The sequence below is a fragment of the Furipterus horrens genome, unplaced genomic scaffold, assembly GCF_987537825.1.
Source record: "Furipterus horrens unplaced genomic scaffold, mFurHor1.1.pri manual_scaffold_7, whole genome shotgun sequence".
Lineage (NCBI taxonomy): Eukaryota > Metazoa > Chordata > Mammalia > Chiroptera > Furipteridae > Furipterus > Furipterus horrens.
The window spans coordinates 40,748,369-40,892,547 of record NW_028327177.1 but is presented as its reverse complement, the minus strand read 5'-3'; the positions used below and the strand labels follow the sequence as shown (position 1 = coordinate 40,892,547).

At 36.5% G+C, this 144,179-nt stretch overlaps 1 pseudogene; it reads right to left on the bottom strand.

The window, feature by feature from the left end:
• Nucleotides 1-61,452: 61,452 nt before the first annotated feature.
• Nucleotides 61,453-126,175, bottom strand: LOC150004336 (uncharacterized; annotated as a pseudogene).
• Nucleotides 126,176-144,179: the final 18,004 nt, after the last annotated feature.

Genomic DNA, 144,179 nt, shown 5'->3' with positions numbered 1-144,179 from the left:
AGCAGCCACCTAACCCCACCTCCTCCCAAAAATGCCCCCCAAAAAGGTTTCTTAGACTAGATCATTTAATGTCATTACAAATAGTTCTAGGCTTATTCTGTTGTCCCTGATCAGTACTTTTGAAATTCCACTGCACAACAAACACAGAACAATTTCTTCTCAACTCAGCATAAGGTCAAGAAAAACATCTGCTTCTTTTCCCCACTCCACACTATTCCAGTCTATTGCTCTCTGGTATTCCCAGCAGCTGGTAGAATCACATTCTCTACCACCACTTTATTACATACTTTCAGATCTGCATAGCAGGTCTCTAGCTCAAACACCGGTCATGGGCAGCTTTCAGGGTTCAGCTTCATGGGCCATTCACTCATTAGGTGGCAAGCAACAAGCCATTACACATAGTGCCTTGTGTGTACCTTGCATTGCACAGTGCTATTTAAGGCATTCTCTCAGTAACTCCTCAGAGAAAGCCATATGCCAACTCCCTAGATTAAAAAAAGAAAAAAAAAAGGACCCTTGAAAGAGTAAAAAGACTGGTGTCAAGTCACACACAACTAATCATTGACAAGGTTGATTTGAACCCAGGTCTTCACTGACCTTGAATTCCTGGCCCTTCTCAAGACATAGTGCTGCCTCCTAGTGGAACATTGGCCTTTGGCTGACTTCTGTAGTTCACAGCACCTCAATATTATTTTCGAAGTGCTTTAAAATAAAAGGAATATTGATATCCAGCTTCCTGAATAGTACATAATATAGAGCTTAAAAGAGGATTTACTTTTTTTCTTAGATTTTCAGTTATTTATCATTGCCAAGGGAGGGTTGATAATAAGCTGTCTATGTCATGTCATATGGTTAGTTTTTGTGGGAAATAGTGCATAATTTTTTACAGTTCTAAAGGACTGTATTGCCACTGGTGACGGAAGCAGCAAATATATTATATGGAGATCACTGGACACAGCTTAATAAAATGAGCATAGGACCATAGATATTCAATAAATACAGGATGAAGGAAGGAACAGGAGCTCAAAATAGCAATGTTACCGAAATAACGGTAACAATACCACCTACTCCATGCCAGCAGTGTTCAAGTTACTTTTCAGATTTGCGTCCTTTAATTTCCTACAAGAGGGAGGTGTTTCTATTTTAAACTGAGAAAATTGAGGCTTAGAGAAGTCAAGTAACCTGTCCAAGGACACATTGCTCATGAGTGGAGAAGCTAGATTTATAATTCAGGATTGGCTTACTTCTAAACCCTTGCTTCTTCTACTATGTAATCCTATCTCCCTGCTTAGAAATCTTTATGTAATAAATTAAAGAAAAATTTTAAGAAAAATTTTAATTTATTTATGTTAAGCACTATGAGGAAAAACAATACACACAAGACAAAAATAAATTATGGTGTCTCCCCTCCAAAAGCTCACCATCCAGTAAGAAACTTCTAAAATAGTTATTCCGCCTTTCTGATAGCTTTGTGGTCTAACCATACCTTCAAATATCTATTTCCCATATGCCAGTGAAATGTATTTTTCTCCTTATGTACTTTTCATTTTAAGCTGAACAAGCTGTCAGTTCAAAATAATGATCAATATTTTAACTTAACCTTTCTAACCATGCATCTATGTATAGATACATAGGTGTATTTATATGCACTATATATATATATATATGTATATATATATATATATATATAGATTAGACAAACTATAACCTTTTTTAAATGTATTACTTACAGAAATTGGGAAACCGAGGTGCACAGTTCCTTTTGTTTTTCTATGGTCAGATGAATGAATTCAATGCTGATAACTTATAAAGCATTTTCAGTATTTTCTTACTTTCATTCAATTCTCTAGTCATTGAAGTGCATTTCACTTAGAAATATGCACAAGTTAAATTGATGTATTCTATTTTTTTTTAATTAACAAAGTGTTAGAACAGTCTCACGCATGATTCCATCACAGACTAGATCCTTTTTCCAAAATGGCTATTGAGAAAACAAAAATAATGGCTTCTATATCCAGGTTATGCTGCAAATATAGGTAGTAATTTTGATTACTGAAGACATATATGAACTGAAAACAAGACCAAGGTAGTTAACTCATTTTACCATGACCATCAAATATCAGCCAAAAGACACTGGCTGGTACTCATCAGTGACTAGTCCTGGATTTGAACTGGTGACCTGGAAGTAACAGGCTTTTACTTCCCTTTCCTCAAACTAATCCCTAAAGATGTACAATTCCCCTAGTCTGACATCCCCAGATTAATAACTAAACACATAACAAGGCAACAGATGGCCTTTAGATTTCTAAAGACGTAAAGTTGAAATGGTTGGTATTTTCATTTGGGTCTTCCTTTGCCTTTCTAGTCTGACAATTTTGAAAAAAAATAGTTTTTTCTGTAGCATTCTGTTTAGATGTTCTAAGTTGATTTTTGCACAACCAACCATCAAATATGTTTCAGATGGAGGAGAAATGAATCCTTGCTGGAGAGCCTTTGCTGAGTAATGCAATCCCCAGAGAGCCAGAGCAGCACTCAGAGACAGATGCTCAGTGAACTAACTGTCTCCTAACTGCAGGGGTGGCCTACCTCCTGTATAATGTAAAGCTCCATGAAAGCTAAAAATAAATGGGAACATAGGGAAGTAATGTAATGTGCTCACCATTTTGGGCTTCTGAAATGCACGGCAAGGTTTCCCCTTGGGATCACTTGACTTTGTAGTTTGTTTCTCTCTATGTCCTACATCATTACCTTCTTGCAGACACCTGAACTATTCGTGTTTCCTTAACTGGAGCTCTGCTCTTAAAAGCAGCTCCCCAAATCCTTCATTGCCAGAAGGTCATTCCATAGTAGATAGAAATCTTAAGAGGGAAAATCCTATATCAACTGGTGGTATAATCCCCAAGGGGAAACAGACTTTAGTTGAACAATCAGAAACCTGGACTGCTTTATGGTGTTTACACTGCTGCTTGCTAATGGATCACCATAAAGGAAGCAAAAGGGCTCTTACACCATTGAGTAGGCTATCATGGGAGTCTTCTGAGTGTGCCTTTTTTATTTGCTGCAGTCAGGTTAATGAGCTCACCAGCCCACTTGATGTTGAGGACTTTGTAACAAAGCAATCTCTCATTAAATGCTGCCTGGCACCACTCTTCTTGAAGCAAAGGGACATTCAGATTATTGAATGCCTTTGTACTCCTCATTCCTACCAGGCTGTGGAGTCCAGCAGTGGCATCAGTCCCACACACTTCCTGGCAGGCATCCAGTCATCTGCCTGCCCTCTTCAAACGGCATGGGCATTTGCCAATCTAAGCAGCACTGGTAGGCAAACAAGCATGGCACACGACTCCTTTGGCTGAGAGCCAAATGTGCAGCTGAACAATCTAATTTGTTTCCACTCTAGAGGGAAACATTCTTCCCCATTCTTTCCTATTCAGTTGAATTTACATGTAAAAGTTTTGTTATGGTACAAAGGAATGTGCATTTATCTACATTTCCTTTCTGCTTTTACACCTTTTTAGTCTCAACAGTGCAGGTCATGATTTTGTCTGTGGCTTTATTTTAAGTACCTCCTGGCTGACAGTTTCTTCAATGAAATGACCCCAGAGTGTTATCAGCTAGCTAGCAGGTGTGTCTCTATTCAGAATCTTGCAGACACAAATGCATCCTGGGTAAAGAGCAATCTATGCACAATCCAGCTTTTATGACATTACTCATGAGATTTAATGGTTCACTGTCATATAAAAAAATGGAAAAGATTTGTTTTTAATTTAGATTTTTTTTAGAATGTTGATACTGCCCTGAGATACTGACCTACATTGAATCATATAATCGCTTTTAAATCCATTTATTATATTTTAATAAGCACTTAAATTTTGCTATTAATAAGTTGTCTTTCTAAGCTATAACATGTTCACTTGAAAATTTGGGGGGAGCACATAGAACCAATGCTCAAAAATTAAGTGTGATCTGGGTCCCGGTATTACATTTAAACATAGATGAACGTGTACTGGTATTTTCAGAGAAACAGAGTTATCGTAATACTTATACATTCTAAATCTATTCAGTGTTTAAAAAAAATCTCTACACAACTTTTCACACTATTTTAGTATGGCTTTTTGAAAAACCAATTTAAATTATAATAAACTTAAAAAGCCAGAACATTGTGGGGATTTTTCATGTATTTAGAAAGCTTATGTATCAAATCAAGTAAAAATAGTCCACCAATATTCTTAAATTTATTTCAGAACATAAACAGGACAATTAAATGCAAATTCAAAACTACGTTTGAAAATTTTGAAAAACAACTTAAGTCTGAAACCAGACCAGAGTAAAATAAAATAAAAATATAGTTTGAATATAGTATACAGGTCTAAGAAAGAAAAGTAATCTTAAAACTAGCATATCCTTCTCTCATGATTTCAAATACTAGAATAGAAGACAGAATAGTGATAAAACAATTTACTTCTTCCACACTTGCATGCTATATCATATTTCCACTTATATCATAAAATATGCAGCTTAAGAAAAAGTAGTGTGGAGTATAAATCTACAACCTTGCTCTATAAATCATTTATGCAGTTTATTGCATACTTTGCTTGTATATATTTGTAGGTTGCTTAAATAATGTCATTTCAAATACTTTAAAATTTTAAAAGTATTAGCTGTGTTCAGGTAACTTGGTTTCAAATCTACGTTATCACAATTTTTACATATTTAATTTTATAATGATCTTTCAAAAAGCAATTGTCTTTTCAGGTCACATTATACTATAGCTGAATTTTATGTCTGGTTCTAGGTATTATCTGCTTATTTAATAAAGTAAATCTTTATTAAAAACAAATCTAGCTCTCAATTCAATTATTAATTTAATTTAACGCCACTTGTTATATGGTCTTTATGAATTGTCAGTTAAAGAGAAATACAGAACAGGAGAAAACATATTAATTGTCTAGGATATCTGTATTCATTATTGTAAGAAAAGAATAGATTTGGATGAAATTTATATTTTCTACTGTAATTTTTCTTAAGAGAGGTGATAAAGGCTTTTAAAAACACAAACCATTGCCAGCAAAACAAAAGAAAAAACTAAAAACAGTAAAGTGAGCTAGTGTGTACATTGAATTTTTCTTACTAGATGCATGTTCTTTATGGTTCTTAAGGATGCTTCAAACTGATAGAATCTTATTTTATATTCACTCTTAGCTCAGTCTAAATATGTAAAGTCTTAGAAACAACATGTTCATTTGATCTTCTAACTGGATCAAGTGTGCTAACCACATATTTTGGTACTATGGACAAAGGTTACCTACAATATTTCCAGAAGGTCTCTATTGCCAATTTGAAGTAGTGAAATTCTTTATTACTGTGACCCAGATAACTTGCTATTGTCTTCACTGGTACAAAAATCTATGGAAAACTGAGAAATGCCTTAAACATAAAACATTACAATGTTAATATTAGTCTAGTATAAATAGTTTGCAGTTTCAGAGCACTTGTAGAGAAACTGATTCATTTGAAAATATAACCATGTAACTATCTTTGACAAAATTGCACAGCAAAATGTTAGAATATGACTGATTAATGTTAAATATGATTAAAGAAAATGCATATAAATTCTTTATCCTTTTCAAATGGTCATCTCTTTGTTATTACCTCAACAGATTTTTTAAATCTTACATTATAATTTGATAGCCATCTTGTCTGATATATCATTTTCTTACTAAATTTTTGTTCCTAAAATAATATATTAAATAAGAAATCTATAGATAAATGAGCATGTGTAATCAGATGTTAGGACATAGCCTATCCCATTAGATGCTGACCACTGTCTATTCAATTTTTTTAAAAGGTCACCTTTTAAAAGAGTCAAGATGTAATAAAGCCATATATATAAGCATATTTTATATAAATGCTAAAAAGATTCTGCTATTAAAATAAGAAATTACAATGTAAAACATCAATAATAACAAGATTTTAAAAACCAGAATCATAACCCATCTTAACTGATTCATATAAGCAGATTGGTTGGCTAAATGCTCTGCAAGTAGTCTTCAATTTTTTATCTAGCTATTTATAGAAAGCCGCAGAAACAGCTGAGCTGACTGAAGTGATGTCACATTTGCTGATGGAATGGTTTGTTCCAGAGCACGCTCAGAGGCTGCATGAGTCTACTTACGGCTTGGTACACAACCATAAGCATAGTGAAGGTGTAAACATGGGCATTTTTCAGCCCCACCAATCAATATTGCGATGATGACTTTCTCCTGACCTTTAACCTCCCAAGGAATACCAATAGCACCATACTGAATCTTCCTATCTTCAAGAGCTGCCTAGCATAAGCTACCAATTTTACGATCGATCAAAAGTCATCTCTGTGTATAAAGCTTGAGATTTCAAGCAACAGCAAGCAATTTTTGAGAGGTCAGGGCTGGGTTTTTATTTGCTTGACCTGTGCTTTCAACTTGTATCATAGTTCTTTATAACTACTAAAAGTAGTAAGAAAATTTCAGATTTTTTTCCCCATGTATTTTTAGTAAGCCTTTGGGCATTTTCACTGTCCCTAAAAGAATATGGTTGCATGGCAACCTTCACAGTTGCTATGGAGACTCCATGTGTAAGCAGCTGCTGCAATCAGCATTAACTCCAGGCTTGCAGGTTTGTCATTCCAATACATAGGGAGGGGGAAACAAATAGGACAGCACATTGCCGTAAAGGGGAAGTCACCTAGATAATGTCACTCACAAACATATGTTCCACAATTATTCTTTCCACTGTTTTATTGCTGCAATTATAGCTAAACTAAGATTACAAAATTATATGGTTTTAATTTGCCTCTATTGACTATGTTTCACTTCCATTAAAACTAAGTCTGAACCCATTTATGTAGAAAACTGTGGGCTTTCTGGAAAAAAAAATTTTTTTTGCTTTCTCATTTAATGTCAACAGGGAAAAAGAAAATCAATACCCACAGAAATCTTTGTATGAAATGAGCAATTTAGCCAAAATATAAGTTAGCCTAACACAAAAGGCATGGCCCCTATCCCCAAGTTCCATCTGTATTTTTAATATTGTCAGTTGTGTCAGAACAGACCACAAGATGTCTCAGATGACACTGATCTGAGTCTTTAAAAGGTAAGCAGAAATGCCAGTTAAGCCATCTTAAGCTTCTATCCTTAACCCATCCCATCAAGCTTAAATATTGCAGCATGTGACCCAGTATCAAAGTCCTTAAAAAGGAAATCAAACTGAAGAACAGAGATGGCAAGAAAATCGTCACTGATACTTCTTTCAAACTAATTTTGAATCTAACCCTTGTGAGCCTGGGTATTGCAATATTCTCTGATATCACAATATCTGATCATTTTTTTCCAGAAAAGACAGGATCTCTTAATGCACAGACTATTATAAACATAGAAATCATTTACAATATAGCATTCATTTAACATATTTGTGCAAATAAAGGTTTAATATCACAAAAATAATATTTTACTATTTTTATTCTAGTATCTTAATGTCTTATTTGGAGATGCAATACTTCTTCATGAAACACTAAGAACTATCACTAATAATCAGTATTTTACTTAAGGGCAACATAACCCTTTGCCTTCTAATTTATAGGATATAATACTAGCAGACAAGCAAATGAGTCGGTTTTATTGTATTTAATTACACTCAAATGTCAGCATGGTATTTTTGCTTTACAATATAGAATGACTACCTTTTGATTTTCAGTTTTTTAATTTTAAAAAATAATCATGAATCCACAAAATACAAGACTTATTAAATGTATTACTGCTCTTATATGTAAACCTCTAAAATGGAGCTATTAAAATGAAGGGCTTAATTTTCACTTTATGAGAGACACAGGTGTAATATCAAGTGTTAAAGATTTGGTTTTAATATTTATATAGAAAACAATCATTATTTTTATTATGTATCACTTAGAAGCTTATATCTAGGCATGTCAGAGAAGATATTTCTTGAATGAAATTGTAGTGTATAAAATCTCTGTGTGTGTATCTATGTGTATATACAAAATACACACATATATAAAATATTAGTGGTATTATCTTTATATTAGTAGAATAGTACATGATAATAAAACATAATTGCCCATTCTTAAAAGCTTTACTTAGACATATTTAAAAGGCAAAATTTAACAATAGCTAAAAGATAGCACTTTAATATGTTCATAATTAAAATATAACACACACAAAATTTTAGAAACTTTCAATTACCATTTTAATGGATCTTTAAGTAGATATCTAATTGCAGAATTCAAAGACCTTTTTCAAAAGAACCAAATGTTGACTTATCTGATGTTAGGACAATTTTGTTAATCGAATGTTTTCATTTTTGTCTCTTAGCATATATTAAAGCAAACATTCATTTTTTAATTGCAGTACACTGTAAAAACATGCATCCTCCCACAGATCTCGTTCACTACTGTTTGGACAGAAGCTTATTTGGTTTAGAGAATCAAGATACAGTCTACAAACTCTGTAAATGAAAACACTGATAGACCCTTATGCATAGCAGTGTTAGCAGGTGCTGCTGCAATACACAAATCCAGATAACATTAAGTGACCTATTTTTAAAGCCTGTCCAAGAAAAGTGACATCAAGAAATTGAATTCTTCGCCCTTTACTTTAATAGTTCCTTGTCATGCCTTCTTTAAATCAGAAAGTGTGATCACCACAAAACAAATCCCCAACCTGATACATTCAAGAGGGCCACCTTTTGCAGTTCTGTACACTGGTACTTACGGCCTATTCATTACAGCCTGCATTTTACTGGAATATAGGGCAGAGAACTCATCCTTAAGTAAATGCAGACTTAACCAACCAGGATTTAAAACCAGGCTTTTTAGATACTAAAAAATATAATGATCATACTGAGTTCTTTTAAATGTTGATCATTGCTAAAGACAATCTATATTAATTGGAAGATATGACATTTCAATTTGAATAATAAGGACACTTGAACAACGAAAGTTTTAGTTTGTACAATGTAAACTAAGATTAAATTTGCCATTGCAAAATTAATCGAAGCATTGGAGCCTTTGAATTATATAATAGTAGAATACATCCCAATTAATATAGCAAAGGATATGTCTATGATTGAAGATAAAAAATTACACTTTAAATATTTTTTCTGATGAACGAGCTACAAGAGCTATTTTCTGTAAAAATGACATAAATCCATGAAACAATTATTTGGATAATTTGAGTACGACTCCCCGTGACTGAAAATAAGAAGATTTCATTTGGCTTGAATAATAGGAATTAACTGTGTACATTAAATATAGTATACCAGTTGCAACTAAAATTTTTATTACAGCTAACTAAAATATTTGAGAATCTTCATAGCTATAGCAAATTGAAATAGTATAATAAGTCCACTTATTTCAAACAACTGTTAACATATTTGCCATATTTGCTTTCTCTTGGTCAAAAATTATTGAATATTGGAAATATCATGTTTCAACCTAAAACATATAATCTTATACTGAATCAATTTAACTTAAGCTACAAACATCATGACATTTCTTTTCTAAACACTTCAGCATGTGTCTCCAAAGAGCAAGAGCATTCTGCTGCATAAACCACAATGTAACTATCATACCCAGTTTAATATTGTTATAGTAGTATTATCTATTATAAAATCCCTATGTAAAATTTCTCCAGTTTTCTTAATAATGTCATGTATAACTTATTTTGGTTGAAGGGGCCTATAATCCAATCAAGAATTATGGACTATGCATTTTATTTATATTTCTCTATAGTCACCTTTATCTAGAACAGTTCCTCAACAGTTGTCTTGTATTGAAATTTTTGAAAAATCTATGTCAGTCCTTTAAATGTCTCACAGTTTAAATTTCTTCTAATTATTTTTTAAAATTAGATCTAGGTAAAACGTTTTTGGCAAAAGTACCATTAAGGTAATGTTATCTCTGGCCATAGGAGGTTACCTCTTACAAAGAACTATATCCAGCCTTTATCCTGGGCGTGTTCATTTTTCTATTACTAATTTGAATGAATTGCTAGCAAAGCACAGTCATTTGCTACTGTCACTGAAAATATGAAAACCTACAATTCATCTAAAATAATTTGGTTTATTATAGCTTGGGTCTGGATCCCTCAGCCACCTTGCTCATGTGACTTATAATGAAAATTTGGGGTGCCTGAACATTAGGTGATTAAATTCCTTTCCCCCAAGTCCCTACCTCCTGACAGCTGATGGAATGTCTAGATTAGAAATAAAGGAGTTTCATAGCACCTTTATGTTCTAAGACTAGCACAATGGATAGTTCTTCGAGCATTGTTAAATATATATTATATTTAATACACCAGCACTAGGTCTTTGGAATACCCAGCACAAAAGCAAAATAATAAAAATTATTTGCAAATAAAATATCCAGAGGGCATATCAAAATACTAAACATAATTATTCACATTTAAATTTAAAAATAATTCTATAACTTTAAAATAGTATTAAGTAAACCAATATCAAGATATCTCATTGATTGGAAAAATTTAGGGGAAAACGCATTTGATAGAAATTAAAGAAATTCCAAAAACTATCAATGACATACAGTATCTATCTGTTTTCAATCCATCTGGCAATTTACATGTATAAATGGAGTTTTGTCATTTTCCTAGAACAAGAAATCAAAAAGGTATCCTTATTATTTCCTCAATCATCCCATTCAGTCATACACTATCTAGTGCTTGGTTCTGATTTGCAAATAGAAGACTGCATTTGAAACACTTGTGCCCAATAGGACACTTATTTTGGATAAAGGATATGGGTCTTACAAAGGCTGTTTAAAGCCTCTCTATAAAAGGCTTGTCAAGTATCAAGTATGGGAATACCCCAAATATGATCAAATGCATCTGCTTCTTAAATATATTAGAATTTTTCTGTTTTGTTAGAATTCGTGAGCTTGGAGTCCTTTCTGTCAGGATGCTTTGTAAACTTTAAATCTTTATACAAATCCTAGGATAGAGAGGCCAAGTAGATTCTATGGACAGGGATAAAAACTCACATTTACTAGTGGCATTACATTTGGCAAGTCAGTGAACCTCTCTGAGCCTTAATTTCCTTCATAAAATGAGGGTGATAGCTACTATTTAGGAGTAAATGTGTTTAAAGTACATGACATGGAGTAGGTGCTCAGTGGTAACTATTTGCAATCTTTTAAAAATCATGATCATAGTCATAATTTCATACACTATGCTACTAATAATAGACTTACTAGGTATGTAACATACATCTATTGTAATCTTTCTTAGATAAAGTTCCTACTCCTTGGAAATCTATGGCTAATTTAGATACATATATGTGTGTCACAATTGTGTGTATATGCACATACATATACACACAATTACACACATATCAATAGGAAAATTTGGTGTAACTAAAGTTTTCTAATAATATAAGAATGTAATTGTCCTCAGGGGAAAAGAAATAGCCATCTGCTTTGTTTACCAGAATCCCAGCATACCTGGGTTTGATGACCCATAAAAGAAATATATGACTTAAGTTGGAAAATGTAGTATATCCCTCCAGCCAAAATTTTTGCTCAAGAACACATCTATTATTTGTGCTCTTAACATGCTCATCAAACCAAAGGGGAATTATCTAGAATTCAGCAAAGCTCACCATTAATTCTGCATAAGTAATGCATAGCAACAATCCATACTTAATGTTTAAGAAGAGCTTTCTTGTATTAGGTTAATTTTTGTATTATTGTTGCTGTGTATCCTCATTTTTAATTCAATTTTCAGTTTTACTTGCATTATTCAGAATAGTCAAGCACTGTTATGTTCTGCCTTCTAATCTGATTTAATATTCTTCTTTTAAACAGAAACCATAAGATTTTGCACTGTAGAGGAAAAAATGTTTTTAAATGCTTCCTTTCCTAGCAGACCTATGTTTAATAAATAAAAAGTAAGGTATATAAAAGTTATATAGTGTAACCTGTACAACAACTACATGTTTTTCCTAAATTAAAAAATTGAATAAAAAAGAATTTCATAAAAATTAAAAAAGAAAGAAACTGAAACTGTTTGTAGGCATTTGTATCCATTCTCATAATTTGTGTACAATTAACTGTGAAATAGTAGTATATAATAAAGTAAAAAATATACAGTATTCTTACATAAAACAATCAAAAATCCTTATTTAATAAGTGTTAATGAAAAGCTAAATCACTTAAATATAAATGTATGAATTTCACTGGTTTAGCTTATATTTGGAAAGAAAATTGCTCAGCTGAGAGCCCTCTTACAATCTTTAATGTCAAATTTGCTGAGGTTACCAATAAGAGTGCAATGTTATAAACTAAATAGATTTAGTATGATTTTTAGCAATAGGAAAACATAAGCCAATTTATAACAGCACAGTTTCCATATTTTAAGGGAAAATATACAGTGTTTTATATTAGATTAATAAATCAAAATAAATATTTGTTTATTTATAGTTGCAAAGAAGCAAGCATTTAAAAGCTGAAGATTTTTTAAACAAAATTGTAAAATATTTTCCTACAATTGACATCAACTGTAAGGTCTGGGTTGAGCTTATTAGGACCCACAATGTATATTTTAACCGATATTATTTTAATTGACTCTGTAAATGATTATACAAAATATGATTTATTATTGACAAACTACATTTATGGCTATAAAACACAATAGTATTTGCATTTAAAAATATATTATTTGTTTATTCTAATGTTCAACTGGCAGGCCCTAATCACATTCTACCTTCTTTCTTAATAAAGCAAATAGGTTTGAACACAGATAATTCAAATGAGTTAACAAATTTTTTAAACAGAAAAGCCTAAAATAAGGACTTAGGAAGGGTTTTTTTTTTTTTTTTTTTTAATGACTTTTCTCTTCTACCTTCTTTTATAACTATATTTTTCCAGGATGGGGAGGAAAATGTTTACTTTATCATCAATTATAACTATAAAATTTTACCAAACTCTCATAACTTTTTCCAATAACACAGTTTCTTATTACTGTCATTTTGGTCCTTTTGTGTTTTACAGAGGAAAATCTCTCTGGTCCTAAGGACTATAAGGCCCACTCTCATTCATGAACAATTCATTTATTATAGAGACTGGTGCAAATTAAATCAGTGAACGGAGGTGTAATACTGACCCAAAACCATCAAAATTTTCATGGAAAGAGGATAATCACATTCCAGGCTACTTTTGTAGGCTTTCATGGGAAATTCCTTTCAACAAAAAGTGATATAAAAATAATATTCACACAGCAAGGATAAGAACAGCAACTAAAGGTTTGAAAAGCCCACCAGGAGAGAAAATTCAACCCACTTAGGATAAATCAACTGCTATATATTTCTCTAGGTTTAGTACCAAAAAGGATGGTATGAATTCATGTTTCTGTTCAGATTCTTTTTAATCCTACAGATGAAAACTACCCTACTGTTTCCAAATGCTTTTTCATTCTAATGGTAAAAATAGCTACCAAAAAGACAGGATTTCACTGTGTACCTTATACCAAATATATACTACTGCAAAGTATAAAATATTGAATATATATGTATTTTTTTTCATAGTCACAAATTACTAACTTATATTTTTAAGCCTGAAATATTTTCATAATACTATTAGTTATATTATCAGTACTCCCTCAATAGTAAAACCTCAAATACCAATATAGCATCCAAGAATTACACTGTTAAATAGATTTTATGTACATTACAATTTTAAAGCAATATAGTTCTCACAATGAATACCAGGAAATTGAATTTGTTTGGCAAACTATTAACCTTTCTAATTTCAAATTCTTACTCCTTAAAAGCATGATATAGATTATTCATACTTAGTAAAATGCAACAAAGAGTTTTTTGACAGACTAATCAAATTGACTTGTAATAATCCCACTATTTGGAAGGATAAGAAAATTATGATAAAAGATTTTAAAACAAAATTCTGATATTACATGCCACATTCTACTTGTATTAATTGCTCTAAACAGGAACTTGAAAAAATTGAAATTATATCATTCATCCAATATCTTGTAACTGTCAAAGCATCACTCTCTTTTGGAGTTCAAATTTTTTTCTTGAATATACTTGATTTTTAAATATTTGTTCAAAAATGTAACTAACAAAATTTATTATCTTAATGGGCTTATTTTGTTTATTATTCTGGAAAAAAATGATTCATTCTGACACTTCAGAAAGATTATTATTTTGACAAACACAATACACATAAAAACCTTACAATATATTTTTTCTTAAACTGTTGAAAGTAATACTTGTAAAGCGGGTTCTCTAATATCTTAATTTCTCCTCTTACTTAAACTCATGTAGCCATTTTGTTCTGACTCTCACATTCACTCACTTTCTCGCTTAAAGCACATTTATCATTTCTAAACTATGAAGATATGCTTTTGAAATTTTGCACAACTGCAATGAAAATTAAAAGCTATAACTGGAGAAGAAGAATTCCTCCTCTATGATATTTTTAAAGACTTCATGATAATCTGAATTGCCACCTCCTAATATTGACCACTATTTACCTTTTAAATAACTCAGTCAACTATGATAGACATCTATTCATAAGAGTAAAATGATTACATCACTTTTGATACCCCAAATCATAATTATTAATAGGTCAGGTATTCCTTTCTTTTCATAATTTACCTTATCAGCCAGATGCAGCTGTTTTTTTAAATTGAAAGAAAATACTGATTATTAATTATACCATTGTGTATCATTCATATACATGATCTTTCTGACTATATTGCATTCTGAATAAGTTAAAACAGGTAACAGTTTTCCACATAATTTTAAATATATATATTGTAAAAGTTAAAATCAGAAGAAGGCTATGAAATTATAGTATTTCAACTATTCTCTAAGTATAAAGCCAAATTTCCCTTCATAATTAGCCAATGTTTTTACTCAGTTCTTTTTACTCCAAAAGTGAAGGAGCAAATATGGATAACTGAAAGTATGAGACAAAACTTTCAAGTTCAGTTAAAAAAAAATGTGAGCACATTGAACTGTTGCTTACCGCCCATGAACATTAGGTGTCTTTCTCTCCTGGTGTGTCAGCAAAGCAACACACATTCCCTCTTGCTACAAATCTGTAAATCTGAAAAGAAGTAAAAAACATGAATAGAAAATCTCTTTATAGAATAAAAAAGCATGGGGTGTTATTAGGAGAACTGTAAACTGTGTTCTATTCATAGTAATTACAGGATCAGATCAGGTTAATGTGGGGACCTAGGTCAATAAAGTGCTGTAGGTTCAGCGCTTTAATCTTTTTCAGTCTTATGGTCTGCGATGCGGACTGCTCTGCTTGACTCACCAAATCACTAATGGTAACATGCATGTCATGGGATTTTTTGGCAGAATACAGATTTACGATATATATTCAGTCAGTCTCAAGTTTCAAAAGACTTTTTTTTTTTTAAACTAATTTCTCAGAATAATTTGGCAAGTTTTTCTATCTCAATTCAAATAATAAAGGCCAAGTTTCATTTCTAGGTAATGTTATTTTTAGACCTCTTTTCACAATAAAATCTGTTTCCTTATTAAATTTTTTCTCATGCTCATCATTCACAGAAGATATTACACATTCTTGATAGACATATAAATGAAAACTAAAGTAGATTAGAATTTGGCCTTATGCACCTTGAGAAAATCCCTTTCGTTCTCCAACAATGTGCTCTAAAATTTTTTGTGGAGGAATAATAACTGAACATTTGAAACTTGATATCTTGTATCTAGATATAATTTTAAGTGTTTTTTTCAGATTATATTTCCTTCTTATATTGTGAAATTTTCTGCCCTTTGTTATAATTAGAGTATAAAATATTGCAGTTTGTTTTGGGTTATAATGATTGTTCTTCAGCTTTTTCATTTTTTAAGGTTCACTCTTCGAAAAAATTAAAAGACTATGCTAAATGTTCAATTCTTTAAACACCTGTCTCACTGTATGGTGACCCATGTATGAATATTAAAAACAAGAGACACTAAAGTTTGTAAAATGAGATTACTCCTTTGAGTTTAATGCCTTCACACTAGACCCTGGAAGTAGTCCATATGAAGAGACTCAAAGTTTTGCATATTTCACACTCCTCTCTGTGTCTCTTTCCCTTCAGATGAGTATTGATGAACAAAACAGAGAAGAATCACAATGAATAGGAAATGTCAAAATATCCCAAGAGACTACTAAGGTATTGTTGCTAGAATAGCCTACTCTGGACCATGATCATTTATATTTTCACTGTTTAATCACTTACCTTTTCTATAGATGGTTAGGCAATTATGTCTAATATGTGTATATAAGTACTTATTATATCAATATTAAAATAGATTTGACACATGTCCTCCTTATTAGTGTGCAAGTACCTTGAAGGTAATAACTGCGCTTCTTATTTTCCTTTAAAGTTGCTGTGGATTTAATTAATTTGAATCATAATTATGATTCACAGTGGACTTTCCCCAAAACATATACAAGTGAATATTTTAGTTTACTTTAAATATTTATCACTCAAAATGAATAATTTATCTATGAGCATAAAATAGTATATTGAAAGCATAACTTTTTTAAGTTAAATTTAAGAAACTGTTCAGTGGAACTGACTATTTGATGTAACAAAGAAAAACACATTTTAAAGCAGAGGCAACTCAATAAAGTCTTTAAGAAATGGTAAAAAAAAAAACCCAGAAAACTACCAAATATACTACTACTTGAATGATGTGAATGAACTGTGGTAAACGCCAGCATGCAATATGGCAAAAACGAATCAATCAGTTCAGCTTAGTTCAGCCTCTGCAACTGGCCATCTGGCACAAAATCAACCAAATGTATCCCTGCATATTCATCTTCATTTCCACAAATACTCAAGAGAATGTCATTGTAGGGGCAAAATAAAATTAAATCACAATAATTTTTAAAACATTTTTCCTTTCATACTCTCTTGAGAATACAGTGTTTATATGAGAATACTTATTGCTATAGTATTGATGTATAATTCTTATTTGACTGTATTCTCTCTTTTCTAAAGATTGAAAATAAAATATTTAACTATGAAAGTTTTAACTTTTCAAAGAATATTCTCTTGGAAGAGAGAAACTTCTGTAAGTAGGTCCATTTACTTTTAGTCGTCAATACTAGATCAAATGACCGAAGTCACATTCAAAGAACTTAATAATTTCATAACTGCACTAATCCTGAATGAAGTTGGCTTAATAGATGATTAGTTATTACTCAGCATGCTCAAAACAATAATACATTGGTTCATATTTTAATTTACCCTTACATGATATTAGAAATTAAACTTTCATTGGATCAAATAAAAATTTTAAATAAAATTCACATTATTATTTAAAATCACTCAGCCAAACACTTCATCAAATCCTGAGACACTTATAATGCTAGATGTCACTGCTTTATTTTATGATGGTTTCAAAATTGTATTAAATATTTGTTTTTCAGGTAGAAGCAAAATTATAGTTTATACTTAGACTTCTTTAGTCATTTTGACTTAACATAGGAGAGTAATCATATTCTGTTTTTAAGATTAGTCCTGAATAAAAGACTGAATCAAGTTTACTATTGGTTTTATCAATCTATTTTGTCCTAGAACTGAACCACTACATTTTAAGCTTTGACTTTGTAAATAAAGTATATGAATTTTAATTAAGACACATTAAAACACACTAAATAAATCAGTTTTAAGCAACTTCTTTCCCAAATTATGTTTGTAAGTATAAAAATACCTTTATGAAACACTTAAAGAAATATTTAAATTCTACTCATTACTATTTTGCTCATTAAAATACTTTGTTAGATGTTTTTAATTGTAAAAGAATGGTAGATAATAACTTAGATTTCTACTTTTCTTTTTTCTTCAAATATTTTATTTATTTATTTTTAGAGCAAAAAAGATGAAGGAAGAAAGGGAGAAAAACATCGATGTGAGGGAGAGACATGGATTGGTTGCCTCCCACACTCATTCCAATCAAGACTGAACTGCAACCAGGCACGTGCCTTGACTGGGAATTGAACCAGTGACTTTCGCCCTGCACGACAACACGCAACCAATTGAGCCACATTGGTCAGGGCCTTAGATTTCTTTTTGGACATTGATCTTTTTTTATTATACAAAAGGTTAAATTTCAAATAATATTTTGTTCTGAGACAGGAATCTTATCACAAAATTATTTTTAAGACCAATGTATTATTCTAAAATGTTTCTTTTGAGAATTATATACCAATATACATCATTCACAGTATTTTTTATTTTCATTTTTCTATCCTGTAAACTTTGTGTTTTAAAATTACGTTGTACCTCCAGCAATATTTCCTGAAACAGTTTCAGCCCAGAGCCAGCTAATGGCTTAGAATCATTTCTATAGATCTTGGTTTGCCTTTTTGTTCCTGTGTAGCCTTCAGAGATGTTATAGTTTGCTGTTTTGTAAACTGACTCACAGTTTAAAAATATTCTTTTGTTTTTAAACACATGAAAAGGGAGACTCTCTTCAGCAGAATGAACCATAAGATTAAATGGACAGAAACTTGGAACCACCATCAGTATTAAAAAATCCTGGACTCGTCATCTTCAATCTGCTCAGGTTAGAAAAAACAAGAGTTGGGTTGACTATAGCTCATCTTTCTGTTGCATCATCAGTGTAGAAATGTTGCCAAGTATATGCAAATACAAAATAAAATGAACTAGGCTCTAAAAGATTTTGTATCTACGTATTTACTTTGTGAATCACTGTACCCATGATCATGGAGTCTTTTTAATGCTTGGGACTTTTTGTTCATAAATTCTACAGCTTTTAATTTCTGAATATTAAGTTTTTATCCTAGCAAAACTAGTAGTTACTGCTGAATAGTTAACATTCATGTATTTTTTATATTTCTTCAAATAACACATGCATTATTTCACTTGATCATCACAATAACTTGCAAGGGAGGAAAGGCGCTTTCCCCCTCATTTAAAAAGCAAAGAAATAGAGTCCCAAAAGTTATATAGCTTACTCATGGTTACTGCTAGTTAGTTGGGGAGGTAGGTTTACAACTGATGTATCTAGACCACTAGAATTTCTATGGCATCACATTATTAACCCATTTTAAAAGGCTAACTTCCCTCCCCTCAAAAAGCTACTTAAACTCTAGCATCTGCAGCTATTCACCTGCTGCTTCTGCAAATCTCTGACTTGGCTACACAATGAAAGAGCTGGTATCGTCAGAGTCTTCTTCCCATTCAACTACCACCACAACTATTTCTTGCCTTTTTAAACCAAAATTTTTGAAAAAGAAGTTTAAACATACTACTTTCTTTCTTTAGTACAGTCACCCTTCAATCTCCCTCAACCTGATATCAGTCCAAAACCTCAGACTTGTGTCCTTTTCTCCACTCTTTGCTCAGTTCTGTAAATATACCTCTTCTTGGCACATCTATTTCTGCCACCACACTAAGTTCTTCAAGATAAAGGACCTCATTGTCTTAACTTCTGTGTTCACCATACTTAGCACAGTGCTTATCATGTCACAACCTGAAAAAAATACTTGTTGAATGAAGGAATGAATAAAAGAATCATAATGAGCTTTAAAAAGCACTATTTTAAGAAAGGAATGACCTTTGATTGGTAAGATATCTCAATAAGCTATTTGAAGTAAAAAGTGAAAGCTGGAGGCATGGATCAGAAAGCAAGGCCAGAGAATAGTTCAATTGTGTTCTACAAGATAAAGAATTTGGGTTTTGCAAGAGAGCTAAGAAAGAACAATTAGAGAAAAGGAGCACATAAAGATTGTGAAAAGAATCACTGAAATGGATGAGTTAGAGACCCCTGGTGGTTGTAGGTTCCTTTTGAAGCTGTATGCACTTCTACAATAAAAATTCCTCCATGCTTCTCATCCATACCCTCCCACCTAGGCTTCAGTAAATTGCCCACACTCATGATTATTATATAGTAGGCTTTGAAAATTGTGAGAGGACCTGAGTTTCATATCTGAGCTGACTTGATGCAGAAAAGAAATAATAGTCACTAGAGCTGATGATTCAGTATTCAGGAGAGCAAAAGCCTACCAGAAACATGGTGAAATTTCCAAGTGGGCTTTGACTTTCTAGAAACAGAAATCTAGGCTCAAGCCAATCTTAGGTAGATCTTAAAGAGATAAGCCACTTGAGCTGACACATAAATTTCATAATAAAGTAATGAATGAAGTCAGGCAATATAAATGGAAAAGAGAAGTTTAATTTATTTATTCACCCATTCATTCATACCATTAACTTCCATTAAGTACCAATATGTCTCAGTTCCAAGAAATATAGGTATAAAACAGATATGGTTTACCTCTTACAGAGTATACAGTGTAGGCAAAAGATGAATAAGCTTGAACATTGCTACAATAGATGATGGCATAGAATGTTATGGATACATTAGAAGTAACACCTAAACCTGACTCAAGTTATTAGGATAGACTTTGAGTAAATAATGCCTAAATAGCAAACTAAGAACTCAAGCAAAGGATTGGTAAAAAATATTTCAGGCATAGGAAATAGCTTATTTAATGTCCCAGAATGGAGAGGGAATCTGGCAAGTTGAGGATTTGGAAGTAGTGCTGAAAGGCTAGAGCTTAGACAGAGAGCTCAGATTAGTGAAAGATGAGATTGGGTGATAAACAGGGGACAAGAAATGAAGGTCTTGTAAGCTCTGTTAAGGAGCTTGTGCTTTATTCTGAAACTAATGTGAAGTCATTAAAGAGTTTTAAGTGGGAGTGTTACATGGTTAGATCTTTGAGAAAGATCACTCTGGCCGCAATGTCAGACAGGATTAAAGCAAGGCAGCCAGTAGGTGGAGAATCCACTTGGATTAATTGATATTCCCAGTGAGAGAGTGATAATTGAAGTAGGAAAGAGATCTTGTGCCTGGATGGAATTTGAATGACTTAGAGATATTTAGAGACAATATTCACAGCACTGGCTGATTAACTGAATATGTACATGGGAACAGAGAGAGGTGTTCTAGGGAAATACACATGGCTAAACATCAGAATGCTGTCACTCACTGTTATAAATCACAGGAAAAGAAGCACACTGGGATGAAAGGCTACCAAAATTTTTTTGAGACATGTAGAGTTTGATGTTTATATGAGAAACTGGAGTTAAGGTCTCCAGAAGGTAATTGGGTACCAAAAGAAGTTCATAAAGAAAATCTGGGATATAGATTTGAGAGTTATAATCAACTAGATGGTACTTCAAGACCAAAGAGTGAATGAGTTTGTCCAGAGTACATGTGACTATGAGCAGATGATAGGTCCTTGGACTTACCTTCTAAGAAAACCAACTATTGAAGGAAAGGCAGAGAAAGAGGTGGCTGCAAACCAGATAGAGAGGAAGAATCCAAAGGAATTAAGGGAAAATCAGGATATGGAATGGTTTAAAAAGCCAAGGAAAAAGTTTTTAAGGAATCAAGAGTAATCCACAACTCTAAATGTCACCAGATCAATAAGATATATTCTGAAAAGTACACACAGAATTATTCTATACAAAAGTCATTTCTGAGTTTTTTAAGGAATTTGAGCAGCAGAATTCATTTAGGCTGGAAATTAATTCAGCATAAAGAATAAAAGAAATATAAAGATGTACAAAGTAACAGGAGTACTTAAAACATAAAAGATATTTAGCTATGACAAGACTAGCATATATTAAGGAAAATGTGAATATTTTTAATATATGAGAGATTGGAGCCTGTTTAAATGACGATAGAAGGGAACCAGTAGAGAATAAAGATGAGAGAGAGAGAGGGTGTCAACAGTGTAGATGTCCTCCTAGTTAGGTAGGAAAAAACACAAGAACCAGTCTAGAAAAGAAGGAGGGAGAACTGGGAGAAATGAGGGCATTTCTGCCCGATGACTTCTAATCTTTCCAATATTTTTGTGGAATAGTAAACAGCAATCATCTGCTGGAATGAGAGATAGCAAGGAAGAGAGAAAACAGGATTTGGTGGGGTCAGAACTTTAAAATAATGCTGAAGACTTCTGGCCAAGTTGGAGGCATAGGTAGAAGTGCTTTGCCTCCACATACAATCATAAGAAAGATCCCAACTAATATCAAAACAAACAACAATGACAAAAAACAACCAGAACTGCCAGAAAACTGAACTGCACAGAAGCCTAACAACCAAGAATTTTAAAAACTTATCCAGCTGGGTAGGAGGGGTAAAGACAGGGAGCCAGGGCACAGAGGATGCGGTGTGGTGGCAGTGAGGTGAAGGTGACACTATGGTGACAAGGCAGTGGCAGCAGCTGGCAGAACAGGTCATCCCACATTCACGTGTGGTGAATAAAAGCTGGGAGGGACACCTGGGGAGCTATCCCAGCCCCAGACCAGACCACACAGCCTAGGCTTCCGGCACTGGGAAAATAAAATCTCATAGCTTCTGACTGTGGAAACCAGTTGGGGTTAGGGTGGTGGAAAAAATTGCCAGTCTCTCAGGGGAGTCTGTTTAGAGGGCCCCCATGGTCCTAGATGTATACAAGTCCACCTACTCTGGGAACAACCAACAGGGCAACAGCCAGAGGAGTGCCAGTAACATAAGGGAAGTGGGTGAAGTGCCTGAAAATGGGGTGAGTGCTGAACAAGCAGCATGGTTTCCTCTCTGACCCCTCCTCCACATACAAGGCCACAAAGCAGTGAAACAGGTCACCCCACACTGACAAATATCTAAGGCTCTATTCCTTAAAACTTAGCAGGCATGTCAAAACAGGGAGTCAAAACAGCTCTACATAATCACAGAAACAAACACAGGGAGGCTGCCAAGTTGAGAAAACAAAGAAATATAGCCCAAATGAAAGAAAAAATCAAAGCTCCAGAAAAAGAACTAGTGAAATAGAGATAGATAGCCAACCTAGCTGATGAAGAGTTCAAAACACTGGTAATAAGAATGCGCAGAGAACTAACTCATTGAGTATGGGAAACACATAAGTGAAGAAATGAAGGCTACACTAAGTTAAATAAAAAAAATATACAAGGAACCAACAGTGAAGGGAAGGAAGCTGGGGTTCAAATCAGTGAATTGGAACACAAGGAAGAAATAAACAGTCAACTGGTACAGCAATAAAGAAACAAGAATTCAAAAAAATGAGACAAGAACAAGAAGACTCTAGAACATCTCCAAAATTGCCAATATTTGAATCATATGGATGCCAAAAGGAGACAAGGAAGAGCAAGAAATGGAAAATTTATTGAAAATAATAATGAAAGAGAACTTCCCTAATTTGCTGAAGGAAATAGACATACCAGTTCCAGAAGCACAGAGAGTCCCAAACAAGTTGGACCAAACAGAATCACACCAAGTCACATCATAATTAAAATGCTAAATGTTAAAGATAAAGGAGAATCTTAAAAGCAGCAGGAGAAAAGCAGAGAATTACCTACAAAGGAATTCTCATAAGACTATCAGCTGAATTCTCAAAAGAAACTTTGCAGGCAAGAAGGGACTGGCAAGAAGTATTTAAAGTGATGAAAAGCAAGGACCTACAATCAAAATTACTCTATCCAGCAAAGTTAACATTTAGAATGGAAGAGCAGATAAAGTGTTTCCCAAACAATGTAAAGCTAAAGGAGTGCATCATCACCAAGCCCTTATTATATGAAATGTTAAAGGGACTTATTAAGAAAAGGAAAAGGATAAAAAATATGAACAGTAAAATGACAACAAACTAACAATTATCAACATCTGAATCTCAAAAAGAACAAAAACAAAAACAAACTAAGCAAACAACTGAAACAGCAGAAGAATAATAGATATGGAGATCATATGGAGGGTTATCAGTGGGGAGGTGTAAGGGGGAGAAAGGAAGAAAAGGTACAAGGATTAAAAAGCATAATAGACAAAACAGATGGGGGGATATTAAGAATAGTATAGGAAATGGAGAAGCAAAATAACTTATATGTATGATTATGAACTAAGGGGAGGGACTGCTGGAGGGTAGGCTGGTACCCAGCAGAAGGGACAAAGGGAAAATATCTGGGGACAACTGCAATAGCATAATCAATAAAATATACTTAAAAATAAAAGTGCTGAAGCTTGAAATAACATTGGTGGAGGATGTGAATAAGAACTGAGTGGAGAAAGACAGGTGTGTTACCTGGTAGTGTCAAAGGCACAGGAAAAGTGGAGACCAGGGAAGCAAACAAACACAGGAGACTTCCAGTGAAGATGGACACCTACACTGACATGCTCTATCTCCCTCCACAGTTAAGAAGGAATACAACTACCACAAAACCAGCAATAACCAGAAGTTCCAGAAAATAAATGGAAGTCCAACGTATGAAGTTATAAAGAAGTGGTGCTCATCCAGACAGGTAGGAGGGGTGAAACCAGGGAGGAGAGATCAAGCTGTGCTGTCTGCGGCAGCAGGACAGTGGTAAGCACAGACACCCATATTTAAGGAGAGGCGAGAAGCACCTTGGGAGCACCCCCAGCTGCAGACCAGACCCGTCAGCTTGCAATCCCAAAGCCGGGTAAGGCAGACCCCCATTGTCTTGGACTGTGAGGCCCAGTGGGGGTGGAGATGGAGGAGGAGGCTCCTGGTCTCTCAGCGGAGATTGAACGGCAGGAATCCGTCCTGGACCCCTACCCCCGTAGGAAACACCTGGTTGTGATGAGTGCACAGGGCTCTGCTCCCTATAGCGTAGGAGGTGTGACAGCCCTGTCAAGGAAGCAAAGGTAAACACAAAACTGTTCAGGATGGCACAGATCATGATAGAGATCCCAGTGACACAGCTGACCAGACAGCAAATATCTAATCTAATGAAGCAGCAGATAAGAAATCTTTCTGAGGCACAGACCTAACAGCAGATATTAAACAAGATGGGGAAGGAATGAAGGCTAGTCCTGCTGAGATGAACAAAAACACATACGAAACTAGTGGTGAGGGAAAGAAACCAGGGATAATCAACAAATCGGAACATAGGGAAGGAACAGTCAACCAGTGCAGAAAGAGGAAACGAGAAGTGAGGAAAATGAGGAGAGGCTCAGAAACTTATCGGATAGCTATAAGCAAGCCAACATCTGAATCATAGGGTTGCCAGAAAGTGAAGAAGAAGAACTAGAAATTGAAAAATTATGTGAGAAAGTAATGAAGCAGAACTTCCCTAACTTGGGGAAGAAAATAGACTTACAGGTCCAGGAAGCAAAGAGAGTTCCAAATAAACTGGACCCAGGGAGAACCACACCAAGACACATTATAATCAAAATGTCAAAAATTAAATATAAAGAGATAATTTTAAAAGCAGCAAGAGAGAAGAAGAAAATTACATACAAACGGGTCCCAAAAAGACTGCCAGCTGATTTCTCAAAAGAAACTCTGTAGGCAAGAAGGGACTGGCAAGAAATATTCAAAGTAATGAAAAAGAAAAACCTACAACCACAATTACTCTATCCAGCGAAGCTGTCATTCAGAATAGAAGGGCAGAGAAAGTGATTCCAGGACAAAGTAAAACTGAAGGAGTTCATCAGATCCAAACCACTGTTATATGAAATGTTAAAGAGACTTGTTTAGGAGAAAGAGGATCAAAACTAGGAACATTAAAATGAAAACTGTATCACAACAACCAACAACAGAAGCTAGGGAACCAAAAGAAAGGCAAACTAAGTAGGCAAGGAGAGTGTGAAAAAAATTATAGGTACGGGGAACATTATGAGGAAGGTCAGCAGGGAGGGGGAAGCAGGGAAAGGGAGGGAGATGGTACAGGAGTTAAGAAGCACAGTAGGAGGGAGTGGAGTAGACAGAAAGATGTTGAGAAGAACTATATGCAAAACCAATGGGCATGGACAAAGGGGAGGACAACTGGAGGGCGGGATGTCACTAGGTGGAGGGGAACAAAGGGGAAAGAAATTGGGACAACTGTAACAGCATAATCAATAAAGCATATGTTAAAAATTAATTAATTAATTAATTAACGAATTAGTGGGAAGAAAAGAAAAGTGGACACCATAACTTTGTGAATTACTCTACTCATTTTATTTTCTCTAGTGATATTAAGTGGCCTAGTGGTAGATATTGAAAAGACAGATACATAAACTAAAGGGGGGGCTATTTATTACCATGTGAATACAATGGAAGGAAAACAGAAGAAAATCATTCAAGGTACTGGCAAGAAGATAGGTTGTGAGCAGTCATGTGCCTCAGCAGAAGCAGATGTAGAAACACCTGTGCCCTTCAAAAGGCTTCAAGGAAAGCAGGAGGGGTTGATGTCTATATATTTCTGATGCCACACGCTACTCGTTTGGAAACAACTTTAGATTGCAAGGGCAATTATATTTAATATATTTATTAATATATATCCTGGAATGTATTACCTAAATAAACAGTATCTGTATGACTGTAAATTTTAGTTCTATTTCTTCAGGAAATAAACAAAGAAATTCTAGTTATCATTTTTTTCTTAGTCCATGGAACCAGGTAATCAAATGCATGTCCATAGGCCTTTAAGAGTGTCACTTGCTTAGCACAATTCAACAAAAATAAATGAAAAAAAATTAGACTCTCTTATGAGAACAAAATTGCATTTTTAAACATTTTTTAGACCTGTCACTAATGATATGAGTTAATACTAAAGACCTTGAGGATAATTATAATTGCTGGTCCATGATTTCAACCTCATTTATTCATTAATTGAACAAATGCATTGTGCCTTGTTGTTGGAGACACAAGGATGAAAAACAGTTTCTGTTCTCAAAGTGCTCACAGAAAGCACAAAGATAAACAAATAATTTCAGTAAGTGCACTAATTTTATGAATAAGGTATGAATAGGACTAGGGAAGGAAGCTTGACTCTGCCTCATTAATAGAATCAAAGAAAGCTTTCATTGTGGTTCTAAATGCACTGGATAGTTAAACTTATTTTTAATTATACAAATAAAAATAGACACATTACAAGGATTATTTGAGGTCACATTCTGATTTTCTCACAACAGTAAATATTGACAAATCTAGACCTACAATTTCAATATCACAAGAATCTATTTTTATATGCTCATGATACCATAAATCAATCACCTGAGCTTAACCATAAATAGGTTTGCAAAGGCTCAACATCATAGTCAAAAATCTAAATTAATCTTTCTCTGTAACATTGTTGTTTGATTATAGCCAGCCTCCTGGTATTTTTGAGTTACAGTGGATTGTAGCATTGCTGGGAGTGGGCAGAACCCATAGAAAACCCACCGTTGCAGAGCACTACATACTGGGATTGCAAGGTGCTGTACACATGAACAATGCAAACAACAGAACTAAGAACAATCAAATGGGATTTTTTTGAAATCTTTATTTGAAAGGTTATGTTCTAATGCTGTAGGTCAAGGAAGGTACTAAATATACAATTCTCTGTCCATTGTTATTTAGTGCTTTTTAAGCTCATCCATAACACATTTATTAAAAGTATGCAGGAGATATGAAATGAGCTGGTAGAGCAAATACTATATTGGAAAACATTTATTAAATACAGCATGTTATCAAGATAGTTGAAAATACATTAAGTCAGATTCTGTCAAGTGCCTAAGTACTGGTAGAAAAATTGACACTTTTTATAGTACATTAACTCTTTCATGATCACATTCAGAGAGTTATTTCTTCAGTCCTTGTGCATTTAGTGAATACACCTCATAAACTGGCTTCATCCTGAGAGAATGAATCCTCTCCTCCATTGGTGACTGTGATTCCTGGAAAATAACTGCTCAGGTCCCTTGAATATTTCCCATTCTGTGTTCCTATAACTCAACTTTTTAAATAAAATCATAGTTTTCAGGTGAACAATTCTATAGTCCAGTATTATGTCTTTACCACCACAAATAAAGTCTTCTACCAACACCATTTATCCCCCCTTTACCAACTTCTACATCCTCACCACCCTCCTTTCCCTTGGTAGTCACAACACTGTTGTCTGTGCCTGTGAGGTTTTGTTTTGCTTAGTCCCTTCACCTTTTTCAGCCAGCCCTCTTAGCTCCCCTCCCTCTGATAGCTGTGAGTCTATTCTCTGTATCTATAAGTCTGTTTCTATTGTGTTTGTTAGTTTATTTTGTTCATTAGATTCCACATGTAAGTGAAATCATATGGTATTTGTATTTCTCTGACCAGTTTATTTCACATAGCATAATACTTTCCAGGTCCAGCCATGCAAAAAGCAAGATTTTCCCTTTTTACAGCTCAGTAGTATTCTATTGAGCAAATATTCCACTGTTTTTTATCCACTCATCTACTGATGAGAACTTGAGGAGTTTCCAGATCTTGGCTATTGTAAATAATGCTGCAAAAACATAGGGGTGCCATATTCTTTTGGATTAGTGTTTTGGGTTGTTTCGAATATATTCCCAGAAGTGGAATTGTTGGGCCATATGGCAGTTCACTTTTTAATATTTTGAGAAAATTCCGTACTATTTTCCACAGTGGCTGCACCAATCTGCATTCCTACCAACAGTACACAAAGTTTTCCTTTTATCCAAATTCTCATAAGCACTTTGTTGTTTGCTGATTTATTGATGATAGCCAACTTGGTAGGTATGAGGGGATGTCTCATTGTCGTTTTAATTTCCATTTGTCTGATGATTAGTGACATTGAGCAACTTTTCAAATGTCTATTGGTTATCTGTAAGTCCTCACTGGAGAAGTATCTAATCAGGTTCTTCACTCATTTTTTAATTGGATTGCTTGTTTGTTTTTGGTCTTGAGTTGTCTAAGTTTTTAATAAATTTTAAATATTAACCCCTTATCAGATATATCATTGGCAAATATAGATTCCTTTCAGTGCATTATCTTTTTATTTTGTTGATGGTTTCCTTTGCTGCACAAAAATATTTTAGTCTGATATAGTTCCATTTGTTTATTTTTCTTTTGTTGCCTTTACCCAATGAGATACATCAGAAAAAAATATTGCTATACAAGAAATGTCCAAGATTTTACTGCCTATGTTTTCTTCTAGGATGATTATGGTTCCTTGTCTAACATTTAACTATTCAATCCATTTTGAGTTTATCCTTGTTTGGTTTCATTTTGTTTGCATTATCTATCCAATTTTCCTAACACCATTTATTGAATAAACTATACTAACCCCATTGTATGTTCTTGCTTCCTTTGTCAAATATTAATTGACCATAAAAGCATGGATTTATTTCTGGGCTCTCTCTTCTGTTTCACTGATCTATATGTCTGTTTGGATGCCAATACCATACTGTTTTGATTACTTACATTGTATAGTTTGATATAAGGTAGCTTGATTACTTCAATTTTGTTTTTCTTTCTTAAGATGGCTGGTGCTATTTTGGGTCTTTGTGGTTCCATATAAATTTATGAAATATTTGTTCTAGTTCTGTGGACAATATCATTGGTATCTTGATAGAAATGCTTTGGGTGATATAGACATTTTAATGATGTTAATTCAGAGAAGGAAAACTCTGACTCCAAAAAATCTCCGCTGCCTTGCGGCATACCTCTTCAGGGGAAATGCTAAGGGAGTAAACCCCGACAGAAAATCCGGAGCCGGAGTCCCTAAGGCGGTTTGACATTGTAGTCAACACCGGCAACTCCTGCGGCGCACCTGAAGCCAAGCTGTATTGACTCCGTCTTTCCCTTGGACCCTTCAGCTGTGAAGAGAGGGGGCGTCTGCTGCATGGGCAACAGCAGACCCTCCATATCACCCTGCCCAGGCTCTGTAGCTTCATCGCAAGATGTCGATTCAACACGGGAGGAGACAGATACCGTGTCACTCCCGAGTCGGACTGCACAGCCATTCTCGGCGGTGCAGATAGACTCTTAAGAAGCTACACCATCATCTCTCGAGACGGACGGCTGCCGACGAATGATGTTAATTTTTCTTACCCATGATCACAGTATATGCTTCCACTTATTTCTGTCTTGTTCAATTTCTTTCTTTGGTGTAATAATTTTTGAGTACAGACACTTTACAACCTTGGTTCAATTTATTGCCAGGTATTTTTTATGCAATTATAAATGGGATTGTTTTCTTAGTTTCCTTTTTTGATAGTTCATTCTTGGTATATGAAAATAAAACTAATTTCTGAGTATTTATTTTTTATCCTGTTACCTTACTGGATTCATTTAACAGTTCTAGTAGTTTTATTTATTTATTTATTTTTTTGCGGAATCTTTAAGGTTCTCTGTGTATAGTATCATGTCATTTACAAATAATGACAGTTTTACTTCTTCCTTTCTAATCTGGGTGCCTTTTATTTCTTCTTCTTATCTGATTGCTGTGGCTAAGACCTCCAGTACTATGCTGAATAAGAGAGGTGAAAGTGGACACCCTTGTCTTGTTCCCAATCTTAAGGGGAATTTGTTTAGTATTTTTGGTTTCATTGATCCTTTGTATTGTTTCTTATGGACTCTATATTATTTATATCTGCTATGATCTTCATTATTTTCTTTATTTTTATCACTTTGGGCTTTGTTTCTTGTTATACATATTTTTTAGTTCATTTAAGTGTAAAGCTAGATTGTTTATTTAAGATTTTTCTTGTTTCTCAAGGTAGGTCTGTAATGCTATTAATTTTCCTCATAGAACTGCTTTCACTGTACACCATAGATTTTGGGTTGTTGTATTCTCATTTTCATTTGATTTTTTCCTCAATGTTAATCCATTCACTGTTTAGTGTCATGTTACTTAACCTTCTTGTCTTGTGTGATTTTCTTTTTTTTCCATGCAACTGAGTTCTAGTTTCATACCATTATGTTCAGAGAAGATGTTTGACACAATTTCAATTTTAAATTTATTGAGATTTATTTTGTGTCCTAACATGTGGTTTGTCTTAGAAAATGTTTCAAGTGTATATTTATGGAAGATTTTATTTCAGTTATTCAAGAAGTGTCTGAGTCCCTTCAACCATTCACCTACTCTGTTTTCCCACACTCCACTTACTAATAAACTAAAGGATACATTTAAAAAAAAGAAAGAAAGAAAATGTTTCATATGCACTTGAAAAAATGTATAGTCTGTTGCTTTGGAGTGAAGTGTTGTGAAGATATTGATTAAATCTATCTAATCTAGTGTGTTTGTTAAGGCTGCCATTTCTTTGTTGATTTTATCTCTAGAAGATCTATCCATTGATGTCAATGGTATATTAAAATTCCCTAGTATGACTGCATTATTGTCCATCTCTCACTTTATGTTTATCAAGATTTGCTTTGCATATTAAAGTGCTTCTATGTTGGGTACATTAATGTTTTTGTCTCTTATGATTGCCTTTGTTTTAAAGTCTATTTTATCAAATAAAAGTATTGCTACTCCAAGTCTTTTACATTTTCATTTGCATAAAATACATTTTTTCATACCTTTTAGTATGCATGTATCTTTCATTCTGAGGTGGGTTGTTTGGAACTTTCTGAAATTCCTGGACTTGTGTGTCTTTTTCCTTCATCAGATTAGGAAAGTTTTCATTCATTATTTTTTCAAATAGGTTCTCAATCCCTTGCTCTCTCTCTTGTCCTTCTGGTACCCCTGTGAAGTGAATGTTGTTACAATTCATGTTGTCCCAAAGGTCTCTTAATCTGTCTTATTTTTTTAATTCTTTTTTTCTGTTGCTCTGATTGTTTTCTGCTGCCTTATCTTGCAAATGACTAATTCAAATCACTGCTTCATACCATCCTACTGTTTATTCCTTCTAGTGTATTCTTCATTTCAGATATTGTATTTTTCATTACATTTGTTTTTATGCCTTCTGTGTCCTTTTTCATACTGTTGTAGTTTTCACTAAAGTCCTTGAGCCTTCTTATAACCATCTTTTTGAACTTTATGTCTTATAAATTGCTTGCTTTCATTTAATTTGACTCTTTTTTCCAGAGATTTATTCTCACTCAACTTCTAATACCAATGAAAAAAATAATCATGCAGTTGTATAATTCTGTGCATAAATTCATAGTCTTTGACCCCAATTGGGTTTTCAGCCTTTCCTAGTAATAGTTCCACCAGTTTAATTGGCTTTCTTGATCATTAATCACAATAACTAATTTTTATTAAATATGATTGACATGCAATAAGTTATACAAAGGGGGACCCAAAAGAACAGAATTATCTTCTAGAGGGTGGTCCTCTTGTAATATAGGCTTTCCCTACTAAGTGAGTGTTCTAAGAAGCCATCTGTATCAGGATACTAGCTGGCATTGTTGTGAGAGGCTGAGTTTAGCTTCAGTGAATTTTTCTGAAGACTTTCAACACATCTGTCCATTTCATGATGGGTGATTTATGAGAGCACCTGCCCATATCTCACTGAGTGTTTAGCAGTTTTTGACCAAAAGTAGCAGGACCCACTTGCCCGACCCTCCTTATTCACCTGATGTGGCTTCAAGTGGCTTTTTTTGTTTATCCAAATTTAAAAAGTCCTCAAAGGAAAATGTTTAGCCAGTGTGAAAGAGATGAAACAAAAAAAAAAAAATGGTAGAAGCACTAAAAGGCATAAAAAACAATGAGTTTAAGAACTGCTTTTGAGAAATGGAAGAAAAATGTCTTGATAGGTGTATTGCATCAAACGGAGAATACTTTGAAGGTGACTGAAGTTTAAACATATAAAAATAAATGCACATTTTTTTATAAATAAGTTCCAGGTTTTGGGGGTCCCCCCATACATATTTAAAGTGTACAATTTTATAACTTTTGGTATATGTAACACATGTGATACTATTTATACATACAAGATAATAGACATGTCCAGCTCTTCTTCAAGTTTCATTGTGCCCCATGGTAATTCTTTTATCTATCCCCTTCATTCCCAAGCATCCACTGACTTGCTTTACTTCATTATAGATTAACTTCATGTTTTCAAATTTTATGTAAGAGGCTCATATAGTATGTATATATATTTTTTATACCTGGCTTCCTTCACTTAGAATAATTATTATAATATTCAGTTATGTCATTCTGTGTATCAATGATTCATTTCTTTTTATTTTTGAGTATTCCATTTTGTGAACAAACCACAATTTATTATTTCTTAACCTGTTGATGGACATTCGAATTTTTCAAATTCTCCACTATTGCAAATATAGCTGCTATGAATATTCATGTAGAAGATGTTTTATAAATACATGCTTTTATCTTCTTGCATAAATATCTAAAAGTAGGATGTCTGGATCATATGATAAGTATATATTTAGCTTTTTAAGAAACTGTCAAACTGTTTTAAAAGTAGTTTTGTCATTTTAAATTCCTACAGGCTATTTTTTATTACAGTTAGCATAGTATATCTTTTCCATCTTCTTATTCTTAGTCTATTTATGTCTATATATTTAAAGTGGACTTCTTGTAGCATTCAGATGGGTCTTTCTTTTTTATTCAGTCTGATAATCTCTGCCTTTTAATTGTGTGTGTTTAAATAATTTACATTTAATGTGATTATTGATATGATTCTATAAAATCTACCTTCTTGCTATAGGATTTCTATCTGTCTGATCTGTTCTTTGTTCACTTTTTTTTCTGCATTATTTTGGATTAATGCAATATTTTTTTCTGATTAATACTGTATTTCCTTTTTTGGTTTATTGGCTATAACTGTGTGCATGTGTGTGTGTGTATGTGTGTACATGAGCAGCAATTGCTTTCATTTTCTAGTATACATTCTTAACTAATCACAGTCTACCTTCAATTAATATTATGAAACTTTACATGTGGTAAAAGAATCTTACAATAATATGCTTGCATATCTGCCCTCACAACCATTGTGCTATTGTCTCAAACGTACTTTTAGATATGTTATAAACCTCACATATTTTATCATTATTTTTGCTTTCAATAGTCAATTATATTTTAAAGAGATTTTTAAAAATAAGATCTATATTAACTCAAATATTTACAATTTCTTGTGCTTTTTATTCCTCTTTGTAAATCCAGATTTCCAGCTGGTATCATCTGCTTTAAAATTGTAAGACATTTATTATTTCTTGTCATGCAGGTCTGCTGGTCATTATTTTTTTAGCCTTTGTTTGCCTGAGAAAGGTTTTATTTTACCTTAATACTAAAAGATATTTTCAGTGACATTTGTTCTTTCTTTTAATAATTTAAAATGCTACTTCGCTAATTTGCCATGCAATGCTCCATTGCACTATTTCTAACAAGAAGTCTGTTGTCATTCTTATCTATTTTCTTCTCTGATTAACAGGTCCTTTTTCTTTGAGTCTGTTAAGATTTTTCTTTAAAACTAGTTTTAAATAATTTTATTAGGACGTGCTTTCATGAAGTTTTCTCCAAGTGTTTTGTACTGGGTTTGTAATTTTCTTCAAATTTTGAAAAAATTCAGCCATTATTTCTAGAAATACAGGGTGGAGCCAAAAGTTGGTCTAGTGTGAGTACATAAAACAGAGACTTTATTCTTGTATTATTACTTATTAATTATTGTATTTTTCCCTATGAACAACTATAAACTTACTTTTGCCCCACCCTGTATTTTTCTGACCCTTACTTCAGAAATTTCAGTTTCACATGTTAGGTAGTTTTATATTGTTCCACTGCTCATTAATAATTTATCTTTCAGTCATTTTTATTTTTGTTTATCATCTTGAAGGTTTATTTTGCTTTGTATTCAAGTTCATTACTCTTCTGCAATTTTCAACTTGCTACTTATCATACCCAGTGTGTTTTTATTTCAAATAATACTTTTATCTCTAGAAGTCTGAATATTTTTGGTATGTTAAATCCTTCTTCTACATTCCTGAAAATACAGGGTATAGTTATAATAACTTTTTTATTATCTATGTCTAGTGAATTTATTATCTGTGTCATTTCTGGGTCTGCTTCTGATGATTGACTTTTCCCTTTATTATGTGTCATATTTGGCTGCCTTTTTCATGACTGGCAATTTTTTATTGGATACTAAACATTCTAAGTTTTATCTTGTTGTGTACGGAATATGTTGTATTCCTATAAATATCCCTGGGTACTGAATAGTTTTCTGTCCCTATAAATAGTCTTAAACTTTTCTGAAACATAGTCAAGATAGTTGGAAACAATCTGACTCTTCTGAAACTTCATTTTTTAGGCAAGACCAGAGTAACCTTTAACTTAGGGCAAATTTTGCCTCAGTTCTATAGCAATATCCTTTTGATATCTCTACTTATGTCCCATTAATTACAACCTTTTCCACTAAGGCTTGAGGAAAGAGGCATTTTTCATCATCCTGGGTGAATTCTACTAATTGTTATCTCTGTTATCTTTAAGTAGTTCTTTTTTCAGCCTGAGATAATAATTTCTTCAGTTGCATATCTTGGTCAGTACTCAGTTGAAGAATTGAAGAGATTCTGAAGATCTCCAGAGTTGTTCCACACATCATTCATTCATTCATTCATTCATTCTCTCTCTCTCTCTCTCTCTCTCTCTCTCTCTCTCTCATTCCCTCTCCCCCTATAGCCACCCTCCCTCCTTTAGTACTCTACTGTGAACACTCTAGTTATTTTGGCCTCCCTGAATTCCCACTTTTGTTTTTTCAACTCAACAACTTTGTTTAGCTACATATGGGTTCCCCTTTCCTGTATTGTGACTGGAAACCCTCCATGCTAGGGCTAGCTAGGGCAATCATGAGGATAACTTTATTTTCCCCCCTCTCTCAGAGAAGAGATTATTGTTCTTCTTTATCTGATATCTGGTGTCTGAAAACCATATGTCTTATGTTCTGTTAAGATTTTTTTTAATGTTAAGCAGGAGTTTAAAATTATCTCTATTACCTTATCTTAATAAGAAGTAGAAGTCCACAATAAGTGTATTAAGTCTAGCATTCTCTTTAAATTTTCTACCTCACTTTCTTCCTTCCAATGCCTTTTTTTTTTGTGGAAACAACCCTATTCAAATCCTTTTGTGTAATTTATTAACTTTCTGTCTCTACACTTTATAATTTATCTATCTATATAACCAGTTTTTAATTCCATCCTTCCATGCCCTTAAACCTAATATCTAGCTCTAGGAGTCCTCAATTTCCAGTTATCATCTCTTCACTTTGTATCTTCCATATCTTCCTCTGTCCTTGCTCTTTTCAATTGACTCCTCTTTCTCAAACTTAACTCTTCTTCTTGAAGTGATGTTAATTCCCCATATTTCTGCCTTTGGTAGTCTTTTCTTGTAACCCTACAGAAACTTCCTGGCTGTATGAGGCTGCTAGGGCTGCTATAATAGTACACCAAAGATTGGGTGGCTTAATCAACAGGAATTTATTTTCTCACAGTTCTAGAGACTGGAAGTCTAAGATCAAAGTGCTGGCAGTGTTGGTATCTGGTAAGGCTTTTCTTCCTGACTTGTAATGGGTGTTTTCTCATGTGGCTTTTTATCTGTGCATGCATTTCTGCTATCTCTTCCTCTTCTTTAAGGACACCAGTCCTATTGGATTATGTCTCCATCTTTATGAAATCATTTAACCTAATTATCTCCTAAAAGGAACTATCTATAAATAGTTACATTAAAGGTTAGGGCTTCAACACATGAATTTTGCAGGGACACATTTCATTCCATAGGACTCTCTTACTTTATGCTTTCCCATTACTTCAATTGCTGACTGCTGCCAAATCCGAATCTCCACCCCAAATTAGTTCTAGAGCACCATCCCATCTGCCTAAAGCCCTATTGAACATTCCTACCTGTATATTATACCTACACTTTACTAAGTATACTTAAAATTAAATCTCATTATTTATCCCATCTACATCAGGTTTCTTTAGTTCACTTTCTCAGTAAATGACACAACTGTTCATCATTCTACCTGCCAGAAAATGTGAGAGTCATTCTTTACCCTCATGCCTTTCATTTACCCACTACACCCAATTATTAGCAAAGTCTTATCAAATTTATCTCCTTAATATCTTTGGAATATGCTGCTTCCTCTTTGTTTCCACTACCATCACCTTAGCTCAAAAGCTCATACATTCTGTATGGGTTGCAATATATCTTGCCCCAAGGCTAAGTTCCTTCTAACTATGTTCCTCTTTACTGTCATGATAATATCTTTAAAAGACAGACATGAAAATATTATCTGCATGTTAACACTCTTCAAAGATTTCAGATGATTATTGACATCAAGATAAACATGCCCATTCATGTCCTGATTACTAGATGCCTCTCTTTTTTCCACACCTTCTCTTTTTCCCCATCCCTGTAATATCTATACCCCATATTCAGTAGTTAATTATTTGTAGTATATCAAATGCAGCTTGTTATAGTAGGTCTTCATGACTTTGTCCATGTTGCTTCTTCTAAAGTATTCTTCTCTTAGCTAATTGTTTTGTTCATCAAAACTCAACACAGAGGATATTGACTCTCAATAAATAGTTACTGAGATGGACTTTTTCATTCTTCATAGTCTGTGTTTGGTGCTCTCTTACCAGCTTCCATGATATTACATTATTATACATCTATTTATCATTTACTTGTCTCATCTTTTATTAGAAATAGTCTTCTGTAGATCATATACTTTATTCTTTATTTCTCTATAATCAGGACCTAATATGGTAGCAGTTACAATTAAAAGTTTGATGAAGAAATGTCTTAATAAATAGAAGGATACATTTGTTTCCATTGACCCAGAGATTCATAGAATAAAACTACTACAAACGGTCTAGAACACATTTCAAAATTGTAAACAAATTTATACTTTATATTTCTATATTAGAAAAATAGCTACATTAGAAAATATATTATTGAAACAATATCATTCAAACTTTAGTCAACTAGAGATAGTACCCAACAACTTTACTCTCTTGTAGGGAATTTTTTTTTAATCTTAAAATGCATGTTTGAGAGTTATTTACAAGAGTAGATAGACATTCATGTTGACATGGTACATTTTGACATAATAGTCATGCATTTAAAAGACTATTCATCCAGGTTTCATTTCCAAGTCATCTGGCTCATAACTTGATCCTCACTCTTCAAAAAATACTGTTCTTTATAAAGCTTCAAAGTGCCTTAGAATCTCAGCTCCAAATTAAGATTTCACTGTCATTCAATCCCAACTTGATGATACTTTTCCTACTATTTTTTTTAAATCAAGTAGTCCTTCTTTGAAAAATGCTGCCCAGCTGCTTACCAGACTCAACGGCTTCTTCTCTCCTCTTCCACAGCTTTCCAGATATTCACAGCCAACATGGGTATTTCTCTATCCATCTGTGCTGTCTTTGTTTTCAGGCTTCTCACCCATTTTGAATTCCTTTCTCAAGCTACTCCAGTTTTCACATTACCTGCCAACTCCAAGTGTAAAGTTGCTCCACTCCAGGTAAAAACATCACTATTGGATAGGCAACCTGGCACAGGAGTCCAGAATGGAAGAGAACACTAGCATTCTGAAATCTAAATAATACTCTAAATATTTCTGCCCAGGAAAACTCTCAATCACTATTCAAATCTTAGAGAAGGACAATTTCAATACACATTTCAATTTGAATGTGTGAGTCACAGAAAAAGTCAATGCCAGCATTAACTATGCTCATGTCCTCCCTGGTCAGCCTCCCTCATAAGTCAGAATCACTTGGAGAGTTATTCGGTCTTGCACCCTTTTTCTTATTCCAGCAACTAGGATAAGTTTCATTATCCAGTCTGCTTTTAGTTTGAGACCAAACCAGACCTACCGCTGCAAAAGAAAAGTAAATTATTACCTCTCTGAGCTAGACCCTGGGCTCCAATTCTGTTGTTTCAATGTGTGGTTTGATATTGGACCTTTGTCTGACTTATACCTTGCAGTGATAGTTAATTTCATATCTCAACTTGACTATGCCACAGGGGATCAGATATTTGGTTAAATATTATTTCTGGACACATCATTGAGGGTGTTTCTAGACAGTTTGTCTCTCCATCAAGTGGATAATCTCATAGACCTACATCTCGGCCAAGATCCCTTTGTCTGTCTCTTCTGTTCTATTATAAATATAATGTGAGAGCCAGTAACTATCCAATTTCCAAAAGTTAGGTAAACTACTTTAACACAAAATACCAATCCAAATCTTTTCAATGAACATATCGTTTTGAACTTTAAAAGATGTCAGAATAAAGTACAAGGTGTGACAGTTTGCTGCATATAGTCCATAGTCCAAAACAGCAATAAAAAATTTAACTTTTCAGATCCAAGATGGTGGATGAATAAAGGGAAGCTACACTAACCTCCTCCCAGGACCAAACAGAATTACAACTAAATTATAGAGAAATCATCCTGAACAATCAACTGAACACTAGCTGGAGAGAAGCCTTAAAACCAAGGACAGACAGAAGAAACTACTCCACCATAACGAGACTGGTAGGGAGTGCAGATGAGGTGTGAGAGGGCTGGCTGGGCTCCCACCAGGGGCAGCTGAAGTTCTAGAGGGACATGTCAGCAGGTATGGCATTCCCTCTAAAAAATGTGAGGTTTAAACCCCAAGCTGGGTTCCTTAGCCTACAGCACCAGAGCCAGAAAGGAACTCAGATAACATCCAGCTGTGAAAAGAAGCAGGGTTTATGTCAGCCAGCGAGAGAGACAGCTGGTGATGCAGAGAGCCTCTTAAAGGGCCAACACAAACAATTTTATTTGCAGCCACTTATGCTTGGCTCCGGAGATGGAGCACAGAGTAGACTAGAGACACTTGAGGAGAGACTGGGTTTGGTTACTCTGGGAAGAGAACTGAAGGAACAGCCACCAGAATTCCTATGCTGGTTCATTCCCCATAGTGCAGAAGCCATATTACCCAGGCAGAACATTTCTCTCCAAGTGGCGTCAGCCTGAGGAGAAGCAATAGCCCACTCACAGGAATTATTCTGTTCCACCACGTGGTACTTAAACCAGGCTGCAGATTACAGTTTAAGGGTATATCACTGGTTAGTTTAACAATGAAGGGGGAAAATACAGAGAAGCAGCCAAATGGAAAGACAAAGAAACAGACCCCAAATGAAAGAACAAGAGAATTATCCAGAAGAACCATATGAAATGGAAGCAAGCAATTTATCAGATAGAGAGTTTAGAGTGAGGATTATAAGGATACTCAACAGCATGAAAAAAAGACGTAGAAAACATTAAAAAAAAAAAAAAAGATGAGATGCTTGGATGGGGTCGGAAGATGGCCGCAAAGTAGGGGTGGTGTTCTCTGCTCGCTCCTGTTAGGGAGGGACTTCAGGAGCGAACGAGGAGAGGAGTGACTGAGTAGAGTGTGGATTTCAGATAGCGTGAACAGGGAGGAGAGTGTGAGAGCAGTGTGGAGGGGGGCAGAAGGGGCTACCGCACACTACAGGCTGAGTTGCTCCAGGACCTGGCATGTCTGCCATACGGTGCCTAAGGGCTCATTAGCCGGAAGCTGCTTGGAGGCTCCCCCTGCCAGGGGCGCACCGACCAGTGAAGTCTTGTAGGGAGTTAGGGAGAGGATTTGGCTGAAAAAGCCAGAGGCGTGGGAGAACAGTGAACAACCAGGACTGGGAGAAACTGTGTGATCTGAGTCTAGGGGGAAACCTCCTCGGCTGCAACCTCCAACTGAAAGCTTGGCATTCCGGGCACGCACAGCACTCGTGCTAGGGCCCTACAGAGCAAAGGGATAGTTTGGGGGCAAGGAGAGGGGCCCACGTGGGAGAGCCACTGCGGAACTCCAGATTGGGGGGGGAGCTCCTGGGCAGGAGAGTGCCACTTGCCCCAGCGCTTTGACTGGTTGCGCTAGAATCCTGCAGAGCAAGGGGACGGTTTTGGGGCAGGGAGAGGGGTGGCACCTGTGAGCGTGTGAATGGGAAAGCGAGTGGAGGCTGTAGCTCAGGAATAGAGACAGTTGTGGGGCAAGGAGAGGGGCCCATGGGGGAGAGCCATTGCAGAGAACTCCGGACTCAGCGGGAGCTCCTGGACAGGAGAACGCTGCTCGCCCTAGCACTTTGACCGGTTGCACCAGAGTCCTGCAGAACAAAGGGATGGTTTTTGGGCAGGGAGAGAGGTAGTGCGTGCAGGCATATAGATGGGGAAGTGAGCAGAAGCTGTAGTTCAGGAATAGAGACACGACTGGAGGCAGGGCAGAAATTGCTGACAGGCACATGCTGACCCAATGGTGGGAAGGCGTTGCTGGACAAGCCTGAGGAGGGCTGGGGGTACCGCAGGAGGGGACAACTAAACGCAGCTCATAGCAGAGCGATGGTAGGCCCACGAATAAAAGACTAGCAACCCCAGAATCAAGCAGGATCTTCCCACAGCCAGTTAACCAACCAGAAAAGATTTGAAAGTCATGGATTGTTGACCAGGGGTGGATCCAGGAAAGAAAAAAAAAGAAGAAGAAGAAGAAGAAGAGAGACTGTGCCTAAAAGTTGAATTGAGTTGACATCCTTTCATTCTTTGATTTCTCACTCTCTCCCTTACTGCCCCTCCCTTTCTCTCTTATTCTCTTTTTCTTTTCTCCCCTCTCCTTCCTTCCTTTCTCTCTCTTTAGCATGTCTCTCCTTCATCCTATTCTTTGTTAATTTTTTATTTTAATTTTTTTCTCTCTAGTCCTTCCTCTTCCTTTCTTTTATTTCCATCCCTCCCCCTGATGCTCTTTCTCCCTCCCTTTCCTTTCTCTTTCTTTCCTTCTTTCTTGCTAAGTACTTTTAATTTTATTAATATTTTTCTTTATTTTGCCCTTCTCTCCCTTTCCAATCATTTCTTTTTTCTTCCCTTTCCCCTCTCTTATTCCTCTCTCTCTCTATTCTCTCTTTCTTTCTATCTCTCTATTTTATATTATTTTTTAATCTTTTAATTTTTTAATCTTAATTTTAATTTCTTCTTCTTCTTCTTCTTTCTTTCTCTTTTCTATCTTCCCCTTCTCTACTTTCTCTCTTTCTTCTCTCTCTTTCTTTCTTGCTAGTTTCTATTTTGTATTTATATTCTTGAGAAACTCTTTCTCTAATCTGTTCCCTACCTTCTAACCCCCATATCCCTCTGCTTCAATTTTCGGTTCTCTGTCTGCTTGGATGTCTGCTGTGTCTATCCTTCCTTTCACACTAAACATATAGCATATAACTACTATATAAACCTAATACTATACACTTCCACTTTCTCACTCTATACTGCAATCCTCTCCTCCTTTTCAAACATAGAGTGTAAATGTTAATTGCTGTCTTGCATAGCCTTGACCCCGATTGCTAATATTATTACTATATCACCTTCCCTCTCAAAAATCACCCATCCTTCATTTAAAACAACTCCTATCTGTTTCTCCTATGAAAAGAGTCTTAATATCTCCACAAGTATATTAATACTGGCTCATTTTCAGCCGATAGTGGAATTGTGGCTGGGGGAGATTTTGGAGGGTGTGAGTTTCTTGCCTGGGTTGTGTGATTACGTTTTAACAGCACCTCCACAAAAGAACTCAAGACAAGGTGGGCAGAGTGACTCTCAGTCAACTAACCAGAAGAAAAGACCCACCAAAGAGTAGCTGAAATACAACCAGACAGATTAAACAAATGACATAAAGGGCAACACAAGAGCATCAGGCTCAGAAGATCAAAGAAACTGCACCACTGAATCTCCCAGATCTTCTATAAAGAATCTCATATCAAAAAGTGAGAAATCAAAGCTGAAAAATCTAATAAACAAAAACAAACAAGAAGAATTCAACATGGGGAGATGCAGAAACAACCTTCCAATGAAAGGAAAAGAGTAATTCCCAGAAAGAGAGATAGATAGAACAGACATAAGCCAACTATCAGTCACAGAATTTCAAAAAATGGTTATTATGAAACTTAATGACCTTGAAAACTTCAAAGAAAACTATGACAAACTTCAGGAAAGTTACCAACAACTCCAAGGAAACTACAAAGAACTGCAGGGAAGCTACAAGGAACTTACGGAGAACTACACCAGCATAAAAAAGGATATAGAAAATAATAAGAACCAGGAAGAAATGAAGAATACAATCTCTGAATTGAAGAACACAGTAGAGTCAACCAAAAGCAGGCTAAATGAAGCAGAAGATCTGATCAGTGAATTAGAGGACAATGTAGAAAAAAAAATCCCAGACAATGTAACAAAACGATAAAAGATTTAAAAAGAATGAAGAGAGTTTAAGAGAACTGCAGGACAACATGAGACAAAACAACATTAGAATCATAGGGATACAAGAGAGAGAAGAGGAGGAAAAGGGGATAGAAAACCTGATTGAAAAAGTAATGATAGAAAAATTTCCTAACTTGATGAGTGGGAAAGTCATGAAAATCCAGGAAGCACAGAAGGTCCCAAGGAAGATAAACCCAAATAAGCGCACCCCAAGACACATCATAATTAAAATGGCAACATTCAAAGACAAAGCGAGAATCCTAAAAGCAGCAAGAGAAAAACAGCAAATAACATACAAGGGTGTTCTGATAAGGCTAGCAACTGACTTCTCAACAGAAACACTACAAGCCAGAACAGAATGGCAAAAAAAAATTCTAGCAATGAAAAACAAAGGCCTACAACCAAGAATACTCTACCCAGCAAGGTGAAATAAGGAGTTTCTCAGACAAAGGAAGACTAAAAGAATACATCTCCACCAAACCAGCAATGCAAGAGACGCTAAAGGGAATGATGTAAGAAAAAGAAGAAAACAAGAGAAGGAGAGGAACACAAATACAAAGGAAAATGAATAAATACTTGTCAATAATAACCTTAAATGTAAATGGATTAAATGCTCCAATTAAAAGACATAGGGTAGCAGAATGGATAGGAAAACAGAACCCACATATCTGCTGTCTACAGGAGACACACCTCAAAACAAAAGATTTACGCAGACTAAAAGTGAAGGACTTTTTAAAAAGGTTATCAAGCAAATGGACATGAAAAAAAAAGCTGGGGTAGTAAATCTTGTATCAGACAAAACAGACTTCAAAGCAAAGGCCATAAAAAGAGACAAAGAAGGACATTACATAATACTTAAAGAAAATATCAATCAACAAGATATAACCCTTATAAACATATATGCACCTACATAGGAGCACCCAAATATGTAAAGACAATTTTGAAAGACTTCAGGAAGGATATAGACAACAGCACATTCATAGTAGGGGACTTTAACACACCATTGTCAACAATGGACATATCTTCAAAGCAAAGAAACACCAAAGATATTGAGGTATTAAACAACACCCCAGACCTAGTGGATTTAGTTTATATATATATATATATATATATATATATATATATATATATATATATATATATATATATCGGCGGCGGCGGCAGCCGTCCATCTCGAGAGACGATGGTGTAGCTTCTTAAGAGTCTATCTGCACTGCCGAAAATGGTTGTGCAGTCCGACTCGGGAGTGACACGGTATCTGTCTCCTCCCGTGTTAAATCGACATCTTGCGATGTCGCTGGAGTGTCCTCTCCAGTGAAGCTGAAGCTACAGAGCCTGGGCAGGGTGATATGGAGGGTCTGCTGTTGCCCATGCAGCAGATCCCCCCTCTCTTCGCAGCTGAAGGGTCCAAGGGAAAGATGGAGTCAATACAGCTTGGCTTCAGGTGCGCCGCAGGAGTTGCCGGTGTTGACTACAACGTTGAACTGCCTTAGGGACTCCGGCTCCGGATTTTCTGTCGGGGTTTACTCCCTTAGCCTTTCCCCTGAAGAGGTATGCCGCAAGGCAGCGGAGGTTTTTTGGAGTCAGAGTTTTCCTTCTCTGATGTATATATATATATATATATATATATATATATATATATATATATATATATATATAGAATGTTTCACCCCAAAGAAGCAAAATATACATTCTTTTCAAGTGTGCATGGAACATTTTCAAAGATAGACCACATGGTAGGACACAAAACAAGCCTCAACAAATTCAAGAAAATTGAAACTATATCAAGGCATCTTCTCAGATCACAACGGCTTAAAATTGGAAATCAACTTTAAAGAAAAAACTCAAAAACATTCAAACTCATGGAGAATCAATAACATGCTATTAAATAATGAATGGGTTAACAACGACATCAAGGAAGAAATCAGAAAGTTTCTGGAAGCAAATAACAAACACACAACAACCCAAAACCTATAGGATATAGAGAAAGCAGTCCTGAGAGGAAAGTTCATAGCAATACAGGCTTACCTAAAAAGGATAGAAGAATCTCTAATAAAAAAATCTAACCCTACAGCTATAAGAACTAGAGGAAGAACAACAAGCAAAGCCCAGAACAAACAGAAGGAAGGAAATCATCAATATTAGAGCAGAATTAAATGGCATATAGACTAAATTAACAATTGAAAAGATCAACAGATGTAGAAGCTGGTTCTTTGAAAAGATAAACAAAATCGACAAGCCTTTAACCAGGCTCATCAAGAAAAAAAGAGGAGAAATCACAACCGATACTATAGAAATACAAATGACTGTAAGAAACTATTACGAACAACTGTACCACAAGAAATGTGACAACCTAGATGAAATGGGCAAATTTCTGGAAACATATAGTATGCCAAAACTGAATCAAGAAGAAGCAGAAAGTCTGAATAGACCAATAACAACCAGCGAAATTGAAGTCGTAATCAAAAAACTCCCAGCACACAAAAGCCCTGGACCAGATGGCTTGACAGGTGAATTTTACAAAACCTTTAGGAAAGAGATAACTCCTATCCTTCTCAGACTATTCCAAAAAATCCAAGAAGAGGGAAAAATCCCAAACTCGTTCTATGAAGCCAGTATTACCCTAATTCCAAAACCAGGTCAAGACATAACAAAGAAAGAAAACTACCAGCCAATATCGCTGACAAACATAGATGCTAAAATCCTAAACAAAATATTGGCAAACTAGATCTAACAACACATTAAAAGGATTATACACCACAATCAAATGGGATTCATCCCAGGGATGCAAGGATGGTTTAATATTCGCAAATCAATAAATATAATACACCACATAAACAAAATGAAAGAAAAAAACCCACATGGTAATATCAATAGATGCAGAAAAAGCATTTGACAAAGTACAACACCCATTTATGATAAAAACTCTCAGCAAAATGGGAATAGAGGGAGCATACCTCAACATAATAAAGGCCATATTGAGAAACCTGAAGCCAACATCATATTCAATGGACAAAAACTAAAAGCATTCCCCCTGAGGTCAGGAACAAGACAAGGATGTCTACTCTCTCCAATCCTATTCAACATAGTCTTAGAAGTTCTAGCCACAGCAATCAGACAAGAAAGAGAAATAAAAGGCATCCAAATTGGAAAAGAGGAAGTAAAACTGTCATTATTTGCAGACGACATGATAGTGTACATAGAAAACCCTATAGACACCACAAAAAAACTACTCGACCTAATAAGTGAATTCAGCAAAATAGCAGGGTATAAAGTCAATATTCAGAAATTGAAGGCATTTCTGTACACCAAAAATAAAACACCAGAGATAGAAACTAAAAGAAAAATCTCATTTACCATAGCAACAAAAAAATAAAGTACCTAGGAATAAACTTAACCAAGGAGGTAAAAGACCTTTACCCACAAAACTATATAACACTGAAATAAGAAATTAAGGAAGATATAAATAAATGGAAACATATACCACGTTCAAGGATGGGAAGAATCAACATCATTAAAATGTCCACACTACCCAAAGCAATTTATAGATTCAATGCAATTCCTATTAAAATACCAATGACATATTTCTCAGACCTAGAACAAATACTTTAAAAATTTATATGGAACCAAAAAAGAGCCCGAATAGCCACAGCAATCTTGAGGAAGAAGAACACAGTAGGAGAAATCACTATACCTGATATCAAACTATACTACAAGGCCACGGTAATCAAAACAGTCTGGTACTGGCATAAGAACAGATATATAGATCAATGGAACAGGACAGAGAGCCCAGAAATAAACTCAGGTCTATATGGTCAACTAATATTTGAGAAAGGGGGTAGGAACATAAAATGGAGTGAGAAGAGCCTCTTCAAAAAATGGTGTTGGGAAAACTGGACACGAACATGCAAAAAAATGAAACTAGACCACCAACTTACACCATATACCAGAATAAACTCAAGATGGCTCAAAGACTTAAATGTAAGCTGTGGCACCATAAAAGTCCTATAAGAAAACATAGGCAGGAAAATTTCAGATACCTCACGTAACAACATTTTTACTGATATATTTCCTAAGGCAAGGGAAATAAAGGAAAGAATATACAAATGGGACTACATCAAACTAAAGAGTTTCTGCTCAGCAAAAGAAAACATCAGCAAGATGAAAAGGGAACCAACCATATGGGAAAACATATTTGTCAATGATATCTCAGACAAAGGATTGATCTCCAAAATATATAAAGAACTTATATGACTCAACACCAAGAAGACAGACAACCCAATTTAAAAATGGGCAAAGGACCTGAACAAACATTTCTTGGAAGAGGACATACAGAAGGTTCATAGACATATGAAATAATGCTCAATATCACTAGCCATCAGAGAGATGCAAATAAAAAAACACAATGAGATACTACCTCACAGCAGTCAGAATGGCTATCATCAACAAATCAACAAACAACATGTGCTAGTGAGGATGCGGAGAGAAGGGAACCCTGGTGCACTGCTGGTGGGAATGCAGACTGGTGCAGCTGCTATGGAAAACAGTTTTGAATTTCCTCAAACAACTAAAAATGGAACTGCCTTTTGAACCAACAATTCCATTGCTAGGACTATATCCAAAAAACCCTGGAACACCAATCCAAGAGTCTATGCATCCCTATGTTCATTGCAGCACTGTTTACAATAGCTAAGTGCTGTAAACAACCTAAGTGCCCGTCTGTAGATGAGTGGATCAAAAAACTGTGGTACATTTACACAATGGAGTACTATGTAGCAGAAAGAAGGAAGGAACTCCTACCACTTGCAACAACATGGATGGAACTAGAGAGAATTATGCTTAGCGAAATAAGCCAGGCAACGAAAGAAAAATACCATATGATATCACCTATTACAGGACACTAATGAACAACATGAACAAATAAGAAAATATAAACAGAGGTATGTGAACAAGGTGTAGACTAACAATGACAAGGGGGAAGAGGGGAGGGAGAGAAGGAGAAAAGAAGGGGAGGGGTCTAGTCAAAGAACATGTATAAATGGCCCATGGACATGGACAACTGGATGAGGACTGACTGTGGGAGAGAGGGTGGGCAGGGAGCGGGGAAGCAATAAAAAAGAAAATGTGGGACAAACGTAATAGAAAAACATACAAACATTTTTTTCCTTCTCTTTTCTTCTTTAGTGGTGGGGGGAGAAAATATAAAGAATGGAAATGTAATTCTAGTGAATATTAGAAAGACAAAGATTTTCCTTCACACTATATATTTTTCTACCTACCTGATCCCTCCAGAAATTGGCACCCTGAAGAAGTAATGACATAAGGTTCTTTGCATCAAAATAAGAAGACCAGTTAATAGAGGTCTTGTCGACCAAGACTTTGACTGGAATGTCATGCCTAAAAAAGACATGCTCAGGCTCTGGTTGTTACCAAAAACCCTGAGGAACCAAAGGGTGACCTTAGAAGGTAATAAAAGCCCGCGAGATAAAAGGCCTGGTACCTAAGTTAGATGTGTGGTCCATGGCAATCTTTCCAGGGAAGGAATGAAGGTTACTTTCCTGAGAGATGGCTAAAAGGGACCTTAAAGCACAATGGAAAACCTGAAGGACTTGAAAAAGACATGTGTCTACAGACATGGCTGAATGGCAGGTACGTGGCTCAACTTCTGCACCCTGAAGGGCAGACTGAAGGTCACCCTAAATATTCCATGTGTAAGTTCCAGCAAAGCAGACTTAAAGATCATAAGTGATCATTTGCTGCTCTTGTTGAATTCATACAAATGAACAGGATAAATTAAAAATGGACCTAATACAGTCCCTTTAATGACAAGGGGGGTAGGCTTAGGGAAAAAAATTGTGACCCAAGGAAAATCACAATGCCCATTGGTAGACTATAAAATAATACAGCTAACCATCATTAAAGTCTCTTTTCATTTAAAGTTACCTTGCATTTGTAAGTTAAACTAGATCTGTGACATCATCAAAGATGTTTAATTTACAGGCAAGAAGAATGTCAAATGCTTTACAAATGGATGCCTTCCCATTAAGACAGGCTTACAGATTTAGAGACTGGTTTGTGGGTTATATTACATAAATTAACATGTGTTTTCTGTTTTCAAAGGGCATAAGCCTAGGATCTCACTACCTGAGTGATTATCTGCATGTATAGGCCTCACTTAATCCTGTCTGCATCGTTGCCTCCTGAGACTGAATGGTTTGGCTGTACCAAGTAGTTGGGTTGGTGAAGAATGGGATGGTCTGTGGGCTTTACCTTAAAACAGGTTTCTCTTTTCTATTCCAATGGCTTGGACAGAAAAGACCCAGAGGTTTAAGAGGGGGGAAACCTAAAATATTTCCCTCAGCCCAAGCTAAATATAGTGGACAAAAGGGTTCTGGACAGATACGATGTGCCTGGCACATCTTCCTCCAAAGAAGCCCCTCTTTTTTCCCTAATTGGGGACATTGAAAAATTAATACCTGCCTTTAGTCATCTAGTGGTTATGGACTAAATGATGCCTTCTAACCCTGTTGCCAAATCTGTTGCCCCCAGAATACAACAAGGATGCCAGCCTGTTAAACCAAGCACACCAATGTCCAGGGACAGCCAACTGACCTGGAGTCTGAAAGATCTTTCCCATGTTGGAAGGTCATCCTCCCCCCCACACCCCGACTCTTATTGGGGAATACTGGACCCAAGGGTAGGTAGGACGATGACCACACCCAGCTTGAAGCAGCTAGAAGAGCAGGAGACCATCGCCCACTGTCCTCTTTAAGATTATAAAGGGTCTAAATTCTGGGGGGGTACTTTTTTTATTGTTATAAAAAGAAATCAATGAATGAATTAATTCTAAAATAATAATAACATAGGAAAGGGAGAAACCGGAGAGATTGCGTGCATGATCCATGGACATGGACTGGGGAAGGGAGGGATTGCTGGGGGAGGGGGTGCTGGGCAGCGGGGGAGCAAAGAGGAAAAAAGTGAAACTATTGTGACAATATAATCTATAAAATGTAATAAAAATTAGTCAGAAATAAGGAATACACTGGAAGGAATCAACAGCAGATTAGATGAAGCAGAGGGTTGAATCAGTAATTTGAGGACAAGGTAGAAAAAAACACCCAGGCAGAGCAGAAAAAGAAAAAAATAATTTATAATTTTAAAAAATGAGGAGTGCTTAAGAAACATTTTGGACAACATGAAGCACAACAACATCCACATCATGGGAATATCAGAAGGAGAAGAGAGTGAGCAAGGGATTGAGAACCTATTTGAAGAAATACTGACTGAAAACTTCTCTAATCTGGTAAGGAAAAAAAGATACACAAGTCCAGGAAGCTTAGAAAGTCCCAAACAAGTTGGACCCAAAGAAGCCTACACACAGAGAGCATAGTTAAAATGACAAGCCTTAAAGACAAGGAGAGAATCCTAAAAGCCACAAGAGGAATGTAGGTAGTTACATAAAAGGAAGCACCAATTAGACTGGCATCTGATTTCTCAACAGAAACATTTCAGACCAGAAGGGAGTGGTGTGAAAAATTCACAATGATGAAAAACAAGGATCAGCAAACCTTGGTTAAGGCTACTTTACCCAGCAAGGCTTTCATTTATAATCAAAGGGAAAAAAATAAACTTCCCAGACAAGAAAAAGCTAAAGGAGTTTGTTAACACCAAATCAGTACTGCAACAAATATTAAAGAGCTTGCTTTAAGAAGAACGGGAAAAAAAGAGAAAGAGAAACCTCAGAGAAAAATTGTCTAAGAATAATATGGCACTAAATACATATCTATCAATAATCACCTTAAATGAAATGCTTTACATGCTCCAACCAAGAGACAACGGTAGTTAAATGAAAAAGAAAACAAGAATCATATATAGGCTAACTCCAAGAGATCCATCTAGATCAAAAGATACACACAGACTAAAAGTAAAAGGATGGAAAAAGATATTTCATGCAAATGAAAAGGGAAGAAAAGCCAGGAAGCAGTACTTATATCCAATATAATAGACTTCAAAACAAAGGCTATAGTAAGAGACAAAGAAGGACACTACAAAATCATAAAGGGAAAAATCCAACAAGAGGATACAACCCTAGTAAATATTTATGCACCCAACATGGGAGCACTTAAATATGTGAAGCAAATCTTGATGGGCATAAGGGAGAGATTGACAAAAATAAAGTCATAGTCAGGGATTTTAACACCCCTTTGACTTCAATGGATAGATCTTCCAACATAAAATCAATAAGGAGAGAGCGACCATAGATGACACACTAGATCGAATGAATTTAGTTGATATCTACAGGGAATGTCATCCCAAAGCAGCAGAATATACATACTTTTCAAGTTCACATGGAATGTTAGGACATAATACAAGTCTCAATAAATTTAAGAAGATTGAAATCGCATCAAACATCTTCTCTGACCACAATGCCTTGAAACTAGAAATTAATCACAAGAACACTTAAAAAACACACACAAAGATATGGAAGCTAAATAACAAGTTATTTAACAATATATGGGTCAAAAATGAGATCAAGGAAGAAATTAAGATTCCTTGAAACAAATAAAAATGAGTACACAAAAATTAAAAATTTGTGGGACACTGGGAAGCCAATCCTAAGAGGGAAATTCATAGCATTACAGTCCTATCTCAAAACAAACACACAAACCAAAAGAAAAAGAAAAAGCTGAAATAAACAATCTAACTTCACACTTAAAGGAACTTGAAAAAGAACAACAAACAAAGCCCAAAGTGAGTAGAAGAAAGGAAATAATAAAAGATCAGAGCAGAAATAAACAAAATAGAGTCTAAAAAATAATACAAAAGATCAACGAATCCAAGAGCAGATTCTTTGAAAAGATAAGATGGACACACCTTTAACCAGAATAATCAAGAAAAAAAGGAGAGAGGACCCAAAGAAATAAAATCAAAAATGAAAGGAGAAATAACAACTGACACCAAAGAAATACAAAGGACTGTAAGAAAATATTATGGATGACTATATGTCAACAAACTGGACAAGCTGGACAAATGGATAAATTCCTAGAACCATACAACCTTCAGAAACTAAATCAGGAAGAATTAGAGAATCTTAATAGACAGATTACACCTAGTGAAATTGGGGCAGTAATAAAAATAAATAAAAAAACTCCCAAGAAACAAAAGGCCTGAACCAGACAACTTCACAGGTGAATTTTACCAAATATTTTGAGAAGAACTAACACCTCTCTTCAAATTAATTCATTAAAATTTAAAAGGATAGAAGACTTCTGAACTCATTTTACAAAGATAGCATTATCCTAATTCTAAAACCAGATAAAGAAACTGCAAAGAAAGAAAATTATAGGCCAATATTCCTGATGAACATAGGCACTAAAATCCTCAAAAAATATTAGCAAACTGAATACAGCAAAGCATCAAAAAGATCATACACCATGATCAAAGGGGATTTATTCTGAAAATGCAAGGTTGGGACAACATTTACAAATCAATAAATGTTATTCACCACATAAACAAAATAAAAGATAAAAACCACATGATCATATCAACAGAGGCAGAGAAAGCATTTGACAAAATCCAACACTTATTTCTGATAAAAACTCTTAGCAAAGTGGGATTAGAAGGAATATACCTAAACATAATAAAGGCCATATATGACAAACCCACTGCCAGCCTCATACTCAATGGGCAAAAACTGCAAGCATTCTCCTAAAGGTGACCTCTGTTATTCAGCCACAGCAGTCAGACAGGAGAAGAAATAAAAGGCATTCAGATTGGAAAGGAAGAAGTAAAACTATCATTATCTGCAAATGACATGCTACTATACATAGAGAACCACAAAGATTCCACCAAGAAACTACTAGAATTGATAAAAGAATTCAACAAAGTAGCAAGATACAAAATTAATATCCAGAAACCAGTTGTATTTTTATATGCCAATAACAAACTAACAGAAAAAAATTAAGAAAATAGTCTTATTTACAACTGCTACAAAATAATAAAATACCGAGGAATAAATCTATCCAAGGATGTAAAAGATTTGTACTTGGAAAATTATAAGACACTGAAGAAATAAATAGAAGAAGATACAAATAAGTGGAAGCACATACCATGTTCATGTATAGGAAGCATTAACATCATTAGAATGTTCATACTAGATAAAGCAATCCATAGGTTCAACACAATTCTTACCAAGATTCCAATGATTTATTTAACAGAACTAGAACAAATATTTCAAATATTTATATGGAACCACAAAAGGCTCTGCATCGCAACAGTGATCCTGAGAAAGAAGAATGAAGTTGGAGGAATCATGCTGCCTAATATCAAACTATACTATAAAGCCATAGTAATCAAAACAGCATGGGACTGGCATAAAAATAGACATATAGATCAATAGAACAGAATAGAGTGCCCAGATATCAACCCACACTTTTTTATAGTCAATTAATATTTGACAGAGGAAATAAGCACATACAATGGGCTAAGGATAATTTATTAAATAAATAGTGTTGGGAAAATTGGACAGATACATGCAAACAAATGAAATTAGACCACCTTCTAATACCACATACAATAAATTCAAAATGGATCACAGACTTAAATGTTAGACCCCAAACCATAAAGATCATAGAAGAAAATATAGGCAGCAAAATCTTGGACATTGCTCATAGCAACATTTTATTTGTTATATCTTCCCAAGCAAGAGAAACAAAAGAATAAGCAAACAAATGAAACCACATTAAACTAAAATGTTTTGTACAGCAATGAAAATTATCAACAAAATTAAAAAACAACTTACACAATGGGAGAACATATTTGCCAGTAAGTCTGAGAAGGGCTTAATATGCAAAATTTATAAAGAACTTACAAAACTCAACACTAAAAAACCAAACTATCCTAAAAAATGGGCAAAGCACCTAAATAGACACTTCTCCAAAGAAAACATACAGATGGCCAATATACATATGAAAAGATGCTCAACATCACTAATCATCCGAGAAATGCAAATTAAAACCACACCTGTCAGAATATTATTAATAAATCAACAAACAACACGTTTTGCCAAGGATGTGGAGAAAGGGGAACCTTACTGCACTGTTGATGGGGATGCAGATTGGTGCAGCTACTGTGGGAAGCAGTATGGAGATACCTCAAAAAATTAAAAATGAATCTGCCTTTTGGCCCAGCAATTTCACCTCTGGGAATATATCCAAAGGAACCCAAAACACTAATTTGAAAGGACATCACTACCCCTATGTTTATTGCAGCATTATTTACAATAACCAAGATTTGGAAGCAGCCCAAGTGTCCAACAGTAGATTTGTAGATAAAATGATATGGGACATTTACACAATGGAATATTATTTGGTCATTAAAAAAAGAAGAAAGGAAGAAGAAGAAGGAGAAGAAGGAGAAGAAGAAGAAAGAATTTCTGACATATGGATGGACCTGGAGAACATTATGCTAAGTGAAATAAGCCAGTCAGAGAAAGACAGATACCATATGATTTCACTCATATGTGGAATCTAATGAAAAAATTGAACTTACAAGGACTCATAGATGGCGACCAGGATGACAGCTGGGAGAGGGGAGGTGAGGGAATGGAGGGATTGAACATAAAGGACAAAGGACTTGTGGACAACAGTGTGGTGATTGCTTGGGCGAGGGAGGTATAAGGGGACTAAGTGATAATGGAAAAATGTGATAAATATTAAATTTAAAAAATTAACTTTTTAAATTTATAAATCTCTAATATTTTAAAATTATATTATTTAGTGCTTTATTTTTTTGTACTTTTAAGAAATACAAAATAAGAAATAGGTCATAAAATAAACAGTTAATTATTGATGGTAAAAGTACTATAAAAACAATTTCATTTCAATACATGAATACATAAAAAGTGCTTTTATGTGTATATATACTTAAAACTAATTTAACACATTTGACATGTTATTTTCTCTATCAGTAACATGGTTTTGTATATATGTCACTTGTTAACAATAAATTTTACATCATATAATATCTTGAACTTTACTAAATACAAAAGTTTTGATCTAGTCAAAAACAGAATAACATTAATAGAAAAGTAAGTTGCATTAAATAATTGAGTATAAATTATTTTCTATGACATATATATTTTGCTATGCAAAGATAATGACTAAATACCAGTCTCCTTGACTTGACTTCTACCCTCACAGATTTGGGGCTCCTTCCTGCATTCTAGTATCAGAAATATGCAGTCCTCTATTACTTTGTATAATCTTTCTCAAAAGAACATATCAATTGCCATAAACACAGAGGCTGAATTTTCTTGAATGTTCAATTTCAGGGATAAATAAACAATGTAAGATTGTGGGTGAAGAGGAAGAAAGAGAAGAGAAAAAAAAGAGAGTTATCACTTAGTGAAAACCTACCATACGTCAGGTACTGTGTTGATTGTTATTTTATTAAATTTACAAAGCTATTTTAGCACTTAAAATCTCCATTTTGTAGAATAAGAAACTGAAGTCCAGAGAAATAAACTCACAGCCCCCAAGTGACATGGTTAGAGAATGACAGTAGCCAAAGTGTAAACCCAACTCTCTCTGGTTGTACAGCCCAAGCTCTATCCATAAAACTGTGTTTTATGGATATACATATGTAATTCCATTGTATATTAAATGTGCTTATTTATATCTCTATGTATATCCAATAAACATACATAATTAATTTTTATTAGAAAAAAGATCTCTAGTACTGCCAAAATAATAGATGTGTTGCTTATTTATATACTCCTTTATTTAAGATTTATTTATCTGTCAGTTATTATTGGACTGTGATAATACCTAAAGATACAGAAAGAAAAGAATTCCTTGACCTCAAAAAACTAATAGTCTAGGGGAGTAGAAAGGGAAGCAAACCCACAATTTCAATACAATATGATAAATACAAAGGTGAGGTGCATACAGACCTCTAGGGGAGCATCAACCAAATGATCTGTACATGAGGATGAGGTCAAGGAAGGACAGAAATTCTTAGAAGACTTCCCAGAGGTGGTGTTCCAAATCACGAAGAACAGGTAGAAGTTACCGAAGTGGAGCAAGAATGGGAGGACATTCAGGATCAGAGCACAACGTGTGAGGAGAGAAGGAGTCTGACCACTTGGTCAAATATTGGTTGGTTGATATGGCAGATGTGACAGCTCTAGAAAAGGGAGTGTAGGAGGACTTCACTCTGTTGGTTTGGGTGACTGGATAGATGACAGTGCCTTATTTTTGGATACAAAATTGATTATGTCACTTTTCCACTGCAAACTCTTTCATGACTTATGTTGCTACAAAATAAAGCCTAAATTCCTGAGCAAGACGTATAACACTTCTGCCAACATCACCAGCCTCCTCCTCACTGATGTTCCTGATCTTACAAGACATCCATTTTCTGCCCAGACCATGGTCTTACACCTACTGATATTTTTTCTTAGAACAATCTCTCACTACCCCTTCGCACTCACTTCCTCAGCTTGAATGTTACTTACTCAGAAAGGCTCTCTCAGGCCTCCAGATTGGGCTATATTATCACAGTACATGTCCTCATGACATGGTCAACTTGCATTTCATAGCTCTTACCACAACTGAAATTATATACTTATTTTGATTAGTATACACTCAATACTGGTCTCTGTCAAAATAGTGTAACTATTATATTTTATTTACTTTTTTCCATAGTGCTTAACCCAATATTGATTATTTATGAGGTGGGTTCTGAAAGGAACTCAGAAAGAGTTTCATAGTTGAAAGAGAGTTTGGGGATGAACAAGAGTATAAGACATTTGTGGAATAGCCATGAAGAAATTCCCATAAGGCAATTTTTCTTTTAGAATTTATGTTTTAGTCTTCAAGCAAAAGTTTTGAGCAGAATATAAATCTAAGAGTAATTAGTAAATAGAGCATATGGGAATCAATAAAGTAAGACGAGGAAGAGAATAAACTAAAGGCAGGAAGACTTCATGATTGGATACAAAAGTATTTAAGGGACAGATAGAGAAATGAGACCTAATAAAAGCAGCCAGAGAAGTGGGAAGAAATTGGCAAAGGGCAGCCAAGAAAAGAAAACTTTCTAATAAGACTGCAATGTAAGAATATTTAACTTTTAACAAGGCATGTAATAAGGTCTGAATATAGAGTGTTGAATGCTGTAGTTCTTTTTTTCTTATTTTTTTCCAGCTTTATTGATATAACTGACCTATATAACATTATATATGTTTAAGGCTTATAATGTATTGATTTGATATTATAGTGTTGGAATTTGCAATTCTAAGCCTCACTGACTTGAAGTAGACACTCTCACAAAGTCATAGGACGAAAGCCTAGATTGTATTAACCATGTATTTAATCAATTAATTATTATCAATGAATGTTGCTCAGCACCAGGGCCTGTACTTGTTTCAAATGACACAATAGTAAACAAGAAGGGAATGCTTCCAATCTTCATGAAGTTTCATGCACTAAGACTAAGGGCATAAATTTAGCTTCATTGCAATACAAGCAGATTAATTCTTATTTTTTTATACCCAGAAGCTTCGCGCATTTATGTTACCTGCCTGACCTCTATAGGAATGGCTTACTGACTCCAGGAAATACTGCAAAAAGTATTATAATCAATTATACTTAGATATGTGCTTCAATAGTATATAAATGAATAGTTATTCTAGTCATAGAGGTCAAGGAAGACTATCTCCAAAATTTAGTAAGTCAGAAAAGTTAGAGATGACAGCAATTATGCAAAGCCATCAAAACATATAGAAATATTACTATAATTAAAATAGCAAAATTCTTAAAATTGGGTAGGTTTTAACAGAAGTATACACACATGAAAAGAGCAAAATGAAAAGTAAATGAACATTAGCATCCACCTCCATCTCTGACTTGAAGATAAAAGGAACATAGCAGTATTTGATAGTAGAGCTTAATATGTTTTTATATATAAATAAAGAGAGTGGTTTTTTCCCCAGTCACCTTCATCCATCTCCTGATTCCTAACAGGGGATTGGTCTGGGCCTACTGAGGTTTGAGTGGGCTTTGGTGATGCCAGTTGTTGAATCAAGGTCATGGGTATCCTTCGAAGGAACAGCAGAACTCAGCGGAACACCCTTGGCGCTGTCCTCAGCTTTGCTTTTAACTATCATTTCTAACTTTTATCCTAAACAGTTACAGAATGTAAGTCAATTACATTTTCTCATCACCATCCTCAAATATTCGGCACCTGTCCCACCTGCGCTCCCTGGGACACTGTAGGACACTAAACAGTACCTTCTTGAGATTTCATCCCCAAATTCTGTACTTGGTGATATACTTTTTACCTTATAATTATGAAGTAGGAATTCCTTTTGTCTATCTTTTTGCTTTATTTCTACATAATTTATTACTTGAATTAACACAAATATTTTTTTGAGATGATAAACCAGAATATTTATTTTGGGAACTTCATCTGGTGTCAAGTTACATGTCAATGGAAAGGTGACAAATTTAGTTATTTGTGAGTTGTAATTCCATATATTATTTATGATGCTTTAAGTAGCCATTAGACAAAAAAAAAAAGTTACTTCTACCTTATCATAAGGTTATCTTTTAAACCTTTAAAAACGGGATTGTCAAACTTCTAGATTATGTAGATTCTGTAACTGTTTAGCATTTGATATGAAAAATGATAATATTTAAATTAAGAGCAAGAAATATTATTAAGTAAAAGCAGAGGAGAAGCCAGAGGGCATGGCATTTTTAATCAGAAGCAAAATACTTAAATTTTTAAAAAAAATATTTTTCTTTCAATGCACTTGCACTTTTATCTTTTCTTTATTATCTTTCTTCTATTTTTTGAGCAATTTTCCCTAATTATTATTTCAATGCTGCCTTTTTTCCTGTTTTCTCCATAATCTTCAAAATAAGATTAATTAATAAAGCAAGAAAATTAAAGCTTGGGGTTATGTACAATACATTTTTTGTGTTTTACATATATCTGGAATTATAGAGTTTTCTTATAGATATTTTTTCTTTTTACAGTTGTTATTGGATATAGGAAAAGAGTCCTCTTTTCTTACAGTGTTGATATCTGGCAAGCCAATGCTAAGTCAGATCTCCCCAGAAATTTAAAAGAACCTTTCCAAGGAGACACAGTTAGCATATGCTTTTCCTAAGGAAAGCTGAAAAGATATGGAATTTATTTTTAAATAAAAGTAAAAAGTAAAAGTCTCGAGTAGCTTGCAATAATTACCTCAGCAACAAAGTCAAGATTAGCAAGCATGCTTTTTAAAACAGCATAGTATCCTCCATACTAAATGTTTTCCAAATTAATTACCAAATAATCACAGCTGGATTTTAGGAAGAATCAGATACAGAAGAACAGCTGGTAAACATTCATCTGTGGCATGAGCTCACAGTTACACACTGACAGTATAAAGCAGCACTGCAAAGTAGCCTACATCACAGAGGATCCCACCAATGGGAGAAGGCTTGTTTCTCCATTTGGGCCCAAGGCTGAGCCCAGAATGGAAACAATAGCATAAGCCAGGAACCAGATCCTCCCAGATCTACCTGGACTGGGAAGGGTATCAGGCATCAGCTTGGCAGCAGCTACAGGAGAAGCAGCGAAAAAAGCTATGACCACAAGGAGTCAGAGGAGGTATAGCCAACTCGTCGTCGGCAGCCGTCCGTCTCGAGAGACGATGGTGTAGCTTCTTAAGAGTCTATCTGCACCGCCGAGAATGGTTGTGCAGTCCGACTCGGGAGTGACACGGTATCTGTCTCCTCCCGTGTTGAATCGACATCTTGCGATGAAGGTACAGAGCCTGGGCAGGGTGATATGGAGGGTCTGCTGTTGCCCATGCAGCAGACCCCCTCTCTCTTCGCAGCCGAAGGGTCCAAGGGAAAGACGGAGTCAATACAGCTTGGCTTCAGGTGCGCCGCAGGAGTTGCCAGTGTTGACTACAACGTCAAACCGCCTTAGGGACTCCGGCTCCGGATTTTCTGTCGGGGTTTACTCCCTTAGCCTTTCCCCTGAAGAGGTATGCCGCAAGGCAGTGGAGGTTTTTTGGAATCAGAGTTTTCCTTCTCTGATATAGCCAACTAAGCTGTGACCAAAAGGGCTACTTATCCAGGACACAAGAGGTACCTCTATGTGCTGTGGACCCAGATGGGGAGAATAGGTGAAGTATATTGTTGGCATTGGGTAAAACATAATCGATCCAGAGACACCAATTGGTTTGAATATGACTCTATCCTTTACTCTATAGTGGTATGGCCATTGGAAACATAGGTTGCATGATTTACTTTTAAGGTTTGTCATTGTTTTGTTCATCTGTTGAGCATTAATGATACAGCAGCTAGCATTTATAGAGTAACTACAGAAAAGTTGTTTTCAGTTGCTGAGGTATAGCTACCCATCATTAACTTACACTTGTACTTCAGGCATTGTAATAAGTTCATATACATAATCTCATTTGTCTTTTACAACACCCCTGTGAGGTAAGTGTTCGTACTGTCTTTGGCTTATAAATTAAATAAGAAAAAATGAGGTTTACAGAATTTAAGAAACTTATACTAGTTACAGAGCTAACACATGACAGAGTCAAAATTCAAATCTGGTGCCTCGGGCCAAACCCTCTCTTGACCACTTTATCACCCAGGTGGGTTTTGGAAGCTGGATGCTAGAGAATTGTCATGTACTTGGAAGCCATTTCAATAGTAGAAGAAATCCCAAACATAAAGCAGAAGATAAATAGCTTTAAAGAGGAAATGAAGGTGGGTTTATTCCTTAAACATTATAATAGAAAAGAAAAATATAACTTACTAAAAGAACCAGTCACAAAAGTTAATGTCAAAGCCTCTCAACAGCCAGTCCCCACATCATTCCCTCCTTGCTCTTACCAGGATGCTGGTGATTTCTTACTGAACGATGGGAAGCACAAATCACAGCACTCTTAACATGACAGCACAGGAAAGACATCAGTCTCTCGATCATCAAGTCTTCACTGAGAATTCATTATGCTCTCAATCTATCATGTCAAATGTCAGGCAGGTATGACTGTCAGCATGCAATGAGTGGTACAACTCTCCTTCTGGATGGGAAGCTCCTTAAGGGCAAGAGCAAGCCTCCTGAGCTCAGAATCTCAGGTTTTCACAAGCTGATTCCAGTCTATTTGTTCACCTTCATGTCTTGTTATTCTTCCCCTCTGTACCTGGACCTTATGTTTTTTCTTCTCCCTAGAAATCTTTTTTTCTCATTTCTACTTGGCAAAGTTACTCTCTCACTTTGAAAGGCGAACATATATGTTGCCCTTGAGGCAGTGACAGTGTCTTGAGAACTTGGGCTCCCACAGTCACCCTCAGACTCCTTCTTGAACACTAGCAGGACAAGAGCACTGGGCCCTCTGCCTTAACCCCAGTCCTCCCGCAAGCCTCAGACTCTCACACTAGGAATGCCAGCATGATGGCTCTCTCTGGGTGCCTTTGCTCTGCCTTCAGGAGTGACTACATCTCCATCTCTGTTTCCACAGTTCTTCACATATGCCTCCATTACAGGATCATCACATAATGTTTTAATTGCTTTTCGCATGTCAATTTTTCTGCCTGGAGAGCAAGAATGAATGCTATAATGGGTTTAGCAGAATGTTTAGAACATAATAGTCCCTCAATAAAAAGTAATTGACTTATTCAAAATTATATCTGTTCGCAATTGACACAGAATTTTGCACCTAATTATACTTGTTCAATATGATATATAGAAACACATAAACAAAAAAGTAACCATCATGACCCCCTGACTTGTTACAAGTTTGCTTCCTCTAGTTTATGATCTTTCAGTCTATATATTTTCATTATCCCCTATTTTTCAGCAAATGACACTGTTCTTCCTGCCAAAAATCAACAAATCACCCTTCACTTCTCTATTTCCCTTCTCCCCTACAGCCAATCCATCTCAAAATCTATCAAGTATGTCAAAATCCACTGCTCTCCATCACTCTGACCCTACCCGGGTCCTGTCCACCACCACCTCTTAGGTTACACCAAAAACTAGGACACTGAAATCGGCTCTTAATATGTTTTTCTCTTTCTACACTTAACTTTTACAATCTAGTCTCCATACAGCAGCTAGAGAAATCCTCTGTGAAGTCTAATAAGATACTATCCTTCTTAAAACACTTCAGTGACTTTCCACTGACTTTAAAATAAAATTCAATCTGGCCTCCATGATGTGACCCTTACTTTTCAAACCAACCTTCTCTCTTATATCGCTCTCATTCATTCACTATATTGAACTACACTAACCTTTTTTGTTCCTCTAAAGGTCAAGCTTGTTCCTGCTTTAAGCTTTTGTACTTGCTCTTCTCTCTGCCTAGGCTGTTCTGCCATCATTAGCTCCTTCTCATCGTTCACATTCCAGAAGAAATTATACCTCTACACAGCACTTATTATAATATGTAATTATCTTGTTTGTTTTTTTATTGCTATTTTTCCTTTCCCACTCCAATGCTCCCCATACAATAAAATGGCAGGACTTCATTTATTCTTACACATTGACTTTCCAAAGTCTAAAAAATACTAGGTACCCAGTGTAGATTTCTTGAACAAATTGATGAATATATATTTAATATTTATTGTATAGTTTTACATTTATAGTAAATACTTTGCAAGCAAAGACCGTATCTTATTTGGAGAAACTTTGATATGGCACCCTTCAAAGTTCCATGAGACTGCAGATGCAATAAATATTATTTAATATAATTTTGAAAACTCTATCAAAACCATTATTTAAAATGACTCCATAGTCTCAGTTTTTATGGTGGAAAATCCAGACAAAAAAGCAACAACAAAAACTTTTCACAAATCAGTACACAAGAAAAGGAACTTAAGAATACAACATATATCTTTTTAAGTAATATTAATACAATGTAAGAATTTTATTTTTCCTGAGAATGCTTTGAAAATCTGAAAACTTTTAATGCCATTTGCAAAGAGCAGGTCTCTCCTGCATTTATCTCCCTGTGTGCTCTCTAAGCACCCGTGGGTTTTAGTAGTTCTCTTCTTAAGAGGCTTATGATGCCCAGAAAATCACATGATCAAGGGAATTAAGTTAGTAATTCCACAAGAAGAAAGTCCAACTGAGGTAATGTATCTGAATTTAGTACCTAAATTAAAAGTTTGAGACTCAGCTTTCCCAGAAGTAATTTCTTTTCTCATCAGGGAATGTAATGCTATAAATAAGATTATGTAGCACAAAAGCTAATTGTTTGAGAACACCTAATTGAAAGTTAAAGCTAATGAGAGGGTCATATTAGAGACTTAATGTTAGTGGTCACATTAGAATCCTATGTTTATACAAACCTGGTTTATTTCCTCTTTCATAGATGGCGTTAGTGGATAAGTAAATTATTCTCGAATAGCTGTAACAGCTGATTCATGATGGACCTAGATCAAGGGACATTAGAAAAGGTAACAAAGAAAGTGCCCCTGCTAACTCACAGATTCCTAGAGCTAAGGTGTAATTCTGCCTAACATGAAAGAAATGAAGGGTTGTTGAAAGCACCCAATGAATATTAAAAGTGAATAGTAGAGTTCATTGTTCTAAACTTCACATTTAGGGAAAACCATGAACAAACAAGAAAGCTAGAAGATTAAAATGTTGACTTCTCCCACAGTCTCTGCATTATCCTAATGTGTTCTGCACAGGGTGGGATTCGGGTTTAAAAATGAGAAAGTGTTTCCTTCCATTAACAAACCTGGCCTTGGAGAGAGGCATACAAAGCAGATTCACACATCAGTGTCTGACAAGATGTTCACTGATAATTTTAGCAGTGCTGAAGAACTTATTGATACACTTTTCCTTTTTAAAAAGTATCTTAAACTCAAGTGGAAAAAAATCAGGCATGGAAAGCAAATGGGGAATTTGAGACTTTGCAGGAAAATGGGTGTCTGAAGTAGGATAACATATGAAGGTCAGACAATATGGTGCTGCTTATGAACAATTGTCTCATTATCAGCAATTTTTATCCAAACTTCAACATAAAAACTGTTAAATAAACTATTTGCAATATGTTCACAACAGATTGACCTTCTTTAGTTCACAAATTACAGAATAAAATGACATATGCTACAGCTTTAGGTATACAGAGACACAGAAATCTCTCAGCAGAGGCATTCCTATGCCCTTTCCAATAACTACTGAACACAAAGCAGAGCCATCAGCCATAAAAAGCAGTTTTCATTATTTGTTAAATATTTACTAGTACATACTCTAATAGGAGAATAGATTTAAGTATCCAATTCTTCTGGGTTTGGGGGATTTGGCTATCTGAAAATATATCCTCTTATAAAAAATTTTAAAATATCTTAAAATGTCAATTTATTCACTTAACCACTTATCTATTCAACAAATATTCATCAAAAGCAACTATGAAGAAGGGCATAGGTTCCACAGAGGATAATTGGGTATTATTTTCCTATGGTATTATTCCTTTATTTTCAATCTTACAAATTTTTTCCCTAAAAAAGGAAAGAAGTTCAGTATCACTTTTATCTCTCTCTCCTTCCCTCTCTCCTTCCCTCTCTCCCTCCCTCCCCCCCTCTCTCTCGTTCTCGTTCAAGAAAAAAGAAGAGAGCCAGCACAAGCAAACAATCTATGAGGAAAGAATAATCAACAATCAAATTAAATCTTACTCCATTAGGAAAGCCAAGCGAGGGATTGACAGAGACCCATGGTATCTTTAATAAGAAAAAGGCTACAGTACTAGATACCATATATAGGGCAACAAAATTATTTTCAGCATTTATCTGTGGGGATGAGGCTTTAATTTATTATCAGATATCTTGGGCCTCTGGGGAAAGTGGGCTTGAGAGCAAGTGTTCTGAATAATGACACAGCTAAGTGAGGCCAAGTAAATTAGAGACTTATAAGTTACTCTTGGACCACTATTACATGAAGCCTTGAAAGCCACTCCCACCTCTACCTAAAAGCTACTAGTGGCATCCATTACCACCTGGGCACTATTCATATAAGAGCCTGGAAGTCATAACATTCAGAAAATTTTGAGAAGATAAAATTATAGGCAAAGTATATTGAATAAATAAATGCCTGCCCCACTACATTATGAGGATTTCATTTTTACCTTTGAATATTCATGCTCAATTGTCATCTAGGTAGGGAAGTCATGCTCCCTAGAATATTTTGAAAAATACCTAAAAAAATTGTATACATTATAAATTATGTCATTGATTTACTTGACTATGTAAATTAAATTAATGTTTAAATTTGTAGTTTTATATTGAATTATAGCACATATAAACTTAAAAGTGTTTATGACTAAAGTGATATTATCATAAGGCCTAACTTAAAATTAATGTCTTAGTTTGTATCAAAATGTATTCATGAGTCTACCTGAAACACTAAAAGTTACAATATTTGATAAAGGAAAATAGTTCATAAACCTAACGCTAATAACAAAGCTGGGCACACATAAAAAAAATCAAACAAACAAAAAAGTTATTCTACAGATTCCAAAAGGGTTCCTATAACTAACTCTAGGAGCAAAACCTGTCACAAAGTTTTCTATGCTCCCAAATACCAATACCCAACTGGGGAAAGAATTAGATCTCCATCATGTAAGGCGATAATACTAAGAGACTATCAAATCCCGAAATCCTAGACAGGGATATTTTTTTTTTACTTTAAATGCAGGAAAATGCAGATCTATATTTTAGTGAAGCAGATGATTAATTAAAGAACACATACCTAAGAGAATGTAAAACAAAGTACAGCATAACTATTTAGGTCAGCTATTTTTCTAACTACTTGAGAATTAAAATCAGTAACATGAACATAGTTATTTCATACTAAAGCAGGCCACCCCTTCATTGTCAAGCAAATTTAAAACTGGCACATTTAAATATACCATTATATAAAATATTATATTCTCTACTAGCTATGAACTGAATGTTTGTGTCCCTCTCTCCCCCGCAAAAAAACCAAGTGTTGAAGGCTAATCCCTAATGTAATAATAGTTGAGGTGGGGCCTTTGGAAGGTAATCAGGTCATGAGGATGTAGCACTCATGAACAGAATTACTGTCCTTACAAGAAGAGACATAAGAGAGCTCATCTGCCTCCATGTGAAGATACCGAAAGAAGGTGAGAATACGGTTGTCTACAAATCAGTAGGAGTGTTCTAGCAAGACATCAGATCTGCTAGTGTATTAACCTTGATTTTGGACTTCCCAGACCCCTGAACTACATAAAGTAAATGTTTGTTGTTAAAGCCACCCAGACTAATTTAAGATACCACCAAACCAATATATTTTACTAGAATAGGTTAATGTTTAGAAAATAGTTATGCATCTCTATTTCAAATGAACTGTCACAGACCATACATATAATGCAACCAATAAGGATATAGTATACTTAGACTTCTCCATATAGTATATGGAGAAGAAGAGACCAATAGCAAACATAGCTAACTATCTAGAATTTCAAGTCACATTTTTTCTTGTGAACATAATGAATTCAATTCTCTTTATTGTACATGAAGAAAAAATTCTATGGATACACATAAGCATAACCTACTCTATTGTGTAGGCCCTCAGCACTGTGTTGCTTAGTACCTCTCTACCTTACAATTTTCAGAGTATATGACTAAATACTACCTTTATTCAAAATTACATTCAGAAAATGTTTGCTGGCTCCCTCCTCTGTTCCAGGGATCCATTCTGGAAGCTAAGAAATAAGGGAGTACAATCAACAGGGTTTTCTCCTTGTAGCACTTACATAGCAAGGGGAGGGGAGATATTACACATGTGAAAAAAATTTAAAGATAATCAGACTGTGATGAATTCTATAAAAGAAAGGAAAAAAGAACTGATGTGATAAATAGTCACTTTAAATAATATGGTCAAGACAGGTGGGGTTTTTGTTTTTTGGTGGTGGTGTTGTTTTGTTTTGAGTTTTTTTTGTTGTTGGTGGTGGTAGGTAAAGGATAAGAAGGAGGCAGCTTAAGAGACTAATGGGAAGACTCTAAGTACTAGTGCAAAGGCTTTAAGGTTCTTTTTGTCTTTGAAGAATTGTTAAAAAGGCTAGCATGAAACTATAGTCTTCCCAAACTGAATCAAGAAGAAGCAGAAAGTCTGAATAGACCAATAACAGCTAGTGAAATTGAAGTAGTAATCAAAAAACTCCCAGCACACAAAAGCCCAGGACTGGATGGCTTCACAAGTGAATTCTACAAAACATTTAGGAAAGAAATAACTCCTATCCTCCTCAGACTATTCCAAAAGATACAAGAAGAGGGAAGACTCCCAAACTTGTTCTATGAAGCCAGTATAACCCTAATTCCAAAACCAGATCAAGACACAACAAAGAAAGAAAACTACAGACCAATATCGCTGATGAACATAGATGCTAAAATCCTCAACAAAATATTGGCAAACTGGATCCAGCAACACATTAGAAAGATCATACACCACGATCAAGTAGGATTCATCCCAGGGATGCAAGGATGGTTTAATATTCGCAAATCAATAAACGTGATACACCACATAAACAAAATGAAAGACAAAAACCACATGATCATATCAATAGATGCGGAAAAAGCATTTGATAAAGTACAACACCCATTTATGATAAAAACTCTCAGCAAAATGGGAATAGAGGGAGCATACCTCAACATAATAAAGGCCATATATGAGAAACCTGAAGCCAACATCATACTCAGTGGGCAAAAACTGAGAGCATTCCCCCTGAGATCAGGAACAAGACAAGGATTTCCGCTCTCTCCACTCCTATTCAACATAGTCTTGGAAGTTCTAGCTACAGCAATCAGACAAGAAAGAGAAATAAAAGGCATCCAAATTGGAAAAGAGGAAGTAAAACTGTCATTATTTGCAGATGACATGATAGTGTACATAGAAAATCCTTTAGACTCCACAAAAAAAACTACTCAATCTAATGAGTGAATTCGGCAAAATAGCAGGATACAAAGTCAATATTAAGAAATCGAAAGCATTTTTATACACCAACAATAAAAACTCAGAGATAGAAATTGAAAGAAAAATCCCATTTACCATAGCAACAAGAAAAATAAAATACCTAGGAATAAACTTAACCAAAGAGGTAAAAGACCTGTACACAGAAAACTACATAACACTGAAGAAAGAAATTAAAGAAGATACGAATAAATGGAAGCATATACCATGCTCATGGATGGGAAGAATCAACATCATTAAAATGTCCATACTACCCAAAGCAATTTATAGATTCAATGCAATCCCTATTAAAATACCAGCAACATATTTCACAGACCTAGAACAAATACCTCAAAAATTTATATGGAACCAAAAAAGAGCCCGAATAGCCACAGCAATTTTGAGGCAGAACACAGTAGGAGGAATCACAATACCTGATATCAAACTATACTACAAAGCCACGGTAATCAAAACAGTCTGGTACTGGCATAAAAACAGACATATAGATCAATGGAACAGAATAGAGAGCCCAGAAAGAAGCCCAGGTTCATATGGTCAACTAATATTTGACAAAGGGGGAAAGAACATCAAATGGAGTGAAAAGAGCCTCTTCAACAAATGGTGTTGGGAGAACTGGACAGGGACATGCAAAAAAATGAAACTAGACCACCAGCTCACACCATACACCAGAATAAACTCAAAATGGATCAAAGACTTAAATGTAAGCTGTGATACCATAAAAGTCCTAGAGGAAAAAATAGGCAGGAAAATTTCAGATATCCCATGTAGCAACTTTTTCACTGATATATCTCCTAAGGCAAGGGAAATAAAGGAAAGAATAAACAAATGGGACTACATCAAACTAAAAAGTTTCTGCTCAGCTAAAGAAAACATCAGCAAGATGCAAAGGAAACCAACCATATGGGAAAATATATTCGCCAATGACATCTCAGACAAGGGATTGATCTCCAAAATATATAAAGAACTCATACGACTCAACACCAAGAAGACAGACAACCCAATTAAAAAATGGGCAAAGGACCTGAACAAACACTTCTCCAAAGAAGACATACAGAGGGCCCATAGACATATGAAAGTATGCTCAATATCACTAGCCATCAGAGAGATGCAAATAAAAACCACAATGAGATACCACCTCACACCAGTCAGAATGGCCATCATCAACAAATCAACAAACAGCTTGTGCTGGAGAGGATGCGGAGAAACGGGAACCCTGGTGCATTGCTGGTGGGAATGCAGACTGGTGCAGCCACTGTGGAAAACAGTTTGGAATTTCCTAAAAAAACTAAAAATGGAACTGCCTTTTGAACCAGCAATTCCATTGCTAGGATTATATCCAAAAAATCCTGAAACACCAATTCAAAAGAACCTATGCACTCCAATGTTCATAGCAGCACTATTTACAATAGCCAAGTGCTGGAAACAACCTAAGTGCCCATCTGTAGATGAGTGGATCAAAAAACTGTGGTACACTTACACAATGGAATTCTATGTAGCAGAAAGAAAGAAGGAACTTCTACCATTTGCAACAACATGGATGGAACTAGAGAAAATTATGCTTAGTGAAATAAGCCAGGCAACAAAAGAAAAATACCTTATGCTGTCACCTATTACAGGAAACTAATGAACAACACAAACAAATGAGCAAAATTGAACCAGAGGTATGTAAACAAGAAGTAGACTAACAGTAACAAGTGGGGAGGGGTGGAGGAAAAGAAGGGTGTAAGGGGAAGGGTCAAGTAAAAAAAAAATGAATGACCCACAGACAGGGGCAACTGAGTGGAGACTAAATGTGGGGGAAGGGAGGGACAGGGTGCAGGGAAGCAAGAGGGCTAAAAAAGTGAGACAACTGTAATGGAAAAACAAACAAAAAAAATTTTTTAGTGGGGGAAAAATGAAAATATGAAGAATGGAAATGCCAGTTCAGTGAATATTAGGACAAAGATTTTCCTTCACGTTGTATATTTTTCTCCCTATTTGATCCCTCCAGAGTTTGGCATTCTAAACAAGTAAGTAATGACATAGGTTTCTTTGCATAGAACTAATAAGACCAGTTGTCAATAGAGGTTCTTTTTTGTTTTCTTTTTTTTTTTTTTTTTTTTTTGACCAAGTCTTTGACTGGAATGTCAAGCCTAAAGGAAACATACTTGGGCACAGATTGTTACCAAAAAGCCCTGAGGAACTGGAAATGACTTTCAAAGGTAATAAAAGCCCGTGAGATAAAAGGCCTGGTACCATGGTTGGTTGTGCGGTCCACAGCAATCTTTCCAGGGAAGGAACGAAGGTTGTTTTCCTGAAAGATGGCTAGAAGGGACCTTAAGGCGCAATGAAAAACCAGAAAGACTTGGAAAAAACAGGTGTGTACTGGCAAGGATGAATGCCAGATATGTGGCTCAGCTTCTATGCCCTGAAGAACAGACAGGGTCACCCCAAATATTCCTTGGGTAAGTTCCAGCAAAGCAGAACTAAAGATCATAAGTGATCATTTGCTGCTTTTGTTATGTTTATGCAAACGAACAGGATAAATTAAAAATAGACTTAATGTAGTCCCATTAAAGACAAGGAGGGTAACCTTAGGGAGAAAAATTATTATTCAAGGAAAATCACAATGATCAGTCATCGTCGGCAGCCGTCCGTCTCGAGAGACGATGGTGTAGCTTCTTAAGAGTCTATCTGCACCGCCGAGAATGGCTGTGCAGTCCGACTCGGGAGTGACACGGTATCTGTCTCCTCCCGTGTTGAATCGACATCTTGCGATGATGCTGGAGTGTCCTCTCCAGTGAAGCTGAAGCTACAGAGCCTGGGCAGGGTGATATGGAGGGTCTGCTGTTGCCCATGCAGCAGACCCCCCCTCTCTTCGCAGCTGAAGGGTCCAAGGGAAAGACGGAGTCAATACAGCTTGGCTTCAGGTGCGCCGCAGGAGTTGCCGGTGTTGACTACAACGTCAAACCGCCTTAGGGACTCCGGCTCCAGATTTTCTGTCGGGGTTTACTCCCTTAGCCTTTCCCCTGAAGAGGTATGCCGCAAGGCAGCGGAGGTTTTTTGGAGTCAGTGTTTTCCTTCTCTGATATGCCCTGACTGGAAGATCGAACCAGCGACACTTAGCTCGCAGGCCGACGCTCAATCCACTGAGCCAAACCAGCTAGGGTACAATGATCAGTAGTAGAGTATAAAATAGGGCAACTAACCGTCTTAAAAGTTTCTTCTCATTTAAAATATGGTTTCACTTGAGAATTAAACCATGTCTATGATATCATCAAAGATATTCAAGTTGCAGGCAAATAGAATTTCAAGTGCCTTGCAACTGGATGTCTTCCCAATAAGACAGTCTTACAGATTTAGAGACTTGTTTGTGGGTTATGTTACATAAATTAACACGTGTTTTCTGTTTTCAAAGGACATAAGCCTATGATCGCATTACCTGAGTGCTTGTCTGTACGTATAAGCCTCACTTAATTCTCTCTGCATTGCTGCCTCCTGAGACTCAACGGTTTGACTGAACTAAATGGCTGGGTTGGGGAAGAATGGGGTGGTCTGTGGGCTTCACTTTAAAACGGGTTTCTCTTTTCTATCCTAATGGCTTGGGCAGAAAAGGCCCAGAGGTCTGAGAGGGGGAAAACCTAAACTATTTACCTCAGCCCAAACTAAGTATAATGGGCAAAAGGGTTTTGGACAGGTGAGATGTGCCTAGCACACCTTCTTACAAAGAAGCCCCTTTTTTTTTTCCTAATATGGAACATTGAAAAATTAATCCCTGCCTTTTGTCATCTAGTAGTTATGGATTGAATGATGTCTTTTAACCCTTTTCGCCAAATCTGTTGCCCACAAAACACAACAAGGACACCAGCCTGTTAAACCAAGCACGCCGTTGACCGGAGACAGCCAACTGACCTGGAGTCTGCACGATCCTTCCCCATGTGGGAAGGCCACCCTCCCCTCCACACCCTCACTCTTATTAGGGATTTCTGGACCCAAGGGTAGGTAGGACGACGACCATGTCCAGCTTGAAGCAGCTAGAAGAGCTTGAGACCTTCACCCATCGTCCTTTACAAGATTACAAAGGGTCCTAATATTTGAGAGGGGGGGGATAGTTAATTTTTACGAACCAGGGGTATGGACTTGGGGGGGATTGCTGGGAGAGGGGGGTGCTGGGTGGAGGGGAGCAAGGGGAAGAAAATTGGAACTGTTGTAACAATATAATCAATAAAAAACATTAAAAAAAAAAAAAAGGCTAGCATGGCTGAAGAAACACTCTGCTCCTGATTTGTTCTTTCAGCAATGCTACTTGCCTTCCCATGATAAACAACTAGAAAACTGGACAAAATATTTGAAAAAAAATCCACCTGTTTTCAGAAAGTTAACAAAAAAGGCAGTGTGAGATTAAGATCCCTAAGAGAGGGAGAACAAATAAGGTGACTTCTCCCATTGCCTCAGCTTTCTGCTGGAAATTTACAGACCATTTCTGGAGGAAGGAAGAACACAAGCTGAGTACAAGGAGGTTCGAGGAGTATCAGAGAGAAGAGAGCTATTTGTGAAAAGATCTCCAGAAAACTGAATAGCAATTTTCTTGTGTCCTTGTTTGAATATAAAATTGTGCTATGTGTAGGATAAAACTCTGTAATGCTGAACAATAATAGTCGGGGAGTGAAACAATTTCCAGAATTCACACAGAGCAGGAAGATATTTGACTTTCCACAAGCCAAATGTAAAGCATTTGCTGAATTCCTGGGGCATTCACTAGAACCATATAGTAGAGAAGAATCAAGACTACATTAGAAATAGTCCTAGAATAGAGGCCTCTCTAGATATACAAAATAATTAAGTTTCACTGAAAGTAAATTAATTACCTGCCCAAACAAGACAACTGTTGAAAAATAATAATAATAACATTCAAGACATAGAAGAAGCAGCACATTTTAACCCATAGCCAGAAGTCAAATCAGTCAGTAGAAGTAGGCCCATAAATGACAGAGATGAAAGAATTAGTAATCAAGAGTTTTATAAGAGCTGTTATAAAAATGCTTAAGATGTTAAAGAAATATCTGAGCATGATTAGCAGGGAATAAAACTATTGTTGAACTTCAAGAACTGAAAAATATAAATTCTGAAATAAAAATTCAGTAGGTGGGAACATCTGATACTGCAAAAATAAAGATCAACAAATTTGAAAATATGAGTAGAAGTGATAAAATTTGAATGAAGAACAGGGCATTAAAATGCTAGGTACAATTCCCAGGGAATAAAAAGTATGCTCTCAATGACAAAATCTAATAGTCTAAGATACATGTAATTGGAGATACATAAAAAGGGAAGCCGAAAAATATCTCAAGAAATTCGCTAAAAATTTTCCAAATTTGATGAGAACTAAAAACAAAGATACAATAAGCTCATCAAATTCCCATCAGAATAACACAAAGAAACACACAAGAAGAAGCATTGTGATTAAATTTTTGAAATCCAGTGATAAAGATAAAATTGTAAAAGCAAGAGAAAGACTACACATTGCATAGAGGAGAACAAATATAAGAATTTACCAATTTTTAACAAGAAACACTGCAAGCAAGAAGGCTATCAAGTGATATCTATAATGTGCTGAAAAAATATGTGCCAAGCTAAAATTCTATATTCAGCCAAAATACTTACAAAAATGGAAGTGAAATAAAGATATTTCCAGATAATCAAAAGCTGAGAGAATTTGCAACTAGCATGCCTGCACCACAATAAGAGACAGTGAAGTTATTTGGGTTGAAGAAAAATAATATCAGATAGGAAATAGGATCTACCCAAGTAAACAGTATTTAAAAAGGGTAATGTATCAGTATATAAAAAGTCAAGTTTTTTTTCTCATTTTTCAATTTCCCTAAAATGCAGTTTATGTAAAATACTAATGTACTATAAGGTATGTAGCATGTGTAGAAGTAAAATATATGTAAAAAATACATAAAATCAACATAAGGAAACTAGAAGTATATTGTTATAAGATTCATATATTATACATGAAATAGTTAATAGATGAGTGTAGGCTATAATAAGTTAGACATACATTGTAAACCATAGAATAACCACTAAAAATAAAAGATATATCTAGTAAACCCATGCTAAAGATAATATGAAATACTAAAAATTACTCAAGTAAAAACTATATAAGAAAAGAATAAAGAATGAATTAATTAAATAAATGGAAAATAAATAGTAAGATAGCATACATAAACCTAACCATAACAATAATTACATTATTAAATAGTATAAACATTTAATTAAAAGGTAAATTGTCAGACTGTATGAGAAAGGAAGACACAACTATGTGTTGACTGCAAGAAACTATTTTAAATGACAGAGACGGATGGGCTGAAAGTAAAAGGTCGGAAAAGAATATGCCATGCGAACAATACAGAAGGAAGCTGGAATAGTTATATTAATACCAGATAAAAACTATTACCAGGATTCAAGACAAGTGAAGATAAAACAAATGATATTTTATAATGATAAAAGGATCAATTCACCCAGAATACATAACAATCCTACATATGTGTGTGGTAATAAAAAAGCCTCAAAATACATGGAATTAAATTGACAGAACTGAAAAAAGACATACCCATAGTTACAGGTGAAGTCTCCAACTTCATGTCAATGATTTATAGGACAAGCATGCAGAAAGGTAGTAAGCACAATAAAGATCTAAGTAAAGTTATCAGTGTTTATAGCAGAACACATTTAATAACTAAAAAATATACATTTGGCTCATAGACACACAGGACATTCACCCAGATAGGCTACATGCTGAGCCACAAAAAATCTCAAGAAATATGAAAGGATTAAAGTCATACATAATTCATTTTTTGACTAAAACAATTAAACTAAAAATTAATATTGGGAAGATAACTGAATAATCCCCAAGTTATTTGAAAATTAAATAAAATACGTATAAGTCACCATGAATCAAAGGAGAAATCAAAATTATAACTTTTAGTATTTTGCATTAAAATAAACAATGACAAAAGCACAATATGCCAAAATTTCTGGGATGCACCTGAGAAGATTTTTAGAGAAAATTTAAATTTCCATTTAAAAAATTAGAAAGCAAGAGTAAATTAAATCTAAACTATGTAGAAGAAAGAAAATAATAAAAATAAGGGAGTGAATCCATGAAGGAGAAAACAGAAATACATTAGACAAAATCCATAAAATAAAAACTGGTTCTTTGGGGATGGGGAGGAAAATAAAATTGATAAGATAATGAAGAGAGAAAACACAATTTACTGATATTAAGAATGAAAATGGAAGCATCACTACAGATCCTACAAACATTAGAGAGTAAGGGAACATTATGCATAATTTTGTGCTAATAAATTCAACAACTTAGACAAAATAGAAGAACTTTTTGAAAGATACTAATTTCCAAAGTAAGAAATCTGAATGGATGGAAGGTAGTGAATAAAGGAGAAACTTATACAGAATGTAGTAGAGAACAGGCTAGGAATCAGATTATGCATGGTATTATAGGACAAGGTCAGGAGTTTAGACTTAATTCTTAAGGTAAGAAGCCATTGAGATATCTTAAAGAACAATGGTATAATTTTATTAGAGTTTTTAAATACCACCACTGCCATGAAAAAAAAATTCTAGAGATACTAGAGTGAAAGAAAACTGATTGACAAACAAGGAAATTAGAAAATGATTTCAGCATTTCATGTAAGAGATAATGTGGCTTGAACAAGAGCAACATTAATGGAGGAATAGAAGTGAGCAGATCCAAGATATGTCCCCAGCTTGGCTCACATATTACAGAACCAAAAATATATATTAAAACATTTCTAACTCAACATAGGAAATATCTTCCAGAAAAATTTGCATTAAATCAAATGCCATTTTCCCTTGACTGCTGGAGATGCCTGTTCTGAGAAGTTATTCCCATACATGTAATAAAATTTTCATAAACAGCGAAGCAACTTAAATGTGTATTTCTTTGAATTAAAAAAAAATGGAAATACTGATGAAGGAGCTGCTGCCACATTTTCAGGAGAGTTGAAGAAGATTACATTTCATACTACCCATGTTTTCAGACATTCACTGGGGTGTGGGTCTTCAAATATCACCCATGGATAAGGGGAAACAACTATATAATAGTTTTGGGGAAATAATCACTTCCTTGACTCTGCCTAGGATATGGTTCCCACCGAAGATGTGATTAACCTTAATTCTTTAGCAGTTAACTGTTTTTTATCAGAATTAAGTTATAAATTGTATATATTTTCATTTTTCCATCACTTAAGGGTCTTGGTCTTTTTCCAAAAAGAGATTTTACCAAAGAAATACCTATGATGTTTATTTTATAATATTTAGATGAGTTGAGAGCTATCTAGAGTTCAAGACTAAAATAGCCAGCTGTTACTTCCCAATTCTTTACCACTAAGTATCCAAGACAAGTCTACCCCTCTCCTAACACAAATATGAAAATCACTCAAAAAGTCTGAAGGCAGGCCATAAACCTCAACATCTGTAATGGCCACCAAAGAACAAATGGCCTTTTAAAAAATCTTGACAGCCTGGGGATTAAAGAACTGACATCTCAGTTCCTTTCAATCCAGTGTTCTTTATCCTTTACCTCTTGCTCAAAGACTCACATCATCAGACTTGGAGCCTAGAATCAACCTAGAATTAAACAAACAACTAAGAATAAGTTTCATTTCAACTTAAACAAATTCCTATGAATATGCACAAACTGCAATTTAAATCGATTACCTCTATTTTGTGCATAGTAAAAATGTACACTTAAAAAATCTTTGGTTAAAAATAAATTTTATAGTAAGGGAGACTGAGGTTTAAATTTTGGCTATATCACTTTTAAAAATGTATAATCTTTACCAACTTGTACTAACCCTAACATATATGTTTGTTGTTAGAATCTGCACCATACCTGACACATAATTCATTTACTAGTATTATTATTTATAATCATCCTAAAAGATATAAATGCTTGTGTATTTGTTTAGCTAAAAAAATTAACTCTTGAAAGTCAAAATGCATACACTTTAGATTGATACAGACATTATATCTGAGTTTCTCAATATATCAGTATAGATTTCATTTTTGGAGTTACTCTGTTCCCACAATAATCATCATGCTTTTCCCCCAACATCCTATAGCATACTGTGACTTGTGATTGCCTTGTAAACCCATTATATAATTTAAGGTTAACTAAAATGATGTTGCACATTGAATTAATTTAAAATTATGCTACCTTGGAAGACGTAGACTCATCTTGTTTAGCTTCTTACTTACTGGATAACCTAAGGAAAGTTTTTTAATTTCTATTTTTTTTTCATTATCTGAAGTTATTATGAGGGAAAATATATATGATGTATTTAGAGTTACTAAAATAAACCAATAGCCAACAGATGTTATGCCGTTCTTCCCACTATAATTTTTCTTCCCCCAATATAATGGCTTAATGTTGATACAGGTACATAAAAGATATTTTTTTTCCTTAAACTCGAACCCAATAATTCCAATAAGGCACAAATCACATGAAATGTTACTGTGAAGGGCTGAATGTTACTGTGAGAATGAGAAGAGCTGAAGAAGTGTTGGAGTCAGTTCCAGAAAATGTTCCCTGAAACCAAACCACCTTCGCATGCTAGATGACCTGAGCTTGCATCAATCCAAATCATGTTCAAAAGATAACCTGTTTGTAAGACACAGTATCAGTCAAAGAAAATGCCAATGTTTAGAATACAGGAAAAATCAGGAACACAAGAAAATAGAACATAGGAACAAACTGAGAAGAAAATGCTAGAGTGGCTATATTAATAAACTCCGACGGAGAGGACATATAGGAAGACTCCACATTTAAGTGAAGTGGCACACTCCCCGTGTGTACTTCATCTCAGCCTTGGAAGGTGAACTAGCCCATGTTCTCTTCCACAGGGACAACTCTGAGAAGTTAGTTACTCTGGGATGTCAGAATGACTGAACTGGAGAATATATGTATTTAGAGTTTTAATGCATTATAAATGTAAGTAAATGCACTACATTCACTAGTGTCTATCATAAGACCTCCTCCCCAATGTTTGCAAAACAGCATATTTGTTTGTATATATCCTTTTGATTCTGACATTGTCCACATCTCTGTCCTTGCTGACCACATGGATTCTTATTCCATTCAGTGCTTTTCAGTCCTGCTCCCAGCAAGTGTTCATTTCAGTAACATTTTCTGCCTTCCTGCTCTAATCACCAATGTCTTATAGCCCAATAGATCTTCTATCAGGTCAAAATCAATTTAAGAGAGGATAAAAGTTATGTGAATTTGAGAAGTTTTCAGATCTATAGTGCATATAGGATATGCCCTTCTATAAAATAAGGTCAAAATCTTCCCTCTCTTATCCAGACATTTACAGCATCATGCTTTTCTTCAACTCAACCTGTCTCACTGTTTTTGCAATCTAGTGTGGATGGGTAAATTCCCTAAGAGAACTCTGATTTGGGTCTTTAGTGCATTGTGCATAGGAAACAAAATCTAATAAGTATGCCATCCATATTAGACATCACTCCTAAAGCATGATACAAACAATACTGTGACATTTCCCCAACTAAATAGTTCTTAACTTTGTATCAGACAAATAATGTCAAGAAGTAATATTTCTGCTCAACCGAAGCACTTCCAAATATAACTGCATATCTTTATCTTCAATTTTGATTGATTTTAACTTATCCTTAATTAATCATATCCCACTGATATCTCATCAAAGGGATTTAACATGTAAAAACTTAATAGATCTACCCACTCAAGTGTTATGCCAGGTCTTCAGTCTCAACAAGAATAACAATGCTACCTTCATTTGTAGCTGAAGAAATTAAACTTGTTTTTCTCTGAAAAACTGATGAAATCAAATCATAAAGATGACAATCTTATTTCAGGTTACTTATTACATCATGTTGCAATTCATGTAAAAAGAATGAAATAAGTTATAAAACTGAGAAGTTATACTTAATAATGAGGCATGTAGATGACAATAATTTGGTTGCAATAAACTATTTAAATTATTTTCCAAAGAGAAATATAGCATTGGTTGTTAAATAATTTTTAATTTAATAAAATAATAATAAAAATGAATAACCTAAATAAGATTATCCTAATTGTCCCTTAAATTCTTACTACTCCAAGTGTAATCCATACATCTTACCAGGGAGTTCATTAGAATCTCAAGCTCCACCATAGACTTACACAATCACAATTCTTCAATTTAACAACATTCCCAAGTGATTCTTCTGTACATTAGAATTTGAAAAATATTCTATTTAAAAAATCATCTAACTTAAAATTGTAGTGTCAACTCAAAATATCAGAATTCTAACACCACCAAGTTTCATAAAGTATTCAAAAACATTAGTTGATATTTTAATTTTCTAACATCAAAAAACAAGCTTTTGTTAATACTGAATAAAGTTCAGCTTTATTTATTGACATGTCATCAAGTATCTATGGTCTTTATAGTTCATAAATTTTTTATCTCTTCAAGTTTAAATATATTCTGTTTTATATTGTAAACTTCTGATCTCATTTATGTTAAGAAAAAATAATAAGCTTGAAAGAGTTTATAGTTTATCACATATATCATTAGTAATTCTATTTAAAATCTAAAATTGATATATATTTTTATAACACAAGCAAATATCTCTCCTGGACTTTAGAAAATCAAAATATTGTTTTGCTTTATTGCTTACAGTATGAGATATAAATATTTAGAACTAGAAAATATGATTATGTCTTTGAATGGTCATAGGAGCCAGCACAGAGCTTCAAGAATCTTGAGCATTTTCCTGCATTCTAAAACAAGGTGATGGCTAAGATTGAATCAAGACAGTGAAGGAGCCAGGGTAAGAGCAGTTAGCCATCCTTTGCTCTGTCATGAAGTTTAGTTAACTCTGAGGGTTACTAGAAACAAGAAACAAGAAGATGATGTTTCTCTCCCAAAATCTTTGCTTTACCTGAGATTGTGGAGGTAGGTAAGTAAAGACTGGCTGATTTGGGGACACTCGTGGGATTGTCACTTAGCTCATTATTATGGAATTCCTTAGATAGATGTATGATTTTGCCATCATCACACTGATCCCCAGATAATATGCAAGGGGAGCAAGTCAGAATTATGCTACCTATTAAAATATCTTTTTAAGTGGCATTTTAAAGTGAGCAATATGTTAAAGAACAAAATACATTGGTTTGGTAGAAACCCTTCACCAAATGTCACTAAAGAGATCACATCAGTACTCTTCACTGAAATGAAAAACACTAATTGAATCTATAATAATTTGTGCTCAAATATGTAAATCCAGTGGGTCTGAGGTAAAAATTAATTGAAATTTATTTAAAATGTGTGAAATAAACATATTTGTATACACAAACCTACAGGTATTAAAATACAATATGTACACATTCAAATGATTTGGTAATTAAATATTTGTTTTATTTTATAGAAGTTAATGTAATAACATTATAATTCAAAGAGGTCAAGATTCAAATGGTCATTACACTGTAAAGAGCATTATCAAAAATAATCTTGCAAGATTTGAGGTTGACTGGTTCTGTGAAGCTTGGTATTAATTCTTTTAACTTTGGCTACCTGAAGTGGTTGTATCTTTCTGTTTAAAATTGTATTTTATTTCTGTTTTTCAATATCCAAAAGTAATCAGCATCTTTCTGAGCTTATAAAATTATAGTCAGATACTAATAGGATTTAATAAAGAATATCTACAACCTGTAAAGTACAGTTACATAATGAGAACAGAGTTATTATTTTAGACACAGATGTTTTCATAATTCTATGTAAGCATCCTGCCAAATGTGTCTCCTTACCCTGATCTGTTTTCTTTGCCTCCTTACTCATTCTTGTGGCCTCAGTTTTGTGTAAAATAAACCCCAAATCTACATAGTTACCTTAAACTTTCCTATTGTAAATGCCCATATGTTTATCTCATGACTACATCTAACACATTGACTCTTCTAGGCTGTAGGGATACAAAAGTAAGTAAAACAGACAAGATCTGTTAGAGCTTCCATTATAGAAGGGAAGTAAAGTGATACATATAATAAATAATCACAATTTATACTTTATGAGATGGTGGCAAATGATAGAAAATAAATGCATCCCTGGTGGAGAATAAAGAATACCATGAGGACTGAAATTTGAAAGAGGGTTGCACATTGATAGTAGCATTTGAGCAAAGATCTGAGTTGGGAAGAGGAGGTGGAATCTAGTACACAGGAGGCTGGCTTTAGTAATAAGCTAGAAGGCTGAGTATATTGAGCACAAGTATGGATACATGGGAATAAGAATGGTGGGAGCTCATGGACATTCTCTGTTGCTATTCTCTCAGTATATTTAGAGAAGTCACTGCTAAGTGTGAGAATATAGAATAATGTCTTGGAGGTTTGAAAATAAAGGGAAAGATGTAAAATTAGGACTGGGATCACATTTGATGTTAGTGGTCACTAAGTGTGCATTTTTCTCTCACCCACATAATTTTGCAGATATAAGCATGGGGGAGGTAGATATTTGGACATAACTGGGGTTAAGATTTTTCCAGGCAAGTATACAGAGTGAGAGATTAGCAAGGGAGTTTAGGGAATATGAAACAGAGTGATTATAATGATCATTATAGGAAATTATTATGGGTAAGAAAAAAAGTGAGTATCTGAGAGAGAAACTATGAGGAAAAAAAGGTAAAAGGAGCAATAAATGTTGAATCCTTCTTGAATCAATAAATGACTGGAGTTGTGTGTGAGAAAAAGTAAGATGGATACAAGGGAGAGGGCATAACCATGTGAGCAAATGACTGAGATGCAGAGGAGGACAAAACCATCATAAAGAAGGGGCTTAAGGAACTGAAACGCTGGGACACTCATATCACAAAGTTATGACAGAAGTCATGTTGAAAATAGTGACAATAAGGTAAGAGTTAGATACTTCAATGAGTGAGAAGTGACTTGAGTGGGGTGGTTTGCTAACATGGGACTTGAAACTGGATGAGTTTGAGAAGGAGGGAGGGAGGGAGAATGGGCTAGAAGCAGCACAGCGGAGCAGAGAGAATCCGTTCCCTGCTGACCTCCATGCCAGACGGTGAACAGTCATTAAAAAAGTAGCCAAAACTGGAGAGGTCTTATAAAAAAGGAGCATCCTCTGGAAAGCCAAATTCAATCAAAGAACAAAAGGGAAAAAAAGAGCTTCTTAATAACTGACTGTGAGTTCCAGTGGATGGGTTTCAGGAATTGGGGGTGGATGACAGATGCGGTTAGAAAAGAGAAGGTACAGAGAAATAAAGACGTGAGAATCTGTGGAATGAGAGATGACCTCAGAGTCTGCATTTCCCTGAGTGACCTATGTAAACAGGATTGAAGTCCACAATGAAACCAGTTCTGATCCTCTCAGGGTGGTGGGCAGTGGTGTGACAGAATAGGGGAGGGCTGAAATGAGCAAGAAAGATTCTTGATAGGACCATACATATATTCCAAACCCCTCTTCCCTCCAGGGAAGGAGCTGTTTTACACAGAGAACGCAAGCTCCAGCTTCTTCTTCCTTCCAGAGCGGAAAGGTAAGTGGTGTCACAAGAAATTTCAGTTTTTTCAATCCATGTCTCAGAAAATCTGCATTTATAGATAAAAGATATTCCAGAGATCATGAAGCCCTATCCCTTTCATAAAAAAAAATTAAGATGCTGAGAGGGGATAAGAAACTTTAGTATAGTCACAAAGTTGGTTATAGGCGGCTGACACTAGGATTCTGATGACCTTACCCCTGGTCAAATGTTGTTTGTATTATACAGTATTATGGTTTGGGAAGGTAACAATTATAACAATGAAAGTGATGAGATATTCTGAATGATATTTTTAAACATATACAGAGTGTAATGAGTTTATATATTCCTGATAACATCATAATGTTAATAAGTATTTATGAAATGCTTACCTCTTCCAGGTACTGTGATAAAATTTGACATACATTTTCCTTTTATCTTCACAACAACTGAATGAGGCAGGCAATTGTTCAACTTGTCTCACAGGGAAGAAAAATGAGCCACAACCCCAGGCTCTGGTCTTGCTGACCTAAACCTGCTTAGTTCTCCCTGACTTTGTAAACCTGCCTGGACTTAAGTCTTCACCAACATGGATTTTTTGTTTGATTATTCATTTGCTTGTTTCTCAGCTATTACACTTTTCTGCACCAGCTGACGCTGCACAACACTTGTGGTACCTCTCCCAATTTTCCATCTTGTCTGGTTCCTCCTCTGCTCCCACTCTTGACTGCTTGATTGGCAGTGTTTGCTAAACTCCTGAGTAGCCAAAGATCTGACTCTGGCCCTTGTGAAGAGCCAAATAAAAGTCCACAGTGGCATTTCATGCTTACAGGCCACAGCCCATGCAAACTCCTGTTACTTGCTGAAACACAACTCATTGTCTTTCTCCTATAACAGATTACTCATTTTGCTACTTTTATTTCTGGTACCACCATTCTTCCAGAGCTATAAAATGAAAGAAGCCTCAGAGTCATCTTTTTGTTCCTTCCTTTCCATTGTTTTCTTTCTTACTTACACCATTTCATTAAATTTATTTCTAAGTTACATCCATTCTAAACCACATCCACCTCCTTTCCATTCCAAATTCTGTCACATGTTTAGGCCCTCATTGCTCCTGACAACACTTTTGTAAGAAAATATCAATTGATCTCACCATCTATTTTTTTTTTTTTCATTTCCATCAGTACTGTAAGTTCTGTGCTCGGATAATTTTTTCAAAGCTCTGATCCAACACGACACCTCCTAATTCTAAAACCTTCAATAACTTGCATGCAAGTCTTCTCATAATGCCTTCCCTATCTTCTTCATTTATTATTTATTTATTTACTTACTTATTTACTTACTTATTTTAGAGAGGGATAGAGATATCGATTTGTTGTTCTACTTATTTATATATTCATTGGTTGATTCTTTTGTGTGCCCTGATGGGGAATCAAACCCACAACTTTGGTGTATCAGGACGACATTCTAATCAACCAAGCTACCCAGCCAGGGCACCGTCTTCCTTCCTAAGAGTTTGCCTTTCTCCTATGAACCAGCCAAACTGAACTGTTTCTGGGGCATACTCTGTGCTTTTCTTTGCACCTTTGATTCTGCTGTCCACTCCGCTTGGAAAATTCACCTCTCTTAATCCCCCTGTTAAGATTTTATCTACTCATTTCTGTCCACCTGAATTGTCACAGATTCTTGATTCCTTAAACTGATTTTATTTCTGCCCACTTCAGTGCCCCTCCAGAGGTACTATCTCTATGCCACAATTACAGTGTTTCTTTTGAGCTTTGCATTATAGTTTTTTGTTCATGAGCTGGCTTCAAATATTTGAAAGCCTGTCATGTGGAAGAGAGATTAAACTTGTTCCACAAATCTCCAGTGTAGAACCAAGACTAATGACTACAAGATACAAAAGACAGCTTTTAGCTATATATGGAAAAGAAAATTTTGACATTCAGAGTTCTCCTAATATGGGGTTGCCTCAGAAGGTAGTACATTTCCTGTCATTGCAATGTCCAAGCATAGATTGAAAAACTACTTTTAGAGAATGTGGTAGAAAAGATAGATGAATTAAAACAGATGGTCAATAACAGAATCTTTAAAATCAGTGACTTTTTAAAAATTTTACACTTTATAAACCCAACTTAAGTATAACCTGCTCATATATTGGTAAGGAAATCAATCCTGTTTTGTTTTGTTTTTAATTCACTACTTCTCAACTCCTCAGCATCAGAATAAAAAAATATCTATGAAGAAAACAGACTGACAAAGTTGGGATTGCAGGGCTAGGTCCATGATGGCAACAGGATAGGGGGACACTGAACTCACCCCCTCCCAGAAGCAAAATCAAATACACATGTATATAAGCAGCAATTACTCTTGTGAGACAACCAAGCACTGAATGAACAGCTTCTGACAACAAATAAGAGAAAGAGACCAATAGAGGAGGCTGGGAGGCCTAGGGTGCCCTCCAGGACCTGCTAGAATTCTCCAGGAAAGAGGAATCTTGAGAACCATGGTTTATGTTTCCGCCACTCAGGGCAGATGGGAGCTCAGTTGGGAATCTTTGGCATACCTGCACTGCCTGGAACAAAAGGAACAACCTGGAAGAGCATGTCTTCACCACACCCAACCGCTCTCTCTGCTGAAAGCTGTTCCATCCCAGCAGCCTAGACCTGGAAGACTTGTGTTCAAGGCCCAGAAGTGCGTGTTAAGGGCCTCACTACACTCACCTGACCTCCCTGCCCAGAGCGCTCAGGCCCAGCAGGCTAGTGCCCCAGATGCCTCAATACCTGCTCTGCTCTAAGCAGCTTCCCCAAACTACCCCGCATACAAAGCCTGCGCAGAGGTCTCTCCTATATGGAGCCACTTTCAGTACAATAAACCAGAGGGAGACTGTAAAGAAAAGACTCAGGAGCCATGTGACCTCTTTAGGGACTGCAGCTCTTCTCCAGGATTGGAGGGGCCAGAGAGCTCCATTGTTTCCATTGCCCAAAACCTCCACAGCGTGGGCAGGGGCTCTATCCAGGTGCTCTGGCCTGCCTCCAAGGTCTCTGCAGTTTCATGGATACAGAGAAAAAACTGACAGTTGTCAGAGGTGAAGAGTTTGGGGTCTGAGTGAGAAGAGTGAAGGGATCAAGCAAAGAAGAGACTCATGGGCAGAGACAACAGTATGGTGACTGCCAGAGGGAAGGGTCGTGGGGGAGGGAGAAGTGGCCAAAGTGGGATAAATGATGATGGAAGGACACTTGACTTGGGGTGGTGAACACACAATACAATATACAGACAATATATTATAGAATTATGCAACTGAAGCCATGTAATTTTATTAACCAATGACACCCCAATAAATTAAATAAAAAGATTTTAAGATAAAGTGTTATAACATGACATAACTTTTGGTATTTTAGCTCTCTAATATTTGTCTTTGTATGTGTGCAAATAAAGCACATATAGCAAAATTTAAGTTATTGAATGTAGGTACCGGCATAACTCTGTGTTCACTCTATTATTGTTTATATTCCGTTCATTTTTGAAAATTATTTTTATAATAAAAATGTTTACATTTTGATAAAGTGGTAATATAAAAGCTCCCAACAAATAAAAGTCCAGGACCAGATGGCTTCACAGGAGAATCCGATCAAACATTCAGAGAAGAATAAATACCTATTCTTCTCAAACTTTTCAAAAAATTGTAAAGGAAAGAATGTTTCCAATCTTATTTTATGAAGCAGCATTACTCTGATACATAAACCAGATAAAGACATTACAAAATAAGAAAATTACAATCCAATATTATTGATAAACATAGATGCAAAAATCCTCTACAAAATATTACCAAACCACTACTTAACAATATACTAAAAATATTATACTCCATAACCAAGTGAGATTTATCCAGGGATGCAAGCATGGTCCAACATTCAAAAATCAATCAATGCGGTACAATACATTAAAAAAATTAAAGATAAAAATCATATGATTACCTCAAGAGATGCTGATAAAAATAGACAAAATTAACCATCCATTTATAAAAAATAAATTCTCATCAAAGTGGGTACAGAAAGAGCATATCTTAACCTAATAGAAGCCATATATGATAGACTAACTGCGAATATCATACTCAATGATGTAAAGCTGAAAGTATTTCCTCTAGTGATAAGAAACATGACCACTTTTACTCAGCACAGTATTGTAAGTTTTGTCTGACAGCCACAGCAAGCAGACAAAAACAAAGAAATAAAAGACAACCAAATTGGAAAGAAAGAAGTGAAACTGTCATTACTTACAGATGACAGAATCTAGAGAACCCTAATGATTATACTAAAAAACTACTAGAACTAATTAATAAATTCAGTAAAATATCAGGATACTAATCAAAAATTGGTTGCATTTTTATAAACCAATAACAAATTATCAAAAAGAAAAATTTTTACAAAATCCATTTCCAATTGAATCAAAAAATTAAAATAGAATACCTAGGAATAAATTCAACCAAGGAGTTAAAAGACCTGTGCTTGGAAAATTATAAGATACTGAGTGAAAAAAATTGAAGAAACCAGAGATAAATGAAAACATACTGTGCACATGGATAGGAAGACAACATCATTAAATGTCCCAGCACCCAAAGCAATCTACAGATTCAACACAATTTCTATCAAAATACCAATGGCATATTTCACAGAACTGGAACAAATAATCCAATTTTTTATATGAAACCACAAAAGACCCCAAACATCCAAAGAGATGTTGAGAAGGAACAAAGTGCGAGGTATGCTTCCTGATATCAAACTACAAAGCTACAATGATCAAAACATTATGATACTTAATGGAACATTATATATTTTTATATCATATATAATATATATATATCAAATGAATAGAATAGGGAGCCCCAAAATAAATCTTTGCTTATATGATCAATTAATCTATGACAAAGGAGACAAGGACACACAATGGGGTAAAGACAGTCTCTTCAATAAGTGCTATTGACAAAACTGGACAGATATATGCAAAAAATTAGAAACTGGATGACATTCTTATACCATATACAAAAAGAAACTCAAAATAGATTAAAAACTTAAATGCTAGACCTAAAACCATAAAGCTCATAGAAGACAAATAAGCGGTAAACTCTCTGACATTGTTCTTAGCATTATCTTTTGGATATATCTCCACAAGCAAGGAAAACAAAAGAAAATATAAATAAATGGGACTACATCAAACTAAAAAGTTTTTTTTCACAGTGAAGGAAACCATCAACCAAAATGAAAGACAACCTTTGAAAGGGACAAGATGTTAACCAGTATTACATCTGTTATGGGGTTAATATCCATAATACATAAGAACTTAACACACACACCCAAAATACCTGATTAAAAAACAAGCAGAAGACCTGAAAAGTTAGACATTTCTCCAAAGAGAAAATATAGATAGTCCAAAGGTATATGAAAAGATCCTCAACATCACTAATCATCAAGGAAATGTAAATTAAAACCACAATGAAATGTCATTTCACACTTGTCAGAATGGCTGTCATCAATAAATCAACAAATGAATACTGCTGGTGAGGATGTGAAGAAAAGGTAACTCTCGTGCACTGTTGGTGTGATTGTAAATTAGTGCACCCACTACGGAAAACAGTGTGGAGATTACCCAAAAATTAAAAATAGAGTTGATGTATAACCCAGCAATTCTCTCTCTGGGTATTCATCTGAATAAAAAACAACACTAATTCACACAGGTATATGTACCCCTATGTCCATTGCATCATTGCTAGTAATAGCCAACACATGGAGGCAATCTAGATAGATACCCATCAGGTGAAATTATAATGAAGTATCGTTTAGCAATAAAAAAATAAAATCTTGCCATTTGGAACAACATAGATAGGCAGTGAGGACATTACGCTAAGTCAAATAAAACAAGGAAAGACAAATACCATGTGATCTCACTTATATGTGGAATCTAAAAAAAAAAAAATGAATGAATAAGTGAAACAAAATAGAAACAAACCCACAGATATAGAGAACAAGCTAATGGTTGCCAAAGGGTAGGAGGTGGGGGATGGAAATAAAAAAATTTAGAAATATATTTTAAAAGAAAGAAAGAAATGTGTAAAATACCTGGTGTTCTATACTCCATTGAGAAAAGCGGTGTTGTGGTTCTAGGTATATCAACCAACCTGAAACTGAAATCCATGAGGAAAGCTATGAATGATGTACCTTTATGTCTACTGGAATGGGAGCCAGTGCAAATGGATTGGGCATAGAGAACCAGCAACTGAAAAATATTTGAGAATTGTGGTTACCTTCTGTGAATATCAGTGCCAGGACACTCTGAGGCTTTGGAGGATCCTCCTGACTCAGGGACTCCAGAGAAAGTTGGGAATAAGTGGCATGTGACTCAAAGGCCATGATGTTTAATCTCCTTTTAGACAGAGATCATGTCTTCACTTACTGCCACTTCTCACTGTACAGAGCACAGTCCTAGGCAAATCAGCAGCATATATTCAATGTTTATTGAGTGAATGTGTTGCAGTTGCATTACAGAATCTTGTGAGAGCTTCACATCCTGGCCCTTGCTTGTTAAAGTATAAAGTATAAAGAATTTTCAATTATAGCCAAATTTCAGATAATACTTCATTTGATTAAATTTTGTATAACCATTTTAAAATATAAAAATTATATGACAGTATGTAAAATTAATAGGCATGTAATAAGAATAAAAAACAAGATTTAGAACAGAATCTATCTAATTTTTATAATTTTGTACAATTTTTGCTATGTATGGACAAGAACTAGAAAAAAATTTGATCTTTGCAAGGGTGATATTGAAAAAAACTAAGTGCCTTTTGCGTTTGTTGCATCGCCATGCTACTTCTTCATTAAAGTAATAGCAAGCACACAATTGGTCTCACTATGTATATTTAAGGGAGCAGTACTGAATAGTTTCTTCAGCTAGTTACACCAAACTATTTGGTGTCAAATTTTTTGGTATGCATTATAAAGCTTTGAAAATAGGTTATTTCCAAGTTCTTTCTGGTTTTATCATTCCAACGTTCTGAATGATCAAAAAGAAAGAGTGTACAGGGAAGTCTCTGTTAGTTGATTAAACCCAGCTTTTCCTACCAGTGAAACAGCCTCTGAGAATAAATTATAAGAAGACCCTGGGAAAAAAAAAACAACAGAAAAATGGCAGATAAACTTCATTTTAGGCCACAACAATAGTTACCATGTATTGGGTGCCAACAATGTATCAGGCACTGAACTTGTACTGTGGTTTTATTGACTCATATCTCAAAACAATCCTATGAGTATATTTTTCCTGTTTCCCAGAGAAGCAGATTGAGGAAAAAGAGAAAATAAGACATTTGTTTCAAGTCACAGAGATCTTATTAGAAGGTCCGGAATTTAAATTCAGATCCTACTCTCTTGTTTATGTTCTTTGCATCTGTCATGGAAATCAATACAGATTCTTTCTGTCCAGCAATCGGAAGAATATGCAAGGCAGGGTTGGAGTCTCTGACAGTTCTTTTACTGCAGACATTATAGTATTGACGTGTGCCCTCTGTCTGCTCTTGGGTGTGCGCTGAACCACTAGCCGGCCGTGCTCCCACAGCTCACCATGCTAATCCCTTACTGCTCTCTGCACCCCCACTCACTGCACCGACACTCCCATGGGGGTTTCACCTCTTTTATATTATGCATAGACAAAGCTGACTACTAGCCAAAATATGACATCAATGCTTACGTAACTGCGAGTGTGCTGCGCATGCAAATCTAATTATCTCTCAGCATCCCATGCCAGGGCATTCAGAGTAGAGGAGTATGACACTCTATTGTCCTCATAGCACCATAAAATTTTACATCCCAGAATGGTATGATTTTAGGGAAAATATTCCAACTTCAGAGAAAATATTTTAAAGTCAGCCACCAAACCAAGCAACTATCTAATTATAACCCAACAAGTATATCTGGAGTCTATGTAACCTGACTGATGAGCACTGGGCTGAAACGCTTTTAAAGCCAACATTTTTTGTGTCTGTTTGTAATATCATCTCACGTTCTTGAGCATGTGGAAACCATCCACAAATTTCTAGCTCTTCCAGGCACACGTGTAAAGTTTGAGGAAGATGATTTTCTCCATTCCCAATCTCTTTATTTTGTATGTCTCTCTGTGAGTGATCAAATTTTAACAGTAGTAACACAGTAAATAAGTATTTAACAGTGAAATCTCAGGCATTCACTAATAGTTGGCAAGGTACTAGAGGGAAACAAACTTTTTGGGGATTCCTGAATTCATATGAATAAATAGCCTCATTCTTTCTTAGAATAATATGTGATACCAAGGTACTCTTTTCAAGAAATAAGGAAATAGCATAACACTGTGATCATAGGAGAGGTATAAATTGAGATGTCACTTTAATTTTTAAAATAAGGAACAATTTAAACAAAATTAGAATAAGCTCATATGCCAGAATTCTAGAACATGGATTGCCCCCTGGTAATATTTTAAAGAGATAGTTTTAAGTCATAAAACTATGACTGGTAAGTGTAAGTATTTGGAATATGTTACTTGTTCAGAAAATAATCAAATATAGTCACAAGAAGATCTATGATGAGACAGTAAATAATGACATATCAGGTTAAAGAAAAATAAAAACTTTGGATGAATTCTGAATTTCATAAGTTAATGACAGCCATATCTTCCCACAAAATAGAATTTTATTGCTAGAAATGGAACTAGTGAGATGGCTTGGGTCTAGCACAGTAGTCTCCATGCTGATTTATACCTATCTGCATACAAGTAATAGTAGTTCATATGGATATATGAATTTGCTTGTATATGCCTAATTAAGTCAACAAAGATATGTTGTTTGAAATGCATGTATAACCAGGTTATTAGAATTATCTACCTGTAACCTACAAACCTTTAAATTAACACATATTCAGTTCCTTTCTGTATTGCTTAGGATAGCAGTCTTTATAAAGCTGATTGTTTCTTTTAGCTATGAATCTTTATCTCCTTTTTGTAAAGTTATGAAATATTTTAATTAATAACTATTTCAGAACCATTTAGGTTTCCAGAAAATTGAGCATAAAGTACAGAGATTTCCCATATATTTCCTCTCCCCTCCCACCTGCACACAGAGAAGTTTCCCCTATTATTATTAACATCTTGCATTAGTGTGTTACATTTGTTACAACTAATGAGCCAATATTGTTACATTATTAACTGAAGTCCATAGTTTACATTAAGGTTCACTTTTTGTACTGTACACTCCATGAATTTTGACAAATTTATAGTGACATGTATCCATCATTGCAGTATTATGCAAAATCATTATACTGCCCTAAATACTCCCAAACCTACATATTTTAATGGAGCAATCTACCTGTCTCAGCTAGTTATTGGCTTAGCATGACTGATGACATTGCATCCAAGAAGATAACATGTTGAGCTTTTACAAAATAATGAAGAAAAGTCAATAGAATTCAAAATATTGGAAAGGTCAATACCTAATACCAACTCTTGCTGGGAAAACTGCCATGCTCATCAAGATACCATCTTTGGCTTGCTCAAGAAGGAAAAAATAATGAATGCACCTAAGATCTTTGAGTATATTGTTGTTTGAAATAAGAAATAGATTTTTTCTACTACAACTAAATGTAATACCAATAACTTAAAATACAATAATTTGACAGACTCCAAAGTTCTAAAACTTTATTGGCAGCACCCCATGTATAATATAATGTGTATGAAGGATCTATATTGTTCAATATCATTCTAGTGAAAGATAAATAAATTTTTTAAATAACATATTGCAATATTACAGCAACACTTATGGGAAAGATTATCTGATAAGACAATAATGATATAAAAAGTGAATAACCATGTTCCATATATTAGGCAACCATTAGCACTTAAACTATGATTATTAAACTTATTTTCATGAAAAATTTTATATTAAGGAATTCTTTAAAAAAAAGGAATTAGTGATCAATTGTTGTATGTCATCATGGTTTGTATCTCCAAAAAGAATTCTGAAGACTTGGTAAATGACAAAACTATATCATATTAAGAAAAAGAAAGATTTCTTTCCTTGGGAAAAAAAAATAGTCTTAACTTGAGATATGGATATTCTGGAAGACAAGGCACTCAATTCTGCCATTTTCTGTTTCTACCCCCAGCTACTTAATATCACCAGAAAAAGCCACAGAACCTAGCCAGTTGCATTCACTACAAATACGATATTTAACATCAACCATTCCTTCCACACCAGAGCTGTATTAAACCCTTTCCCCACAACCACATTGGGTTGATGAATTTGTCACTTCACTGAAAAGGTGAAGACAATCCAACTAAAGGTTCTCCACATCTTCGTCATCTGCTCCACCTAACCTCCCCATCTCAAAGAAATATATATTAACTCCTCTACCCCAGTGCCTCTATGCTTGCCAATCTCTCCTCTAAGATTTGCTCCACCTTCCATCCCCCCTATTACATTTTCATTCCCTCCATCTCCATGTAATCATTATCTTATGCCTAGATATTTGATCCAATTTCTTTTAAACCCACCAAAAAAAGCTGCATATTTTTATCTTTCAATTTTCACTGTAAATTGCATATACTGAATTATTTAAAAGCCCATAAGTAGTTGGTCAAGCTAATTATATACTTCACATTATATATTCCATACTATATATGAACTTGTTTTAGGAATTGCCTGAAAATAAGCTGGAAATTCCCTTGCCAAATAGAATAAAAGATGGATGAAGATATAGAACTCAAAGGATGCTAAATTGAAACAAGACTTCTCATTTTCAACTAAATTGAAATAGGACTTCCAGTGATCTCCCAAGATATTCTACAGAATATGAGTAATTCCTTCAGACTTCCTCCAACACCCTAGAAATATAAATCTCAGATTAATAGTCCTGATCTCACACCTCATCGTGACAGTTTCTAGAAAGCCTGTTCCAGGTCTCCAGAACCAGTGGTTCTAGACCTCAAGTTGTGCTTTAGGCTCACCAGTGATTATGCCTTGCATCTGCTCAACAGAAAAATCCATATATAGATAAATTAGCCATAGTAGAAGTGAATTCTTCCATTCTGGATGTATAAAGGCATCTTTCTAAGACAAGTATACTACCCTATCAGGCCCTAGAGTACAGGCTTGGAGCTGAGATTACTGCCTAGAGACTGGTATAGAAGCCAATAAATTGTATAAATCCTCTCTATCCTTCAATCCCAATTTGAATTCCTTTGCCACTTTTATTACTCATGAAGAGTAATCCATTGACTGTGAGCCAGACAATGCAGAAAGCCATAAATCAAAGTAATACTCATAAGCAACACACAGTAACATCTCATCCCAAGAGGAGGAAAGTCACAGATACAACTTGTCCTTAATATCTATACTGGATGTTCACAATGGCTATAACTATCTGAAAAATTGACCTCAGAGCAATCGTAATAATTTGGTATGCTTTACATGGATTATCTCATTGAATTATTTTATAACTCTATTTTATAGTGGAGAGAGGGAGGTTCAGGGTGTAGTTGTATTTGTTCAAGCCAGTAGGTTACACAATAAGTCTTGAAATGCAGTCATTTCATATTTGGGCATGTTGAAGACAGAACATATTCAGCAACATATCACTGTTCTCATTACACAAAAATGACATATAAAACCCACATGGCAAGTTTTTGCCCCCTAAAACCAAGTATTTCCCTAGAAGACTAGAAATAGTCTGGAAGACATCTTGCAATACAGATGTCTGTGCTGCCTTTCTCCTAAATGTGCTCCATCTTAACCCCTATTCCCTGCTTCATGAAGAAGCTAATTAGTCTAAGAAAGGTGCCGAATCATACCTGAACCTACTAATCTTTTGTACCCTATGTCTTGGACTTTCCATTTCCCCTCACTAGAGCTAAATTCTGCATTTGAATTGATTTATACAAAATATAACTTAAGCCACACCTTCAAGATCTCAAGATCCTCCACCACACTAATGACATTTTGTTGTGAAGTCCTACAACACTTCACAACTTAACTTGATAATAATCATTCAATAAATAATGATAAATCAATTTAATGAGTTTTAAAGTGCATTTACAATGTCCAGTTCACATCCTTTCCCAGTGTTATTAAACAATTGAAATAAAATTTATTCAGATGTTCCACATGTCTTTAAAACTTCCTTGTTCTTTGTTATCTCAAACACACATATTTCTTTGGAATATTTTCTTTGTTCTTCCTTAGTTTCTTAATTTTTCCTAGTTCAAACTCATGGTTCCTGAGTAACACTAGAGCCTCACATATTCTGGAGCACTTCAGTATTTAGAGATTTAGGGAAGGTAAGGAATGCCTACAACCTTGATAGTACCAGTAGTGTTTAATCTCTGTTCTTGCCCATGCTGCACTGGACACCAGAGAAGTATGAGTCTATCTAAGAGAGGGACCCACTCTAGTTATTCATGTTACAGGCAAAGCTGCTGCCCAAGTCCTCTGCTAGTAGCTATTCTACAGTGTCGTCTCATAGTGATTAGGTTACTACTATGGAGAATCAGCCGAAAACATAATATTAAAATATAACCCAAGGCAAGAGCTATAATTTTGCAGTGAAAGAAGTACTAAAAGAATAGAAGGATCACAATTGCTATCTTCACGTTATAATGTCTGGCAGATATTAAGGAGATTTAGTTCATGAAGTAAGTTTTTGAAGAATATGAGTGTTTCATAACTATTACACTTGGTTTTGATGAATAAAAATCGTTCCATTACCTATTTGTTCCTTATTGTCAGTGGAATAAAACATCAACCACAATATTAAAAAAAAAAAAAAGTACAAGTTAGTGTTGGCAGCCAAGCTTTGAGGCATGTTAATGGATTTGAAAGTCAGTTAAAAGTATGCTTTAAGTACTTTATAGCTCTCAATTTAAAAGGCTATTGGAAGAGCCTATTGTTTATTAATCAAACACTCAAAATATATACTCACTATGTGCCATGTAAGTTCTAAACATTCTACAAAGGTTAATTCATTTCATCTTCATTAACAACCCTGTGAAGTGTGTGCTATCTTCATTTAACGGATATGTAAACTGAGGAACAGAGAAGTTAAATAACTTGCTCAGTCACACAGCCTGTAAATGTCAGAGGAGGCTTTCAAATACAGGTTTATAAGCCCAGATTGTGAGCTCTTTAACACTGCACTATGCTCCCCCTCCAATTTGCATGCTTTTCATAGTTTAAAATAATAAGTGCTTAAGTCTCTGAGGGCACAGAAAAAGAAAAAGATATTATATCACCAGTCATCAAGTGTTTATTCTACCCCATATCATAACAGGCACTATACTAAACATTAAGGATACCTTGGAAAGCAAAATATATAGGGCTTTTAACTCTAAGGATTTTACCTTCTATTGGAGAACTTAGGCCACCAGAGACAAAAATAGGTAAGTTTTATGATAAGGGTTGAACAGGTGCCAGGGACACACAGGAGGGGCATGTTGCCTCAACGAAAGCTAGTATGGTATGCTTCCTGAATGAATTCCATTCTAAATGGAAATCCAAAAGTTGAGTGAGAAATGTTTGGGAAAACAAGGTGCAAGAAATATTAAAGGTGATAAGAAAATGGTATTTTCCAAGAAATGGAAGAGGCTTGTTTTGAATAAAGAAATTAAATCTGGCTGGATTGTAGAATATGTGGTGGAGCATAGAGGAAAATATGGCTGGCCAAACATTCAGGAATCAAATAATACAGAGCCTTTTAAGCCTTGTGAAGGACTTTATTTATTTATTTATTTTTTTTTTATCTTTAGAGCCATGCGGTATCTTAAAAATCTTTAATGTAAAAGAGTAACATAATCTGATTTCCATTTTAAAGATTCTCAGATATTGTGAACATTTAAAAATTACAACTCTGAAAATTAAAACCAATGGTTTGACCATTAATATGGAGGTCAATGGAATGGACTGAGAAACACAGGTACTGACCAAACCACGCTGAGCCACTATGGAAGAGCACAGGAAGGTGTCTTCCTCAATCCCACTGCCTGACCCTGCTTGCAAAGCTGGGTAATGATGCAGGTGACCTCTGTTGTATGGCTGCCATTTTTCACAGCAGCCAGAGTGTTATTTGCCCTATTATGATCATCAGCAGCACCTTTCTGTTTGTAACCATGAAGAGAATACACCTCTAAGGGAGCAGATGGCAACAAGTTAGAAGGGACTAATAAGGGGCCACATTATATCCTGAGAGGCAAAACCTCTGCCTGTAAGGGACTGAAGTGGATTTAAGTTGCTGAGACAAAGGAATCACTGAAAGCAATTTTTTCATGCTCTTTCATTTTTCAGCAAATTAAAAATTAGACAGTGGGCATAAGACACAAAAGACAGAAATACTTCTTGGTCCAGCCAAGATTATATATAATGCCTTAAAATATTTGCATAACATTTTAATCTATGGCTGTGATACACCAAAGTTATGAGTTGGCCAGACAAAGAGGCTGGAGGACCACCACCTTGGCAATGTGTCCTCGGAAGATGTTAGCCCTAGAACCAGGAGTTATTAACTTACTTCCAATAACCAGACTCTGCTGACCCAAGTGTTGTCAAAACACCACCCTCATTCCCACATAACATGTCAGTCTTGAGGATGCAGGGCAAGGACTACAAAACTAGAGGGAAACTGAGATCCCCCATCTTGGAGAATGTGCTAAGATCCATCTCTCCTCCCCCTGCATTGCCTGTTTTTCATGTTAACAGTGAGCTAAAAGGAATAATTTTGTGTTGTTAAAATATGGTATTCTTAATATATTCCATTTTTAGTTCAACTGGCTCTTGTTTTTAGCTAATAGAATGATTTTCATTTGCACTGTGCTTTGAGAAGTTTTATAGCAAAGATTTTGCTTTTATGAAATGAAAATAAGTTAGTGTGTAGTTAAAGTCCTGTTTTTGACAAATAGAAAACAAAGGGTGGATCTTAAGTCTTCTGAAAAAATTTAACAGCTCAAGTTATCAATAGTTCAGCCAATAACAGTTTGGATTACTAAAAAGAAAAACATATAAATAGGTATACTCTTTTGTACATGTGCTTGCCTTAACAAATTAGTTTAGATTACTACCAAAATATTTAAATAATTATGTAGATTTTATAGGCTCTCTCTGATCTATTTAGCTTTGTAAGTTACATTCTGGTTGACTGTGTTTTGCTTTGTTTTATTGGGATAAGGGGAAAGTGGTTTATCACAAGCAAGCTACAAATCCAGAAAGATAAAGGACTGGATATATAAATACTTAGATTATTCCCAAATCTTCTCATTCAAATAGAAAAGCCTTCATAAGTATACGTCATTCCCAAGATATATTCAAGTAAGGGAGAAATGGTCATTTGGATATTCAAAAAGGAATGTAAGCATCTAATATAGGACTAACGGTCCTTTTCAATCCACAATCCATGAAATTCTGTGAAATAAATATTATTTTAATTTGTAAAAATATGCTTTCCATGATTTTACTATCATGAACTGTCTACCTTTAGAAAATAGTTTGTTTAATTTAAAATAACCATGCTGAGGTACTCACAGCTGTGGCCACATATGGGATCAAGGCAGGATTTAAAGCAGCTGGGAATTATAGTCTTATATTTCAAGAGGATCAATTCAATCTTAGGTGGCATATACATACAACTATCCTAAAAAACATCATATTTAGAAACATTGAATTTTTCTGGAAACATTAGAACATGAAAAAGACTAGTATTCCTTTTTTCTCCTGAAGTGTCAACACATTCACTGTTGCCAGTGTTAAAGACAGTTTAGCAGCAGGTTCAATACTGCAGCATTTCTAACAATGAGAATTGGTCAATATTGGAAGAGAGACCAGGAAGGGTGATGGCATTTTTTCATCTAGAAATGTCATCTATGTGTAATGCAGGGTGGTGTAAAGTTAGAGAAGTGAGTGGCCTGAATGATATCCGATGAACCCCTCCAGTTCTACATCTCTGTGATATTTTCTCTTCTTTTAACTAGCAGGAGCAGTATATGGTAGAGGAACCTATATCCATGCATTGGCTCATTCTTTTCTACAAAGCCGATGGATTTTATGTGAAAAGAAAGGCAAAAAGAAAAGAGAAAATGAGGAAGCAAGAGAGAGGGGGAAGAAGAAAAAGAGCGAAAAAAGAGTGAAAAGATAAAAGATATAGGTATATCATCTAATGGACAAATAGTCTTAATTCCTAACTACCAGAGCAGTGCCAAAAACACTTTTTCAATTCCATCTAACTTTTGCCTGAATATACTAACATGAGTCCTGTGGAGATGTCAGGGTCTGCTACTCAGCATATGTGGCAAACAAAGAGATATTTGGTGTAAAGACAATGAATTTTCAAACTAGTTCAAGAGTAATTGAAAATGGAATTCTGAGAAAAGCTAACATGTATCCTTATCTCCACATAAACACATCAATACTCATTTTAAGCCTACTAGCTATCTATCTGCTAGGAAACACTCAATACTGCTGCTTGTAAACTGAGCAGATCATTGAGTTTTCTCTCAAAAACTAATGGTACAATCATTTGCAACAAGATATTCTTCTTTGTCTGATGAAATAGTAGCACCCCTGAGCTGCCGCCTTATATTTCAGAGCACACAGGAGTACAGTCTATGAATTTCATACTCAGAAGAGGAGCTTAGACCCGGGGTCATAATATCACAATTTCCTGCCGCTGCAAGAGACCTTGGAGATCATCCAGTCAAACCCTATTATTTTGTAGGTAAAACAGCTGAGCACTTAAAAGTCATGTCAATACCCAAGTTGCCTGCTAGTATTATTTTCAAAATTAAATGTTCTCATTTTTCTTAACAAGTGAGCCTCTATAGTTCTAGAGAAAAGAATCCCCTTGAGATAACAGCATAGCTCTAGTTCTAGCCTGATTTTTTTTTTTATCATAAATATGTTTACACATTCTAAAGATAGAGTATGCTGCTTGCTGTGATTCTGGCCCTAGTTAGAGCTAAGGTTAATGATTTGGGAGGAAAAAATGTTATAATTCTGCTCCAAATAGCTGCCTGTATCACCACAAAAAGAAGGCAGTTGGAAAAACATAAGAATCTACTATCTCATTTGATCCTTTGGCAACCCAATGTAATGAGTATAATTTTCCTATTTTATAGATGAAAAAACTGAGTCTTTAAGTCAAATGACTTACTCAAAAAAGAAAAAATACAAATAAGTGGTAGATCTAGGAACCTAAACTTACAATAAATAAACATATTCTTGTAGGAATCAGGTGACAATAAGATCAAACATAAATAGCTGGAATTAACCATGGGAAAAAGGGACGGCAGTCAGGAGAACAATGAGTGAAAGTACAAGAGACTGTCTGAATTAAAAAGAAAGAGGTTGATAGGATTATTGCCTCAGAGAGACTCAATGCTCTCAGTAAATCAGGAAAGCTCATCTGTTCAGTGTAAAAGTAAGAACAAGACTGAGGACATTAGCAATTGAGAAATGGATTATAACTGCTGTACCCAAAGGTGATATAAGGTCACAGAGAAGAGAGAAGGTCTGGTTGAGGACAGATTACATAAATTTCTGTAGGACCTAATTTGTATTCTTTTAGATCTTTTATAATTGGTAAGACAAGAGCTGAGAATGCAGAGATAGACTGTATTAGATCTCAGAAATACCACATCAGTTCCACTGCAAGATCAAGAAGGTGCAAGATTATTGCACACTCAGAATGTCAAGGTTTAATCACTCATCATGAGACCCAGAATAGACAGGGATTCAAAACTATCCAAAAGTCCATTGATAGCCCAAAAGATAAAGAATATTTTTAAAGTAAATATTAGGTTCTTTGGTGGGAGGGAATGCTCAAGGTACAACTTATAAAGATTGGTGATAAAAGGAAATACTAAAAATAATACTACCGATATTATTATTATTTATTTATTATTATTATTGATCTTAGAGAGTGGAGATAAATCATTTTAGGTGGAGATGAGATCCCATGGAAATAATCAAACTGATAAAGTTAAGGTGAATAAATGGAAAAGTTAAAGGAAAAAATCAAGTATTCAATAATTAAGTAAAAATTTTTAAGGATGTTCACAAGAGCTAAAATAGTGAGGCAAACTATAAACTGAAATTATTAAGATGGATGAATCATAGAAATTGGTCAATCACACAAAGGATAAAGAGAAGACACTAAAATGGATTAAAGGTGTTCAAAATATAGCACAAGGTTATTAAAATTATGTGACAAAGCAAGTCTCAACCCAACATCTTTTCTTATTGCAACAAGTAAGCAATTAGTGGTAGAAGCCATGTCACCTAAAAAGAAAATTTTGATTAAAATTAGATGTTGATTGAGTCATGGTGAGAAGAATAAGTACAGTCAGGAAAATTACAAGGTAGTTCAAGACTTTTGAGATCCACAATATAACCGTCTTAGGCTCTCAGAAAATAGAAATGGTTTCTATAAATTTTTGCATCTTATGCCTTCATCTTAAACAAATATTGCTTCTTTTAAAATATATTTTATTGATTATGCTGTTACAGTTGTCCCAATTTCTTTTCCCTCTGCTTCCTTCCACCCTGTGACCCCCCTCCCTCCAGTTGTACCCCCCTCCTTAGTCCATGTCCATTGGTTGTGCATATAGTTCTTCTCAACATCTTCCTGTCTACTCCACTCCCTCCTATATGCTTCTTAATTCCTGCATCACCTCCCTCCCTTTTCCCCTTTCTCCCTCTCCTCTGACCTCCCCCTAATATGTTCCCCATATCTATAATTCCTTTTCCTCTCTCATTGCCTACTTAGTTGGCCTTGGTTTGGATTCCCTAGCTTCTGTTGTTGGTTGCTGTGATGCAGTTTTCATTTTTATGTTCATAGTTTTGATCCTCTTTCTGCTAAACAAGTCTCTTTAACATCTCATATAACAGTGGTTTGGATCTGATGAACTCCTTTAGTTTTACTTTGTCGTGAAAGCACTTTCTCTACACTTCTATTCTGAATGAAAGCTTCACTGGATAGAGTAATTGTGGTTGTAGGTTTTTGCTTTTCATTACTTCGAACATTTCTTGCCAGTCCCTTCTTGCCTGTAGAGTCTTCTTTGAGAAATCAGCTGATAGTCTAATTGGGACCCCTTTGTACATAATTCTTTCTTCTCTCTTGCTGCTTTTAAGATTCTCTCTTTATCCTTAATTTTTGACATTTTGATTATAATGTGTCTTGGTGTGGTTCTCCCTGGGTTCAGTTTATTTGGAACTCTCTGTGCTTCCTGGAACTGTAAGTCTATTTCCTTCCTCAAGTTAGGGAAGTTCTGCTTCATTATTTTTTCACATAATTTTTCAATATCTAGTTCTTCTTCTTCACCCTCTGGCAACTCTATAATTCAAATGTTCATTCGCTTATAGCTGTCCCAGAGGTTTCTGAGCCTCTCCTGATATTTATCACTTTTCGTTTCCTCTTTCTGCACTGGTTGACTGTTCCTTCCCTATGTTCCGATTTGTTGATTTGATCCCTGGTTTTCCTTTCCTCACCACTTGTCTTGTATGTATTTTTGTTCATTTCAGCAAGACTAGCCTTCATTCCTTCCCCATCTTGATTAAATCCCACTGTTAGGTCTGTAAGCTGCCTTATGACTATAGCTCTGAACTTAGCCTCAGAAAGATTTTCTAATTGTTCATTGGTTAATTCACGTATTTTCTTTTTGGTGAGCTGCATGATTGGTATTTCAATCATGATTCCTGCCATCCTGACTGTTTTCATTTATCTTTCCTGTCACCTCTCCTATGTTATTGGGGGGTAGAGCCCTGTGCACTCATCACTACCGGGCGACGCTTCTCACCACACTGTGGCACTTTGTGTGGGGGTAGGGGTCCAAGATGGATTCCTGCCGTTCACTCTCTGCTGAGACCGGGAGCCCCCTCCTTTGTCCCCAAACCCTCTGGGCCTCACAGTCCAAGGCAATGGGGGTCCGCCTTCCCCGGCATTGGAATTGCAAGATGACGGGTCTGGTCTGCAATTAGGGTTGGTTCGGGGCCGCTTCTCTCCTCCCCTTATATACAGGTGTTGTGCTCACTGGGTCCCGCCACTCGTTGCTGCAGTGCTGCCTCCAGCACAGCTTGATCTCTCTGCCACGGTTTTGCCCCTCCTACCCATCTGGACGAGCACCACTTATTTATAACTTCATATGTTGGACTTCCATGTAGCTTTATTTTCTGGAACTTCTGTTTTTTTCTGGTTTTGCGGTAGTTGTAGTCCTTCTTAGTTGTGGAGGGAGACTGAACATGTCTCTAGGCCTCCATCTTGGCCAGAAGTCAATAAATATTTCTTAAACAAACATAGGCATACCTTGTTTTATTGTGCTTCACTATACTGCACTTGGTAGATATTGTTTGTTTTTACACATTAAATATTTATGGCAACTCCTGGGTTGAGCAAGTCTGTCAATGACATTTTCCAATAGCATCTGCTCATTTCGTGTCTCTGTGTCACTTTTTGGTAATTCTTGCAATATTTCAAACCCTTTATTATTATTAAACTTTTTATCGTGATCAGTGATCTTTGATGTTACTACTATAATTGTTTCAGGATGTCACAAACCATGTCCATATAAGCAGGCAACTTAATCAATAAATGTGTGTCTTCTGGTTGCTCCACTTAATGACTTTTTCTCCATTCTCTCACTGTCCTTGGGCCTCCCTATTTCATGAGAAAAAACAGTATTTAAATTAGGCCAATTAATAACCCTACAATGGCCTCTAAATTTTCAAGTTATAGGAAGAGTCACATATCTTTCATTTTAAATCAAAACCTAGAAATTATTCAGATTAATGGGGAAGGAATTTTGAAAGCTGAAATCGGCTGAAAAGTAGTCCTCTTATACCAGTTAGCCAAGTTATGAATGCAATGGAAAGTTCTTGAAGGAAATTAAAATTGCTACTTCAGTGAACACATAAATGATAAAAAAGCTAAATAGCCTTATTGTTGATGTGGAGAAAGTCATATTGGTCTGAACACACCAAGCCAGTCACAACAGTCCCTCACAGCAAACCTTAATTTAGAATGAGGCCTGGACTCTCTTCAACTCTATGAAGGCTGAGACAGATGAGGAAACTGAAGGAAATAAGTTTGAAAATAATAGAAGTTGGTTCATGAGATTTAAGGAAAGAAGCAATCTCCTTAACACAGAAGTGTAAGGACAAGCAACAAGTACTGATATAGAAGCTGCAGCAAGGTCTAGCTAAGATAGTTAATGAAGGTAGCTATCCTCAAAAACAGGTTTTCAATGTAGATGAAATGGCCTTATTTTGGAAAAAGATGCCTTCTAGACTTTAACAGCTATAAAGGAGAAACCAACCCATGCCTGGCTTCAAAACTTCAGAGGACAGGCTGGCTCTCTTGTTAGGGGCTAATGCAGCTGGTTATTTTAAGATTAAGCCAATGTTCACTTACCATTGTGAAAATATTAAGTCCCTCAAGATTTATGCTGTATCTACTCTACCTGTACTCAATATTAATGAAACAACAAAGCTTGGATAACAGTGTCTTTGTTTACCACATAGTGTACTAAATATTCTAAGTTCATTGTTAAGACCTACTGCTCAGGTAAAAAAAAAAAAAAAAAGATCTCTTTCAAAAAACACTGCTTATTGAAAATGCACCTAGTTACCCACGAGCTCTGATGGAGATAGAAAAGGCAGTTAAAGTTGTTTTTATGCCTGCTAACACAAAATCAATTCTGCAGCCATGGATCAAGTAGTAAGTTTGACTTTCAAGTCATTACTTGAGAAATACATTTTGTAAGGCTGTTACTGCCATAGATAGTGATTTCTCTGATGGATCAGGGCAAAGTCAATTGAAAACCTTCTGGAAAAGACTCATCATTTTTGATGGCATTAAGAATTTTATGATTTATAGAAAGAGGTCAAAATATCAACATTAACAGAAGTTTGGGAGAAGTTGATTCCAACCCTCATGGATGACTTTGAGCATCTCAGTACCTCAGTAGATGAAATAACTCCAGATATGGTGGAAATAACAAGAGAACTAGAATTAGAAGAGGAGCCTAAAGATGAGATTGAATTGTTGCATTCTTATGGTAAAACTTTAACATATGAGGAGTTGCTTCTTATCAATGAGCAAAGAAAGTGACTTCTTGAAATGGAATCTACTCCTGGTAAAAATACTATGGAGACTGTTGAAATGAAAACAAAAGATTTAGATTATTACATAAATTTAGTTGATAAAGCAGTGGGGGTGTTTAGAAGACTGACTCCAATTTTGAAAGTTCTCCTGTGAGTAAAATGCTATGAAACAGCATCACATTCTACAGAGAAATCCTTTGTGAAAGGAAAAGTCAATCAATGCAGCAAACTGCACTGTTCTTGTGTTAAGAAATTGCCACAGCCACCCCAACCTTCAGCAAATACCATCTTGATCAATCAGCAGTCATCAACATCAAGGAAGGACCCTTCATCAGCAAAAAGATTATGATTAAGACTTGGATAATGGATGGCATTTTTAGCAATGAAGCTAAAAATTAAATACCTTTCAATTAAGGTATGTAGATTGTTTTCTTAGATATAACACTATCTCATACTTAATAGACTACAGTAGGGAGGAATCATAACTTTTATAGGCACTGGGAAATCAAAAAATTTATATGACTCAGTTTATTGAAATATTCTCTTTAATGTGGTAGTCTGGACCAAACGTGTATGCCCAGAATTGAACCAATTACATGGTATACAAGGTTGAGCAGAAGGAGGTTTACAGATTTTCATATGAAAAATAATACAATATGAACAAATAATAATATAAGAATAAGCTCTGTGTTTCACATATTCACAACTGTAAACCTACTTTTGCCCCACTTTGATCAAAACAAATATGATTCTACTTCTCAGTAGCCTAAGTCTTCATTGTAAACATATAAAGGCTAGATAATCTATATGACCTCAAACTGAAGGATAAACTAATCAGTCTCTCACTTATCAATTAGAAAACTAAGATTCAACTAATTAGTGTAAGAACCACAGCTAGAAGCCAAATTCCAGGGTTACTATCCCACAGCTTTTAGACTAAAGCATCCCAAATCACTCTAGCTTTACACCAAGATTGGAAGACACACTAAGGGGAAAGAAGTGTTGTCATTTGTTTGTTTGTTTTTTTAATGATCATTGCTTTTAATCTCCTCCCAAGTTCTGCTTTCCTCTATAGGCCATTTTACTTGGAAAAGGGAGATTGAACTGATTTGAGATTTCCTTATCCTCCCTTTCAATTCTTCTCCTACAGTGAAAAATTACCCACTCACTAGGTGGTAAAAACAGAACATGAGAAACCTAATTATGAATCTGACAAATTTCTGGCATTCTTTTTATTCCTCAATAGTGCCTAATATAGTGTTTTTTACATAGTAGGTAATCAGATGGTGAACACACAATACAGTGTACAGATGATGCACTGTAGAATTGTGTGCCTGAAACTTATATAATCTTGTTAACCAGTGTCACCCCAATAAATTCAATAGAAAGGAAAAATTAATAATAATAAAAATATGGGACTTCTGGCCAAGATGGAGGCGTAGACAGAGATGCTTCATCTCCCTCCACAACTAAGAAGAAATACAACTACCTCAAAAGTAGAAACAACCTGAAGTTCCAGAAAATCAAACTGCATGGAAGTCCAGCAAAGATATAAAAAAAGAAATACTCATCCAGACAGGTAGGAGGCGCAGAGCCGGGGTGGAGAGAACACGGTGTGGTGGTGGTGGCAGCAGCGGCAGCAGTGGCAGACTGGCGAAAGCACAGTCACACATTCTAAAAAGTCAGGAGGGACTCCTGGGGAGCATTCCCAGCCCCTGACCAGACCGTGCAGCTCACAGTTCCAGCACCAGGGAAAATCAAGCCTCATTGCTTCTGACCGTGCAGACCAGTGGGGGTTCAGGTGGAGGCAGAAACTGCCAGTCTCTCAGCAGAATCTGCTTGTTTAAAGGGCCCCCATGGTCCTAGAACATCCACAGACCCACCCACTCTGGGAACGATGGCCAGGGAGGCAGCTAGAGGGGCGCCAGTCCCTATGGAAGTGGGGGAAGTGTCCGGAAAAGGGGTGGTGCTGGGCAGGCAGCATTGTTCCCTCTCAGATCCCTCCCCCACATACAGTGCCACAATGTGGTGAAACAGGCCGCCCTGTACTGATAAAACCCTAAGGCTCCACCCCTTACAACACAACAGATCTACCTAGGACACAGAGGCAAACAAAGACAGGAGCCTGTCAGAATGAGGAGACAGAGAAGTATGGCCCAAAATGGGGAACGGATCAAGGTTCCAGTGGGAGAAATAAGTGATGAGGAGATAGCCAACCTCACAGATGAGGAGATAGACAATGTAACAGATGCAGAATTCAAAACACTGGTGATAAAGATCCTCACAGGCTTGACAGATATGCTTGAGTATGGCAGACACATAAGGGAAGAAGTGAAGGCTGTGCTAAGTGAAACAAAGGAAAATCTACACCAAACCAATGGTGAAGGGAAGAAAACCGAGGTTCAAATCAATGATTTGGAACATAAGGAAGAAAAAAAATTCAACCAGTTCAGAATGAGGAAGCAATAATTGAAAAAAAGCGAGAAAAACTTCCCAAATTTTTCTAAAGAGATGGCCATACAGGTCCAGGAAGCATGGAGGGTCCCAGGCAAGCTGGACCCAGAGGAGACCACACCAGGACGCATCATGATTGAGATGTCAAAGGTGAAAAATAAAGAGAAAGTCCCGGGGGCAGCATGAGAGATGGAGAGTTGCCTACAGGGGGATGTCTATAGGACTATCAGCTGATTTCTCAGAGGACACTTTGCAGGCAGGAAGGGACTGGCAAGCAGTATTCAATGTGATGAAAGGCAACCTGCAACCAGGATTATACTATCCAGCAAAGCTATCATTTGGAATGGAATGGCAGATGAAGTGCTTCCCAGATAAGGTAAAGCTAAAGGAGTTCATCATCACCACGCCATTATTAAATGAAATGTCAAAGGGACTTGCTTAAGAAAAAGAAGATCAAAACTATGAACACTAAAATGACAACAAACTAACAATTATCAACAACTGAATCTAAAAAATAAAAACAAAATCCAACTAAGCAAACCAGAATAGGAACAGAATCAGAGATATGGGGATCATTTGGAGGGTTATCAGCTGGGATGGGGGTCATGGAGAAATGGGGATATGGTACAGGGATTAAGAAGAATAATCGGTTGGTACAAAATAGGCAGGGGGAAGTTAAGAATAATATTGGAAAGGGTGAAGCCAAAGAACTTATATGCACAACCCATGGACATGAACTAAGGGTGGTGGGATTGCTGGAGGGAAGCAGGGTACTGGGTGGAGGGGAGCAAAGAAAAAAAATTGGAACTTCTGTAACAACATAATCAATAAAATATACTTTAAAAAAAGTATGTGTCCTTTCAGTAATAAAATAACCTGTAAATTAAAAAAGTGAATGCTTAAAATTTAGTTTATGAAAAAGTATAATAATAGATTTTTAACCTTTATACTAAAAACTCATCTTTGTAACTTTTAGGCCCATATGGTGTATACACACTATGTGTTTCTGAATCACCATTATGGGAATTAATATATTAGTGTAGCAAATGCTGACATTTCTACAGTTTTGGGTACATACTGTGCCTGACTTTTTACACCATAGGGCAGCAATGAGGAGCAATGGCAAACCAACTAGACATGTTCTACACTGTATCCTAAACCAGAGAAAATAATTTGAAAACTAAAATCTGATCTTTGGAAGAAGTCTATCTCATTTGATTCTCTTACTATGGAAGGCAGAGTATCTTCACATGCAATGTGGTCTTTTGTTTATGAGAAATGGACTTGGCTGAGGCTAGATCTCTGCAAAGACTATTAGCTATTGGGTTGGCCAAAAATTTCATTTGTTTTTTTCTGTAAGATGGCTCCCTTAGCTATCTTTAACTTCATTCAAAACAATTTTGTTAGATTGTATTGTGACAGCTGTCATATCAGTGGGCATTTTTTAAAAACTTATCAAAATTAGTGAATTTTTGTGTGGCCATTTTTAATATTGAAGATGGAAGAAAAGAGGAAACATTTTCAGCACATTATGCTTTATTATTTCAAGAAAAGCAAAAATGCAACTGAATTGTAAAAAAAAAAAAAAGATTTTGCACAGAGTATGGAAAAGATGCTGTGACTGATTGAACATGTCAAAAATGGTTTGTGAAGTTTGGTGCTGGAGATTTCTTGCTGGACAATGCTCCATAGTCAGGTAGACCATTTGAAGTTGATAGAGATTAAATCGAGACATTAATTGAGAACAATCAATGTTATACCCTGCAGGAGATAGCCAACATACTCACAATATACAAATCAATAAATTTATTGGTGAAAATGAAAAATACATCTCTTATTTTACAGAAAAAAACATATAAACTTTTTAGCCAACCCAATAAATAACTGGACAGCACAGTCTTTCTACATGAACTTAAACAAAAGGTGGTTAAAGAAGCCTGAACCAAATAGGAATCACAGCCTCTTCCCAGTACCTTGGTTTTGCCCAGGCTCTGATGCCTATACACACCTTACCCTTATACAGACATATACATTCATGCACCTCATGTTTGATTCTATCATCCATCAGAGACACACAGAATTCTCTCCAATCACCACTGGAGAAATTACAGCTCCAGTGGTTTTCCCTGTGCTTTATCTGTAGATGTAGACACCACAACAAAACACACTCGTACAAAGAAACCAATCATTATAAGCTTAACTATCACAGGAGCTGAAAAACTGCTTACACTGGATCATTTTAATAATAATCAGAAGAGAAGAATGTGGTTGAGTCTACAGTTTGAAAGCCTTTCTCTGGCTGAGTAGATTATTCTTGTAGCCTGAGAATCTTTTCATGAAAGATCAAGGGCACAGCATTCTCATCCTTGTTCTTGGTACTTAATTTCATTCTCAGCCTGGAGAAACTTTCATCCTTCAAGATCTCTCAAACATCCCCTGTTCAATGAGTTTTCTTAAACCACCAGGAAGAATCAATTCTTCTGTAACTGTAACAGTATATAGCACTTTGCTAACATTACTGTAACACTTAAGACTTTATGTAGTAGTTTCTGTGTGTTTCTGTTCAAATAGTCCAGATTGTTTTTACATTTCCAAAGTGTCCTCTATGTATATGCAGGTATTGGGTTGGCCAAAAAGTCCATATGGTTTTTTTTTTCTGTAAAATAAGACACATTTTTAATTTTTACCAATAACTTTATTGATTTGAATATTTTGAGTATGTTGGCTATCTCCTGTGTGGTATAACTTTGATTGTTCTCAATTAATGTTTTGATTTGATCGCTATCAACTTCAAGTGGTCTACTCTATCATGGAGCATTGTCCAGAGAGAAATATCTAGCACCAAACTTCACAAACCATTTTGACACATTCAATCAGTCTCAGCACCTTCTCCATACACTGCACAAAATCTTTTTTGATGTTTCAGTTGTGTTTTTCCCTTTCTTGAAATAATAAAACATAATGTGCTGAATATGTTGCACCTTTTCTTCCATCTTCAATATTAAAATAGCTACACAAAAATTCACCAGTTCTGATGTTTTTGTTAATGCCTTCTGATATGACAGCTGTCACAATACAATCCAACAAAATAGTTTTGAATGAAATTAAAGACAACTAAGTGCCCCTAAAGCCATCCTATGGGAAAAACCAAATAAACTTTTTAGCCAACCCAATATTATATAACTCACTATACTGTCTGTCATTTATCTGTTCACACATTTGTCTCATTCCCTCCCTCCTCCATCTCCCCTCACAAGAGGCCTTGTTGACACCAGAGCAGAGACTGTAGCCAACTTATCTTGGAATCCAGTGGTTGGTCAGAAAGCCTTCCAAGAGGCTAAATTTGTCACTGCCCTTGGATTAAAAGACAATTCAAGTCTTAGCCTTCATCTAGTCTACCTGGCTTCTGCTAACTAGTCTTAGCATTTATTGCCTTTGTTTCTTCCTACTATAGTCTTTGGAGGGAAACACCTTTTTGTTTCTGGTTATAGAGTAGGATCTATAACCACTTTGTAAGCATCACCTTTCATATCAATCATGATTGGTATATGTTTTCTAACTTGGGCCATACTCTCCTGATCAAAGTATTCTATGTTCTTTGTACTTTCCCTGTTTTGTTCCTTTGGCTGTCGCACTGTGCTCTGTTTCCAAGACTAGTTTTAGGATTTGCCCTTTAGGATACTCACCTTTTTACTTCTTGTCTTCTCCTGTTTCCTTAATCAACCACAGGACTTAAGGAATCTATAATCTACCCTCACTTCTTAACTTTCAACTCCTTTTTTATTGTTCTTACTTTTTTCAGCTTTAAGATTCAATAACCATGTCACAGTTTTATCACACCTTATTCTCTCACCAGAGCACCTGCCCTCACCCCCAAGAGAACTTTCTCCTAACTTTACAATAAACTCATTCATCAACTTATAATGCAAATTTGCATGTTAGAGAAAAAAATCTCTGCTTCCTTTAAGCATTGTAAAATACTTTAGATCATCCATTGACAATTCCATCATTCTTCCTAGATCCTTCTTGTGGTAGAAGTAGGGACTTTGGAGTCAAAGAAATCTGAATGGAACCTCAGCTTTGTGATCTTGGTTATTTACCATCACTGCACCCTCATTTACTCATCAGTAATTTGGGAGTGAAAACTCCCAACTACCATGTTGTTTTGCAAGTTTAGGAAGTTTATATGATACACGGTAGACAATAAAAAAAGAAAGAAAGAAAGAAAGAAAGAAAGAAAGAAAGAAAGAAAGAAAGAAAGAAAGAAAGAAAGAAAGAAAGAAAGAAAAGAAAGAAAGAAAGAAAGTAAAGAAAGAAAGAAAGAAAAAAAGAAAGAGAAAAGAAGGAAAGAAGGAAGGAGGAAAGGAAGGAAGGAAGGAAATATTTATTGGATGGAGAAGACTCCATTTTTGTTCATAGAAAGTCAAACAGAATAAAAAATAACATTTGAAATCTGTTTCATCATAGTGGCCTCCAACCTAAAACACTATAGATTATCTCTCTAAATTTAATCTGCTTTCTTTTTCATTGTCATAAAAATCATCTGCATATAAAGAGATAATTTAGATAATTTTATAAAAGACCAGGAAATCTAGAATGAACTGTGTACTAGAACCATCCATATTTCCCATCCTTGCATATTGCTGTTTCTATAAATAGTGTTGTTGACATCACTTCTGCCTGGAGCAAAGATTTAACTACTACATAAATATGGTGGAGCCAAATGAAAGATATTTTATTCAGAAAATATATTACTTTTGAGCCAAATCTCCATCATTCTGATGACAGACTGAGCCAGAAAATATAGTTACAAATTTGCTGCAAACTCACAATGCTTGCTACCCAGCTATGGACACAAAGAAAACATCATTGATTTTATAAATCAATAAAATGAATACTGTGAGTCAATAAAATTAGAATGGTGACAAAGGTCATGTTCTGGTTCTCCAACTTTTTGTTTGATTCTGTCATGTTCAAGTACTCAAGCTCAATAGTTTCCATGAATAGCACTGAGGGGGAAATGACTGAAGAGATCCCCTATCAAAAAAAGGGCTTCGGCAATCTTGAATTTTTGGGAGTGTACTCCAAGAGAAAAGATCCCAACAATATTATCCCCTAAAGTGAACCTGTTTAAAGTGTTTTATAATTCACACCTACTCCCTGTCCATCTCTCATAATATATTAGTTGTACAAGTAAACCCTGGACAGATACTTTCAAAAACACTCCCCCAGCAAGAGTGTCTCTCCATTCATTTATTCACTCACTCATCAATATTCATTAAGAGGTTTCTATAGACCAATACTAAGCTAAAGCTGTGGATACAATGAAGTATAAGAAAGACACTGCCCCTGTCCTCCAAAAAGGGCAACATCATCATCTTACAATAGAGTGCTAGGATTTAGTGAGGTCAAAGGCTCACAGATGAGATATCTGAGAAAGCCTCCTAACATTTCCACTGAAACCTGAAGAATGAACAGAAGGTAGTCAAGTAAAGAAGAGCTGAAAGATGAGGCTGGACGTAATCAGAAAGCATGATATTTAACTCATCTCAAGTTGTTGAAACTTTATAATAAATGTAATGGGGAGTCACCAGAGGTTTGGAATTGGAGGGGGTACTGTAGCAAGAATATTGTTCTATGTTTTTACTGTATTTCTTGATTTTCCTATCATAAACATATATATTGATTTTGCAATAAGAAAGAGAGTAAGAGCTATATTTCAGTTTTAGTTCATCAAAGTAAAAGAAATAGAAAATGATAGTGAGAATATGTATTGTTACAGTCTTACTAGATGTAGACCATAAATTTAGCTCTAAACTTATTAGAAACCAGTTATGAGGGAAAGTCTTTAGTTTCATAATACCAAGGTTCAAGAATAAGAAGGCCAATATGGCTGGGGAAAAAAAATGAGTGGAGAAGAAAAAAAGGAACTAGAAGGGGTAGGTGGCAGGTAAATCATGTAGGGCCTTGTGGGTTATTGCAAGGACTCTGGATTTTATTCTGAGTGTGATGGAAAGCTTTGTATGGTTTAGAGCAGTGGAGCCTTGCAATTTGATTTACAGTTTTTAAATTATATTTTATTAATTATGCAATTAAAATTGTCCCAATTTCCCCCTTTGTCCCCCTCCACCCAGCACCCCCCAACACACTCCCTCAGACAATCCCCACACCCCTGTTTATGTCCATGGGTCATGTGTTTAAGTTCTTTGGCTACTCCATTCCCTATACTGTACGTTATTTTACATCCCTATAGCTGCTCTGTAACTACCTATTTGCACCTCTTGATGCACTTATTTCAATAGCTTACTCTGACAGTTCTGTGGAGGATGGGCAAATCAAGTAATAATAAGAAGACCAGTTTGCCAATTATTGCAGTAGGTCAAGAGAGAAATGATTGTGGCTCAATGTAAAATGACAGTGCTAAAGATAGAGAGAAGTAATCATATTTAGGAAATATTTTGTAGGGAGAACTGATAGGGTGGATAGATGGATGGATGGATGGAGAAGGGGTAAGAAATGAATTCAGGTGAATGAATGTGTCTTTTACCGAGAGGGAAAAACTGGAAAGATTTGCAGAGGTTAGGTTTCAAGGAAGGTAGAAACTCAAGAGCTCTGTTTTGGACAAATTAAATTTGAGATGCATTTTGCCCATCTGTGTATGAAAAGAAGCTCATTAACAAAGACAAGTCCCTATTTCATGGGATGTCAGGAAGTATGACAAGGTGAAGAAGTTTGGTAATAAAATTGAGGAAACACCTTAACGCTATAAAAACCTTTGGCTATCTCTTCTAAACATATTACAAAAGGCTCCCAAATACATTATCCATTAGCTTCACTTGCTAAAGCATAGCAATTCTAAGTCCCAAAGTTCAAGGTTTTGCAGATCTGAGAAACTTCTGCGGGACCTTTGAAAGTCTCCTTCTCTGCTCCTTTCTCCCCTCATCTTCATTCAGGTCATTCTAAGAATGTTTCCTCCTGCAGCCCCTTGTACCAGCCTGTGCTCAGCCCTGGAAATATTTTCTTTTTGGACTAGGAATTCATTTTTGACTCTCAGGGTAATCTTGGCCCTAAGACTTCAGTTCCTACTACTGGAAAAAGGGATCAGGCCTTGAAGAATTAATCCTGAAATAGTTATTTCTGGGACCTGCCTAACTGTCATCCGGCCAAATAAGTTGCCTATCAGGAATTCTAAAGTAATGAACAAAGACCTTTTCATGGATCAAAATTATAGGGTTGTGTTTTTTCATGAAAATCAAACAGATAATGAATTAGAAAAGCAATTTTAACTGTGATGCTACTCTGCCCTATAGCAGAGCATTAAATACTACTACTAATAATAATAACTACTATTATGAGAGTCCACTTTATGCCAAGCACTACACTAGATGTTTTGCACATGTGATAACATTGAACGATCAGAAACAGCTCTATAACCTAAGAACCATCTCCATTGTACAGAAAAGGGGATTAACGTTCAAAGTGGCTAAGAAATGCACTCAAGCTCACACGACTAATAAATAATGGAATCATCATTAGAAACTAACTCTTTCTGACTCTACTGCTTAGGCTTTCAGATCCCAAATCATCTCCACTAACCTGGTTAGCTATATCCTGTTCTAAATAAAGTAGCTAAAGAAAAAAGTGTGCTGACTTACAAATCAACAAAATCATGAAGCCTTGAAATGCTGAAATTCTCGTGAGGTTAAACTCTAAAACTGGCCAAACAACATAGAACCTCTGGGAGAAATATTAGTGTGGCAGGAAAACTGAAGCTTAAAAAGAAAAATTCTATCAGGCTTTTGTTGATAGTCACAGAAAGAAAAATAAATCTTTACGTCTCCTCAACTAAACACAGAAAATAACTCAGGCTTCCCAAATTCTTTATTTCTTCAACAATTATTAACAATATGCCAATCATTGATTGACTCAAAGATGTTTCATTATACAAAGAAGGTTCACAAACCAATAGGAGAAACATCCATAAAATAAATTTGCTAAAAGAAATCTATATCAAAGTGCACAGACACCAGAGGATTGGGGCAGCATCCTCCTCCTGGAACAGAGATGGCAAAGAGACAATGTCTTGTGTAAGATGTAAAAAGAAACTACTATTGAAGAATTTTAAGCATGATACGTTTGAGCGTTAGAAAACAATCTGACAGCAAGGAAAGACAATAGATTAGAAAAGGGTGAGAAGAGAGAACATTGAGGAAGCTATTATAACAGTCCACAAGAGAGATGATAAATGTCTGAACTGAAACAATTATTCCATGGATAGAGGAGAAAATGGATTCTTGAGATATTTACATGTTGGAATTTTTAAAAATCCCCTTCCTGCCTAACTAGTGAGAGAATTTAAAAAACAAAAAACTGTGGATGATGAGAAAGATTCTGGCTTGTGGCTTGATCATGATACTGGCTAGAGCTTTCAAGATGCAATTTAATCATTGAATGCTTTAGTTTCAGTTTTCTTTGGATATTTAGTCCTGCTTTCTTCTTCCAATGCAAATCTATGTGCCATTATTGAATTCTTCAAATGATATGAGGGAAGCTCCAAACAAGTCTAATAGGAAAGACTTTTCCTGAGAATAGCCAATGATACCTTAATGTCAAAACTCCAGGAAGATTTAGATGTGTTTCCTGGATGATTGCTTAAATGAGGTATCATATGCAAACTACAAATAAAGTGCCTGGCACATTAGTGGTACTCAATAAATTTGAACTATTTTGCCATTAAGGCTTAGTCATCAACATTGATCACAGGCTTTTTCTAGATGGTTAATTAATCATCAAGTATTTCAAGCAACATGTATTTATTGAATATGTGCACAGCTCTCTGCAGGCAATACTCCCTACCATGTAGTTTGTTTGGAGTTGATTACTGGACCAAAGAAACACCTTTGGAAAGATAGGGTAAAGCAATATGCAGGGTATCCCCCTGGAAATTAAGAGATCTGGGTTGCAGGATGAGGGGAGCATGATGTTAAGGGAGTGCACTCATTTTGCAGTTGAGAAAATTGCCACCACTCCTACCTCATTCCGTTAGTTAGAGGTGAAGCCAGGCCTCAGAGATGGAGGCACCTGATCCCCATCCAGTGCCTTTTCCATAACACCACATACATGTGAAACCCACTTACCCTAGAAGGCTACCACATGGTCTAATTTATTTCCCTGCATGAATAACATTATCATGATAAAGTTAATTCCTGAAAACCTGAAACATTCCTTAAAATCAGATTAAGCAGGTCAGATACAACCACTTCCATTTAAAACCCTGCCTGCTGACTCACAGGTGACGCTGCCATGCCTTCGAACACTGCATACATATTAGAAACCAGAGACAGGTGCTTGCTTAGATTTATTGTGATTTGGTGGCTTATTTCCCTCAATATATCTTTCTACATCTCTACCTAAAAGGCAAAAACCAACCAAACAACAACAACAACAAAAAAAAAAAGTGCATATATAAGTGCATGCACACACAATCACAAACACACATATAAATCTTAAGCCTCATAAGAGAAACCAGTAGAATTTAGTGTTCTCTACCCGAAGTTCTATTGTGATTTGGTTAGCTTGAAACCAGCAAGAAGCCATCCAAGAAACACATTTGTGTTTTGAGTCTGCTGGGTACACATTTGAACAACCCAAATATTGAGGTGCATTATATATAAACACAAAACTTCTACATCTTTAGCATGTCTGAGTATGAAGCCCTGAAAACTGGGTTTTAAAAAGGGAATTTATTACCAATGTCCTAACCCATGAATTAATTAATATTTATGAATTGCAAGTCAGCAATTTGATCTCCAATTTGCAGACGAAGAAAATAAAATCAAAGAGCTACACTGGCTCACCTGAGATCTTATTCCAAATACAATTCAGGATTTAAAAATTATTGGACTACCATTTTGTCCACCAAACATTAGATTACTAGTCTGAAGAAATTTAAGTGAGAATGTGCCCTTACTGTTTCTTTTCCTGTGTTCCCCACAATAACCTTCAGTCCTGGATTTTAAGCAGTAAACAAACAGTAATTTGTACCCAAAAGCCTAACTTCTAAGAATATTATATATATATATATTTGGTGTGATCTACAATGTTTAATTTCTGACCGAAAACCACTACATTAAATTTTAATGTTCTCTCTTTCATGTTTCTATCCTCATTTACTAAATCATTTTAATCACTAAAATACTTTAATTATAAAAAATAATACTCTCTTTTTAACCTACCTTTCCTCTGAGCTTTTAGATCAATAAAATAATTCTTACATTACTTCCATTAAGGTTTTATTTTTTTCAGAAATAGTCTTTGTATATGAGTAATAGTCATTTAAAGACTTTATTATGGAAATCTTGTAGAAAATTAAAGTTTCAATTAAAAACTAGAAGCATTAATTTAACTTGAAGCTAAATGTTTTCTAACTCAGCATTTTTTGAATTCTTACACTTAATATTATTTATCATTCTCAAGGTGTTCTACCAATATTAATAACATTGTACAGGTCCCATTAAAATCAGGATTGTTACTCTCATGATAAAAAAAACTGAAGCAGAGAATTATATTCAATATACAAAAGTATACTCGTATGTAAAGAACTCTATGCAATATAGGTATATTACTAACATACTCTTATTTTCCCTTTCTTTGAGAATTAAGCACTAAATACCAAACATTTAATAAGTGCAACATAGTGAACTGAGGGCTTGAAAGAGTTAATTCTACTGCTAAAAGGTGCCTAACCTCAAAAAAAGTAGCTGAAGCCCTTGAAACCAGAAACATGATTTAGTTGGCTAGATTGTAAATTCAGATGTGAAACAGGATGGGTGGGGGGGACGCTTTTTAAAAATAAATATTTAAAAACTTGAAAAAGAAGGAAAAGGAATTATCACATCCCCAAATTAAATTTCTAAAAAGCAACATTGTTACCGCCTTTGCCCACTTTCTCTGTTTTAAGTTTAATGCAATATAAAATACCAAGTCATGTATTTATGTGTATATAAACAGGTTTTGCCCCAAATTTGTCATTCATACCCTTAAATTGCGACCCAAGTCAGTGTTCTGGTTTGTCCAAGGCATTGTGGGTAAACTGAACAGTTTGAGCCAAAGAACAGAGCTTTGGGGTAGGCGTGTATGGAAAAGCATGAGGCCCTGTCCCTCTGACAGAGTATGAAATAACCACAGGGAAGAGAGTATAGAGAAAGATGAGTCTGGAAAATATGTGATAATTACATACTTACTTTTGTCATTAATGAGTATGAAAAAAATAAATTATGTGATATATTTCTGATTTAAGAAAAACAATATAGGTTCTGGAGACAAGCTCATTTGAATTCTAATCTAGATTCAAAAATGTGTTAGCTGCGTGACCGTGGTTAGGTTATATAACCCTCCAGAGCTTCAGTTTACTCATCTCTAAAATGAAGAAAAATTAATCCTTACCTTCAAGGGTTCTGGTGAGAATATATGAAATAATGTGCTGTAAAAGAGACCGCCAGAACATCTGACATATAGTAAACCCAAGTGAATGTCACTTCTCTTTCCTTACCACCTTCCTTCAGTATTACCTAAAGGTTGGAGTATACCTTTCTTAGAACCCAGCAATTCTCTTTCCCAGGCAATTCATCCACCTATAGATGTACATTTCCAAACTAGAGACATTGTAAAGCTGTATGATTATTTCTCTTGGTTTGTTTGACTTGTTCTGATGCTCTAAAAAGTCCTTGATGATCATGTTTATATGTGTATGCATTCTGACTTAACTAAGGCTATTCTCATATCTCAACAACTATTCCTATCATCATCTCTCTCCTTCCTCTCTCTCCCTCTCTCTCTTCATCCTTACATACATCCACACATATAAACACACTCCAGAAGATGGGGACATGATCAAAATAGCATTATCCAACAAGGGCAACTCATTCCCTTTCTTTTCAAATCCAGAAGAACTTTTAAAACAAGGAGAATCCCTAAAGGTTTGAGACTGTGTTTAGAAATTCCCAGATATATGCCTCAGATTAGTAAACTCCAGGGCACCTAAGCCCACCCTAAAAGAAAACCACACCTGCAATTTTATCTTCCCCATGCCTCTGGCCAGACCTCAAGACTCCAGGGTGAGGCTTTGAGTAAATACACTAGTCTAAGACATTTAGCTTCTTTGAAGAGTGCAACATTCAGAAGAAAGAAGTAGAAAAAAAAAGATGAGTAAAGACACTTCATTTCAGCCCTTACCTGATAGGTTTTTAAGTATAAATAACAAAGCAAATAAACCAATAGCAGGGTATGTATCTGTCCACAGGGCTTATTCCATGCTGTTATAGTCTGAAAGGGAAGGAAGAGAAGGAGAAAGAGATGGGGACAGAGAAGGAGAAGAGAAAGAAGAAGAGGTGATGGGAGAGAACAGGAAAGCTTAATCACATAGCTCATTTTCTTTAAAGCTGTATGAATCATTAGTATTAATGTTAGCAAACCCAGCTCCATACCAAAGCATGAAATTGCTATTACCCTACCACTTTGAAGAAATTCTGGCTCTGTTCCTGAGAGCAAGGTCCTTCACAAAGGCCCAAGGAACCTGGCATGTCAAGCTTAGCAGCCTTTCTGATCCTGTCCCACCGCCCCAATCTCAATTCCTCTCAGGATGCCCTGGAATGACTTGTCCTGGATAAGCCCTGTGGTGATGTGTATGTACAACAAAACAAAACAAAACAAAACAAAACAAAAAACCTGTTTATTTCTAGGTCTCAGGGGATCACTGAACCACCTTGGGATAAAAAGCAGTTGAGATGGAGTAGGTTTTCAGCTGGCCGGTTTTATAAAAGTTTACCTTTCATAAAGAGCTAGCGTATCTAGAAAAACTCTTGGGATATTCACAAACTTCAGGTAACTGTGCTCTTCAGGGCTGAAGTTTGATTCAAGCTGTTTTCAATGCAGTGTCCTTATATATTTTCATGGCTATGTATTTTTTCCTTCTCCATAGCTAAGAACTTGTCCCCTCTAATGCTTTTTCTTACAACATATGTTCAAGTATGTTCAAGTGTTCTCTAATTTTAAACATGGTACACATACATCTGCAATGTATAACTACTGGTAAATAAAACATCGTGCACATACATATAGCATAACTTTTCTGCAGATCAGAATACACTCCAAAGGGTCAATCCCGACATGAAACCTGAGTCATTCTTCTGTCTCCTGATGCCATTGTTGTCAGGTACAGAACAAATGATTTTTACCAGAGCTTAGTTTTCTGGGGGTCTCTTAGGCACTTTGAGTGGAGAGGCATGAGAATACTAGAGAAAGAAAAACTTGAAAAATGGATCATTTTCTAACACAGGGAGACTGGTTCAGTAGAGTCTACTGCCCACCCTTCTCCACTCCAACAGCCCTACCCCTACTAGTATTCCTACAAAAGCAATAAAACATATTAGGGGAACCAGAGCAGTTCAAAGACACTGAGCTACGTTCCACTCCCTAACAACACAAGAACAAAGCAAAGCAAACAAAAACACCTTAAGTCTTTGCCATAACCTCAACACAGCTAGTTTCCTATAGTATCTCTAAATTTCCTCCTTAATTGAAAGAAATATTTGTGTCAATCTTATAGACTCAGCCTCTGGTTGCCCAAGGTAAAATATCCAAATACAGAAGTGTTTCATTTTATGTATTTTATCTTGTAGGCATTTCTAGAATTTAGCTTTCATTTTAAAAATTACAGTAAAGGGAGTGCTGGATACCCCCTTTAAACTTATAGTAAATAGCTACAAAACATTGAAATTTAAATAGTTTTAACACACACAACTTTGGAGCCTTTTGTGAAAACTTGTCATGAAGAGGAAATGGACATTTCAGCATATGTATCAAAACGCAATTCGTTGATAGAAATGTTGAACTAAGGAGAATTATGAAAATATTTTGAGGATAAAGTTTCATTCAGAAGCTTCCTTTTTCTTTGTTTCCAAAAACTGAGATGTCATATCATGGACTATACAGAAATACATCAGGATGTTTAAATGAAATGCATGCAACCCTAATGAAATTTTTTCATTAAAAATTACTTTTGGCGTACTCATGAAATATTTAAATCAAAGTATCAAATAAACACATACCACATGAGTTCTAGTTTCCTAAACATAAGTGAATCTCTAGTGAGGTAGAAGTTTATAAATAAATAAGCACCAGGTTGAGTCTCTCCACAGAAGTATTAGGAACCAGAATTCTTTGGCAACAGGGTGAATCATGGGGGGCAAGTCAAATTTCTATCAGTTCCTTCCTACCTTATCTCTAATCATGAAAAACTGCACTGATTTATTTTTAGATAAAAGAAAAAGCAGCATTATTAAAGCAACATTTGGTAGAGTTTATACTTCATGATAACCTATTGATACTGTACTTTGTCAGATCATGTTGATATAAATTGGAACCGAATTTGACAAATTCTGTCAAGATGGGAAAATGTCTGAATTATATGTATCTGTCAGGAAGAAAAACAAATGCAAAAATTAAAATATGTTTCAAAGTAAACTTACCAGATTGTGTGTATTTTTTATTTTTTAGCCATAAGCTTTGTTATCTAACCTTCATTTGGATAAAGATGCACAAGTTCTATCTATCAAGATATTTGTTTCTTTTTGCAGTTGAGATTTATTTAACTATGTCATATTTCTTTAAATGTCCAGATGGATTTTTATTAAAAAAAGTTTCCAGGATATAGATTACCTGGATACCTATGAAGTAATTTTCATGATGTGTTAAATCTATTGTGTAATTTTAAGGTTTTTGTTACAGATATGTTTTCTTTTTTAAAAAAATGCAACAATATGTATGTAGTACTGAATAAATGTACTTTAGAATAACAATGGTTTCATAAAGATATACCAAATTTAATAAGTATTGCTTCCATGGTAAATAAAATCAACAAATAACATTTCTCTATTTTAAACATTTGCTGAATATAATACTTATGTATTACTCTTTTCTCCTTTGACAAATGTGGAAGCTATTCCAATTTCCATACAAATTCAATGGCATGTTTAAGGGAATGTCATTACAATGCTATTTATTTAATTTTTCAAACACCCGCCCCAAAAAAAAGAAAGAAAGAAAAGGGGAAAAGAGAAAAAGAATCTGTAGTCTATAACTGTGTTAAAATGATGTGCTGTGTGGTGATATATATACACATTCAATGTATTATATATTATGATTAAAGCTTTTTTTCAACTATTTGCTTATTCAACAGAACTCACTCAGAAGATAATCTGTGAATGGTTAGCTCCATTTAGTACATACCTTCAATTTACAAGTAAAAATGCACATACAAATGGAATACAGTTTCCTTTAAGCGAATTAGGAAGACAGCCAAAAATACTAAAAGGAAAAACATGACATAAAATTGTCATGTTGTACAAATAAATTTGTTGAATGAATATAGTGTGTATCCACACCCTTAACACTTTTTGAAACAGTGAAGATTTCTCTAGAAAATATGTGTTTTAGAAAATATGTGTTTTAAAAGATAATCCTTTAAAAACAATGTATTTTAGGTGGTACACTGTTTTGTATTAAACAGATTCCTATTATTTTATGAATGACCTTACTTGTTCATTTGGAAAGCAACTTATAGAAGCATTATTCATTGTTTCCTATGCATAAATTTTAAAAATAATTCACTACACTTGACCAAATTATTTTCAAAGTATATACAGGAAGAAAAGAATACTTAACTTTCCCCTGCCTACATGTGAGAGCTTGTCAGCATTCAACTCCAAGGCCTTTAATCCCAGGCTTTAAATAATTCAGATAAGAGTTGATTACTCCATTGCAAGAACCGTTGAGCTCTGCAAAATCTGAGTAACACAATATTTTCTACATAAAAAAGCCAATCTGAAATACTAGGCATTTAAGTAAAACACTTTCTGAGACCAAACCATGGCAACTCATTTTTGCATTTACTACATAAACGCTGGTAAATACTGGTGTACTTTACTACCAAGTAATTCTGCCTTCTTGCTTTCATTACCAAGCCATCTAGTTCTACAGCTTAATTTGCTGAACTCACAGTCCCCTACTCATACATTTTCTGAGTTTAAAGGATTCTTTGAATCATAACAAGTGAAATGCTTTGCTATGTTACACAGAAATCCAAAAGTGCACACAAACAAAATTTTAAACTTGAAAGAATACTGCTTTGACATTCACTTCTATTTCTTTAAGAAAATAATTGTTTTACATCTTTTGACAACCATGATTCAATATCTGCTGCCTCTGTTCACTTGTACACATCAGCCATTACAAAAGAGCTTTGCTCACTTGGCTAAATTACAACCTGAGTAATGTACGACAGACAGAATAACCAAGAAATATTGACTTCTAACCCCAAATCAAAAAGCGACAAAATTTTGTCATCAAAAGTATCTAGCTGAGTTCCAAAGGGATGAAATTCATCCATAAAGCTGATGTATGTAGCACTTCACTTTGATGTATATGAGTGTCCATGTCTGTCTGAGTATATGTTCATAACGATCATGTAACCAGATAAATGAAAGAAATACAATTAAGTTACAAACACCAAACTGCAAAAATTATCAAAATCCAGCAAGAACCCACTGATTTTAGTAGTAGGAAACATTCTGAACCATTTTATTCTCTAAAACTATTCATCACATTCTTTCCTTTAAATCCTTGTCTAAGCATAGGAATAATCAGTTCCTCTTGATTCTAGCAAGCAAGTTTAGTTGTTTCATATAGCCAGACTGAAACATGAAGTAGAAAATCTACAGATTGCATTCAGTATCACCATTAAGAACCACGTTTGACTACTGCTCATACCATTTGGAAACCAGTCCTCACATGACTACTGGCCTGACACCTCATCCATCAGCAGGGTGCCCAGAGCAGAGCTGGACAGTCTTCCTTGTGCCATCTCCAGAGTGGAGGCCCAGCTGGGAAACAGGCTTCTCTTCCAATAGCAATTAGATCTTTAAGATCAGGCCTGAGCAATTTGACCTAAAGATCTTTCCTCGCAACAAAGTCTCCAAAAATCTTCGGAGGAAGAGACGGAGAGTAAGGCAAATGAGGAGAGATCCGGGTCTCTGTGGCCTGATTGGAAACTTTGTTGTGTCAAATAAACTTTGGCCACTGGAGGAAAGTATCCTATGATTGCTCTGGCTTTAGAAAGAACTGTCCAGGGCTTCTCAATCTTCTTTTCACCCCTCTCACTCTCCTTCTCTCTCCCCTCTTCTCTTGTTTCACAAGGGGCCTCTGGTCAGCGCTGATTAATAAGTGTTTTTTGTTGTGAAGTGCTGAATAATAGAGGATGGCCGGTGACCCAGTAAAGACTAAACCTTGCTCTGGTTTATTGTGGCAAGCTGAGAAAGGGGCTTTAGGCCCGGGACCCCAAGCACTGACCCGCACACATCCCGCGGATCGCCTATTCATTCTCACAGTCCTACAGTCGCCCGGGCTCCCATTGTTTGCCAAGCAACAATGGAGATTTCGCAGGGAAAGTAAAGCTCTTTTCACATTCCTCTCTGATGTTTTGCATTTAGGGAACCAACGGCCTCCACTTTTCCCCCCAACATTTTTCCTCCCGGCAGTTAAAGCGGTTCGTTTTCGGAGAAACTTGTGTGAGTTTCGCGCTCGTTCGCCGAACACCAGTCAGTGTAAAAGGAGGCGGCGAGACGCGAGAAAAAGGAGAGCTTCGGAGATTTCCTTTTTTTTTTTGAAATGCACTTAGAGGACGAAAGCTGTCTCTAGGGAGAAAGGGGAAAGGGGGGAGGGGAGAAGAAACAGAAAAGAAAACGCTTCCTGGCCGGGGTGGCCGGGGCTACCGGGAATGCGGGCGCAGAAGTGAGCGGCCGGCCGGGAAGTGGCGGGTCCCGCTCGGCCGCCAGCGAGCAAAGCGCGCCGTCGCTACTAGTTCCCTTCCGCCTTCCTTCCCGCGCGGCTCCCTGCTGCTTCTCTCCCAAGCCCCGCGGCCCTGCCCCGGCGCGGCTTAGGGAGAGACAGCCGGGTGGGGTCACGGAGGGAGTGGGGGCCAGGGCCCCGCAGGCCTGGGCCACGTCTCCGCCTCCAAGACGCTTGCTCCAGCTCTGCTTCCCTGCACCTGGCCGGGGCAGGCTTTCCGAATTTTCCGTCGGCCCAAGGAGCCGGCTTTCCCAGGGCCGGCTTGGGTGAGGGGCAGCAGCTGGGGACGTCGAGGTCAGGCGAGGTTGCGCCCAGAGTTGGCCAGGCCCCGCTAGACCTGGCTTCTCCGGCCTCCTAGCCTCGGCGGCCCCCGAGCGAGAAGGTCCCTCCGGGACCACCCGAGCGGACCTGCAGCCCCGAGGACAGGACCGCCTCGAGACTGAAGGCCTCAGCTGGCCCCGAACACTTGCTAGCGGCCGGACGCGGGCAATCGAGGGCCGGGAGGTCAGCAGGTCGGCGAGAAAGGCCGCAGGACGTTGCGCGCCGGCGGCTCCCAAGTGCCCAAGGAGTGGAACGGCTGCCGGGGGTTCGCGTGGCCCGGGGGAAGCAGACGGCGAGGGCTTGCGGGAGGGGGGCGCGGCATGGGGGCCGCGCGAGGCCGCTCTCAAGGACAGGCCGGGTTCGCGCCCTCGCGGCCGCCCTGCCCAGCATCGCTCGGGGTCCGTGTCCCTGCGCGCCCCGCCATGCTCCTCCACCTACTCTCAGCGCGTGCCTGGGTGCGGGGCAAGGGCTAGGGCTAGGGCTAGGGCGCCGCTCAGGCCAAGCGGTTAGGTGGGCGGCGGGAAGCTCGCACTGCGCCTGCCCGCTCGGCCCGGCCAACCGCCCTGCGCTCCCCAACCACTCCTTGACAGTTCTCTGAGCCGTGAGAGGAAGAGGAGGAGGAGGAAGGGCAGAAAGAGGAGGAGGAGGTGGCAAAGCCGGGCGGTGAACTTAGCGCAGCGAAGGGGGAGGAGGGCTCATTGTCCGGTCCCCCCAGTCCAATTGATATGCTAATCCATTTTCTGATGCCATAACAAAGAACACCTTTGCACTTTTAAAAGACTTTTGTGCCCTGGCTACAGAAGTTTATTATCCACTAATTAGCAACAACTCTGGCAAAGAGTTGAGTTACATTTTCATAAACTCCGAGCTCGGGAGAAAGGTGTGCAGGGCAGAAGGAGGTCTGGGCGATGGTAACCCGAAAAAACAAACAAAAAAATAAAATAAAAAACGGAGTTGGAAAGGAGTCTCCCGATCAGGTTCCCGGGCCGAGGGCGAGAAGCGAGGATCCGAAGCTCTGTTCTCCGAATAGACCGAAGGTCCCAGAGAAAGGTTCTTTGGGCGGGGGACTGAGCGATCTGAAACCAAAACGTCAGGTGACCTTATTTGATCCGACACTGTGGCCCTCGTCCGGAGAGCTGCTCGGAGGCGGCGGCTGCGGTCGCGTCGCAGGTGTCCTGGCCTAGCCATCTGTTTGGGCTAGGGGGTGAGGGTGAAAGGCCCGGGCGAATGTACCAACATTCGTGTCTGACCTCTAGTGTTTTCCTTTGCAACCTCTACTTGGAATAAACCGCGGGCAAGGGAACAGCTCATAGGGAGGAAACTCACCCGCGGCCTGGGTTTTCTCCTAAGGCCTCAGCACTAAAAAGGCTAAAATTCCAGGACCCAGGGAGAAGAGCCAAAACTGGCTTCGCCAGAGTCGCGCGCCGGGGGTGGGGGGTGGGGGGGGTCTGGATTAAGAGCCCACTCAGGGTCGTCAGAAGTCATCACCCCACAGAGCAGACCCTTCTGGCGAACCAGAGCACAGAGCAGCACCTTCCGGGCGGCCGGTTGCGGTGCGCACCGCGTGACCTTGCCTCCCCTCAGGCTTTGACAAGACGTTCTGATCTTTAACAGTCCCACATCCCAGGTCAATAAACTGGAAACGGATAGAATGAGCATCATCCGGTGAAGGATAAAGGGCAAGGGGACGAAGTATATTCCTTCTGGTGCCTCCAAAGAGAGCGTTGTCTCTCGCTGCTAATAAAACACCGAGCCTCAAGGCCTTCGGTCTGGGCTCAGCCGCAGAGATGTTGTTAAGTCTTAGGTAGTTTGTGTCCCCGAACTGAGCATTTGGGGAATAAATCTATATGTGTGAATATTATATATTTTTATATACATATTTTATATATACAGCATTTTTCAAAAATATACCTTTTCATTTTTGGTTTTCACTTTTTGCAAATACCTTGTTGGAGGTATTGTTGGCTTCCTCAAGCAGATGTCAGCAGGGTGCTGGCGGCCTGTGCGTCCTCCTGCGGCAGCAAAGGCGGCAGAGTCCGGTTTGATAAATGTTCAAGGTGAAACATAGCCTTACTCAAAACCTCAGGGTGATTTAGGGTATAAGAGCGAGTATTCAGAGGCAGGATGTGGCGAGGTATAGTTTCATTCCCTTTCGATGGAACTAAATGTGGTTATCCGCAGGCTTAACCCCCCTGCTAGAACTACACAATGGGGGTTGGGGGGCTGACGACTTAACGGAATATGGCTGAAGGAAATATAAAGAAGATAACCAAGATATTAATGATATTGGATCCCTTCATCTTCCAGACAAGAGTCTTAGGATCAAGTGCATGTTCCCAAATTTCTCCCCAGCAGTGGCTTTGGGTAGGGTGAGGGAGGAAGTGGGTGGTGATTGTGGGGAAGAGGAGGTCTCTGTTGTAACCCTTAGCCTCCTTCGTTGAGGAAGAACAATGGCCGAGCCTGGGGTTCTATTTCTCAAAGAGAAACTGCAGGAAGGCAGAGTTGCTCTTTGTGTATCAGCCCCTTCAGAGGAGGGGGAGTGATACATAATGCCCCCTCCCCGACCATTGGGCGGTGTCCTTGAGGCTCTGGACCCCTCTGAGGCTCTCTGAGAGCTTTAGGAAAAAAAAAAAAAGAGGCGCCGGCCCTGTCGCGGGCAAGGCCCACGCAGCCACCGGAAGAAACTCGAGCAAAACCAAGAGACCTCAGAATTCGCCAGGCGAAAAGGGGGGAGATGCAAACAACACACCCTTCACATGGTATGTCAGCCCTCCCCCACCCATCCCAACGTCTGATCAGTGTTGGGTCTGCTTACGTGTGTATTTCCGATAAGGATGCATTTATTTATTTATTTAATCCTTCAGATCTTCCCATACCACAAAAAGACTCAATTTCTTTCCAAGGTGAAGGGTTGATTTAAAAAATAAAATAAAAGGCTCCATTTTAAATCAATGGGGAAATCATATGACTGTGACCTTGACGTGTGAAGGGAGGGGGTAGATTTGGGTCCAAACCTCTGGCCTCTCCTTTCTGGGCCGTCCTAGGCCCTTTCTAAGGACACCGACCAGAAGGGGGGTATATTTTCAAAGGTTACCGTTAGTAGTTCATTCGCTAAAGTTGGGAACTTGGTATTTTTATATTACATGAAATACATGATTTAATTATATCCCAAAAACAAATTAAGGACAGGCCTTCTACACAAATTGGAGGCAGCTAAATGCTCTTTTGTGCCTGCAGCCCTCGGGTTGTTAAAGAGGCTGCTGATGCATGAGAAGTAAGTGACTGATTTAACTCATTGGGATGCAGGAAACGACCTGCCCTCTTTTGAAAAAAAAAAAACTAGAGAGAAAGGGGGAGGGGGGATGAGAGACTTCTAGCTGGAAAAGAGTGAGGGAGGGGAGAGGAGGGAAAAGAAGGAGAGGGGTAGAGAGACGGAGAGAGAGAGAGAGAGAGAGAGAGAGAGAGAGAGAGAGAGAGAGAGAGAGAGAGAACGGAAAACGCAGAGGGAGGGAGTCAGGGAGGGAGACCAAACCCCTGCTTTACTGCGTTGAAAGCTTCTGAATTTCAAGCAGAAAGTAGAAGGAGCCCCACGCGGCAGTGAGCGTCTTTCCTTGGGCTGCGTGTGCAAAGCGTAGACAATGAAAATCTCCAACCCCCGCCCCCATTCCCGCTAGGCGACAAGATTTTTGTTTTCGTTCCTTCTCAACGGTGGAAGATGTGCAAAATCAAATATATAGAGATGTGTACATATTTTTCAAACAAACAAACCCAACGGGCTGAGACGCGGATTACCCAAAAGCGCACCGGCTGTAAGTATTATCTTTTCCTGCATTCGCCGGACTGTGTGTCGCTGACTGGTTGGGAGTATTCGCTTTGTGAGTGGGGCGCCGGTTGAGTTGGGTCGTTGTTATTCACAGGGGCTTCCTCAAAGCCTGCACTTTCTGCACGTGAGTGGGTGAAGAGTGTCGCCCGTTGTGGGCGTGCAGAACAGGGCACTGGCTGTCTTGGGTGCGGCGACTTGGAGCAGCGGGCGGGGGACGGCGGAAGGCGCCGAGTCAAAGGGTTCCCGCGTTGCAAGCATCCTTGAGAGACTCCCGCCCGGCTCCGGGCTGCAAGGTTGGTCCCAGGCACTGGATGGAAATTGGGTCACGGAGAATTCTATGCTCCCGGACTACCAGACGTGCAGGGGAGACGGGATGAACTGGAAGGAGAGACCCCAGGAGGAGGGAGGGGACGCAAGTACCCCTGGCCTAGAATGCAGTCCGGGGCCACAACGGGTTGGCCTCCTAGGTTTGGGGAGATTAGTCTCGGCCGGGATAGCTCTCTCGCTAGCATCACTCCTTCGTTGGTTTTTTGGGTTTTTTTGTTTGTTTGTTTGTTTTGTTTTTGCTTTTTTAATTGGCATCTCAAATAAAGAGTCTTCTTGCGACGAGGGCTGAACGAGGGTGGGAGAGTGTCTCTCGGAGTGCCCAGGAGGGAGAAATTGTGTTTCTGGAGATATGATTTCTAGTCTCTAAAAATGTGCAAGAATTCCGCGGGCCCACGCTTTCTTTGTGTGCTGGGCAGCGCCAAGCGCTTTGTGCTTCCCAAGGAGAAAATGGCGAGTTCTATTGTGTTTAGGCCATTTTCTTCCGGTACCAGGATTTTCCCAAGTTCTAAGCATTTCATGGCAATGTAGCTTTCTCGTGCCTGGAAAAGTGTGAATCACTGAAGTTCGGCCCTGTGGCCTGGCGTGGGTACCGACCTTAGTTTGGGCGAGAGCCTGTTTTCTTACCGTTAGGATACTTGCATCAAAACAAGAATATGACCAATGTGTGTAGGTCGGTGCCCTTCAAAGATCCGCAGCGGCTCGCCAGGATGTGGACAATACCTGTCTTCATATGTGCTTATGTACATATATATAAATAACATACTTTTCCTAATAATCTGAAGGGAGAAATAAAAGGCGAAAGAAAATGTCTCAAGGGAGGAGGAAAGTTTTTTCTTTATTCTTTTACCCCCTGGAGAAAACCTCAGGAGAGATTACATGTTCTCTACAGACAGTCTTTTGTTTTTTAAAACGAAGGTGAAATGTTGTTTTGTACAGAAGGAATTATTAATTAGTCTTAAGTAGTACAGCATATGCCTCTATTGCTTCAGTAGAAAAAAATAAGGTGTTAGAGAAGGGATTCAGTTTAATGCTCTTAGTATTTATATATGTGTACATGTGTATGGTGATATCTATCTTCCTGGATCTATCTGTCTGTCTATGGACAGAGAGTTAAGAAGTTCATTGTTAGGCTGTTTTTTTTCTTCTTCTTAATTTGGCATTTCTGTAAAAATGTCTGCACTTGTTAAACTATAAAAATGAACAAGTATGCCTATAGAAGGATGTCTATGTGATTTTATAAAAGCTGCATATATAATACACATATGTATTTAAATACACTGTTTTCTAATTACTATAATTCTTTGGACCCTTAAATGGGATGGTGATTTTTGTCAGCTCAAAAATAATGAAATGCAAACTTTCCCCACCTGCTTCCTGCCCTCTCAATTTGGTGGCAAATATAGAAAAAAGAAAATTGGTAGAATGGGAGAGAAACTTTAAAGCCTATAGATCCTTTGACATTATCTTAAAACGTTAGGGCATCAAATTGGTTCAAAAACATTGTGATTTATATTTTTCAAAAGGCACCACTAGCATCTCCCTTCATGTGGATCAAGACCATGGACAGCGAACTAATATTAAATCACTGAGCAAAAGGGACTCCAGTAAAATTTTGTGAGAGCAGAATGGAAGTTTACATTCAAAACATGATAGGAGACAAAAACAATCCTTTTGACTTTTTAAAAGGAGTCAGACTCCTTTAAAGTGTGACATTTCAAACTTATTCAAACCAAGTTTCAAAAAACAATCTATATTCCCTGTCTCAAATAGTATATGTTCTTTACACACTTAAAATAAGATGAGGTTTACCTTTTTTTACTAATAGAAAACAAATTTAAATCCATCCACTTAAGATGTGTGCTGTTTCTTAAAGGGCCTTGAAGCAGAGTGAGGGTAGAGAAATTTTACTATTTTAGGCTGGCATTAGCTGAATGACACTACAGCAAATTAAATTGATTTTTATCAGTGACTGAATTTCTAAATGCATAGAATTGGAGAAATTAAATGCCATTTTGATGGACGGGGTTACTATGAATAGAGATATAATCCAGCTACTCCTCCTGTTTAGGCATTGTACTCTATAACTAACAGTGCAATGTGGTGGGCAAACATTTTTTTCTAAGAAAGTTATACACACACATACATATAAATAACTTGATTTGGGGTACAAGATTGCTTCATTATGGCTCTGTGTCAGAGATCAGTTTATTTTGTTTCTTACATTGTTTGAATTGCCTTTATTCCTTTACAGAGTTGAACTTTATTTAAAAGCATTTCATTTTTGGCTTACATAACACATTCAATGTTGCTCATTTAAATTTCCAATTTCATGTATCTTTGGTTTACTTCATAACCTGAATTCAGTGTGAGAATCATGTAAGGCATAAATAATATGCTAGTCTGAGAAACTGGAATAGTTTGTATTTAAAAATAAATTTGGAGGTGACAGCAAAGAGAATTTATAGTTTATATAGTAATTAATTTATCTTTATTCATTGGATTTGGCCATATGATGAAATGACAGTTATGTGAATGTACAGATTCTTTAGAGTAGATACTAGATATGTTTTAGACACACACACGCACACGCACACGCACACACACACACACACTTTTCCTCCAAAAAAGATCTTCAAAGTATCTGCCGAGAAAACGCAATGATCAGGACCATGGTGAGGTCCCCAGGGCTCAGGGAGTGGTGGCCTAAGGCTCTGGTTGGGACCCAGAGTTCTGAGGTTGGGAGAGTCATTACTTAGAAAGGCACCTTCATCTAGAATGGCATTCGTGATGAGATTAAACATAAATCTAAACGTTGGTCTGGGGAAAGGGTGACTGCAGGGCAAGAAGAGAAGAGGCAGATAAACCCCACTTCTGTTGCTTGCTCACATAATTAAGAGGCCGCTCCTCATCTGGAGAGTGGGCTCTGTTGCCCTAAGATGCTTATTTGGCTGTTACTTGGCCAACCATGTGTGAGCGAACAAGGTTCCAAGAGCTTAGAATTAGGGATCTAGATGAGATGTCCAGAAGGCGTCGGCTCCTGTCTCCATTTTGGGGAGAGATAACTAAGAATGCTGACTTTGGATTGCCATGAAAGAACCTAAGCATTGACGGTAGGGCTGTGAGGAAAGGGCTGGAAAGACTGGGGGCGCCACGTGTTAGGGAGCTGCCCTGAGTCCCTGTATTAGCAGCTGGGGGTAGGAGATGGGCAAGGGCAGGGCGCTTGCCCTTTGCTGTAGCCAGGCGCAGCTCTTGAGGGCTGAGCGCCTTCTGCGGCTCTTTGGTTTCAAGGACACAGCGAGCAGCTCAGGACTTTGGGAGCCAACATCTGTCTGACTGGTGACGTCAGCAGCCCGTGTAATCCTCTTGTGCTGAAGGCAGATGCCTTATTTGTTTGGCTGGAGCGAGCCATTAATCCCTAATTCTGGATCAGCAAGCGAGGGGGAAAGACTGGACCGCTCCGACCCACCCCCTCCCCACCCCCACCTCCCACCCTAAAGCACCTTATACCACGGAAACCTCTCACCCTCCTCTTTCCTCCGTGAACGCGCTGAGCAGCGATTGAAGGCGCTTTGGTCCTCTGCAGGTTTGAGCAGGGCTAGTAGGTAGGCTGTGTGTATATGTAATTCTTTCTCTTATCGATCGTTTCGATTTTCTTGCTGAGACTCGCTGGTCTTGCAGTTTGCAGGGTCCTAAGCCAAGAAGGGGTTCGGAGTGCGGATCTGGAGTATGGTCTGAGCAAAGGGGTGAGGCAGGGAAAAGGGGGCACAGGGTGCAGGAACGGCCGGACTGCACCGGAGGACCATCTGCTGGCGCGTTTTTGACGGTTCCTGCTCGAGAAATCTTTTCTCTGGCGGCGGTAGTGCCGCAGCGTCTGGCCCCCACCTCGCGGTTTCCGCAGCCGGGACCTGCGAGCACCGTCACCGCACCGCCCCGGGCTGTGCTCCCTCGCACCTCGCGCGGCTGGCCCTGCCTCGTCTGGCTGAAGCGTGGGGACGGAGGTCGCGGCCCACCATCTGGGGTCCGTCCTCCCGTCATTTTAACTCTCGCCTGCTCTCTCCCGCCTCCTGTCCCTTATCCCCAGCCTCCCACTCCTCCCTCCTGGATCCCTTTCTAATGCTGCTCTGATTCTATTTTTCAGGGGCGTGTTCTGGGGTCTCAGAGCTAGACCAGCTCTAGGCTCTCTCACCAGCCGCAGCCAGCTCTACGCCGCCCTCAGGCCGCGGTGGAGGAGAATATCCCCCCTACCTTGGACCCTGGAACCGCAGCGGGCCTTTCCCTCGGGGCCGACCGCGCCGTAGGGGACGCCGCGAAAAGAGCCGCAGCGGCCAACGCCTCCCGCCCGCTGCGCAGAGGGCTCCACCCGTAGAGGTCAACTCCCCTCACCCCTTCCTCTCTCCAACGCGCCCTCCCTCCGCCCGGCCCAGGTTCCTCCAGCCTCCGGAATCTGGCCGCAGTCTAAGGACTGCGCGTCAGCTGCGCTGCTCTGAACCAGAACCCCGAGCCGGCCCCAGCCTTCGGGTCCGCGCTCCCCTGCAGTGGGGAAGCCTTAGAGAGCAGCCTTTTCTCTCTGCAGTAAAGCTGTAGCCATACCAGATGGGCCGCCCAGCTCTCTTGGGACTAGGCAGGTGCATTTGAGTTAATTTTTCCGCATTACAAAGAAAGATGACCCAGACCGCCCTTGGACTCTCCTCTTCCCCAAACCTCCCAACCAAAACCGCGGTAACGTTATCAGAGGACAGAGACTAGGCGTATCTGCGTGTTTATCTTACATACACACACGTATGGTTATCTCCCCCTTTATGTGCTAGATCTCATCCCCACAGCAGGAAATGATTGGCAAGGCTTTCTTCAGCAGAACGTGCCATGGCGCGGTCCTTAAAACCTGCCATTCCTTACACGTGACTGAGAAGAGATGCTGGGCATATCAACCCGGTTAATTGTCTTCAGTGAAATAACACGATTGCGAAATTAGATCTGTACCAAAGGGGTAATTAACTTCGAACCACGCCGTCATTTGAAAACTAGATTTATAGGTGTATGTATGTTTTTAGGTGTGCTGTAAATGGCATGCGGATATATGCATATGTATACGCAGACATGCATCGTCTACACTTCTACTGAACAGTCTAATTAGCAGCGGCTCTGGCAGCTGTGGCAGGAGGAGAGCAGAGACAGCAGCCGGGCTTCTGAGTTATGACTCTGGCAGAGTCGTGGGGACCCAGAGCTCCCGGGAGGGGGAAGGGCAGGAGGAGACGTGTGGTATTCGCAGGGGGTCGGTTACTTTCCGGATCAAGATCAGACTCTGCCCTCCGTGTTCACAGCGGACCTTGATTTAATGTCATACAATTAAGGCACGCGGTGAATGCCAAGAGCGGAGCCTACGGCTGCACTTGAAGGACACCAGAGCGTCTCATGTGAGAGGGGAAATGGCAACTGAAAAGGGATGTGAGGGATGGTAGAACAAACCCATCCTTTGCGGATAGAGACCCTCAAATTGATTCCAGAACCAACCTAGTGTTCCGCAAGCAAAAGGGTCACAGTTCTCAGTAAGAGCTCGGAAATCCGCTCGCAAATCCCTGAGGGGGATTTTAGGGGAGCTTCAGTGACAGCTGTCAGGAGAGCAGGCGTTCCCGTTTGTGCAAGTATTCTAGACAGTTTAAGCGTTTAGGAAGCAGTGATTCTTTCAAGAGCGGGTAGTATGATTGTTTGCGATCCTGGGCCAAGCTACGGTAACAGAACCGTCGAGAGAGGATAATAACATTAAGTGGCGTCCTCACCACATTGCGCAAGAACCCTCCACCGGCTCAGCTCCTTGGGGAAGCTCACAACCACCACCACCCACCATCACCACCAACATCACTTTCCCTTTCTATTCCCAGTCTGAAGTGGGCCTAACCTGGCTTTAAAAAGCCAAGATAATTTCTTGGTTTCGTCATAGTCGCAATGGCCAAATCAGTCAAAGGAGGACAAGAAACTTTAGAAGGACTTGGTAAAATATTTTATTTGAAAGCCAATGAGGTGGACTTTATTAAGATAGTAATTTGCACCACTGCCTTAGAGCCAAAGACAAACCCGAGCTGGGAAAGCGAGCCTTGATAGAAGTCTTTGTTCTGACTTGGCCTGCAGGGGCCGCGAACAAAGAAGAGGAGCTAAGGAAGATAAACTGAAGTGGCCGCGCCCTCCGCGCCTGCCGCTGTCCGCGGTGCTGACCACGGCCCTCTTCTCTGTAATTTCACCAAATGCAATAGGACCGTCCTGCCACTGTCCCCAAAGTAACAGGATATTAGGTAGTTTGCGAAAGAAAGAGTAAAAGCAGGGGAATGACGCATACAGCAAAATCTAATATTTACCGACAGAGTCCACTCTAGCTGTTGCCACATTTGGCTTGTGCTTTTCCAACTTTACCTAGTTATGCATATACAGTTAGGGAATGTGCAGTGGGAAACAATTTCAGTTTTTAGGCTAAAACACAAATCTAAGCAAAGGGCAGGACTTGCAAGAAGAATGAGAAGAATGAAGTCGCCATTTTTTTTCCTCGTAAGCCATCTACCTTAAAACAAAAACGTAAGGTCCTCAGCTACGCAGTTTAACAATGCTGGTGATTTCACCAAAGGGACTCCTGACGGACTCAAGTGTGGGCCTCAAGACATAACAGAACGGGATGAGATGGGGACTGACTAGGTGAGACCCAACAGGAGCCCACCCACCTAGCCTGCCGCCTTTTGCCAGGCTCGGCCCAGGGCAGCCTTCCTAGGCAAGTCCAAAGCGCGGAGCTTGCTTCACGATTTCCGGCCAGCGGGAGGCACAACAAGGCCAGGAGGCCCGAAACCCGCACTGCGGAAAAACCGACCACAGCAGCATTCTCGTAGCTCTGGCAGGTAGAACAAGTCAAGATGGTTTACTAAATACCAGGTAATGAAGATTCGCTTTGGGAGCCTAGGGTCATATGGGTTTGTATCAAAATATACATCTTTAAATATCTCAGTATATTCCATTGTCCTAAATATTGATTGTATTGTAATATATAAACAATAAAATTTAAATCTCCTAACTAAATAATAAGTGAAAGAGGAGAGAGAGAAAACCAACCCATTTGTAGCCATCCTGAGCCCTCAAAAGACACTGCTATGCATTTGCTTGTGTAGTTTATAAATCCACAAACAGTAAACAATGTTGAAATTAGGAATAGATAACAATAATCTAGAGGCAGCAACACAAATTTTGATCCAGACATAGAAATGGACCATAAATTGTCATACATTTAATCAGATTTTTTCTTTTACTCCTAAGTGGTAGAGATATAAGAAAGGATTCACAAAATAAAATGACCAAACACAATATCTTCAGTGTGGATTGTATTTGTCTTCCAATTTTAGAACTCTGTGAGTTTACTCTTTGTATATACTCCTAAGTGGTAGAGATATAAGAAAGGATTCACAAAATAAAATGACCAAACACAATATCTTCAGTGTGGATTGTATTTGTCTTCCAATTTTAGAACTCTGTGAGTTTACTCTTTGTATATACAGTGATGAGTTAGGTTTATATTTCATTTTATACAATTTGGGAGGGACTAGGTGAAACATACTGGTAAAAAAAAGTAGGGGACTAATCAGATGATAAAAGGAAAGGGTTAGGGTTAGAGGAATATTCTTCATGTGCCTATTAAGAGTAGTCAATGGACAATGAAATGGGTTTAAAACATTACAAGTTAACATGAAAGCCTTGATTTCCTTCCAATATTCATGCAACTGTGCTGATCCCCTGCATCATCATCCCTTCAGGTAGTTCATGAAGGAACAAGGTCCAAAGCTGCAAAATACTGCCTGAGTAGTTGTAAGTCACATTACATAATAGGAACACACCTAATCTCCCTAACCCTAATCCTTCTCTTTAGGACAGCCTAAACTCATCATCCAAAAATCTTAATCAGTTAAAAATCACTTCCTAAATAGAAATAAAATACACACTGTGAAAGAGAGAAGTTAAAATAGCCCTTAGATAAGGGAACACACACTTTAGTGATCTCTTTGCTGTGATTAAATCTAGAGTGGTTATTGATTCATCATATTTCCAGAGTTTTAAAGACTGTTTTCTGTTTCTTTTAAAAATAATCATCTGCTGTTAATGTGCATCACCGATTTCCATGCTATGAAATTCTATGCTCAGCATTTTTGCAGTCAATCGATCAATGCTTCGTAATTGGAGATTTTTGGTGAGGCATGCCGTGGGATCCCTCTGACAATCACAACTTTCATTTAGTGGTCTGAAATTAAAGCTTCTCGGAATAACTTAGGAACAGCTTGACCCTTTCAGATACTCAGGGACAACCCTCCAGGGAGATAGTATATTTCCGTCCCAGGAACAAGATGCTAGCATAATGCACCAGGAGGTATCTGGTGTCAACAATACCAGAGCGCCCTCTGCTACCCATAAGAGGCAGGACATCAGTTACAAAAGCCAGATGGCACTGAGTCGCAATAAGCAATGAAAACAATGAGCTCTTAGAAACATTTAATCTGTGAAATGTAAAAGCTCTCATCATATTGTACTTCTTAAGGGGCCACCAATTTTAATTTTGAGCACTCCTTGGATAATCTATTCTGGAGGATAGTGGAAAGTTAATGTTTTAAAGTTTCCATTCTGTCAAATTATTTCAACAGTTATATTTCTACATCTTTCCCCCTCAAATTGCTAAGTCCCCTTTAGCAAAGAACCTGCTCTGAGTAGAAATGATTGGGTATGGTTGCAGCATAGGCAAATTCATAGGAAGTGTTATGTGCTTAAAAATGAGTTTTTCAGTATGGAACAATCTTTTCTCAAATAAAATGGAGATTTTTTTAAAAGGTAAAAAATCTTTTTTAATTTTTACATATTATAGGATGTTTAGTGAAAAATATGTACACTTGTATTAATTCAATGTTGTGAATTTCAAAATTACAGCCTATTTCTGAAAAACATCTTTGCCATGAAGACTGTTGTTGAAGATATCAGTGCTAATGTAATAAAATGATGCTATTAATAATGTGATTGTTAAATAAATCTTGTAAAAATAAAGCTTTGTTTATATTATGGTGCCAGAATGAAATAACTATCACTCATTTTAACCTTAGTTTTAAAATTGAAATTCTTACAAGAATATTAAGCTGTAAGATTGCTGAGATTATTAAGGTAGTATTTTAAAATTATGATTTTATAATTTTCTATGATATTAAAAAGTCTTGATTAAATATTAAACTAAGCTAAATATTTGACTACATATGTAAAATTCCATATAACTGTAGGTACATTTGTCTTCTGAAAGCTCCTTCTCTAAAGAATGCATTTGCAAATTTATGGCCTAAGTGAAATAAAGAAAATTGTTAAAAAATGTATATTTTTCTTCTAGGCATTATTTTAAAAAGTTAAAATATTATTTTCCATTGTGCTCAATTTCAACTTCTAAGTAAATTTATATATTACCCAGGAGAGAATAAACATTTTACCATATTCCTAATAGTTATTATAAGTTTAAAACAATTTTTTGAGTAAATAAAATATGAAATACATATTGAAATATTTTTCTTATTTTATAAATCATGCTCTATTAAAAAAAAATTAGAGAGAACCAATTAAAGGAGCTTCTCATGTCCAAGAGGTGCTGGCTGCCCAAGGTGAAAAGCCTGCACCAGTATTTGCCATTTGAATTTGTATATAAGGATTTTTAACCCCTCTTTACTTTATATTTACACAAGGGTGACATATTGTAACTGAAACACTCATCCTAACTTCTTCTGGCTATTTAGAATCCATGGAAATATTCATTTCTGTGGGAGTAACATCTAAACAATATATATACGGGAAGCATTAATACAATAAAAGCAACTAATTATTGATATTTCTTCTAAAATTAACCACACAATAATTGTGTTCTCATTTATTCTGACTCCTAGATGAAATTAAGATAGAATTTAATACTTGTGGATCACAAAAAGAAAAGCTATTTAGATTAGACTGAATGGGGTTTAGTAAACTCAGTATTTTTTAATCCAGTATTCAGACTCAGCTGTCACTGCAATTTCCATCAACTGCTATTAAGTAACTAGTAAAATATAGAAATATGGCTGAGTAGGAATTGAAAATATAATGCTCTTGAGAAACAAAAGAATTGGAATGTCAAGAAATTGGAATTAATTATTTTTTAGAAGATTGATAGTTGCAAAGTGCAGGTAAAATATTTCCATTGAAGAACAAATAGTCAGTAAAGTAATAAAAAGTAAAAATAAAAAAATAAGGCCCAGCACTGGAAGCAGAAGATACTACCAAGGAAGAACAAGGTGAAATGGGATCAATTAAGCCTTTGAGCTAGTAGAAAAAACTAAGATATTTGACTTCAATTTTGTTTTCAATATTTCCAAAAAAGATAATTATGTAGAAAATTCATAAGGAATTGTTTGATATTATCTAAAGAGTGTTTCTTCATTGGCATGCATTGCAATTTTGATTTTGTTATATTAATACAAAAATATATAAAATTAAACTAACAAAATATTACTTTATTATTCAACCCTTATCCCATGAGTTGAAAAGCAAAATTGTTTTTTTTTTCTTTTTCTTCCTAGCTGTTGGTCAAACCTTTTTAATTATAAAGGCTAAGACAGCGTTAATTTGAATGCAATAGTATGCATGGTAGAAATAATAGAATTATTATAATAAAGCATATGTTGGGCAAAATAACTCCCTCCTATCAACTTGTTTAAATACAAAACAGTGTTATGTGAAAAAGAAACTTTGTTTAGCATTGTTCCTTAATTATTTTAATGTTCTGTGTAATAGTTACAGTATATTTAGACAGGCAGGATACTTCCTAGGAACCCAGTCACAATGCTTTGTAGGAGTTCCCAATAGAAATGCTAGTGTGAGTTCCAGGCTGACATGCTAAACATTAAGAACCCTAGCCAAGGTCAATTCAAAGGTTATGAAGTTTGGTTTGCTATGAAAACATTAAGTTAGGAAAGGCATTCTCTTGCTGAGAGCTGTGTAGCATCAATTTTCCATATCATAGAAACTTCACCCTTCTCTAGATATCTTGGCCTGATTTTGCTCTCTGAATTCCCAGAATGAGGCTATAGTATGTATATATTTTAGTTGGCCTGACAATATCAGGAAATCAAATAGGAGTGGCCAAAATCATCCCAATAATACATTCTTCAGTTAAATGATTTTTACAACCTGGATATATTTAAAAGAAACAGATTCTGATTCTATGAAAGGGTTATTTTTACTTAATTTTTCAATTCATAAAGTACAAATATTGATAAATGCCCTGGAAGCATCAGACAGTTGTGTTAGTTAGATATGAGAAAGAAGACTGTAGTGAGTGTGTATGTACATACATATAAGAGAGAAAAGCTAATGATAATGAATATCTATGGTTAACATTTAAAATATGATTGTGAATAAAATAAAATCAACTTTAGCTGTGGCCTGAACCCATGTCTCCTGTAGTGATCTTCAGACAATCAGCTAATCACCATGGTAAAACCCCCTGATACAAGAGAACTATTAATAGAGAAACATTAAAAAATTTGTCTAGTTCTTTCAGACTGCATCCTTCTGCCGTTGTAGTAATAATTTTCTGCAGAAATTAATATTTTCTAAATCCATGAGTGTCCTTTCAATGAAAAAATTTTTTCTACATTATTTCTCGAGTATTCCCTCTATTTTCTATTATGTGAATTGAATAATGGAACCCAGTAAGGTACATTTTTAAGCCAATAACATTGAACACATCCATCAGTTATTAAACATAAAACCCAAACTTATACCACAGAATCATAAATATAAAAAAACTTGAATTAATTTTTATTTTAATCTTTCCTCCTTGTCCTGGTAAGCACCTAAACTCTCTAAGACTTTTAACTTTAAAAGTATGCTTATTCATTCTTTTCATCACTGTTTGAACAAGTACTAGGTTCCAGGTACTGTTATATATGATGAATGTTTAATAGTGAATAAAACAGATATAATTTTTATCCTTATGGAATTTATGGTCTTATCTAGAAACTTGTCCCAGAGTTAAATAGTCTACTCTTATAAACTAACTTTTTATGATTTAAGTCCTTTTTATCTTTAAGTGTTTCTATTCTAACTATTGGAATTTTCTTTATGATAAAAACAGATTTGTGTCTTATTTTTCTAGGATAAACAGGATAATACATTTACATTTCCTTCCCTTTTTGGTAGTAGAATGCTTTCACTATCTCCTGTCAAATTTGAAGGTCAGTTGAGAAAACTATTAATATGAATTGCCCTAATGTTAATTACAAAGTATTAACTTTTATCTGAGTTGTGATTTACTAGTCATGCTTGAACTTGGTGTTTACATTGTTATAAAATATTATTATATTTACTTCCAGTTTGACACAGATTTTGATTTACCATGTATTTTAACTACATATATTATACATCTAAACTCTATAATTTAGTCCTTATTTTTATTTGTGAATGTTTCTGAAAAACTGTACCTTTGTTTCTGTTAATGTTTTCCTTTTTCTGTTTTATTTTATTTTAATGAACTATTTCTTCAATTATCAAGATTTTTTTCAATTTACATGCTTTTTTTATATAGGGCTTGTACATATGACTAACTAAGATCAAACAAACCATCAGTTGGTTTTATTAGATTGATTAATGATGCACACCAAATCTAATTTAGTTATTGAATTGGTCATAATAACAAGACCAACTTCTTCATGATCTCATTACATTAAACATCTAAAATAAACATCAAAACAACTAATCATTCAAAGGTCTACTCCAAAATATTAGCATACATTTAATTTTCCAGCTATTCTTTAATTCATAGTAATAGCTGTGAAGTTTTTAATTTATGGCTCGGGAAAAGTGGACATGGTTACCTCTTCAGTTTATTGCTCACAACTCTTAGCTATCACCTTGACTAAGTCTTTGAAAATACCCAGATGTCTGTCAGAATTTTCAAGGCAATGACAGGTGTTGTGTGTACTAAAGTGATAAAATATTTTTTTCTATAAGTTCTGATTACTCAACTTATCAAAAAAGCTGAGATAGGAATTCTGTAGCTGTGGGATGCAGTATGTATAATATGGTATGCCATGTACATAGTTAATTTGCTGATGTTGGGATCTGAAGACCTATATTTTAGGCTGAACTCTGACTTTAACTGGTTGAGTAATTGGTATTTTTAAATTTCTTTCACTGGATTTCAGTTTTATGTGAACTTGATCTGTGTCCATAATAAGCTATAAGAACTACTTGGGGAGATAGTTCATAAATTTAGGTTTTTAGGTCGTCAGAGATACCTAGAGGTCTAGAGACTTAAACACCACAATTGGTTCTGATACAATTGGGCTACATTTTGAGAAACTCTGGATTAGTTTTCTAAGCATTTTTCTTGCTTAAAAATTTCTGACTAGAAATTAATGGAAATTAATAATTCTAAGATAGTAAATTTGATCACTGAATAAGCAGGCCGAGAAAGACTTTATATTTTTGAGGAAATCTTAGTTATGACATGGAGAGAGTGTACGTCTGGGTTCTTCAAGAAATAAATACTATCCTTGGCTGGTGTGTATTAGTGGGTTGAGCACTGGCCTGTGAACCAAAGGGTTGTTGGTTCAGTTCCCAGTCAGAGCGTATACCTGGGTTACAGGCGAGGTCCCCAGCTGGGGACATGTGATAGGCAATCACATATTGATGTATTTCTCCCTCTTTTTCTCCCTCTCTTCCCCTCTCTCTAAAAATAAATAAATAAATTCTTTAAAAAAATAAATAAATGCCCAAACTCAATTAAATGTGCAATGTCTTTATGAAGGAAAATGCCTGTGTAAGAGGAAATAGTAGGGGAATGGGCAAGTTGGGTGAGGGAGTCTGATGGTCAATGAAGGAAAGAAACAGGGAAAGTGGAGTGCAAGCCCCTTAGATAGTGAGGAAGGAAGATTTGGCACAATCATCAGGAAGTCCCTGCGCCAAAGTTGGCTATTGGAGGAGTCCCAGTTCATCCAAGATCATGCTTGCTCTAGTATCCTTATCATAGTTAGTAATAGGTTGGGAGCAGTCCATGGGAAACATGGTCTTTGAACACACATAATGGTGGATTTTATGCACAAGAGCTAGGGATCCTTGGTTAATTACATTCCCTATAATTGGAGGTTTGTGAGATGTATTCTCATGGTTGCCACAGAGAGGTGAATCGTTGTTAATAGAAGGAACTGTTAGGAAATTTAACAGAGATTTATCTACCATTGCATTAAAGAAAACCAAGATTTGATATAAATAGGATCAACAATCAATAAAAAAATGAAGGTGATTCGAAAAGTATGGAATAATTATCTCGCTCCCAAAATGTATTAGTTAGGATGGGCTGGGTTAAGCTAGAATAATAACAACCCCCCAAACTCATGAATGTTGGTATCTTATACATACTACTTGCCCAGTATAGATTGGAATATAGGTATAGCAGGGTTGTTGAAGACAGGACATTGTGGACATCACTCACTCATGGAGTCAGAGTCAATTCAATGGCATATAACAACTTAGGTTGGAAGGGAGAGTGTTCATATTGGTGTCTCAAGAAAACCAGCT